This window comes from Drosophila bipectinata, chromosome 2R (assembly GCF_030179905.1).
Source record: "Drosophila bipectinata strain 14024-0381.07 chromosome 2R, DbipHiC1v2, whole genome shotgun sequence".
Lineage (NCBI taxonomy): Eukaryota > Metazoa > Arthropoda > Insecta > Diptera > Drosophilidae > Drosophila > Drosophila bipectinata.
The window spans coordinates 17260338-17395484 of record NC_091737.1 but is presented as its reverse complement, the minus strand read 5'-3'; the positions used below and the strand labels follow the sequence as shown (position 1 = coordinate 17395484).

At 44.4% G+C, this 135147-nt stretch overlaps 21 protein-coding genes across 37 annotated transcripts in view; 12 read left to right on the top strand and 9 right to left on the bottom strand.

Annotated features, from left to right (window-relative positions):
- The window catches only part of LOC108121424 (uncharacterized), a 4589-nt gene extending 76 nt beyond the window's left edge, over window positions 1-4513 (top strand). The window contains exons 1-6 of the mRNA XM_043210901.2: window positions 1-78; window positions 1809-1969; window positions 2440-2581; window positions 2704-3003; window positions 3110-3224; window positions 3289-4513. The exon at window positions 1-78 is cut by the window's left edge and continues 76 nt beyond it. Of these exons, the coding sequence (XP_043066836.1) occupies window positions 1918-1969; window positions 2440-2581; window positions 2704-3003; window positions 3110-3224; window positions 3289-3432 (753 nt within the window). The 5' untranslated portion in view covers window positions 1-78; window positions 1809-1917 and the 3' untranslated portion in view covers window positions 3433-4513. The remainder of the gene's footprint in view (window positions 79-1808; window positions 1970-2439; window positions 2582-2703; window positions 3004-3109; window positions 3225-3288) is intronic.
- Window positions 4514-13623: 9110 nt separating this feature from the next.
- LOC108121353 (kallikrein-6-like) lies at window positions 13624-14067 on the top strand. The gene has a single exon (XM_017235391.2). The coding sequence runs from the start codon at window positions 13624-13626 to the stop codon at window positions 14065-14067; it is 444 nt and encodes a 147-aa protein (XP_017090880.2).
- Window positions 14068-14671: 604 nt separating this feature from the next.
- Window positions 14672-15553, top strand: LOC108121379 (trypsin iota-like). Its single transcript, XM_017235426.3, has 2 exons — window positions 14672-15461; window positions 15539-15553. The coding sequence occupies exon 1, from the start codon at window positions 14686-14688 to the stop codon at window positions 15457-15459; it is 774 nt and encodes a 257-aa protein (XP_017090915.3). The 5' UTR covers window positions 14672-14685; the 3' UTR covers window positions 15460-15461; window positions 15539-15553.
- A 317-nt stretch (window positions 15554-15870) lies between these two features.
- LOC108121376 (trypsin delta-like) lies at window positions 15871-17822 on the top strand. The gene is made up of 2 exons (XM_017235422.3): window positions 15871-16255; window positions 16320-17822. Exon 2 carries the CDS (start codon window positions 16427-16429, stop codon window positions 17606-17608), a length of 1182 nt encoding a protein of 393 aa, XP_017090911.2. The 5' UTR covers window positions 15871-16255; window positions 16320-16426; the 3' UTR covers window positions 17609-17822.
- A 36271-nt stretch (window positions 17823-54093) lies between these two features.
- GrlHz (Gustatory receptor-like Holozoa) lies at window positions 54094-56183 on the top strand. Of its 2 annotated transcripts, XM_017235419.3 has the most exons (4): window positions 54094-54256; window positions 54751-54804; window positions 54890-55047; window positions 55102-56183. In XM_017235419.3, exons 1-4 carry the CDS (start codon window positions 54143-54145, stop codon window positions 56114-56116), a joined length of 1341 nt encoding a protein of 446 aa, XP_017090908.2. In that variant the 5' UTR covers window positions 54094-54142; the 3' UTR covers window positions 56117-56183. The 2 variants fall into 2 exon arrangements, with proteins under 2 accessions (XP_017090908.2, XP_017090909.2); XM_017235420.2 differs by lacking the exon at window positions 54094-54256 and having other exon boundaries at window positions 54263-54804.
- Window positions 56168-57310, bottom strand: LOC108121380 (PRADC1-like protein). The gene is made up of 2 exons (XM_017235427.3): window positions 56913-57310; window positions 56168-56683 (listed from the first exon to the last, which is right to left on the bottom strand). Exons 1-2 carry the CDS (start codon window positions 57206-57208, stop codon window positions 56389-56391), a joined length of 591 nt encoding a protein of 196 aa, XP_017090916.3. The 5' UTR covers window positions 57209-57310; the 3' UTR covers window positions 56168-56388.
- A 667-nt stretch (window positions 57311-57977) lies between these two features.
- CNBP (CCHC-type zinc finger nucleic acid binding protein) lies at window positions 57978-59563 on the top strand. Its single transcript, XM_017235428.3, has one exon. It carries the CDS (start codon window positions 58218-58220, stop codon window positions 58701-58703), a length of 486 nt encoding a protein of 161 aa, XP_017090917.1. The 5' UTR covers window positions 57978-58217; the 3' UTR covers window positions 58704-59563.
- A 1639-nt stretch (window positions 59564-61202) lies between these two features.
- On the top strand, window positions 61203-62705 carry LOC108121378 (uridine phosphorylase 1). Its single transcript, XM_017235425.3, has 4 exons — window positions 61203-61377; window positions 61439-61641; window positions 61703-62386; window positions 62441-62705. The coding sequence occupies exons 1-4, from the start codon at window positions 61308-61310 to the stop codon at window positions 62627-62629; spliced, it is 1146 nt and encodes a 381-aa protein (XP_017090914.2). The 5' UTR covers window positions 61203-61307; the 3' UTR covers window positions 62630-62705.
- A 13-nt stretch (window positions 62706-62718) lies between these two features.
- On the bottom strand, window positions 62719-69578 carry ReepA (Receptor expression enhancing protein A). Of its 9 annotated transcripts, none has more exons than XM_017235413.3 (8): window positions 69097-69577; window positions 67423-67495; window positions 66994-67191; window positions 66809-66922; window positions 64534-64808; window positions 64355-64481; window positions 63601-64285; window positions 62719-63242 (listed from the first exon to the last, which is right to left on the bottom strand). In XM_017235413.3, exons 1-8 carry the CDS (start codon window positions 69126-69128, stop codon window positions 63223-63225), a joined length of 1524 nt encoding a protein of 507 aa, XP_017090902.2. In that variant the 5' UTR covers window positions 69129-69577; the 3' UTR covers window positions 62719-63222. The 9 variants fall into 9 exon arrangements, with proteins under 9 accessions (XP_017090902.2, XP_017090905.2, XP_017090900.2 ...); XM_017235412.3 differs by having other exon boundaries at window positions 63115-63242; window positions 63478-64285; window positions 69097-69578; XM_017235416.3 differs by lacking the exon at window positions 63601-64285 and having other exon boundaries at window positions 69097-69570.
- Window positions 69579-69799: 221 nt separating this feature from the next.
- Window positions 69800-75699, top strand: Nup214 (nuclear pore complex protein Nup214). The gene is made up of 8 exons (XM_017235407.3): window positions 69800-69974; window positions 70032-70170; window positions 70226-71976; window positions 72035-72216; window positions 72280-72621; window positions 72681-73867; window positions 73942-75523; window positions 75586-75699. The coding sequence occupies exons 1-8, from the start codon at window positions 69939-69941 to the stop codon at window positions 75608-75610; spliced, it is 5244 nt and encodes a 1747-aa protein (XP_017090896.2). The 5' UTR covers window positions 69800-69938; the 3' UTR covers window positions 75611-75699.
- Window positions 75700-75812: 113 nt separating this feature from the next.
- LOC108121377 (ovochymase-1) lies at window positions 75813-80128 on the top strand. Its single transcript, XM_070278339.1, has 14 exons — window positions 75813-76026; window positions 76085-76130; window positions 76214-76359; window positions 76419-76994; window positions 77065-77113; window positions 77175-77308; window positions 77367-77725; window positions 77971-78190; window positions 78263-78314; window positions 78510-78655; window positions 78726-79340; window positions 79407-79461; window positions 79525-79637; window positions 79710-80128. The coding sequence occupies exons 1-14, from the start codon at window positions 75837-75839 to the stop codon at window positions 80090-80092; spliced, it is 3084 nt and encodes a 1027-aa protein (XP_070134440.1). The 5' UTR covers window positions 75813-75836; the 3' UTR covers window positions 80093-80128.
- On the bottom strand, window positions 80116-102715 carry nahoda. Of its 4 annotated transcripts, XM_070278169.1 has the most exons (12): window positions 102015-102715; window positions 94855-95287; window positions 86346-86416; window positions 86015-86112; window positions 85192-85952; window positions 84427-84813; window positions 83918-84361; window positions 83279-83854; window positions 82999-83215; window positions 82717-82937; window positions 82485-82654; window positions 80116-81263 (listed from the first exon to the last, which is right to left on the bottom strand). In XM_070278169.1, the coding sequence occupies exons 2-12, from the start codon at window positions 95027-95029 to the stop codon at window positions 80616-80618; spliced, it is 3768 nt and encodes a 1255-aa protein (XP_070134270.1). In that variant the 5' UTR covers window positions 95030-95287; window positions 102015-102715; the 3' UTR covers window positions 80116-80615. The 4 variants fall into 4 exon arrangements, with proteins under 4 accessions (XP_070134270.1, XP_017090897.2, XP_070134271.1 ...); XM_017235408.3 differs by having other exon boundaries at window positions 84427-85952; XM_070278170.1 differs by lacking the exon at window positions 80116-81263 and adding an exon at window positions 81895-82179 and having other exon boundaries at window positions 84427-85952.
- A 2434-nt stretch (window positions 102716-105149) lies between these two features.
- Window positions 105150-106482, bottom strand: LOC108121416 (serine protease snake). Its single transcript, XM_017235487.3, has 3 exons — window positions 106180-106482; window positions 105913-106123; window positions 105150-105855 (listed from the first exon to the last, which is right to left on the bottom strand). The coding sequence occupies exons 1-3, from the start codon at window positions 106439-106441 to the stop codon at window positions 105240-105242; spliced, it is 1089 nt and encodes a 362-aa protein (XP_017090976.2). The 5' UTR covers window positions 106442-106482; the 3' UTR covers window positions 105150-105239.
- A 143-nt stretch (window positions 106483-106625) lies between these two features.
- MED23 (mediator complex subunit 23) lies at window positions 106626-112054 on the bottom strand. The gene is made up of 14 exons (XM_017235486.3): window positions 111841-112054; window positions 111684-111777; window positions 110666-111630; window positions 110523-110609; window positions 110260-110462; window positions 109826-110202; window positions 109585-109759; window positions 109041-109529; window positions 108652-108978; window positions 108366-108589; window positions 108073-108303; window positions 107354-108011; window positions 107133-107273; window positions 106626-107068 (listed from the first exon to the last, which is right to left on the bottom strand). Exons 1-14 carry the CDS (start codon window positions 111883-111885, stop codon window positions 106837-106839), a joined length of 4248 nt encoding a protein of 1415 aa, XP_017090975.2. The 5' UTR covers window positions 111886-112054; the 3' UTR covers window positions 106626-106836.
- A 97-nt stretch (window positions 112055-112151) lies between these two features.
- On the top strand, window positions 112152-113479 carry Gmer (GDP-L-fucose synthase-like protein). The gene is made up of 4 exons (XM_017235463.3): window positions 112152-112351; window positions 112404-112518; window positions 112580-113137; window positions 113188-113479. Exons 1-4 carry the CDS (start codon window positions 112227-112229, stop codon window positions 113353-113355), a joined length of 966 nt encoding a protein of 321 aa, XP_017090952.2. The 5' UTR covers window positions 112152-112226; the 3' UTR covers window positions 113356-113479.
- Window positions 113365-114467, bottom strand: asrij (OCIA domain-containing protein asrij). The gene is made up of 3 exons (XM_017235465.3): window positions 114292-114467; window positions 113747-114236; window positions 113365-113694 (listed from the first exon to the last, which is right to left on the bottom strand). The coding sequence occupies exons 1-3, from the start codon at window positions 114349-114351 to the stop codon at window positions 113465-113467; spliced, it is 780 nt and encodes a 259-aa protein (XP_017090954.2). The 5' UTR covers window positions 114352-114467; the 3' UTR covers window positions 113365-113464.
- A 195-nt stretch (window positions 114468-114662) lies between these two features.
- Window positions 114663-117889, top strand: YME1L (ATP-dependent zinc metalloprotease YME1L). Of its 4 annotated transcripts, none has more exons than XM_017235462.3 (9): window positions 114663-114990; window positions 115087-115484; window positions 115544-115603; window positions 115659-115851; window positions 115909-116001; window positions 116117-116190; window positions 116251-116564; window positions 116619-117009; window positions 117060-117889. In XM_017235462.3, the coding sequence occupies exons 1-9, from the start codon at window positions 114964-114966 to the stop codon at window positions 117721-117723; spliced, it is 2214 nt and encodes a 737-aa protein (XP_017090951.1). In that variant the 5' UTR covers window positions 114663-114963; the 3' UTR covers window positions 117724-117889. The 4 variants fall into 4 exon arrangements, with proteins under 4 accessions (XP_017090951.1, XP_070134848.1, XP_017090949.1 ...); XM_070278747.1 differs by having other exon boundaries at window positions 116248-116564; XM_017235460.3 differs by having other exon boundaries at window positions 116108-116190.
- Window positions 117890-118162: 273 nt separating this feature from the next.
- EMC8-9 (ER membrane protein complex subunit 8/9) lies at window positions 118163-119323 on the top strand. Its single transcript, XM_017235466.3, has 2 exons — window positions 118163-118471; window positions 118707-119323. The coding sequence occupies exons 1-2, from the start codon at window positions 118274-118276 to the stop codon at window positions 119127-119129; spliced, it is 621 nt and encodes a 206-aa protein (XP_017090955.2). The 5' UTR covers window positions 118163-118273; the 3' UTR covers window positions 119130-119323.
- Window positions 119324-119928: 605 nt separating this feature from the next.
- On the bottom strand, window positions 119929-125928 carry PIP5K59B (Phosphatidylinositol 4-phosphate 5-kinase 59B). The gene is made up of 16 exons (XM_017235455.3): window positions 125550-125928; window positions 125111-125148; window positions 124882-125031; window positions 124560-124757; window positions 124360-124502; window positions 123782-124303; window positions 123617-123721; window positions 123431-123563; window positions 123214-123301; window positions 122789-122851; window positions 122387-122473; window positions 122041-122316; window positions 120878-121106; window positions 120651-120823; window positions 120475-120560; window positions 119929-120221 (listed from the first exon to the last, which is right to left on the bottom strand). Exons 1-16 carry the CDS (start codon window positions 125635-125637, stop codon window positions 120213-120215), a joined length of 2388 nt encoding a protein of 795 aa, XP_017090944.2. The 5' UTR covers window positions 125638-125928; the 3' UTR covers window positions 119929-120212.
- A 317-nt stretch (window positions 125929-126245) lies between these two features.
- Window positions 126246-130100, bottom strand: LOC108121366 (uncharacterized). 2 transcript variants are annotated; one of them, XM_017235403.3, is made up of 7 exons: window positions 129647-130100; window positions 128871-129591; window positions 128618-128811; window positions 128356-128521; window positions 127277-127385; window positions 127023-127204; window positions 126248-126754 (listed from the first exon to the last, which is right to left on the bottom strand). In XM_017235403.3, exons 2-7 carry the CDS (start codon window positions 128926-128928, stop codon window positions 126675-126677), a joined length of 789 nt encoding a protein of 262 aa, XP_017090892.1. In that variant the 5' UTR covers window positions 128929-129591; window positions 129647-130100; the 3' UTR covers window positions 126248-126674. The 2 variants fall into 2 exon arrangements, with proteins under 2 accessions (XP_017090893.1, XP_017090892.1); XM_017235404.3 differs by lacking the exons at window positions 128356-128521; window positions 128618-128811; window positions 128871-129591; window positions 129647-130100 and adding an exon at window positions 127845-127902 and having other exon boundaries at window positions 126246-126754.
- Window positions 130101-130309: 209 nt separating this feature from the next.
- fd59A (forkhead domain 59A) lies at window positions 130310-132921 on the bottom strand. Its single transcript, XM_017235397.3, has 2 exons — window positions 132067-132921; window positions 130310-131817 (listed from the first exon to the last, which is right to left on the bottom strand). The coding sequence occupies exons 1-2, from the start codon at window positions 132408-132410 to the stop codon at window positions 130779-130781; spliced, it is 1383 nt and encodes a 460-aa protein (XP_017090886.2). The 5' UTR covers window positions 132411-132921; the 3' UTR covers window positions 130310-130778.
- Between the last annotated feature and the right edge of the window lie 2226 nt (window positions 132922-135147).

The window sequence follows — 135147 nt, the reverse complement described above, 5'->3', positions numbered from 1 at the left end:
GATCCAAACCGATCCGATCCGACACCGATCTACTCCGGCTGCAGTGTCATTCGAAAGTGTCTCGCTCCAGCTGCTCAAGTAATCAACTCAAATCAAATCGAATTAAAACCCATACCCAAAGGCACTTTAAAAATGTACAAAAATAAACAAAGGCGGGACAACAGAAGCGAAAAAAACCGGCTCTCGGCTTCACAGGTTGTGGGATTTTGCGCACAGGGCGACGATCCCGCCGAAGATCGGGCTCTGAGAGGCGCGTCCGACTGCATTCTTGCATCACGGGTAGCCGGCTTCATCCAGACAGGCCTTCATTTGCTCCAAAAGAAAACTGGATCTTGGCTAATTTACATTCATTAAAAATGAATTCCAAACAGACTACCTTAAGAAAACTTACAGAAATATTTCAAGAACTTGTGTCTTGAAATCTTTAGCAAAACAAATACTTAAAGTTCAATGAACTAAATGCCCATAAACCCAGCTGTATGATGCACATTTTCTCCCAGTGTCGAGTTCCGAGCACTTTGTGCCGTTAAATGATTTGTTTTCGTTACTCAATTAGACGGCTTTTAACAGCTGAGCTTCCATGCACTGAGAAGGTCTTTGCGATGCACCGCCAAAGATAAAAGAAATTATCATAACAGGTGACACAATAGTGTCGCTAATTAAAAGTGCAAAACAATGCACATTGCGCCGCTGGAATGCAAAGTCGACCCAGCGTCGACTTTATCGTATTTTAGTGCAGATTCTATATGTCTGTATAGTCTTTGGTCTATTTCCCTTCTGTTTACTTTTTTTATTTATTGGCCAGCCAGCCGCATCTGGCTCGAAACCCTGACCTGTGCCAATCAGTTTGCGTCTCATGTTTTGCTTCAATTTATTTGAACGTCAACAAATATCCGAGAAATTGTTGCGAGGCGTTTGAAAAGTGTTTGCTCTGCCGCTGTTTGTGTATCGTTTATTTATAGGCCTTAAATGCATCTGTCGGCGCAGTATTTGTATTTACATACTGCAAATAATAACACAAATGGCCACAAAACATAATCAAAGCCAGCAAAATTTTACCTCATCAAATAAATAAAATCTCTCGATAGTTTTTCACCTTTCAAGCTGGGTAGGCAGTTCATGAAACTGGAGTCACAAAAGCAGGAGGCGCATATTAATTAAAAACTGCATTTGATTGATTGATTTTTTTTTCCTCCTTTAATATTTTCCTCTCTAACAAAGAGCTTTAGTTATTTTTTTCTTAAATAAAAACTAGTCCCAGGTAATTACACCTGATAGTATCATATGCCCGGCCCCGAAATCTCATAAGCCACTTGACCAACCCACACAACCTGTTCGGAATTATACTTTGACCTGTCCACGCCACATTTGCAGCAATAATTGGCAAACAAAATAAAGGCGCCCACCCGGTGAAAATATTAGAAGGAGTCCCAAGTCCAAATTAAACAATTTGTTTAAAAAAAAAATAAAAAGAAAACACGACAACATCTGACGCTTTGCTTTCGCTTTCCTCTTATTTTGTCGCAGAACCATTCGGGTATTTTTAGATCAATTTTTCTTTCGCCTTTTTTGTTTTTTTGTGTTTTGGTTTGTTCATTTTTTTTATTTTTATTTAAATTTTATTTTTTATTCTAAAGAGAAAAGATCTGTTACTGCGTCTCAATCGTGCAATACATAATAAACAGACCTCTGCACTCGCTGCAAGTCGCCCAAGCCTATAATTTTCTATAATTTTCTATAAATATTTGCGCATACAACTTTGTCATTGGTTATTAATTATTTGCATCGATTTATTGTTCTAACCAAAGCCAGTTACTGTGACGTCACGGAGAGTAAGTGCACTTAACTGCACTTGCGAAAACAATTGCACTGTGAGCTGCGGCGTTGAGAGGGAGAGCGGAGCAGAAAAAAGCTAAAATGCATCATTGGAGCCATTGGAACTGGAGCTGGACGCTGCTGGTTGTTTCGGGTGAGTGGATGCACTGCGAAAAATAAGTACTACCGAGATTAGCAGAGGACAAGATTAGAAAAAAAATTTAATTAGAAATATGGCCTGATTTATATTGCAACTACCATGCGGTCCGGGTTATCTGGCCCTTGAAAAGCTGACCCGATACGTCAGTCAACTCTTGGACAGACAATTCCGCTATAGATTACACCGGATAGAGACACAGACATGGCAGAAAGTTGGGCGAAAAATTTATGAAATGCCAATTTCACTTACGTTTAACTTTATTACCCCTGACGCACATTTGCAACTTTGTTGCAACTACTACTCGATGCTGGCTGCTGGCACTGGACAGCCAAGAGTCTCAGATTGCCTTTTAGCTTTCAGCTAGAGCACACACTACTATTCCAGTGTTTCTGCTTTTTGTTTGTTTGTTTATTTGTCTCCTCTCGCCCACTATATTCAGTTCCTTTCTCGAATTTCCGTTCCAGCCCTGCTCCTGGCGGTGGCCAGCTCGGAGGAATGCGGCCAGGAGGAGTTCAGCAAGTGCGCCGAACCACTTGATATGCTGCATTTAACGTCGGAGTTTTCGATTGGTCCTGCCAAGAAGGAGGACCTGGACAAACTTTGTCAGTAAGTGGCCCCCAAAAGTCGATCTGGTCGGCGTTCCTCGAATCCCAATCCTCCTTCTCCTCCTCCCAAGCAGTCGCCAAGTATTTGCAAGAACTTCACATAGATCTTTTTTCTACGCCTAGTGAACTACGGAAGGGGGTGCGCTGCATCCAGAGCTATACCAGGCGGTGCATGGACCTTCAGCAGCGGAATCAGTTCAACAAGCTCTACCACGGCACCAACCAGTTCATCCGTGACCTGTGCAACAAGGGCGAGTTCCAGGACGAGTACCTTAAGCACATACCCTGCTCTGAGATGGCCAAGAAGGAGTACGCGGTCTGCGCCAATCGCTACAAGGAGACCATGGTGTTCCTGAAGCCCAGCAAGAACCAGGAAAGTCAGGAGAACGGCACTCTCAACGAGAACATCAAAACCATTTGTTGGTGAGTGATAAATAATTCTAAATATAATCCAACAATCAGCCATTGAAGCCTTTTAATTAGATTTTGCATTTCTAATATTGTTTCTATGCCTGGTTTTGTTTCGCAGCTCCATTAATGAGCTCGTGGATTGCTCTGAAAACGCGGCCCGCAAAATCTGCGGTAACGAGGCTGCCAAATTCACCCGGGAACTGGTCGACAAATACGCCAATAGCCTGACCAAGGTGAGTACATGGGGGTGCCTCCTCCTCCATTCCGGATCTATAGTCTCTCCCCTCGACTGCATAGATCTACTGCGAGGACTTTACCCGCAATCCGGGCATCTGTCGGGACGGCGAGGGAAACGGTTCTAATCGTTCGATGCAGAGCAGTTTTGGCATTTTGGTGGCCGGAACAGTACTCTCGCTGCTGGCCAGCAGAGGTACCAGATAGATGGCATCCACACAGTCGAGTGGAACACGGCGCAAACCAGTCTTACCAAACGGAAATTAACGATGCTACTGAGATGAGAAAAAATGGAGAAATAATGGAATAATAGTTAAGGTTTCCCCCACACGTCACACCGATGGAATTCCACACGCAGTTGCTGTTGCTCTTGCATACTTTTGGCAGTCAGTTTAGGCCACACCAATAATCCAACAATCCAGTAATCCAGAAATCCATAGAGAAACAGATAGTACCCAGGATGTCGAGGCCGGGCAGTCAAGAAACTTAAGCTATACGGTAAAGTAAATGTTAAGTATGTTACGAGTATGTATACCAGAATGCATAAAGACACATATATGGAGAGGAGATCGGATCGGAGGATCTGGGGAGTATATGTGCGGACATGTGTGTGTTACTATATAGATGATATAGGCTAGATAGTTAGAATCAGTGTTGAATCAGTGTGTGCGGCAGACAGAGTTACGTGTTGTTGGCCCTTCTTTCGTGCAATACTAGAGTTTCGTTGCGTTGAGTTTGTTGCAAGTTGTCCAGGCTTTAAGTGTAGGCGTAAACACCCATTAGATGTAATACCCCTAAGTTCCACAAATCATTGTTAGCTGCAGCCCTCTCCCACCAACCCTCACTCCTTTTACCACCCACTTCTATGCGCACAAGAAGATATAGAACTACAAGAAGTATCCCCAGCGGATTGGCTCACATATCGGCAATAACTTTATATTTAAAAGAAAGTGCATTTCTATGAACGGGAATTTTATAAATTATTTAGTGGATAGCGTATATATTTATTTCACACTCTGTAAATACTTTTAAAAAATACATAATATATACAATACATATATATTCGATTGATAATGCCGCGGCGAAGCGTTCGGAAGTATACTTATAAATAAATATTAGTTTAACTTAAATACACACACACCAACACACCTACACCCCCACACACCCACACTCACAATAACTTACAAAAAACTGTGAATATATATTATGATTAAAGAGTAACATTTATTTTAAGTAAAACACACAAATGCATTTGCAAAGAAAAAATAATAAAAAACGAGAAAATAAATTAACAAAAAGGGGAGTGTGAGAAAAGCGGGGAAATAAAAGGGAAAATGGCCAAGAGGGCTGGGTAAAACATTAAATATCAAACCAAGGGATACCCTTACATTTTTCAATAAATCGGTGAAAAATAAATAACAGTTGGAGTGGAGGATTTTTAAGATTATGCGAATTAATTGGCTGATATCATATTCAGAAATTGTATTTCATATTTTCTTATAAAATGTCCAATATAAAAATATTTTTTTAAAGGCAGTTCCCCAAATTAATTTAGACCCATTTGAAGAGTATAAAAAGCGAATGAGTGCCGTGCCAAAAAATGCTTTTTACTGCAGGATCTGGAAAACCCAGCGAGCGCAGCCAAAAACGCGCCATGCATCGCGCCCCACCCGGCGCCCAAAAGTATGCTGCGCAAATATGCCAGTGCTGGCTACCAGAAGGGGTTAGCACAGAATCCTGCAAGAGGCCAAGCCAGATGCGGAAGGAGAAGGGAGACGGGGGTCGGGGTCCCGCCACACCGAGGCTGGCCATAATTTATGTTTATGTGGTGCGTTCATTAGACCAGCGACGACGAGGACGACGACGACCTCGCCAACAGTTGACTTCTCGCCTGGCAGCTAATTTATAAGGTCGGCGCTAGGCTCAAGGACATGTGAACGGAAGCTGGAATCGCTGCCTGTTGGGTGTAATAATTACAGTTATCATAGGTGGCCAGCGGCGGGCTTTGGATTTGCATTTCGAGCTGGAAATCGTGGTCGGAAATTGATTTCCTGCCAGGCATAATGACCACAGTCAGCGGGATAAGTTAATTTACATGCCTGGCTAAAAGGCATTTCGGGATTACTACTTTCTGTCAAAAGACAGAAACTCAAGCTAGCTGTGTGAGTTACTTTTGATGACATTTTAATTTTTCATCACAATCCCGAAGAGCTTTCGTTCTAATCTATCATAAAGTTCTAAAAATTTAATTTCGCAAAGATTTATTTCCCTTTGAAATGTACCTCAGGGATAAATATTATTTTTTGGCCATTGAAAAATAAACCTACATATTGGCTGGACATTTTCAGTAGCCTTTGCAATCACATTTTGGAATTGCATTTCATGGGAGAGACGATGCGAGGCATTTTTGAGCTCGGAAGCAAGTGCTTAACAAATCAATAACAGAGCCAGGAGGGGAGGTGGCCTCCAGTTGGGACACAGGTATCTCGATTGCAGTTCAAATATTTACGATTCCATTTAGAGTGGGGGGCAGTAGAGGAAGTGGCAGCTCACAGCTCTCCCCGGAGTCATTTTCAACTTCATTTGTTGTGCAAATAGGCGAAATGCAACGGATCCCTGCCACCTTCACCCGATGCCCGGGGGCAAGTCATATAATTCAAAGTCATATTTTGTATCTTGAGCTAACGATTCGAAATCGTTTCTCTCTGCTAGGGCAACGGAGACCCCCTTTTCGGTTCTTAATTAATTGAAAGTATCTTTTGTGGGGACGTGAGTGTTGCAAGCAAATTGACAGTCCGCATCTAGTCGGAGAAGTGTTGAGTGCCATTCAGAGCGTTTCCCTTCCACTTCCTGTTGTCCTGCGTCCTGTGTCCTGGCATTCATTCATTTGCCTCCCACATGTCCTTCCTCCCCGTCGGAATCCTGCCATGTTTAATCCTCTTTAAGCGGCAACAGAACGATTACATTTTGATTTTTTTTTAGCTCCGTTTGGAAGCTGCATCCCAGCAGCATCCTTTTGGTGGCCGTTCGCTTTTGCTTTTATTTGCACATTTCCGCAGCGACTAATCTGCAATTATGTTTTACATAAAAATCCTATCGCATCCTATCCCATCCTATCCGGTAGAAAAACACAAACAAAACCCAGCATCAAAGTGAGTGGGAAAAGTTTTCAACAACTTTGTCCGAGCTTGATTGTTTTGCCGGCTGAGATTGTCGCGAAACACAAATATTAAACAACAACAGGGACACCAGCCAACTATCAGGATAAACGCTGTTTTAAATCCAATGCCCACACTACGTATACGTAATGCAGTGTCTTATTAATAAACCAGACCATCCCGACAGCGTTATGAATTTATATCGATATCAAACAAAATCAAACAATATCCGTTACTAATCTGCATATTAATGAGAATTAAACTAAACATTGAAATCCGAGTAATCACGATATTGTTCTGACAATGTTATGGCTATTAACATGACTGAAAGTCTGAGCACTGCCACGCAATTAGCCTTGATGCTTGTTGCTTTCCTGGCCATCTTGGTAAGCTACTAAGCATATTTAATAACTGGAAGGCATCCACTCTTTGAGCTTCGATGCATTTAGCATTTAGAAGCATTTACGTGTCGTTGCTGCTGCTGCTGTGTACAGTGTACAGTGTACACCCCACATCATATTCACTTTGAGTTATTTTCGTTTATATTTCAATTGCAAGTCACTTGGAGAGATTAAATGGGTACACGACCTGGCCCTCTCCAGGCAGGTCAGTGCGGCCCCTGACCGACCAGGCTGATGGCCATAAATGCGCTTGTGGTTGATAGGTGGTTGCCGAAAAGCAGCTAAGAGGGCGGTGGGGTGGCTATGTCAGCTGTTGGCCAGCTGGCTGGGGTTTCGAATGCATTCCGTACATGATAATCATGTTGGTTGCTACGGCTACTCCTGCTGCAAGCTGCAAGCAGCAACTTGCAACTACAGATGAGGCGACTGCATGCGTTGCATTTGCAATTCCTGGCTATACGGGATGGCAATATGGCTATATGCTGGATGTTGGATGCTGGACGCTCAATGGTCGATGGGCCTGTCTAGCTAAGCCTGCTGTGGCTTGTCGTGGTGTGGTTTATGGCAACATCTTGTCCAATTTATTACCACTTTCATTTGGTAGCATAATAGGCAATGCACTAGCCGGCACACACAAAAATGCACTAAGAGAAAAGAAATGACTATTATCATTAATATTAAACTTTAAATGGTTTTAAAATCTAAGCTCCTGTTTAACTTAAACCTATATATTAGTATGTAATTTTGTATGACTAACACTTAAATATAATTATTATTTTTTTAAATATTTTGTTGACTGTCGTTCGAAACGCACTTGTGGTGAATGCTGCCAGCCTGCCTGGGATGCATATATCTATAACACGTAGCACTCAAAAATACTCAAACATTGAAATTGGAGTTCTAGTTTTTGGTTCTCGTCTCGTTTCTGCTTCATCAGTTACATGCTTTGAATAATTCAAGCGTATTTTAGGCCTTCCTTTTGGACTGACGTCTTTTGTTGGCCTTAAAAGTTATTAAATTATTTCCAAAGTCTACCATTTCAGGTCGATTTTTTGGCTTTTATTCGGCATTTGAGCGTGTCACTTCTGTGATGACATGCAGCACAATGTTGCAAACTGCAATTATTGTGCATTAAACGAGTCGAATTAGCATAATTCAGTGCAACTGCCGACGAGTCTGTTACCCCTCCCACGTTACGTATACGCAATGTGGAACCCCTACCCAGTAGATTACGTATACGCAGTGCTTGACGGTGCCAGCCATTTGTGCTGCATATCCCCAGGCGACAGAAGCTGCAAAAAAATGAAACAGAAAGACGAGACACAAATTTTCTCGCGCTCTGGCGGCAGCTAAAAAACAAAGCTCGAGTGTTGACGGCAAACCACATGCCACCCATCCCTCTACAACCACCCCCACCTAACCCCTCTGACACCATCGCACCCTGTGTGTCCTTTAGCTGTTTGTCAACAGCAGCGGCAGCCAAACACTTGAGGGGCGTGTCAGGCGTGTAGGCGCCTTTTTAATTGCACTGAAAACAAAACGCTAAACACTTGTTGGCTGCCCGGATGGCTGCCTGCCCTCCAGCTAGTTGGCGAATGGCGACTGGCGGCCGAATGGGCGGGGTGCCATCAAAACTCTCTAAAAGGCAAAAAGCGTTGCCGACACCGCCAGCAGCAGCAGTGGCAGCAATTGCTGATGTTGCTACTGTTGCAACTGCTTTGATTGTGCCCCATAACTGTGAGGCAGCTTCCATGTCGCCCCATTGTGTCGCTTCTTTGCCGGCGCTTGCTGGAGTTTTGCTTTGATCGCATTGTAACATTTTGCGACAGTTTTAGATTGTAATGGCCTTCCGGGGAATGGGAATAAAGCGGCTTTCAATTGGATCAGATTGTCAGCGAGTTGGCAGAGAAAAACGTAATTCAAAAGCTAAAGTCGATCCACAAATCGTTTTGTTTAAGAATCGGATGCATGCATTTTTCAAAATTTGAAGGGGGTCATCTAAAAAATTTTACAAAAAATCTAAAAAAAAATTTGTTTCTAGATTTTAATGCAGATTGAATTAGAATCGAATAACCAATCGTTTAAGGTACTCCGCTCAAGAATCGGATCAATATTGGCAAAGATATAGCTCTCGCTGTGGACCATATGTGGCTCCCCATGCATTTTTCAAAATTCGAAATTCTGTCCTCCAGAAAATTTTACAAAAAATCTAAAAAAAAATTAGTTTCTAGATTTTAATGCAGATTGAATCAGAATCGAACTACCAATCGTTTAAGGTATTCCGTTCAAGAATCGGATGCAAATTGGCAAAGATATAGCTATCGCTGTGGACCATATGTGGCTCCCCATGCATTTTTCAAAATTCGAAGGGGGTCCTCCAAAAAATTTTACAAAAAATCAAAAAAAAATTTGTTTCTAGATTTTAATGCAGATTTATTGAAAACCGATCCACCAATCGTTTAAGGTACTCCGCTCAAGAATCGGATGAAAATTGACAAAGATATAGCTATCGCTGTGGACCATATATGGCTCCCCATGCACTTTTCAAAATTCGAAGGGGGTCCTCCAGAAAATTTTACAAAAAATCAAAAAAAAAATTTGTTTCTAGATTTTAATGCAGATTTATTGAGAATCGATCCACCAATCGTTTAAGGTACTCCGCTCAAGAATCGGATGCAAATTGGCAAAGATATAGCTATCGCTGTGGACCATATGTGGCTCCCCATGCATTTTTCAAAATTCGAAGGGGGTCCTCCAAAAAATTTTACAAAAAATCAAAAAAAAATTTGTTTCTAGATTTTAATGCAGATTTATTGAAAACCGATCCACCAATCGTTTAAGGTACTCCGCTCAAGAATCGGATGAAAATTGACAAAGATATAGCTATCGCTGTGGACCATATATGGCTCCCCATGCACTTTTCAAAATTCGAAGGGGGTCCTCCAGAAAATTTTACAAAAAATCTAAAAAAAAATTTGTTTCTAGATTTTAATGCAGATTGAATCAGAATCGAACTACCAATCGTTTAAGGTATTCCGTTCAAGAATCGGATGAAAATTGGCAAAGATATAGCTATCGCTGTGGACCATATATGGCTTCCCATGCATTTTTTCAAAATTAGAAGGGGGTCCTCCAGCAAATTTTACAAAAAATCAAAAAAAAAATTTGTTTCTAGATTTTAATGCAGATTTATTGAGAATCGATCCACCAATCGTTTAAGGTACTCCGCTCAAGAATCGGATGAAAATTGGCAAAGATATAGCTATCGCTGTGGACCATATATGGCTCCCCATGCATTTTTCAAAATTCGAAGGGGGTCCTCCAGAAAATTTTACAAAAAATCTAAAAAAAAATTTGTTTCTAGATTTTAATGCAGATTTATTGAAAATCGATCCACCAATCGTTTAAGGTACTCCGCTCAAGAATCGGATGAAAATTGACAAAGATATAGCTATCGCTGTGGACCATATATGGCTCCCCATGCACTTTTCAAAATTCGAAGGGGGTCCTCCAGAAAATTTTACAAAAAATCTAAAAAAAAATTTGTTTCTAGATTTTAATGCAGATTGAATCAGAATCGAACTACCAATCGTTTAAGGTATTCCGTTCAAGAATCGGATGAAAATTGGCAAAGATATAGCTATCGCTGTGGACCATATATTGCTTCCCATGCATTTTTTCAAAATTAGAAGGGGGTCCTCCAGCAAATTTTACAAAAAATCAAAAAAAAAATTTGTTTCTAGATTTTAATGCAGATTTATTGAGAATCGATCCACCAATCGTTTAAGGTACTCCGCTCAAGAATCGGATGAAAATTGGCAAAGATATAGCTATCGCTGTGGACCATATATGGCTCCCCATGCATTTTTCAAAATTCGAAGGGGGTCCTCCAGAAAATTTTACAAAAAATCTAAAAAAATATGTTTTCATATTTTAATGCAGATTGATTGAGAATCGAACTACCAACCGTTTAAGGTATTCCGTTTAAGAATCGGATAAGTATTAGGAAAAATATAGACTTTGGAATGGATGGTATATGATAATGGTATTGGAAACTATCACAGAGGATTCACAGATACATATTATTATTTGATTTAAAGTAACTGCATTTAAAAATCATGGATCGCACATACTATTGATTTTATTTGTTCTATTTTAGACCTTTATCAATTAATGTATTACATGAAAATGCATTATTATGTTGCCCGTCGTTATTATGCATTTGTAAAATGTGGGATGATTGAGGCGGCGCTTGATTGACCTGCTCATGTGATGATTGCCACATTTAATTATCGCATTCGATCAGATAATGCAGTTAATTTTCAATTTGGTTTTTCAGCAGAGCACGAGCGTCTCTGGCACGAAGTTCGATTTATTGTGCGTTTCATTGGGGCAACATGTTTAATTAACGAACACAATGAAGTTGGGCCAGGACGGCGGGCGGCGGAAACAAGAACGGCAACAACAAGAATTTGTCACTGACGTTCGGCGAAATTTCTGACTCTCTGGTGACATTTGAAAAGTTTAAAATAATATAATTTTCAACGCTATATAGCAAACTAACAAGTTCGACTCGGAAGCCGGGCAGGTGGGGTCTTCAAAACATCCACCCACCCACGAGGGTGGGAATTTGTCTTAGCTAACTTTTCGTCCCGGAAAGGAGAAACTTTTTCGGCTGCACTGTTGCACCCACACTGACTTGGCCCAGCATACACACACTCCCACACACACTTTCTATTGTAAAATATGTAAGAAAGTTTCCTTGGCTTGGCTGGGAAAACGCTGCGTTTTCCAAAAGCAGGAGCTGAAGCAGCAGGAGCATCAGAAGCGGAGCATCGACGTTGTCTTTGGGGAAATTAAACATTTTCTATTTGAAAACTTTGCCGTGTGTGTGAGGAGTTTTCGGGGCAGGGATGGATTCTGGTTGGTTTCAAGAGCAACAGTTGCCTTTTGAACTGTCCGGGGTCACACTTTTGCATTACATTAGTCGCCTTTTGTTTGAACAATTGCGGAAGTCATAATTTTTGTGCCGACCAAGTTTCGGGCAAGGCTTTTTTGACAAATTTAGCAGCAAATTGGCGGGGAGGAGGTGCTAGTAGTTCTAGTTTGGGAATTCGTTTTTCCAAATGGCTAAAATGCTCCAAACGGGCAAATGTCAAGCGGCTTGCTGTCATAGGTGTTGCATATTTAATGCGGCAACAATGCAGAGTGGCAACACCCAGTGGCACCAACAGCGATTCAGATTCGGATTCAGATTCAGACAAGTGCACCCAAAGTGCATGCAAATATTTTTGTCAACGATTGTTTGGCCCAATGTTTGGAAGAGGCAGGGGGATCCGGGGGGAGCTGTTTGGAAATACAGGTCAGGGTGCAGGGACAAGGACAGTAAACGGTTTGAGTAATTGTTGTTGGTGTGAAAACTGGCAACGATGCCAGCGACTGTCACGAGCTGGAAAAGGATTTGCTGGGTTATGTATGAGCCAAAGGCTGATTGAGATGAAGGAGCAGCTGGCGGGAGCTCCAAATGGCCATTCCGATGGACCGTCTACGGCATCAACAATCCTGCCAAACTGCTCTTTAAAAAAAATAGGAAATCATTACATGAGAAGCATAAAAATCCCATCTAACGTTAATCTCCTGCCTGATTTCCAGCAAATAAAATCAATTAAATCGCATGGCCTAAAGAAAGCAATCCAGAATAATATTTACAAAAAGCTTCCGAACACTGATTTTTTACCACAGACTGGCATAAAAAACCTAGTTTCAGTGGCAAATGGGAAACAGGATCCCAGGCCCAGGATCCTAAAGCGAACAAAAAAGTCCAGACAACCAAAAATGATTTTCGCATTGATGGAAATTAAACGCAGGACGCAAAGCGAGACAAACCAGTGCGATGTGTTGCATCTGCTGGGGCATTATCAAATAATTCAGTTGTAATCTATTTTAATCCGCCAGTATGACCCCTTCCCTCTCCGGCAAAATGTTTATTTGTTTTCCCTCTAACCCTGCTGAACCCCATCACCCAGAAGCCCCGAACTTGTTACCAATATTTCGCTTGTCCTCTGCCATCCAGCATCCAGTTATAAATGTATTTATTTCAACATTTTGCTAAACATTGCCCAGATTTAAATTCCCATTCATGTGAAATCTCATAAATACCAGCATACAAATATCAGATGATGGAACTGTCCGACTATATTTCAGTCACACACATTTTTTGCGCTGCGTGAGAATTATTCAAATGATTTAAGCGGCTTAGGGTAATGGCTGGTGAACATTTCGATGACGCTGGCCAGCGAAGGGTGAAAACGGCTCTAATCGGAAGGTATCTACTATATATACTATATAGTACGTGGTTGCTTGAATTATGCAGTTTAATTTGGCAGCAGAGATTAACGATTTCACTGAACAACAAATGTGAAAGATAGACCTTTTTAAATTAACCCAAAATTCCTTTCAACCCATAAGATAAATACGAAAATGAATAACTCATTACTTCAGTGATAAGACTTGGAAAAGCTTAGTCCCTATATAAAAGGTCGAACCCTCTACTCTGAATGCAGTCAGCAAATATGATCCAGTATCTGTTTATTATTCACTTGGCTTTATTGCCTCTCCTGGTTTCTGGAGAACCTTCCGACCGTACCATTTTTTCCGCGACGGCTCCCTGGCAGGTTTCCATCAGAATCGTTGGCGTTGCATCGTGCTCTGGAGCTGTCTACTCCCCTCTATACATCCTGACAGCTGCCAGCTGTTTCTATGGATATCCTGTTTCAAAAATCACAGTTCTAGCAGGATCCAATAAGAGGTGTTGGGCGACCCCGATCAGTGCCGCCAAGATGATCATTCACGAGAAATATGAACCTGTAAGCAAAAGGAACAACCTGGCCTTGCTGAAGCTTTCGGAACCATTGAAGCTATCCAGGAATATTGAGGAAGCCCCGCTGGCCGGCATCGTCCCGAAGGTTAACTCACTAGCCAAGGTGGCTACTTGGCGCAAATCAATTTTCTTTTATCATCTTTCCGTCATTGAGGAAGCTATCATTAGCAAAGACGAATGCTCGAAGGCATTAGACAATAGTGCTTTACAAGCTGCCCTTGCTACTGAGACGATTTGTGCCCAAAACAAAATCTTAGGCGCCTGCGACAAGGACTTAGGAGCGCCCTTGATTTCCAGAGGACAACTGGCTGGAATACTTACCAACCCAAGCTGCTCCTCGAAGCCGGATGTCTATACGAGTGTGGTACAATACAAAACTTGGCTGGAGGCGAATACTGAGTAAAGGGTTTCAGTAATAAGATTTAAGTTATACAATTTGTCTAGACTTCGCTTTCGGTTTCCTGTACCCTATTAAAATGTTACTTACTTTTTTCACTTTTAAATTCTAGATAAAACTAAATAAACTAAAACAATAACCCATTGTTTTAAAATTACTGTCAGGGTGTTTTAGTCAAAGAATTCCTGACATGCCTCAATAAACTGCTTCGGATGCCTCTTTTAAACAACGCCTTTTTGAAGTCATCAGTAGTTTGGAGATATGTACAAAAATTAACTTTGAAGACTAAGCAGTAACCTACCAAAAGATCCAAATGCCTATGAGTTTTAAAAAGATTTTTAGAAACTTGAAACTTGTGAATCATGTTTGAATAGAATCATGAAACAACCAACTTTATATCCAACATCTAGTCTTCCATTTAAAAGGGAGATTGGCATGCCCTATCCAGACTTATTCATTGCAACTCGAATTTCATAATATTAGTATTCCCCAGTTAAATAATAGCAACGCATGGAAATCACAAATCGATTCCAAATTTGTAACCCTTTTGGATGTAGAAAATTGAAACCCACAGAGTTTCCATAAATAGAAGTGAATGATGGAGTGGAAACTCCAATATTGAAAATGCTTCGCATAACCTGGATACTTGTTCTAGCCATTTTACCCTGGTCGTCTCACGGAAAACCGCCAGAATCCTGTGGCATTATGGGAGACCCCATCGGGATCCCGCAGGCAGCCTGGCACGCTTCGATAGAGGTCCATGGAAAAGCCAAGTGCGGAGGCGCTCTCTTGAAGCCCAAATACGTTCTTACTGCCGCGTCTTGTGTTAAGAAAATACTGGTGAGCCACATCAGAGTGCGGCTGGGCACGGCAGTTCGCAATGCAGGAGGATCCTTACTGGGGGTCTGCAAAGTCATCGTCCATGAGCAGTTCAGCTCCAAGGTTTACGACAGCAACCTGGCCCTCCTGCAGCTCTGCGAGCCCGCACCGAGCTCTGACAAGATCAACCCGATCTCCGTGCTCAGAAAGCAGCCGAAGACCGGGGAAAAAATCACAGCCAGCGGTTGGGGATCCATCAGCTGGTGGGGCCGCCTCTCGAGTTCCTGCTGGGCCACCGCCTCCGTGGTGCTACGCAAGGCCACCTTGCCGCTCCAAAACCTGACAATATGCAAGGCTAAACGGAAGGGATTTTTGCAGTACTTCCGCAAGGCCGTCACGGACCTAAACATCTGCACCACCAAGAGCGACAAGCTCTGCTCCTACGACTTGGGCTCCCCACTAGTCAGCAACGATCACTTGGTAGGCATCCTCTCTAAGGGCGATTGCTCCAACAAGCCGGAGGTGTACTCCAGTTTGGTGAATCACAATACTTGGCTGGATCTCAACACAAAAGAATGAATGCAAGTTATTATGTATCTAATGGATAAGTTAAATAAAATCATAAAACTCAAAATATTTCATTATTTTTTTTTTAAAGGAAAGATCTCAAGTTGTGGAAAGTGAAAGCAGTTGTAGATTTAAAAACTCAGAACGCCCCTTTTGGCCATAAACCAAAAACAAGTTGATTGTCACGGTTATCTAGTTCATTTCCCAGACTCGCTTCAACATTCTTAAGAACTCCAGGTTCGCTTGTTTCCAATCCAGTTAGTCACCATGTCTCCCCGGCTGCGAATCTTGGTGCTGTTGTAGCTCCACAACTGTCCGGGGCCATCTTCTTTATTAAGTACATTCTGAGTGCGACCAAGTGCGTCAACGCATCTCCAAAGAATCCGAGGTCGCCGTCTGTGACTGAATCCTAACTGTGATATTTCACTCTTTGACCAGACGTTGATCAAAAGACACGGTCAGAAACTTTCCCTGCTGCGGTTCTGCAACCCTCTCCAGCTCTCTGTGAGGATTAGGAGGCCTTGGTTATACCGCGGCCGGGTGGTGGTCCATAAGCTTGCCTCTCCACAAAGCTTGTCTCCGCGGAATCTACAAAAGAAGAAGCGCACGACCGAATGAATGCGCTGGAACGCTGAGAAGGGTGCCTGCTCCTACAACATGGGAGCTCCCATCGACTTCCCGAAAAACATTGTGGGCACCGTCAGCCGGAATACATGCTCCGCCCGCCCAAATATCTGCGTCAACTTGTCTGGCCACATCAAGTGACTGAAGTACAAAAGCAAGAAACAATTAAACCCATTTCAAAATAGTAATATAATGATTAAAATACATATTTTAAAGGAAAACTAATTACCAGTTCACTTCCCCATTAGATAAAGCTAGCTGAAAGCCTAAAATTGGCTTAAATACCTATGTCGATAAGGCTTCAGTTGGCCTATAAAAGAGCTATTCCGTTCAAGTCCAAAACAGTTGACTCAGAATGTGGCTACCTATCTTTCTAGTGGCACTGCCTTGGTGGACTGTGGCGGAAGGACGTCCCCCGTCGTTGTCCAATCTTACCCGAATTGTTGGAGGGTCTTCAGTGGAGATCAGCAAGGTGCCCTACCAGGCGGCCATCATCTTGGATGGAACCAACGCCTGCAGTGGCGCGATCATCAAGAAGAGCTTTGTTTTGACGGCGGCCAACTGCGTGTCGGGATACTCGAAGAGGTCCATCAAAGTGCGAGTCGGGACCACATCCTTGAACTCTGGAGGTACCTCGGCCAAGGTCTGCAAGGTGATCAGCCATCCCTCCTACTCCAGCTGGCGATTCGACAACAATCTAGCGATCCTGAAGCTCTGTGAACCTTTGAAGATCTCCTCCTCCATCAAGCCAATTCAGATCACCGACAAAGTGCCAAAGAGCGATATTCAGTTGCAGGTCACTGGCTGGGGATCCACCTGTTGGTGGGCCAGCTGGTTGAACAGATGCTTCGGCAGCCGGCCGAGTAGGTTGCGGATCGGCTTGACGTATGTCTACGATCAGGAAGACTGCGCCTCGGATCTCGGGGGCTGGTTCGGACTCTGGGACAACGGCATCTCGGACCTAACGCTCTGCACCTGGGACTCCGAAGTGGGAGCGTGCACCTACGACACAGGGGCTCCGCTGGTCAAGGACAAAAAGCTAGTGGGCATACTCTCTAAGGGCGGGTGCACCAACGATGCGGATGTCTATGCCAACGTGCTTGAATTCAAGAGCTGGCTAGCTGACAACACCAAGGACGATTCTTCAACAACCGAGTCTTCGACGAGTACAACGTTTTCTTCGACTTCTGGAGGAAGCTCTAGCAGCACAATTTCTAGTAGTAGTAGCACTAGTAGTAGCTCTAGTAGTAGTATTAGTAGTAGTAGTACTAGTAGCCCTAGTAGCACTAGTAGTACAGGTAGCTCTTCGAGTGGTTCAACGGATTCCTCCTCTACAAGCACTAGTAGTAGCTCCACTAGTACTACAAGTAGCTCATCGAGCAGTTCAACGGATTCCTCCACTACAAGCACTTCTGAAATCACTCCCACAACTTTTACCACTCTTACAAGTACTATTACTTCTACCACTTCAACAGATCCAACTCCTACAGAAGCCCAACCAACGGAAGCCGATGCTACGACGATACAAGGATTTTAATTTTCAAGAAACACCTATATTATCTACATATATTATACCATTAAGATTAATAATATCCATATACGTAATGTAAACTTTTATGAAAAATGTGACTTAATCTTTCACTTGAAACCTGAAATGTAGCCTAATTGAGTTATTAAAATGTAACAAGGTGGACAGGCCCTAATGAAAACAAAAAGAAGGTGCATCACACCCACTTTGATGGTCAGCCTAAGCTCGTTACAGCGTCGTGTGTTTGGTTTTCTCGCAGAAACCACAATCCTAGGGCTGCACTCAGTGTGTCCTAGGCAGGACATGCAAATGTCTCCTACAATAGCCGTTGGACAGTTGCATTATTCATTCTGGTCAAGTCAAACAGAAAAAAGAATGGAATAAAAAATCAACTAACTCAAAGCTTATATACCCTGGAATCAACACCTCAAAAGATCTTTTTAAGTTGAAAGTTTTCAAAATTTAAAATAAAAATAATACAATTTTTAAATGGCATCCTAAGAATAATTAAACAAATTTAATGCCACTTCGTATACTGGAATATAAACCCAATCATGTGGCCTGCAGCCATGTACTTAAGTTAATTAAAGTTTATTTTTTGGTCGGCCCACAAAAAGCCAATGACAAATGGCAGGTAAGCAGGAAGCCATGCCACCGAGCCGTGATGAAGAGTCCCCTCATGACACCATTTATAAGATGCCAGGAGTAGTAGCTTGCTTCTCCGGGTGCTGCATCCATTTGTGGCAAGTGCAACCGCCACATTCGGGCTGACAAAATCAAGATCTGGGACATGGGGCTTACTTGGCCAGAAAAGGAAAATACTTTTAGTGCAAATTGAAAAGTTGTCTCGCCCGCTTGTGGGGGGCAGCTGCAGCTCCAGCTCCTGCTGATGCTGGAGCTGCCTCAAGGACATCGACACGAAAGCCGTTCTGACCATTTATCAGAATGTTATTGGCCGAAAAGACAAAAAGGGAAAAAAAAGGAATGAAAGGGAGCTGGGAAGGACTGCCAGGAGAACGAAGACAACTGCAATAAAATGCAATGTTTCTATTACAACGATTTACGTGTGCACACAGACGCTGACAGACAGTGGTCACTCCCTGCAGAGGAAAGTGAAGGACCCCTGATTCAGGAGGACACAAGTCATCTCTGGTAGAACATCTCCACTGTAGCCCACTTCCGGATCCGTCCAGTTAGCAACACCCCGCCGCGTGAGCAACATTTTTATGGCTTCTTGGATGGCTCGGAAGGCGAATGTTCTTTTTTTGGCCAAAGTTTCCATGGCTGGCTGTGAGCTGTGACTTGTTGTAGTTGTTTAGTTGCTGGTGTATACTGGCTTGTTTGTTAACTAGCAGAAACTAGAAGATAAGCAGCCGAAATGTTTCTCTTGCCGGTGGCCAAATGCATTTATTTGCCGTATTCTTCTCGATTCTCGCCTTTCTCCTCCTTTTGGCCATTTTAATTGCTGTTGAACTTGGTGTTTGGCTCGGCCAATTGGCCCGGTCCGGCTAACAGAATGCAGGCAAACAAAAAGCCATTACAACAACCAGAGCGACCAGAGGGAAAATCGAAGCAATATATTTGATTTAACTTGTTTGCACAAATAGTTCTGTTGGCCTTTTTACTTTTCCGAGCGCACAAATAAATTTGTTGACGCGCTTTGAAAACTATTTTGGGAATTGCGGAGATTTGTGGCAGAACGTAGAATTATTATTATGGCCAACAAGATGCAATTTATGGCGGCAAGTCGTGCTGAAAGTCGGTTGAATCATTAAACGATTGAAGACCAAAATTCGATAGCATAATGGAGTTGTTTGACAGTACCTTTCAAGTCCATTGAAAACACCGAACATACATAGTTATTGTTCGGCGGCAACCGCATTCAGGCGATTAAATATTTAGTCTGCTTTTTTGCATTCACTTCTCTTTTGTATATATTATTTTAACCGAATTTTCATTTTCCAATTAGGTATAATATGTTTTTAATTCATGCACTAGGACATTTAATTGAATTTGTTATGCAAAATGGTTCTCTTTTCTTGCCCGCACATCCTTTTTTTTCACTCGACGCCCCAAAACAACAAAACAATTAAATTTCTCACTTTAGTTCCGGAGGTCAAGAGGCGGGGGATTCGCTGAAAAACATTTAAATTAGGATTAGATCCGTATGTGCGTGAGCATTTAAATCAAAACATATGCAAGAGGGCAGCGTTTTTCGGCCATTCGGCAAAATTCCGTCTTTTTTTGGTGTCGGGACGCGGCGGGCATATTGATTCCGAGGGGGAGGGCTTCTTCCTAAACCCCCCACACACACATAAATTAATGTCCTAACAACATTTGTAACCGAGCAGCCGTTTGGTCATTGGCCCGGGGTGATTCCCTGCCCCGGGAGTCCCGGATCCGGAGCCGCGGCCGGACAATCAGAGACATTTACAGCCGGGCACGTCGTCGCGCGCATTTTCAAATTATATTATTTTTGAATGGCTTTTTAGAAATTAATAATTACATATGACAGCCGAGAGTGTGTGTGTCAGAGTGGGCGTGGCTGGCTGTACGTGGCTTTTAATTTTTTGTATTATGCCACAGACGACAACACGACTAAAGGCTTTAATGGCAATTAAAAACGGTTCTATCGCAGCAACATTTAGTAAAGTTTTGAGTGAAAAATTAAAGTTTTTTTAAACAAGTTCGAGCTGTAAAATATTCCTAACAAAACTACCTAGTATTTACCATAAATTTTCCGGTATTTGTGTCCTGCTAACAATACTTAAATGGCAAACATCTGTGTATTGCAAACTTGCCTTTATTTTTCGGCCATATCCCACATCACATTTGTATCCTTCCTCCTTTGACTGTCTCCTTTTCTGTATTTTTTTTTTTAAATTTGTTGCAAGTCCCTGTACGCAGGCCGCCAAATGTTGGCCGAATTCTAGACTCCAGGAGACCCCAGGGTCTCTGAATTCTTGGGGCTTCCCCATTATTAATTGCTAACGTGCGCTGATTTCTTTGCTACACTTTTTACTTCCTGTTTCTGGGTTTGTGCGGGTGTTTGGGCATCCTGCCTGCTATCCTGGTGTCCTGGAGTTCTAGAGTCCCAAAGTCCTGGGTGTCCTAGTGTTATTTGTTGCTGCCTCCTCCTTTTAGCCAATGTTCGATGCCATTTAACCCTTTCGCTTGGCATTTCGCTGGATTGTTCGTTTGTCCATTTGGCTCGGCAGTGACATTCATGCACCGGCGAGCAAAACGTCGCTCCGGCAGATGAGCGAGGACGAGTCCTGCCCGTTCAACTGGGGCAAGGGGGCAGGGTGGTCCTGGCGGTGTGGCAATAAATCAATGCATCCTGTTGGGCCGGGACACACACTCTTTAAGGTCGGGCAATTTAATGCATTTGCCCGTTCGCGGTGTAATCACAAAACCATGTCAAATAGAAACCATGGAAATGTGGTCGTAGTGCTCTCAATTAGCTTCCGTTCTACGGATTTTGTGGACTTTCTCGGGTGTGATATACAGAATCAGTATTTTTCAAAATGAAAAGGCATTAAAGCTTACTAAAAGGTATTTCCAATAAATCTCACTCTTTGCTTGAATTGCTCATATGCGTCTCACCTCAAAGCCTTTTGAATAAAATTTAAATAAAATCAAATATGAGCCCAGAACCAAGCCAGGACCTGTAAATACATAATATATTCTGGTGGCAAGTGCTTGTACATTCATACCAGGGAACAATGCAACTGCAACTGCAACTGCAACTTAGTTACTTACAGCGGTTTGGCCGCCATTGACCGGGTCGGATTGTGGGTCCAAGGCCAACAATGGGCCATCTCCGAAATATATTGGAGTGCCCAGAGAAAAAAAGACGAATCTGTAGGGCAAACAAAAAGGGAAGAAAAACCAAGCCGGCTCTTTCCTGATGCAATAAATCTGCAAACAGCAAGGCGAGGCGGGACAACGGGGTAAGTGGTATTGCCTTACAAGTTGCCATGACATTGTCATGCATATGAAGTGCATGCCTGTATCTGGCTCAGTGTGTGCACAACATAAATGCACACACATACTCACACTCACATTTACTGAGTGGGGCATTGTCTGGCCGGCTTTTAATTGCTGTTACAGTTGCAACTGCCCCACGCGCTTCGGCCTTCGTGTTTACAAGCTGCGCCAATTTCGCGCTGCTATTAAATATATTCCTGGCCCAATCCCCGATCCCTTCATCAGCAAATTTGCTGCACAATTTAAGCCGTGATTGCTCAACTCCGGCCCGCTCTCCGGCCCACTCTCATTTTAATTTAATTTCTATTTAAATTCATGTCATCTATGCGCGAGCAAACTTTCCGCCAACAAATTTTACGGCCAACACTCAGCGCTGGCAGCTCTGGGCTTAATTACCCTTTGCTTATCAAAACATCTCGAAGACGAGGCAGGCGGCGACAGTCGAGTTTCCTTAATGAATTATTTAATCTGCGCCCCTGCATCTCCGCTGCCCTATGGCACCGTCTGCCTCCCCCCTTTCTGTGCACCTCCTTTTGGCCACCTCGCGTCTCGACGTCTGCCACTTGGCCGAAACGTACCCCGCTTGGCTAACCGACATTTTTTGCGCACGACTTGTCAACCCCATCAGTGGACAAATAAAAAAAAATTGCCAAGTTCTAAAAAAAACCATGGAAAAAGTTAATTATAAAAGCGAAGATGAGATGCCCTTTACCTAGAAAAGGTTTCATTAAAGCACAAGTCATGCCAATAATAAACAGCATTAAAACTTATAATAAATGGTAGATCTGCTTAAGTTTTAATCCACAAAAAATATCTACCATTAACCAATTTTAAAATCATTCAAGCCCAGTCTTCCAATCACTTTTAAACTGAACCACAAAGTCGACACTACCTTATAGGCAGGTCATAGACCAAAAAAAGAAGTGCTTAACCTAATGCAAATAGGCCACAGAACCTGGTTAAGACGGCGGCTGTGGCTTTCGCTTTGGCTTTTCCTTTTCCAACGGAGGCTAATAAGTTAAACGACACCGTGACACAGTTACGAGGACACGGCACATACCAATATTAATGCCAAGGCGGCGTGCTGCCCGCCAAACAGAGATGTCAGAAGCAGGTCGGAGAAATCCTGGCCGGGCAGGACTGAGCTGAGGAGGAAAGGGCAAAGGACCAAGGGAGGCCTTGGCTGAGTGAGCGTATTTGTTCACCTATTTACCACGCAAATGAAGTTGAAAATAACTGTGAAATGAAGATGAAGTGCTTTAGTCAACAGCAACAGAGGCAGCCAAGCAGAGCGGCAACGGTGGCAGGAGCAGCGCCAGAAGGACATCCCAGACAGGCCGGCGCCTAAATGGAATGTAAATATTTGAGCAGCGGCACGGCAATGGTAGCTTTAACGCTTCTCCGGAAAAGGATAAAAAGACGTAGGGAAACCTAAGGAGCCGAGATGCACTCAAAGAATCTTTACAGATAGTTGGTGAGTTTATTAGGCAACTAAAAGGTATCCTTTTTTCTAAGACCTGCTTTCCCTTCAAACCCATCTTTCAGTGCACTTTCTGCGATGACTTGTTGGCAACTTAAGTGTCCGTGTGTGAGGGCTTCAGGACCCGGCTCCTATACATGTAAGCACTGTCTGTGTGTGTGTGCAGGACTTGGTGTGTGTTTAACTTGGCAACCGTATGTTTATTTTAGCGCTCTCCGACCTGACAGCTTCGCTCCCCAAAAAGGCCTTAAGCGGCAAAACAATGGCCGAGCGAAGCCATTGAAGGACGACGTGCTCCTGGATCCGTTTCGTCTCGGGTGTTGGAAATTAAAGTCAATTAAAAGGCTGAAGATGTCTGTATTCACGTACGTGAGTTTGCGAGGGCGGGTGATCTAAGGGTGACCCACATATATGTTCTTTTTGTTGGCATAAATCAAAACGAGCTGGGCTCGAGGCGGTGTGTGCTTAAGTTCAAGGCGGAGGAGCACTAAAGTGCAGCGATATCCCAGAAGTAGGCAACTCTTTTTGCGCATCTTGCATTCGGGACGAGGAAAGCGGGTCGAGTGGCCGGAAAAGCCTGCCAGTCGAGCACTTAATTAGTCTTAGAATATTCTCTGTAAGCCAGAAAACATCAAAGCCTTGAGAGCATGGACTGAAAATTGAAAAGTATTTAAGGACTAAACAGCCATAAGGAAGTACATACATATATTCCTTAAAGCTTATTTACAGATTTAATGGCCCAATCCTAGTTAATCATGTGTTTATGACTCCTGCCAAGTCACTCCCACAAAAGACTACCTGCTGCCACTTTATCAACACAAAAGGCTTAAACAATTCACTCCACTTGCACTCGCTCACTGATACTCGGAGATAATCTGCTTAGGAGCAACTGGCAGTCTGTTTGAAAATCTTTTCAATCGGCTGGAAAATCGCTTATGGACAAAGTCAGCCATCCAGCCATCCTGCTATCCTGCTATCCTGCCATCCCGCCGCCACCCAGTCATCCTTCGACTCGTCCTTCTGCCTGAGTTTTCATTTAGCAACATTTAACGTCAATTGTTTTATGACTACCAGCAGCAGGAAAAACAAAGTCAGACAAAAGGACTGGGTAAGCCAAAAAACGAGAAAAAACGGAAAATGATTTATTCAGCGCGAACGGCAAAAGGAGCAAGAAATCTTAAAAACAAAAAAATTGAAACACAAACTAAAAACTTGGCCAGAGCACAAAATTCGCCAAAGTTGCGTTTTCCTTGGCTGGGGAGGGCGCTTTTCCGTTTGGCTTTTCGCCTGCTCCTTTTCCTTCAGCCTTTTGTGGAGTTTATCTTGCGGCTACGGTCGCACTGCATCCACCTGAATGGAGCACCACACTGAGAGAAATCCGTAAGATAATCCTTGGAGAATAAATCAAACTTTAAAAGTGATGTGCTTACTTCATGCTTAAAATTGTAAGAGTAAGCTTTAAGCATGTGTATTCTTCTGTATTTTGACCTCTGACCTTTAGCCACTTTTCTCCAAGTGTAGCTCAGGTGGCAGCCCCTGCTGTGGTCACGCTTTTCTAAGCGTTTTCTTATCAGAAAGAGTCGAGAGAAATGAAGCGGCCCGGCCACGTGACCGCACGCTTTTCCAGATTTTCCACTAAAAGATTTGCTGCATTTCGGCTGCGGCAGTGGCAGTGGCAGCAGCAGCGGCATCGGTGGCTGCGGCCTTTTGTTGCAAAGTCGTCTTTGCCTTTTGGCCATTCCCCGCATAAAAATGCTCCTCGGCTGCGGTGCCTAATGGGCAACTGTGCGGCCAGGAGGTTTCGTTTGGCTTTAACCAGCTAGTCCTTGACAAGGCTACAGCTCTTGCAGAGCCTGGTGCTTTGTTTGCAATTAATAACACTCGATGCTCTTTCAGTTCAGCCGCACATTTCCATAATTAAAAGACTGGAAACTGCGGCGTCTTAAAGATTTAAGATTGCAGAAGGCAGAATGTTGGCATTCCTGATCGTAAAAGGAGTTTAATTTCATGCAACTTGAAAGTGGCAATAAAGACGGCCCGAGAATGCCATCACGCACACACATTGCAGCAGGTGGAGAAGAGGAGCCAAGCGGGTCCAGGACGAGGGCTACATTGCGGCAGCAACCATCAAATGGCAATGAAGATGTCCTGGCATTTGCCAGGACTTTGTGACTCTGAGACTCTATGCCACTCTATGACTCTGTGTGTGCGTGCAACAGTTTTGCCATAGAAATCTTTCAATTTGCCTTCCAGCTGGCCTGAAAGGATAATGTCCCCAAGTGTCAGGCGCAAAAAAATAAATACTCAGTACCCTCTCAGAGAGGAGTGGAAATCCGAAAGTGGAAAAAAATCAGCCAGAGCCAAGAAGGCGAAACAAAAGTAAAGCTGGGTGGCAGCTCAATTGCAGGACAATCAGCACAATTGATTTCCCCAAAGTGCCCGCTTCCGGGCCCCTCTGGCAGCCCAGCATTAAAAGGATTTAATGCCATTTAAGCCAAACAATGTGAAGACAGCAGAAGCCGTCCAAGTAGCAGCAGTAGCAGTGCCAGTTGGAAAGCAAAAACGTCAAAAGAGTCGGCGAAACGGGCGAATCAGCGATTCCATCCCAGCCAACTCTGGGACCTACTCCTCCAGTCAGCCAAGTCTCCTCCAGTCAGGACTCCCAGCGTTCGGCAAAAAGTTTATCAATAAAATAACTTGTCGGCGAGCGGATAGCGGACAGCGGACTCGGGATGACTTGAGTTCCTGACTCCCCGCCAAGTCAAGTCGAAAATTGCAACAACTTTCTGTCAGTGAGAGCTCTCGTGACCTCTTCCTATCGACCTCCCACCTCCCCCCGTCGAGCTGGCTTGTCAACATCCAAAGGACAATTCAAGTGCTGCAATCCTCGAGAAGTAACTTCAATTGCACTCATAGTTCTCGGTCGAGGTACAAAATTGCCATATGATGTATCCGCCATGTGTGACAAAGAAAAGCCAGCTCCCATGTCCTGAGACTGCCCGATCCCACTTCTCATCAATTAGTGCAGCTTGTCAGGAGGGCGTGGCTGCAGTAGTTACTTCTAAAAGGTGGAATCTGCATTCTAGAAGTACATATTTAAAGATTTTCATGGGAATGAAATGCTGTCCCCTAATTCTCGGCAAGAAATCTTTGAGGAAACCTTGAAGATTTCAGCACAAATTGATAAATAAATTATTTAATAAAGATTCCCACGTGGCTGTGACCTGTGACCTTGCTGGGGCCACCGGGCCGGACTGCAAGCGCCACTTTCTACCAATGCTAATGACCAGTTTCGCCCAAAAGGGCCGCCCGGCCGACAAGGACGCTGTTGCCAAAGTGGCTGCCACTCTTGACTTTGGACAGTCTCGAGTTTCGAGGCGTTGCTCGGCCTTTTCCTTTATGCACGAGGACGTGCAACGTTCAGTGGGGCCAGAAGGGCCCAGAGCGGGGAGGCAGGGATTTGAATTTGGCTGGGCGTTTCGGCAATTTGCAAGTTGACTCTTTGCCTGGCTGCGGCTCCGTGGCTGCCTCCATGTAAGTAGCGAATGTGAAATTGTTTGCTAGTGGCAATAAAAATGAAGGCAGAACAAAGGCAGCCGTGACAGCCGGAAGACAGCAGACGAGTTGGCTCTAAATGGCCCCATCCCATGCGCCCATCCCATCCTTCTCGCTCACATGAGTGACTTAAACAAATGACTTTGGGTAACGTCCTTTTGCTTGTTTATGCATAAATTCTAAATAATCCTGAAAAGTGAAATGCGCCAAAAATGCGCTGCTCTGCCATTCCCGAGGATTAGTCGACTCCGAGTGGGTTGAACCTCTGCAGCGCTTATTTCCTAGTGTCCTCTCTTTTCCACCCACCATGGGCCACGCCCCACCTCCTTTTACCCATCAGTAAGGATACTAAGTATCCTTAGCATATGCGTAATAATGCTGCGTTATCAATTTATCCCCTTCCCCGAAAGACGATATATTCCTTTTGTGGCTTCTGTTGTTTCAATGAAATTTCCATTTTTTCTCGTTCAATTTGGGGTTTTTGTTTTCGATTTTGTTTATTTGATGCGAAAAATTCAAATTACGTCAAAAATATCAAGTGAACCGCAATTTTCGTTCCACAGCCATTATCCTTATTTTGTCTGTGTATCCTGGGCTCTGACTACAGGATGTATAGTCTTTTTTCGCCACCCAGTCTCGGCAAATTTTCAATCAATTGCTACTCTTTCAATTTCATGCATGAGAGCTGCCTAAAAGGTAAAATGTTAGTTGACCAGCCACCGCGCAGCCACCCCTTTTCCAACCTACCTGCCTGCCTCCCTGCCTGCCTGCAGTACACACACATACACACTTTTCCCAATTGAGGTATGGTATTCAAAACTTTTACGGCCCAGACGGAGATGGCCAAGTGCAGCCGCCTTCCACCTGCATTTGAATCGTTTATTGTTTTAATTTTACTCACAGGCCAGATGCAAAGGCATTTCCACATTGTTTACCATTTCGGGATTTGGATTAGAGCGAAAATTCTGTGGCAGTTGCCCGATTCGAGTGCTGCAGGGGTGTTGGCATGCCATAAGTGGAATTGACTGACGCCCGAGCACGAGCCTGAGCCTGAGCCGGAGCGTATGCAACATGATATTGCCAGGATATCAGAAGCCAGGACTCGGAAGCTTTGAGTGTCGGAAATTCCATAGGTTGCTGGGCGATGATGTTGCTGTTGCACAACTAATCTGAAGTTTCAAATGCATCGGATGGCGCTCGGTAATTGGTATTTCCCGGCGTTATTCACTTTTGGGCAGAACTATACATAGATGTTAACTACAACGACGAACTTAAATGACTTGTATTCAAATTACTGCTTAAGCTTCGTATAATTGATTTGATCCTCTCAGCCAATTGAATAAAAATCCTGCCACACCACTCGCCAACGTTGCAGGTGGCTCTCTTAAGAATTCATTGCCCTTAAAGTGGCCTCCTTAAAGGCGTAGAACGAGCAGCCAACAAAGCTTGATGGTTAAATGGTGCCGAACGAAGTTGCAACATGCCTCCAGACCCGTCCCCCCGCCTCTAGAAACAAAGCCAAGGGCAGCCAGCAGTGGGAAAGTGCTTTATTTTAGACAATTTAGTGGCAGCCACTACAACGAGTGCAACAATTTCTGCATTGTTTTCGCTTTGGCTACGATACGGTCAAGAAGTGACCAACACACACACAGACACACCCACTACCAAACCAACACTACCACCAATACACAGCAATAGCTACAACAAAAAGTTGTTAATTTTTACGTAATGGGAAAAGTTTTTAATCTGCGCTTTTGACCAAGCCAGAGGGAAGCCAGCCAAAAATATATACGTTTGAATAGAAAACTCACACATGCTATGCGGCACCCAATAAAATCAGGCTTTATGGTAACTCTGGTAGCAAATAAAACCTCAAATAGAGCTGCGGAATAAACCAAAAACCGAGTGCAGTTGCATTTTGGCTGAAACTGCAACAGCAGGAGTTGCGGAGAAACAATAACAACATAGTCTGAAAAAAAAAAACTAAAAATTAAATTTTTGTGGCCATTTCGGTCATTTGCGATTAACAGGATATTTTAGAGAGGGGGGAGGGGATAGAAAGAGAGCGGAAAACTAATTTGGCCGGCGACCTCATAATTGGTTATGCAACCCAAAAATTCGATTGGCAATCCATAAACTGCCACCACGGCCGTTACTATCGCTGTTGTCATCAATAAGTGATAAACTCCAGACAAATTTGTCAAAATTAACTGTCACAACATTTACAAATTGCGGTCGGACGTTTGCCGCATCTGTTGCCGCCGCCGCACTCGAAATATTGCTGATGCTGGCAGCTTGCCAGCAACATGTTGCAGCCAGGACTCCAGGACACAAGAAGCAACATGTGGTGGCACAATGCCTGCTTGCTTTCCTGACAAATGAGCCACAAATTGGTAATTGCTCGACACTAGCTTAAACAATAATTTGAACTTTAAACTCTGACTTACAAAATAGAAATAGAATTAAGAAGTATCGGGTATCGTATAGTAAGTCTTTGGTAATTGATTTATAAGACCTGTGTGCCGCTTCGTCTCATTAGGAGCTTTCATGTTCACACAACTTTATGGATAAGCCTCGAAAAACTAATCAGCACGCAGTGTCGAGTCTCCGGCTTTGAGTTTTGAGTTCGTGTTGGCCTTTTTTATTTGAAAACTTCTTGAGAGCATAAATTTCAATCCCGCGAGATACCCGCCTCGCAGCATCTGAAGAGCAGAACAGAACTTGGCACCAGAACACAACTCGAAATTAAGCTGTGACAGAGCTGAAGTTCGCCAGGACTTGGCCCCGGTTCCCTCGGCGAGGATAGCTGGCAAAGTATTAAAAGTGTCCAAATGATGATTGTTTCGGTTATGGCCAAAAGCCCTCGCTCGCCAGTTCCACTACCAGTTTCTGTTTCAGTTTCAGTTTCACACCCGGCTTAGTCCGTGGGGAGCTGCGGGAATTGTGCTGTCTGCGGTTGCGCTTCTTGACAAATGTCTTCCGTCTGCCCAGGACTCGGGATTTATTTCAATTTGCGGCCATCTTCAAGGGTTAAGGCCCTTCAAGTCTGGTAATTATTATGTATATTGATTTTGCAACTAAACGATTTAAAGACTTGTTAACCTCAGATGGGTGTTGATTGCTCTTAAATCCTTTAATGTATTTATTATTGTTTCCAGCATTTGTTTACAGGGTCAGCAAAAAAAGAAATTCCCGAAAAAATGTTCCAAATTTTTTGTCGGGGTTGCGCCCAAAAATTTATGCGATCTGCCCGCGCTATGAAGTCGCCGAAATACAGACAAAAACCCGCAGAAAGCAATTATGCTTAAATTAAAACTCATTCGTTTGCGAGGGCGGAAGGGTAGTGAAGGGATGAGTGGGGGGGGGGGGGCGTGGAAAAAATTCCAGAATCCATAAGAGAATTGTTTGTTATATGAGTAATAATATACACAAATTCGAGATAAATATGTGAGTACGCGCGAGTCGAGTTGTTGTGGAAATGAAAATGAAAATTCAATGCCAATGCCCAAATAAGTGAAAAATTTATGCAATTCTTTTTGTTTCGTTTCGCGGATGCTGTGGCTTTTCATTTTTTCAATTTTATTTTTTCCATATCCGTAGTCCAAAGGCCCCTCCTTTCCATTTGGATTGAAAGCGGAAAATGCAGAGAAAATCAATGGGCTTTTGGCTTTCATGGCGTATGCTTGATTTGTCGCACATTACGCATACGCAATGAGGTACCAATTGCAGCCAATTAGATGTCGCAGGATGCCTTAAAGTTTTCGGGACTCACCAGGCCACTCCATATACCATATAGCCCGATTGTATCATACTCGGAATTTTGATTTGAAGTTGGGGCCATCATTTTGTTGGCTTTTGTGTTTTGTTTGGGGTTTTCCGTTTCTGTTTGTTCTGCTTGTGAGACCCAACCCACATCCCCATAGCCCCACTTATACCTCCTTTTATTCTATTCTTTATTATGCAGTAAACTTTCTCGGCAGCGGCGCAAAGTTTTCTTCAAAAAGGAAAAAAAGAAAATAATTTGTGAAAAAAAGAAAGTTTTTGGCGACCATATCCAGGAGAAAGTACGTGACGGGTACCTTAGACTAAATTCAATTTCATTGTGCTAGAAAATTGAGGATGGGGGCGGGCACATGGTTGGGCGTAAGGATGGAGTGTAATGCACCCAGCGTTGCCAAGCTACGTGAGCCTGCTGAGCCTGTTTGGCCGAAACGAGGCAGGGAGTCATCATGGAATTGGCCTAATTAAGGCCGGTCAAAGGTTGCTCAGTCTGGCTTTCTATTGAGAAATGGTGATTTGGCCTAAATACACGGAGCAAGCGGGCTCTTTATGGCCATGCTGACACTCTCGCCATGGGGCGGAATTATGGCCATCATAACTCAGCCAGCCAGGCACTCCATCTAAGCTGCACTTTGCCAGATTCTTTTTCACTATTTGTGGACATTCTTCTCGGCATTTTTATGGCCTTGTCAGGCGAGACTTGTTTGTTGCTGTTGAACTATTTAATAATGTCGGCCACGGCGTTATGCACACCTCTGTGACCCTTCTGGGGGGATCTTGCTCTCTCACAAAAGGACAAAAGGACTCCCACTTCCCGACTTTGCTTCCCGTGGCGAGGCCAAAGTTCATTTGCAAGTGTCTGGATGGCTGGCTTTGGTTTTGCGGGGTATGCTCTGTTCTTAGGAATTTAGAGACTGTATAATAGATATAATTTACAAGAGCTTTGATTCAAACAACTGAATAAATGACAATTTTCAACAAGCACTCAATAAAATTAAAAAAAAAAGACTTCATACTGAGTACCTTCCGAGTCCTTAGGCCAAATTAGTTGCTGGATTTTTTTTATGGAGCCTCAACTGGCGCGTGGAGGAGCGCATCCAAACTGCAATCCACTTTTGCACTTAGCAAGGATAACGTGCGGCTTTTTGTCAGGACAGCAAAGGACCAAAGGCTGGATGGCTGACAGCACGACGGGGACTGAAGCGAGAGACTACAGGTTGTCGCAAATATCACACCAACTTGTCATGTCCAAACAGTTGATGGGAGTGTCAGGTTGTCCCTGAAATTCGCAAAAAACAATGCACTGAAAGAATGTCCTTTGAAAAGGGATTTCACGGCGGAGGGAAATGAAAAGTGGCCAAGATGGATGGACATTAAGTAAATTTCAATGATAGCTCATATCAGTTTTGGCTCCCAGCCATTTCGCCATTTTGCCACCAACACTAACAAGTCCTGCTAATTGCAACACACACACATACACGCATTTGTACATATAATGAGGCAGTGGCCACAAAGCAAAGCCAACGTTTTGGGGCAAGAAATAAGAACTAAGAGAAAGGGGCACAGGCACAGAGGCTGCGGTGGTTAACGGTGGCTCCAGTACTCCCCGGGACTCGCCAGGACTAATGGCTCTCCGCTTCCGATGCCGCATCAGTGCAGTGCGCAGCACAAAAATTTGCAGCTTCTTTCGGCGTTGGCAAAAATTTAATTTAGAGCCAAAAACGTAACGCAGTCCTGCAGCCCCTACTGCATCCCCCAATGCAGTTTCCACTGGACCCAAAGGATTCCGAAATGGGTCCCAGACCCGGCCACGCCCCCCTCCTCTCCCTCTGCTTGCCGCTCTGCCGACAACGTAATTTATGGCATTCCAGGACGGCCTTTGGACACTGTAACCGCATTTCTTGTTGCCACGACTCCGGCTCCTGTTCCTGCTGCTGCTCCGGCTTCTGCTCCGGGTCTGACTCTTTTCTGTTCTATTCCTCGGACCATTGCCGTGTTTAGAGTTGTCCGGCACCAAATCGGTAATGGATACGACGGCCAAGGGAAAAGATCCTGCGGGCTTGGCGGGGAAGGCAACTTGAAGGAAGGAAGAGGGTGGAGGAGGTGGCCTTCCTCTTACCAAAAATGCTGTGAAATTAAAAAATGTGCTGGCAAAAATTAACGAAAATGGGCTAAGGATTCTGCCAGTGGTGGGCAAGAGGGGTAGGGGAAGGGGAATGGCTTTTATCGCCACCAGCGTACTAATGAAAATGTTCCTCATAAATGAGAAATTGATTTTAAAGGTGAGCGATACGTGATTCCGATAAAGGCAGCCGAAAAGGCCATTTAAAGGGCTTGAAGGATTTATCTGAAATAGGTTATTAAATAGACTTGGGGGCTAATGCAGTTGGGGCCACTTTAATTGGGAGTCCAAATCAAATCTTTGCCAGAACTCTGCCCCGAAAACAATTCCAATTAAACCCGAAATGGAACGCAAAAGGAGCGAAAGGGGGGGGCCAGCATTTCACACCTCTGGTTCATAATTATGTGCATTTGATATTCGCTTACAGAACAAACAAAAGTTTCCCCAGGATCAGGCAGGTCCTGGACCAGGACAGGGCGATTCCACTTGGATGCACTCATCTCGCCCCTTGGATTTTTCGCAAATGGCGAAAAAGTTTAAATGTTTATTTAGTTGTTTATTTGTTTGCTGAGCTTGGCCCGGCTATTTGCTGTTCAGTTGAGTGTGCAGAATTCCCGCCCTGGCCGCATCCATTTCAAAGGACAGGGGTCCCTGACAGGGGTATCCCCTCCGATTTTCCCTAATTCCCATCTATCTGTTTGTGCTGCATTTACTTTTGTTTATTTGTTGCCGTGCAACAAGGCAAAAACTAATTTTGAAGTCAATTAGAAATGTTTTCACATTTTTCACGTAAAGCCCGAGGTCCTGGATAAATCCTGGAAACCTAATTGAGGGCACGGGTTTTGCAGATGTAACTAAAGGATAGTTAAATTTCTAGCCAAGATCAAAGGGATATTTTTAAAAGGGGTTACAAAATATAATTTCCGCACTACTTATCAGGCATATCTTTTCGCATTAAAAAAAAATCTATCTAATGCTTTGCCAGTATCTCTAATCAGTCTGAAATGTGAAAATTGAAATACACGCTACTGCCTTCTATCCGTTTGTGGAACACAAACCCTCGTTTTGACTTTATCGCTTGTATTTTTGATGTATTATACAGCTGTACTTGCTCGCCTTATTTCCTGTTCTTATTGTCGATTTCCACTGCCAGCTAACGGTATCTTTTTCGCACACTTTCCCCAAACACTTTTCCGCAATATTTGCCAGAGGAGAACATAGAGGAACGGCACCAGAATCACCACCAGCAGTCGAGTTTTTAGCGATTTATGATCCGAGAGTGTGCGTTCCCAGCCGGCAATTGCAGCGGATATAAACATTTCTCGCTGAACTCATTTCATTTGCACTTAAAAAAACAAAAACATTTAATAACTAAAATTTTTATATTCTTTTTTTTAAATTAAACAAAGCATGTTTTCATCTTAGGCCTCTTTTAGCTTTAAAAACGTCCTTTAAGAGAAAACCTCATCAGTAAAGGCCATATATGTTCAGCTTAAACCTTATACATCTATAGTTATGGTACATTATCTATAGTACATAGCTATATACTATATTGTAAGTAAGTTTATGGGTAATAGATTTTCAAGTAAATAACCTATGTATATAAAACATAGAGCTAGTACCTAAGATTCGAGTGTAGACTTGATTAAATATCTTACAAACTTTCAAACAGTGAATTTATTAAAATTTCTAAAACCAGAAATATAATTTTTTCTAAAAACTTTTTAGAAAAACGATGCAAAATTTTAGTGTATCTACCAGATGGTTTAATCTATTTTATATATATACTAATATTAACATAATATTTAAGACTTCTGAATAACCCTTTATTTTTTTTGCAGTACACCCATTGACAGGTAAAGCTAAAGGGTGGAGATAGGTAAAAGTCTAGGGGTTTCTGGTGCTGGTCGATGCTTATGCCACTGCCTCATGATGTGGCACGTGTCGTTCCATGTACTATATTTATTTTTGTGCGGAGCGCTTTTTATTCCATGTGTCTGTCTGACTTGCCAAAGTCGCCGCAATCCGGCGTGCTTATGTTTCACTTTTCACAACATAAATCCCCGGGAGAATCCGGGAGAAGCCAGCTCAGGTATTCCAGTCGAGGCTTTCCTAGGGAAGCCCTAGCCTAGTCGCTCCCAGATACCGAGATGCTACTACTCACAGCTCGAGACAAACTTCAGTTTGCTGAGCTATTTATTTAGATACTTGGCCTGGGCGGCCACTTCCACATCCACATCTTAAGCATCTTCTGGGAGAGCAGCTTTGAGCTACTGTAGAGGAATCTGAGCCATGCATTATCCTTATTATTGCTGACTGACTGCTGAGGAGCTGAGGGGGAAGGTGGCTTTTTGAAAGGCTTATGCCATAGCTTCTGCTCAGCCAGCAGATAAATATGATATGACCCCACCCTGTGCCAAGTCAAACGACAAAATCATGAGTTTTGAATTTACTCTTTGCTCCTGCTGAGCTAACCACTCCTGTATCCTTCCGCTCCCCCCCTCCCTTAGCCCTAAAGCCCACTCCTTCTTATTTTTCCTAAAGTATTATTTAATTTTTTACCCTCTACTTTGCTGCTTATCCTTTGAATGTTCTCTCACTCTATATTTTTTATATATTTATAAAGTAATGGCCACGCGGCCATATTAAAAATATTCTATATACATATTTAAGTGCATCCTGACTACGCGGAAGGAGGAGGGGTGCCGGCTGGGGAGGATGGGGCAGCGTCAGAAACTTTGGAAATTATTACTTTGCTTTGTTTTGTTGTTGCCAGTCGACCAGTCGACTGCCCCTGGAAGTGAAAAAAAGGTTAGTAATGCCCTGCAGGCAGTTGAGGCTTACCCTCTTTGAATCCCGCTAAAAAAATATATATTTTTAAATTAAATAAATACTTAAAACTAAATAAAATGAGCTGGAAACCTTTACTTTTCCAAAAATATGAAATTCTAGGCTAGAAAATCGTCAGTTGCTCAGTTACAGTGTCTGCTTTGGAGGGAAAACTCTCCTTAATTTTTCATCCTGCCGCGTCTTGAGTTCCCTGCCTCGTGCTCCTTGGCCCTCCTCTATCTATATTTCTGTGGCCTGCATTTCTACTTTTGCTCATTAATAACGTACCAAAAAGAAAATAAGATACTCAGCCGAGCAGCCGAGCCATAGCAAACAAGTTGCAGGAGGTAGGCAACAGCATCAGAGCAACTACTGGCCACAAAAAGTTGAGCGGAAAGCCAAGTCAAAATTGAATTATGAATATTTAAAATGTGTTTAAGCAGTGTGCGGGCAACATCTCATCATCTCGTCATGAAAATCCAATATAGTCAGGGACATAAAGTCGGCTTTCCATGGAGCGCAATTGCAAACTGCTTCTTCAAAATTTCTAAAACACTAGCAATTAATACGAAATTCGCAGGAGAGTATGTCCTTCGTCCTCCCAAACAAACAGAAAAAGAGTGAATCAGGTGTGGGCAAGGCAAAGGACAAGGCTCACGGCTCACGGCTCGAGAAGACTGCCGGCCAAGTAAATGTCAAGCTGGCATAAATAATTCACCGTTGCATCCTGTGGCAACATCATCAGCATGCACAAATACACACTCTCCTCTGCATGCAGGTTGCAGGCCGCATTGTCCTTGCAACACCCAACAGCATGCCTCATAAATTCCAGCAAATGTCTGTCACATCCACACACCAACACTCGCACACTCATCCAGTCAGTTAGTCAGTGTGTCACTCCGACATTCCGTCATCCAGCCAGTGAGCCGAGTCCGCTCGAGGTGAAAATCTTTGCACTAATGGCGCTGTTTTACATAATTGCCGTGACATTGTACAAATTTATTCAACTGCCAGCTGCAACCTGCAACCAGAAGTCTGCCCCCTGTGGCATGTGTGACCTCGAAACAGTATAGGGGATTATGCCAGGCGATGCTCGATTGGGCGATACTCTGGAAGTTCAGGTAAACGATACAGACTAAGCTCTAAGAGCTTCTTACTAAGGCATGATTAGCAAAATTAGAAAGCAAAAAGTACCATCTATTTATGGTAAATATTCTCCAGAACAAATATTCCCCTTTTTGAAAAAAAGTATGCCATTTAAAAGTCAAATTACTGCCTTGCCCTTAAAAAACTGTAACTGACTTTGGACTTACGCAGTCTTGGACACTAAAAGAGTATCAACAACGGAGCAAGCACATCAAGGAGAGCAAATAGAGGAATGAGTTGCTTACTACCATTCCTTCTCCTTTCACCTTTGACCTCCCCACACTGTAGCCCCTATAGAGCTCCCCATCCTGCATTGTTGAGCAATGAAAGCACAGTAACTGAAACAAACAGAAGAGCAGCAGGCAGCACTCGCCTTTTGTTCTACCTTAAAATATAATAAGTCAACAACAACAGGACGAAAGCAGCAAAGCATCACCAAAGCAGCAACAAGGACAAACAAACAAACAGACCTGCAACACAAGCACATGCAACGAAAGCCGGAGAGAAGACATAAATGCTGTCATTGGTGACTTTGCCCTCATCTGCTGCATCATTGTCACCTTGAGCTTTGGGTTATTGGGTTTTTGCACGACGAGTGTCCACGAGTGGCAAGTACACCCTCTGCTTCCTTTGCCCCTTTGCCTTTCTGTAAGCCCTGCTTGCCCTCATTGGCACTGTGACTTTAAGGTGGAAACTTGCAACAGCAGGGCTGAGATTTTTAGTTGCAATATTTGAGAAAATATTACAAAGTAATGGCTGGAAAATTATTAAAAAATTACTATACAACTATGAATATCTTATTTAAACATTTTATAAACGTTTTCTTTAATAAAATATCCTTTAAGACAACATAAACTCAAAAACCCCAAGGGAACTATCCTAACCTACAGAGTTAAAACTTTTTAAAACCTTATCCCTTTGGCTATTATATAAGGTAATGTTTAAGCACTTAATAAAAACTACAAATTAAATTATTCATTTAGAATTTAATATCAACATTCCCTTCTCTGAGGCAACATAGTTTCAAGCTGCTTTCCTTTTAATTGCAATGACTTTTTCGAAAATAAAAATTACAAGAAAAGTGAAAAGGCATTGAAATTTATATTTTGTTTGAGCTTTTAAGAGTTTCCAACTAGACACACACACACACCCTCACACCATAGTTCAAAGTTCACCTTTGCCAGGCTCAGGGCCACAGGCCCGTCCTGCAAGTCCCTTTGCTGTTCTCTGACCGCTCCCATATGCTCTCGTACCTATCGCACTACTAGTATGACTGGGCAAACAACTTTGACTTTGAATTTCTTGCTCAGCACTGGCAAATAGCCCTCACACTATAGTACTATGCGATACTCGTATACATTATGTAGGATAGCCCCGACCGTCAGGTCATATCACTTTGCTTTCGGATGCAGAAGAGCCAAAGGCCAAGAGGGCACAAAAGTTGATAAATATTTGCTTTGTCAAAATATTTGTGCATACTTTCGGGGGCCCGGAAAAGCAGTGGAAAATGAGGGGAAAATCCAAAAAACGAGGCTAAGAGTGGAAACACTTTCACGCCTCAGTTGGGTTGCCATTTTTTTTTGTTGTTTTGTTTTAATTGTGCCAATGAGAGTATCTCCCAAGCTGACTCCAGTGGCTCTGAGTCCTGTCAAAGTTTGACCTCACCCTCGAACCCCTCTCGGCCCTGAACTCCCTGCCCCTCCTTTCATTGCCATAAGCCATGTTTGTTATTAATGTGCATCGGTGTGCGTGCCAAGAAACATGATCTGGCATTCGGGCCCTCTTCCCCAGTAGCAGTTTGTAGTTTTTAGCCAAACTACTTGACCATGCCATTTGACAGTAACCACCTCATGCCACGCCCCTAAGCCCCTCAAAGCCCTCTACGCCCCTCTGGGCCACCGCACTATGGGGTTTTTGACCACTTTATGTGGCATTTAATCATTTTTTGAAAGTTCTCTGATTTAAAAAAAATTAATGGGAACGTATTAAAAAAACATCAAACTATTATGCCTCATACTCAAAATATTAATTATTAGCACCATATGCTAGCATAACAGCTGCAAAGTCAGCTGTTGCATTCGAAAGCACGTGCGCTAAGTTTGCAATTTTCACAAAGTGATTTTTGAAATTAGATTATTTGTTTAAAACTCCATTTAAAAAGAAAAATAGTAGTAGACACTGATTTCACAGGTTTGTACTACATGTTAAATGTATTAACTGTTTAAATTGTGCGTGTCAATACTAAAATTTTGTCATTTTATAGATGCACCTTAAGCTGAATTTTGGGAAACAAATTTCAACTTTGAGAAGAGTTTTGAAATAGAAGGAATAAAAAGTTTTCAATGCGTCCAAGTGTATGTTGTAGCGTTGTCAATACTGAGCAAAGGCTGTTAGTCTTATTGTGCACTTTTCTCCACTATTGGTGCAATTTGAATTTTTCTTAGATAACCTCACTTTCTCCAAAAGCCGACTTGGTCGCTGCTTGGAACAGCGAAAGGGGCCGGGCTGAGCATTAAATGGCTGTACAATGTTTTATTTTTAACGCCATGCAAATAACAATGTGGATAATGCCGTTTTGAAAGAAAAAAGCCACCAATTTTTAATGGAAGTAATGGAAAATACGGTGCTCCCAGTCGGCTATTTTGGAGAAGAAGCGTCTGAGTCCTGAAACCAGCTGTATAAATTAGACAGGCGTAACCACTCAAGAAAGCACAACCGATTACATTCCTTCGCTGATGTGTTCAACAGAGCTATGGATACATCAGATCCAATTATTTCGTCCTTAATTTATCGAGATGCATAAAAAACTAAAGAGTCTTTTACTTCCAATTGAGGTAATTGAGATGCTTTCGTACGAATACGAAAATAATGTTTGTCTCGAAGATGACGAATTTAACGATTCCAGCTCGTTTTTTTAGATAATATTGATATATTATAGAAAATGAAAAAAAAGAATAATAAGATTAATACTACTGTATGAAGGAATTTTTCTTTTTCAACTTTTGTATGCATTTGTATGGAAGAACACTGAAATCCGGTATTTTAAACTGACAGATTCCAGGGAAAGCATTGTCCGATTTGGTTCAAAATTGCTATATCGTATTAAAATAGCAACAAATATCAGCTCCTTAAATTTCATTAATTTATCTTTACTTTTACCAAATCGTTCCTATGGGAGCTATAGGATATAGTTTCCTGATCCGAACGATTTTCATGCTATATGTGCCTAGGATAAAATAATAGCGATTGGTAAAGTTTCATATCGATATCTCCAAAACTGACCGAGTTATTAATTAATGCCACAAAAACAGGTCAAAAACCCCATAGTGCACCGTTTCGCGTATTTATTGTGCATGGCACATGCGGCGCTGGCATGTTACATTTTATGTTTGCCCAGACTTATGTGTGAGAGTTGAATGTATTGGTGTGTGTGAGTGCTTGCTGGTGTGTGTGAGAGTGTCTGTGAGCAATGCAACTAACGCTATTTATGCTGCTGGCTACACTGAACAAATAAAGGGTGAAAACATGTATGTTTTTTGAGAAAAGAAATATCTACAAGGTAAAACTTTTAGGCTATTCTTTACCATACAATGCACCATAAAAAAAATTAAATAAGAAACATCTAGATTTTCTTAAAGTGCACACCGTCTGGTGATTCGTGGCGGTCGTGTGTTTAGTTTTCGGCCACGTGCCCCGCATAATAATAAGCGGCATCCGAGCCGTGGCCGCTGCAGTGGCGTCTCCACAATGCCACAGGATGCTCTCCTGCTGCAGGTTAAAAGCGCATTACAGTTGAACTTCATAAATTGCAGCAGGAGTAGTTGTAGGGCTACAATGTTCACATGCCAAGCAGTTAAGGTTGTTCCAATTCTCCCCACCCCTCCCTACCAGAAAGGCTAAAGCCTTGCCACCACCACTGGCCCACCAAAAGTCATTCTCATTGCAAATTCCAACTGAGGCTGAGTCTCAGGCCAAATGCAAATTCAGCTTACAAAGGACACGCTGGGGACCCGGGCACATGTCAAAGGGCCATGACAAAAGCCAAAAGGTACCCAAAGCTCATTAGTCGAATCAGAAGGAGCAGCATGTGGCCCAAAAGTGTGTGGCAATGGCATTAAGCATTAAAACCGTCAGGCACAAGCTCGGTTCGGGCTGGGTCTGTATGCTATGTGCCCCAAAAATCTAGTATCCTTTCAAAGGATTCCTTGGATCATTCTAATTATGAAATATGGAGAGAACTGTTTGAAAAACTAAAGATTTATTGCCACTGCTTCTTCGAAAGATTCTCCGATAGGAAGGCCTATCAATAGGCTTGCGATTTGAAAGGCCATCAATCGTACAAACTGCTATGTCCTGGAATCGATTTCATTGACACATGTTCCCCGTTTCCCGGCATTCACGGTAATTGACAGCACTTCCGCGGACTGAGCCCGCCAGGATGTGCATCCTGTCCTCCTTCGGGGTGTCTGCAGTGCACTATTCAATCGCTAACACAAAGCATGCCGAACCGAGCCCACCAAACCACTTGGATTCAGCTTTCCCCATTGAATTTATAATCAAGTTGACATTGCGTATACGCCCCGTTAGCCGGCCGACCTCAGTTCTAGTGCGGTTATATGATATTTAAAATTCGAGCCCCCGAAAAAGGGCAACAAACGATGGCCTTTGTTTTCCAGCACGGCCCGAAACATTTTCCAGTTGAAAGAGCATTTTGCACATTTATGCCAACAATGACACGCACTCACATTACGGCCCTATAAATATAATTGCAGGCCATTCAGTTAGTTTGGGCCCAGCATTTGCCATATTTTTTGCCCAAAACTGAAACAGAAACTGAAACTGAAACCGAAGCGTCAGGATCTCGATCTGAAGCGGTAGCTGAATTTGAATTTGAATTACCACCCGTTGGATTGGTGGGGATTGTCGGGATGCATGGAATCGGTTGCCAGCGATGCGCTAATTTGAAATGCCACAAAGGCATTTTCCATCGTCGTCCTCCTGGCCAACGTCCTGCCCATCGTTCTAGTCGTCGCCGTCGTCTGCAGCCATTGATTGCAATTATTTTCAGGGCTAGGTCCGATGCCGGACGTAATTGCGACTCAATTGAAACATTAATTCCGAAAACGCAATTGATTGGGGCCGAGCAAATCGAATTAGAGTCGATTAGACAGCGCGACTTGGGAGGCCAGTCGAAAGTTTTTTTCCTTAAAGGGGACTCTCCTCCAGCCCTGGCTGGGCGGCAAATAAAAAATCCGTCCAGGAGACGGAGCCGAAAACCGTTCAAACCTCAAAAACCAAAACCGAAAATGCACTCTCCCACACACACACACACACTCGCACACACTCACACTCATGCAGGACTACCGTTAATTTGCCGTTACACACACGCAGTCGACAGTGGCGCCAAAATGAATTCAATTAATTAAATTAGTGTTGTACGGGCAGTTGCAGTCGATGGCGAAATTGGAAACGGTAATGGCACAGCGATAGTGAGGAAAGTGAGGCCCGGAATTGGGGATTTTCAGCCCTGGACTAGAGATCCATTATCCGAGGATTACGAACTGTAGACATAATAGTTTCATCTGAAAATCCTAAAGGAAAAGTACCCTTTTACTTTACTTTTAGGCTCCCAAATCTTTCCCGTCAAAGGCAATTCAACATACTCCTCATTCTATTCTCGACATTCAAGCCTGAAACTTCAACCGGCAATAAAATATCAAAATAATATTATATATATATTTTTTAAAAACAATTATAATAATGCAACCTATTTACAAGAAGCTAAGAAATCGTGAGGTGCCGCTTAGGAACATCACTAAAAGAAAGTACACCCAAACTGCTAAAATAACCAATGTTGAAAATGATGAGAACGATGAGAACGATATAGTTTTGGTTTCTCACTCTTCGGACCCTAGTGACACAATTGATCTTACTCAGATGGAGGTACAACAGGAACAGCAGGATTTCGAAATGGATAACCTGGATACCTTGAGTCAATCTTCCACTGTATCCCTAACAGAACAAGAATATAATGACATGTGTTTTGAGTACGAATCTGATTATGAAGGCGCGTTCTTGGGAGAAGAGCTGGAGGATGTAGACATGTTGGAGGATCAATTGGAAAATCCAGACATTGCCAATGCCAACGGCGGCGGCGGCGGCGACGATAACATGGACTGCTGATTGGCAGATAAATTTTTTGTTCTTTATTTTATTTCGTTTTAATACATCACCGTTCTCTGGCATTCGACGCCCAGTTGTGTTTCGACTTTTACGCCTACAGTAAATCGTATTAAAAGTATATAATTAAGTTGGCCAACTGGAGGTAATAAATTATGGACCTCCTCCCAGCAAAAAGCGTCTCTCTTTTTTTTCAATCGCCATCCGCTATCCGCCATCGGCCGACAGACAAATCGAATTAGCGACAAATGTGTTCATATTTATTTTTATTTTTTTTTTTTTAACTTTTCCGAGTTGTGTCTCGTTTGCCCAATTTGAACTCTCATTTAAGGCCTGACGAAAGGTTTAAATGGCCGGAGGAACCCATGTTAAATGCTAATCCCTAACAGCTGTTCCATAAGTCAAGTGAGATGTCATGCGAGTGGTAAGCGGGCCGGTTTTTATAGTCGACGTTCATCATGGCATGAATTACGGGGCGTCAAACTGTCAAGCACCCACAACCGCCCCCGACCCTTGACTCTGCGCCCCCCCACCCACTTCAAGCAAGACAGATGAACTAGGACTCTTTTTCCATGTGCCTCCATGGGTAAGCCTCTATTTCGTGTGACTATTGCTATTCATAAAAATTGCTCAATTCCGCTGCCGTTTGCTGGTTTTCCGCCACTTTTTGTTTGGCTTTATCGCGGCCTGTGAAAGGGGTTGGTGTATGGTGGGTGGTGTGTCGTGTGTGGCATGGGGTATGCTTTCCAAAACGGCCATCCGGGTAGAGATTTTTCATGCAAACAAGTGATATTTTTGTTGACAACTTTTGCAGTCCCTCCCCAGCAACCAGCAGGCGGGGGAGGAGCACAAAAATAAAGCAACCAAAGTGGGTTGAGTGGGTTGTTTGTACTGCATCTAAAAACACAATCCCATCCCTCCTAGCTCTGGCGAGGCTTAAAACCTTTTGCCAGTTTGTTTTTAAAAATTATGCCTAAAATTATGCAATGTCATGCATGTGTGAGTGTGTGGGTGTAGGACCTCCAAAATTTTACAAAAATATCCGCACGTTTTGCCTATTCGGCACAAATTTTTCGCCAGCCATAAATAACTATTTGATTCCATTTTTTGGCCCGCAAACATATGTCCATATGTACTACACAAAAAAAGAAAGAAAAAAATAGAAAAAAAGTGAAGGGAAAATAACAATATTTAGTTGCAGTAGAAGGCAGTATTTTGTGCAACAGTTGCAAGTTTGCTAAAAAAAAGAGAGATGGAAAACGTACTCAAACAATACTATCTCTAGAGGCATGGAAGGCGAAAACGATTTGAAAATTTAATCCTTAAATTTTTAATGAATTTCTCGGAACTTTTTCATAGAAAATATAAACTTTTTTATAAATATTATTGCATTGTATGATCTCTGAATACAGTTTTGAACACCAGCTCACTTGAAACGCCGCAATGTATGCAACAAGTTTATGCATTCGCACGAAAGTTGATGCTTGGGAGGCGATCTCATAAATTAAACTGGCCAAAACCCGGAGAAAAAGGAAGGCCAACATCACAAAACCAGAGGAAGTATCAGGCCAGAACCAACTCGGCCCGCAAAAGCCGCAAACATGCAGAACCAAAAAAAATACGGTGGAGGCGGAGGCTGCAGGCCGGGGCGTGGTAAAGGGGGACGTGCCCCAACTAAGCACGTGTCAAGTGTGTGTGGCCCAAGTTTTAATTTGCCCGAGGCACCCACTAACTACCCAAACCTTCTGGCTTCCACTGAAAGAATGATTATAGTCGTTTCATTTAATTTATTTCACTTTCTTTATAAATAATTAAAATAATTTATGCAATTTGGCTTCTTTAAAAAAAGTCAAGGCTTTTACCTAAAAGGTCTGCCTATGTATATATAACACGGCTTGCTAAGATTTTCTCTCAGTGTTGTGGCCAAAGGATCCAATGCCTGACGCTGAGTAACTGTCAGGCCCGTTAGTCCCTTCATAGCTGAAGAGCTGGAGAGCCGCCTTGATGTCTGACAATGTCATCAGTTGCAGCTGACGCAGCAGCAGCAGAAGCTATATAGGAGCTGTGGCAACAGTGGAGTAGGAATCAGCATCGGTGGAAACAGTGGCAAGTAGGAATTGCAACAGCGTTTCACAGAGTCAACTTGTGCAGTTGCACACGCATCCCTTTTTTTTGGGGGGAGCTCTCTTAAATCTCGTTGCTGGAAAATGTAAAGGGTATCAGGGGGGATGAGCTAATCCTAGATAGATTGGATTGTAGTTACAATGAATAATATTTTTAAAAAATCTATTCCCCTAAAACCTCACCTATTACACCTACAAAACTCTTTCGAAGAGTACTTCTTAGGAAGTACCTTCAGTCGAGCCTAGTTCCGGCTAACCCTTCGTGGGTAAATGGGTAGGTTTGGTGTCTATGACAAGTGGACAAGTGGGTGTGACTCCTCCAGTCTCATTGAGCTCGCCCAGCACCCCCTAGACCGTCTGCCTGAAGAGCAGGATAAAGCCAGGCTCGCCTGGACGATGTCAGTTATCAAGTCGCTCCGTCAAGCAGTCAGTCAGTCACTCCGTCCGTCAGTCAGTCAGTCAGTCAGTCTTGCCTCCAGTATCCAGTAAATATCCCCCAGATCCTGGCCCACTCCACAGCCTCTCAGCGTCATTTGCTGCGTGTTGAATTGTGTTTTCATTTGAGTTTTGTGCGGCACTGATTGCCGCATGCCTCAATGACATTTCATTTATTAAGTGGGCGAGCCTTTCGTCAGTTTGCCTTACGTATGCCACGTTATGTGCCGCCCCCGGTTTTTGCAACTCAGCGTGCCACCAATTAACTATGCAACAACCTGCTGACGTCACCGGGTGTAACCGATAGCGATGTGCCCCGAAAAAGGATCCGATTCGGAATCGTAATCGGAATCGGTGGAATGGTGTATATCCTGCCAGTGAAGGAGCAGAATAGTGCTGCATCATGTCGCCCGCTTTTTCGAATGTGTTACTTATATCCGCTACAAAAGAGCATTTGCATATCAAATGAATTGTAACGAGTGGCATGAAACAAGCAAAAATACAAAATTCAAGCCGGGGCAGGTGAGACATTCGCCGCCGCCTATGTAGGACGTCCTGGACGAGGGTCCCTTTTAGCCGGCTGAAATATAAATGTTAATCCTGGCGGCGTCAATTGCAAAACGTTCAGTTCAACGTTGTTGACAGCCAACGGATGCTCGTCGGCCAAGACCCGGTCCTGAAACAGTCACCGATTATGGGATACAGGATGCAGGCCCAGGACTCAGGACCCAGCATTCAAAACTGGAAAAAAATCAGGGCCTGTAGAAAAATTATATGAGGGATAGTACAAAAAGTGCTGAGTTTGGAATGCAAAAAGTTCGCAGGAGTTCCCAAAAAATATCCCATTGTCCTTTCACGAAAAATGTTATTTTTTCTTTCAGTGTAGCAATCCTTGGCCAGTGTGTCAACGGGTTTTTAATTGATTTTCATGGCTGCAGTTTTTGATTGTGCTGATTGACGCATCAAATGAAGTGACTCCGGCCCGACTGAAAGGACAACCAGGGTGCCTGGGATAAGGGACCCCGGCAAGGACCTCCGGCCATGTGTCTGGGCCATATCAGTGACGAGACAAACAGCCCAGGCACAGGGACAGAGCCAAAGGGTTGGCGGGTAGGAGGCCAGCATCCCAGTGAGGCAGTAATTAAATTTGTCAGCCGGACAAAACGTTCGGCACTTTTCGACCACCCAAGTGCACAACGGGGCGTATGCGTGATGCTGTGTGGAGGCTGTGTGGAGGCTGTGTGTCCCACTGCGAGTGTGGGTGGGAGTGGTGTTATTATTGGGTTTTAATCACGGCATTCAGTAAACTCATTGTTTATCCACACGGACTCATTCGCCTTTATTTGTTGCCATTGGCAAATGTATGAATAAACAAACGAACGAAGCCAGTATATCAATGATTCAATATTCGAACGAATTCCATTCTTTTCCTTTTCGTCCTCCGGTCACTAATGAGCCGTTTGTGACGTCAACAATTCAAAGTCAAGGAGGAGAAGTGAAGAAAAATCCGTGAAATCGGAGACTCCATTTAAAAATCATTATGAGAGCACATAAAGCGTAAAAAATTAATGAGCAAGTTGCGTCAACAAAGAGCTAGGACTCGGCCCGGCCAGGATATCCCCGTGCAGGTATCTGCGAGTGGGCCGGTGTGTGTGTGTGTGTGTGCCGGGGTGTTGCAGCGAATCCCTAGGTGGGTCTTCTCCGCTGACTGCATCGTCGTCCATATAACCTGGATTCAGTTTCATAATGGCGGTAAAAAGAAGAGCGGAGAAGGAAACGAAAAATAAACGCACCCACACAAAAATGGCAGGAAAATGAGGAAGGAAATCCTCAGCAGAAGGAGCCAGGAGCTAGGAGGAGGAGGGTGGTGTGCCACGGCGGCAGGTGCCCCCGAAGGAGCTGCCGCCCTGATAGGATGTCGACTTGAATGGCCGCAATGGCATTGGGTTTCGGTTAACGGTAATAGACGTGAGGCACTCGGCCAGGTCCTTACTCAGGGAGCAGAGTCCTGCATACGATGGGGGCAGCGGAGAAACTGGAAAATGTATAAAGTAGGGAAATTCCTGGCAGCAAAGGTAAGAAGAAAACTGAGAGGTAACAGGAAGCCGGAATTCTTTATCAGTTACTCCTCTCCGCGAATAGGAATTCAATTAGAAAATGCAATTCAAATGAAATAGCTGACAAACACAGATGAACTTAATAAAGCTTAAGAATATAATGATTCTTAAACACAACTGAGGCCCCCTCTCCACGCCACTGGTCACTTCCATGGGCACAAGTCAACAACATCGTTTACTTTGCCTAACAATATTTAGTTTGGCAACAAAAGTCGCTGGCAGAGGCAGGCCTGGGCAGACCCCTCGCCCAAAGGACCTCACGGACAAGGCCTTCCCACACCCCCAGCAACTCATTTGGCTCTCATCAGTAGGTCAGGGCATTGTTAATGCGACATATCCTTGAAATCCAGGATGGGATCCGTTTAAATTGTTGAGCTTCCCTTCAGATCTGGACTAGAGTCCTGACTCTGTCTCCGTCTCCGGCTTATTCTGCATTCTTGTCACGTCGTCCGGCGCTGAAAGGAGACACCAAACGAGGCGGGGCTGGAAGGGCAACCGGGGCCAGAACTTTTTTCTGTGCGTGCCCGGACAGATTGCGCTTGTTGGCCAATCTCCGGCAGGGACGGGGATGGGTCTCCCCGCCCCTCCGGTATCCGTGTGCGTGCCTCTGTGCTCTTTGTTGGTAATTACCTCAAGTTGGTCATTTGATGATGCGCAAATCCCGTCAAGTTGGCCCAAGCATTGAGCTGTGATTGCGGATGCAGGTGATGGGAGAGGGTTCGGACTCCTCCCCCCCTCCTCAAAAAGTTGGCTGACTCGGATTGAATCCACAGGTGTGTGTTGACCGGGGGGTAATTGCCGTTAAGTGCCTGGGAACTCGTCAAACGTTTGATATTTTCAACATAAATAATCCCACCCAGCGGGATGAATAGCTCGAGGCATGATTTTCCTCGGGGCAGAGCTTTAAAGCTTTTAAATACAGTGTAAAAAAATATGCCCTAATTTATATTTAAATTTACAGATTTATAGCTTCAACCAAAGGTTCATAATCCCTTAATAATCTATGTATAAAGTTTTAGCCTAAATCATAATGTTACTTCAGTTTATTCCCTGTGTAGTGACCGAAAATGAGGGCACTAGGTGGGTCGAACCCACTTGGGGTTATCCCACCGCATGGTCAAAGTGCTTTTGGTCGCTAGGACCACTTAAGCACAGCGCTTTGGCAATGGTCGGACCACCACCACCTCCACACCTCCATTCCTGGCCGCCGCGACAGCTCTTTGGGGTTGCTTTTTTGGCGGCAGCACATGCAGGTGATGTGGCAGCTCCCGAATCTCCTGGTGCTGCTGCTGCATGACATGGACTGAGGACTAGCTGAAATGCAGCTAACGAACCGCAATTGCGGTCACATTTCATGAGAACGCGCACGCCGCCCGCTGGACACTAAAACTTGCCCCAGGACATGCACACACACACACACAGACGAAGCAGTCCTCGGACACGGACACTGAGACACTGGCCGACTGATTCAATTTGCAGCCAGCGACAGGCTTTTAGTGCACTCCCCAGTGCCGTGCCAGCCACCCCAGATTGCCCACAGCCCACCCACTAGAGCCGCCTATGGATATCATCAAAAATTAGCTTGTTTGATGGGACAGTTGCTGAGGTGGGAACAGTTTGGCGGGTCTGGTGTTCCCACTCCGGATCCCACTCACCATCCCGAATCCGAATCGGAGCTCATGTGAAATTTAAATGCGTGTGCATGTGCCAGGACTTCCGCTGGAAGGGTAAGTCCTGACCGAAAGTTCACAGAGCAACAGGTATATGACAGTCCAATTAACTTGACTGAATTTTAAATGAGCACAATGGAGCAGCACTGGTCAGTAAATTAAGAGAACAATATACCCCTCCATGAAGGACATTAGTTAATGAAAAGGATTTCTTGATTACTGTCAGGTTGGTATATTGAAATAAACGCGGCAGTTAAAAAAAGATTTTTTGGAATAGTTTTCAACTTTAACCTTGCTGGAGAGTGCAAAATTCACTTGAAACTCTTCCGTCCGCATGTCCTTCTGTTTTTTATCCTTACTGCCTCATCATACTAAACGTAATGAGCAAATTAGGCTGGGCAGAGCACGGCGGAGTGAAAACTATTTGGAGGACAGCAGCACCTCCGAAAAAGATGCTGCAATAATTATGCAAATTTTCGTTTTGGCCCGGATAGTCGAGACACGAACCAGGAGACACCAATGAACAGACCGGGGAAAACAAGGACCAAATCGAGGGCCAAGGCAATTTGCAGGCGACGTCTGTCTCGGAGAGACGTGCGAAAGGAACGAGTCGTGACCCCGTACCTCGACCCCCAGGCTGCCATGCCGCTCCCCACCAACACAAACGTAAGCGCATTTTAATGATCTCATTTATGCTAATCTGCCAACGCTTGAATCTGTTCACGCACACACACACAAACAGACACGCAGACAAAACCACAGGAAGTGAGCGGTCAGAGGTCAGGGGGAAACTAACTGCCACCGGCTGCTAATGCTAATGAAGTCTAATTGAATTTTGGACACTTGACACGTCCCACAATCTGTGATCTCTTGTTGACACGCTGGCAAAGGGGATTGGTCCGGACCCCGAGCCGGGCCTTTAAAGTAGCAATTAAATGACTCTGGAGCAACAAATGGGTGACTCTGATATTGCCATCGGAACAGGTGCATCTAAATAGCGCTGGGGCTTCTACAGATACAGGTATTTATGTGTATAAAGAGCGTCATTTAAAATCGGATAAAGTAAGATTTAAAATCTTAAGGAATACGTAAAGAAAATTTTAAAAAAATTCAGTTTTTTTGTTGTATCGAAAAAGTTTGTTGAACCTAGCCTCATATGGTCCACAGCGATAGCTATATCTTTGCCAATATTCATCCGATTTTTGAGCGGAGTACCTTAAACGATTGGTAGTTCGATTCTGATTCAATCTGCATTAAAATCTAGAAACTTATTTTTTTTTAGATTTTTTGTAAAATTTTCTGGAGGACCCCCTTCGAATTTTGAAAAATGCATGGGGAGCCACATATGGTCCACAGCGATAGCTATATCTTTGCCAATATTCATCCGATTCTTGAGCGGAGTACCTTAAACGATTGGTAGCTCGATTCTGATTCGATCTGCATTAAAATCTAGAAACAATTTTTTTTTTAGATTTTTTGTAAAATTTTCTGGAGGACCCCTTTCGAATTTTGAAAAACGCATGGGGAGCCACATATGGTCCACAGCGGAAGCTATATCTTTGCCAATATTGATCCGATTCTTGAGCGGAGTACCTTAAACGATTGGTAGTTTGATTCTGATTCGATCTGCATTAAAATATGGAAACTTATTTTTTTTAGATTTTTTGTAAAATTTTCTGGAGGACCCCCTTCGAATTTTGAAAAATGCATGGGGAGCCACATATGGTCCACAGCGATAGCTATATCTTTGCCAATACTCGTCCGATTCTTGAGCGGAGTACCTTAAACGATTGGTGGATCGATTCTCAACAAATCTGCATTAATATCTAGAAACTTATTTTTTTTAGATTTTTTGTAAAATTTTCTGGAGGACCCCCTTCGAATTTTGAAAAATGCATGGGGAGCCACATATGGTCCACAGCGGTAGCTATATCTTTGCCAATATTGATCCGATTCTTGAGCGGAGTACCTTAAACGATTGGTAGTTCGATTCTGATTCAATCTGCATTAAAATCTAGAAACTTATTTTTTTTAGATTTTTTGTAAAATTTTCTGGAGGACCCCCTTCGAATTTTGAAAAATGCATGGGGAGCCACATATGGTCCACAGCGGTAGCTATATCTTTGCCAATATTGATCCGATTCTTGAGCGGAGTACCTTAAACGATTGGTGGATCGATTCTCAACAAATCTGCATTAAAATATAAAAACAAATTTTTTTTTAGATTTTTTGTAAAATTTTCTGGAGGACCCCTTTCGAATTTTGAAAAATGCATGGGGAGCCACATATGGTCCACAGCGATAGCTATATCTTTGCCAATACTCGTCCGATTCTTGAGCGGAGTACCTTAAACGATTGGTGGATCGATTCTCAACAAATCTGCATTAATATCTAAAAAACAAATTTTTTTTTAGATTTTTTGTAAAACTTTCTGGACGTTCCCCTTCGAATTTAGAAAAATGCAAGGGGAGCCATATATGGTCCACAGCGATAGCTATATCTTTGCCAATATTCATCCGATTCTTAAGCGGAGTACCTTAAACGATTGCTGGCTCGATTCTCAATACATCTGCATTAAAATCTAGAAACTTAATTTGTTTTAGATTTTTTGTAAAATTTTCTGGTAGACCCCCTTTGAATTTTAAGAAATGCATGGGGAGCCACATATGGTCCACAGCGATAGCTATATCTTTGCCAATATTCATCCGATTCTTGAGCGGGGTACCTTAAACGAATGCTGGATCGATTCTCAATAAATTTCCATTAAAATCTAGAAACTTAATTTGTTTTAGATTTTTTGTAAAATTTTCTGGTAGACCCCCTTTGAATTTTAAGAAATGCATAGGGAGCCACATATGGTCCACAGCGATAGCTATATCTTTGCCAATATTCATCCGATTCTTGAGCGGAGTACCTTAAACGATTGCTGGATCGATTCTTAATAAATCTGCATTAAAATCTAGAAACTTAATTTGTTTTAGATTTTTTGTAAAATTTTCTGGTAGACCCCCTTTGAATTTTAAGAAATGCATGGGGAGCCACATATGGTCCACAGCGATAGCTATATCTTTGCCAATATTCATCCGATTCTTGAGCGGGGTACCTTAAACGAATGCTGGATCGATTCTCAATAAATCTGCATTAAAATCTAGAAACTTATTGTTTTTTAGATTTTTTGTAAAATTTTCTGGAATTTTGAAAAAAGTTTCTGGAGGATTGCTTTTCTTCGTTTTTGAACTACATTTCCCAAAAGAAATTTTAAGCTCGACTTTAAGCTTCAAATGAATGAGACCAGTGAAATGAAATTCCCGTGGCTGGAGCCGTATCTACCCGGCGAACTAGTATCCATATCTATCCGGCTTCATCTAGACGGGTGCCAACTGCGGTCCGGCGGAGTCAACATTTGCGTTTTTGCGGTTGTGGCGGGCATAAAATTTCCTATGCATTCAACCGCATTGAAATTTTCTCGTAATATTTGATTTGATTTTTAAACAAAAACGCTGTCCATTCCCAGTTAGCGTGGGAACAAGAGCCCCAGCCCAGGCGAGGGGAACGGGCACGGGAAACAGAAGCATCTGTCAAGTGACGAGCTTCGGTCAATCTGACATATTGACAGAGGGAACTGGTTGGGGATGGGGCAGGAAGGATTCAGCTTTTATTAGCATGCGCCAGAGTAGCAACAACAAATCAGAATTATTTGACAACGCAGCTAATTTACATGAATGGGCAGGAGCAAGGGTGATGCACGGAGGAGAGGATGAGTGAGTCGGACAGGAACTAGAATAGATACTCGTATCTCGTATCCTGGCTCGAACCCATCACTGCCTGCGGCTTCTGTCTGCGGCTTCCTTCTGTGGTTTTTCAATGGATCTGGTCCCCAGAAGTGGACCAAAACTGTAACTGACTCTCGGGCCTCTGACATGTCCGGCCCTGGCCTCGTTCCCTAATCGTTGAACTGCATTTTAAGTAAAGCCCCAAAAACGGCGCCAAAAAGTTTAAACCGCTTTCGACTTGCGTTCAATTTCATTTAATTACTTTGACGTAAATTCCGAAAGTTTATTATGGAAGTGAGGGGAGTGGAGGTTAAAGTTAACCCACTGCAAGCAGTCTATTTAAATTATCTGAAAAAATAAAAATCAGGCAACCTAATCATTGAAATATGCTTTAATTTATTTTCCAGATAAAGTATCTTTTAAAGATTTGTGTCTTAAAACGTACTAACTTACCTGTTGTGCAGAGGGTTAATCCTCATGATTCACTTTACAAGTCTAAAGACTTCGGGCCATTAATATTATCACAAAAAGTAAACAAAATAACGAAATCCCCAAAACAACAGTCAATAAATAAATACGAGAATAACAAAGCTGCTGATAATGCTCATGGGAACAGACTTGGAAAGTTTTCAGCATATGCACATAAATTCAGTATCTGTATAGTATTGAAGACTTCCCCGACTTGATATTGATAAATCCTAAGGGTAAACTTTAGCTACCCGTATATAAAGACAAGCTCAAGACGTTCTTATCGGTCTTATCAAGAACAGGAGGGTGCGATGCATAGAGAGGCTTGAGATAGAAGAGAAAGTCAGCATCGTCTTCGGGATCTTTGAGAGAGTAAAGATACATTTGAAGAGCTCCAGTCAACAAAGGAAATTCTGGACGAGACGTAAAGATGAATGAGTATCACAGATCCACGAATGCATATAGTAGGACTCAGGCCCGATATGGAAACTATCCGTATATATGTACAAATTGTTATATATGCAAATTTCAGTGCCAAAAGATAGTGCTCGGCGATAACAGGCCTGATTCCTATCTAAACTGTAACAGGTGCCCAGCAGACTCGAGAACGCGATCCCCGCTGGGTCCCGAGATAAAATTGATTGATAAGAGGGCGTGGGGGGTGGGAAAGTCGAGGGGGCTGTGGAAGTGGGGGGAGCGGCAAAAGAACACAAAGCTCAAACAAGAGAGCTTCACGCAGGAAAGCTTCACAGCAGCAGTAGCAGACACAGCGGAGGTTCATTGTTATTTTCTCTCCGGCTTGCGGCTCGCGGCTCGGCGTCTCCAGTTTCAATTTATTCAAATTGACATTACCGTTACCGTTACAGTTGCACTTGATGAGCCGGGCGGAGCGAACAGCTGACGCAGCGTGGAGCAGCGGAAGCCGAAGCGGTAGCCGAAGCCGGAGCAGAGCCACGTCCATAGCTTCATCCTGGCTCCACGACGAGCTGGTAAGTTGGAGCCTCTCAGTTGTGGCTGGACCGCCACCCGGCGATCGTCTTTCTCTCTCGCGTCAACTTTCTCGCATACCGAACTCTCACTGGCACCTTTTCACTTACACTCTCTCTCTGTAGCCTCCTCTCCATCTCCACCCACGTTATGTGTTTTTGTTGTGATTGTGACGCTACTTTCACAGTTTTTGTTACTATTACACAGAGAAAACCAAAATAGTTAATATGTATGGAAAAAATGTGATATAACTTGTATACCCAATATAAAGTGTTCTCGATTCCAATCCCAGAAACTATTTAAAGTTTTGTGTTGAACGCTGACCCAATTTTGTTAATTTCATACTGAAAACTAAATTGGCTCTTTTTTGGAATTTTTCTCTGTGTACTTTTGTTTTTTACATTGATGTTCTTTGTCTGTCATGTATCGCAATAATGCGGAGAGCTCTTTTTGTTTCATCAACCGTCTCAACGGGAATGCCAATGATGAACTGCAGCAGCCGGGAGAACATGAGCCCACTTCGGCACTCTTGGACTACTGCAAGCGGAAGGTGGGTGTGGTGGCCATGATGCCATCAACGATTACTTAACTACGAACCGTGGGAATAATAATTCTTTGCTCAATTTCTACCTTAGTTCCTCCGTCCGTATGTGGCCATCTTGACGCTGGTCGGTCTCAATCCCATCTCGACGGATATGAGCAATGTGAGGGCCTGCTGCAGTTACGTTCAGGCCTTAATGGTCCTATGTGTACTCCTGGTGGGCTATGTTCTCCGCTACATATGCGGCTATAGGTAAGTGTGGCTGCTTTGCGGGTAGAATCCTCCTAAACACCTTTCTCTTCACAGAGGCGACAGGGGCTTCACCAGCAACCGGGACATACGACCTATAAACAATGGAACTGATGGAGGAATACCTATCCCCAACACCATAGGAGAGCTGTTGTTCGGGTACATTATTCCCAGTGGCTTCAATCTCCTGGCCTTTGTATCTGCCGTGCTTGTCTGCAAAGTAATCGATCACGAACAGCTACAGAATCTCATTGAGAGGGTCTTCCTGATGTCCGCTAAGCCCAAGAGGCTGTGCCGAATGCTATGGTTATTTCTAGGAGTGGCGCTTGCACTTCTGGTTCTGCTCTTCGGCTACGCCTGCTGCGTGGTTGTGATGCAGCCAGCGCAGATTGTTAAAATATCCTGGCTGGCGGAAGTTCTAAGCGACTGGGAAGTGTGGCTACGTGTGAGTCTGCTGGCCACCATTCTTCTGCAGGATCTGGTGGAGGTCATTATTCTAAGCAACTACTACATCGAGTGCTACTTGTTGAGAATGCATCTCGAAACGTTGTCCCACAAGCTTCTAATGCACTCCATCGACTCGCTGGACTGGATGCGGGAGGTCTTGGAATTCCGAAAGCTCCTGGAAAGGCTAAATCAGCACGTATCGGTCCCGGTATGCTTCCTGATTGTGATGAATCTGGCATACGCGTTCGCGGGTCTCGTTTACTTGTTTAAGGACTTTGACTTTCACTATTGCGCCTTGAAGCTCGTCCTGCTGAACATTGCCAACGTGATGCTGTGGCTTTTCCTAGGCCTTCTCCCGTTCTTCGTGGCCTCCTCTGTCACGCGTGTGTGCCAAAATGCCCAGGCCAATGGGCATCAGATACGGGTCCGACCGTTTGTGTACCACAACACCTCCGCGGAAGATCTTAACTCGACGCTGTTGTTCGCCGCCTCGCTGGACATGTCGGCCAAACTCTTCCGGATGCCCATCCAGCCGAATTACCTCTGCTTCGCCATCCTCGTAGTGGTCATCGTGATCCTTACGCTGGGTATGTGCCTGAATCTCACGGCTCTGGGAAGAATATAACCAAGTACTTTTCTATGCCTATGTAAATTACAATAACAAAACACAATAGTATTTGACTAGCTTACAACTTGGCGATCTTTTTGTTGTCGGCTGCTTAGCAATTTATTTACAGTCAATGGATTCCGTCTACGAATTAGCTACTTATGTACTCTATGTTTAGTCTCAGTTGCGGTCCTCCTTCCTCGTCCTAATTAAAAGTATGCACTTTGGTTCCGATTGAATATGCCTCCACCTAGCCGGCTGTCCGAGCCGGTGCAGACCAGTGGCACCCGTCACCAACCCAGCCACGGGGGATGGTTGATCTTGGAGGGCGGGGTAAAGGTGAGGTTAACAGGTATGTTGATTAAGGCATGCACCCTTTTCAGTCGCTCCAGGGTAGACCGGATGATAACGCCGTTCTTGCCAAGAAGGAAGCCGGCCGGTATGTTGGTATCTCGGTTTGATTTGTCGTGGATCATTTCTATATAGTGCTCGAATTCTGGCGAATTGGGATTGTATTCGGTGATTATGGCACCCACGGCACCCGCCGCTTCCGCTTGAAGCGTCTTTGTGAGAAAGGAACATTCCCTGGAAAAATACTATCGTGAATACTACAGAAAATGAACCTCCTTATATATAATTATTAATCAAGGCAAGGAAAATATATTAGATAAGCATATCAATTGAGAGCCCAGAGATATGTGACATCACAATTCATATAGAGGCCAAGCCCAAGACGCAGATAAGTGCAAAGGCTTTTCATAAAGATTTGATAACTAAAGAAGTGTCATTTAATGAATATTGAAACTGATTTTACCCTCGATCGATGAGGGCGACCCCGCCACTGATTTCCCGAGCGTTCCGAATTGTCTGGCACGCACCAGGGGGATCCGCAAGTACTAGCGGGATTCCTTCAAGACGCTGCGAGAACGTGACTCCAAAATCCTTGGCCGGACGCAACCGGTACGTGTACTCCAGATCCGTGGGCGAGAGGATTTCGAAAAACACGTCACCCGCTATTATGTCCTGCGTGGTGATCGGTATCGAGATGGTGGTGCTGGCTCGGATGCATCGGCTCAGTGTGGCGGCAAGCACTAACCAAACGATTAGCATTTTGGCCACGCACGCATAACTAACAATAATATTTGTTGCAAAAAAAAAACAAACTAATATTTCCTTTGACTTAGAGATGGTAGGCAGCCCATGCGCAACTATCGGATGGACCATAAGTGTCAGCACTAGCCGGGAAAAATACTCGATAGACTTTGCTTCCCAACTTTTAATTATTTTTGATTTATGATATTTTAGCCCTAATGTAGCCTAATTGAAGGTTGACTCTCACATTAAAATAACTTTCAAAGAAATTTCTAACCAAACTTATCATTTTTGTATCTTGTGCTTAAATAAATATAAAAATCAATAGTATTTGATTTCTTATTGTGTGTTTTCTAAATGCGATTGCTTGCTACTTTTTAAATAGGAAAAACATACAAAATGTAGGATTTTACAACGGATTAGAGTAAAAATTTGGCCGTCTGGCAGCACTAAATGTTTCTAGTTATCGGGTCTGGCAAATACCCCTAATATATATATCGATATATAGCAATCATCGCATTGACACCTTGGTTACGAATGCGCAGAAAGGTATGATTTTGCACAAACCAAATTTGGTTATGTATTATCACATATGTGGAAAATCTACATTATTGGGATACAAATAAAATTGTATATGTTTTTTAGAACAAGAAAAAATTATGAATCACAAGTATGCTTTGCAAAATTAGTCGAACTTCAATATTTGCCAAACCAACAGTCCCCAATTTCACTGCCTATTCACCGCAGCTGAAACCAATGTGCACCGCGTGGAGGGTCAGCGTTGCAATCGATGCAATCAAGAGCAACTCTGTCTAGAGGCCGATAACTGGACCAGGTACTAGATACTCTGTCGCCATTTTAACTTTCGTTTTTTGGCGTCGAGGCAAAGAAATCTGCCGGATCCTGTGGTTTTTCGCATCCAGCGCAAGCAGTGCCAGGCAACGTGTGTGTGGAAGTGGAAGCGGTAGAAGTGAGAGGAACTAGCGAGCGATTAGGAGACCAAGTTCAGATCGAGTTTGAGAGCAAGATGTCGATGTCTGCCACGTGCTACAAGTGCAACCGGCCGGGCCACTTTGCCCGGGACTGCAGTCTCGGCGGCGGTGGACCGGGAGGCATTGGCGGCGGCGGTGGGGGCGGCGGTATGCGCAGCGATGGCGGCGGCATGCGTCGCAACCGCGAAAAGTGCTACAAATGCAACCAGTTCGGGCACTTTGCACGTGCCTGCCCCGAGGAGGCCGAGCGCTGCTACCGCTGCAATGGTATTGGCCACATCTCCAAGGACTGCACCCAGGCAGACAATCCGACCTGCTACCGGTGCAACAAGACCGGACACTGGGTCCGCAACTGCCCGGAGGCGGTCAACGAGCGCGGCCCGGCCAACGTGTCGTGCTACAAATGCAACCGCACCGGTCACATCTCCAAGAACTGCCCGGAGACCTCGAAGACTTGCTATGGCTGCGGCAAGAGTGGCCATCTGAGGCGCGAGTGCGACGAGAAGGGAGGACGGAACTAGGACAGACGTCCCTAGTAACCGTATCCGTAAAAATCATCGAAAGCGGAAGATTTGAACACGAAGAAGCAGAAGCAGAAACCACATAAAAACGAAAAATCAATTTGCTACAACATTCACAAAGCCAGCCAACATCAGAAAGAATAAGAATAAGAAGAAGAAGAAAAAGAAGAAGCGACAGCAGCACCCAAGTCAAGATCAACCAACACCCCGCCCCCCAACCCATCACCACCCACAACCCACACTCCACACACAGCACATACACACACACACAACATGCAGAATATAACCATCATCCAACGAAACTCTTGCAACATCTCTGATTCCATAAGCTGAGCCTGCAGCGCGGTGCCAACGTCCCAAACTGAGAAACTTTCTTCCGTGGAAGAAAGCCAGCAGAATTGACCGAGGAGACAAGCAGAAGGAGCTACAGAAGAATCTTCGCGGAGTAAAAGCTCTGTGGGGAGAATCGACGAAATATTAACCGAAGAAGCCGACGATAGCCAACGGCAGCTGTGCAGCCGAGAGAGCAGATGACGCCGATGAAGAGGAAGACGGCGAAAAGAGGAGGAGGAAGCGGAGAAGACACGAATGCGACCCAATTTGTAAGATGAGAAGACTAAACCGCAACAACAACAACATCCATAAGAGAACCCAACAAGAAGCAAACAACTTTATTATAATTATATATGATTATGCTGCAAAAAGTGTTTGAATTTACTAATTACATTATAACGAATGGAATGAAACTATATAAGAATATATAAAGAAAAAAAAACCTTTAAAAATACTATAAAAATCGATCCTATTAGGAGTTCCACACCCAGAAAGCGTAAATAAAAAATTATAAAAAAAACAGAAAAGCAAAGAAGCATGCAGGAGAAGATCACGTTACTACCATCCATCCATCCAGCTGCTGCCGGCGAGCCCTAGGAATTCTGCACGATGTGCTATGTACCATCACCTCATCCACCACCTTTAACTACCTACATACCTAGACTCCCCATCTTACCTACCTACCTAGCTTACCATATTCCCACCCTTCGACATTCATCATCACCACCATGATTCTCAAGACGAAGCTGAAGACAGCAAGGGGGCAGCATACAAGAGCAAAGCAAAAGCAGACAAAGAACAAGACCTACATGACGGAGAACATCAACAATGGTAAACTGAACCGAATCGAACGACGCTGGAGAGGATGAGCTAAGCTAACCAGATGAAGAAGAAGAAGAACAAACACACTCAGATTGGTGGGAAGCGGATCGAGAAGAAGAAGAAACAGCACACACACCTTCAGTTGGACGGGACACAAAGATGCGAAACCTATGTACGATGAAGAAAATGGAAATTCAAATATCACTGTGATTGTTTTTTAATTGTAAATTAAAATGCTGGAGCTGCTGATTTGAGACAAAAAAAAAATAATAATTCAATGGCGTGCGTTTTTTTCTTTATTCAGTGGCAGGAGAGGGAGAGAGAGCGATCCCCACAGGGTTGTCCCCCGCATTGTTTCTCTCACTGGCTCCAAGGCAACCAGTTTGCCGGCAAATTGCAGCTGCGAACACATGGCGCGGGCAGCTGATGGGGGCCCTCCACCTATCTCGCGCTCACTCTCGCTATCTCCGGCACTCTCTGTGAGTCAGCCTGGCAAAATTTTGCCATTGTCTGTGGTCTGGTACAGTCGTGGAGAACACGCTAGTAACGTTTGCTCTCTTTCTTGAATTAATTCTTATTATTTAAATATTAAATTTAATAAATAAAGGGGCATGGCCATTACTGACCATAAAAAAAATAAAAATATGCAAAGACCAACATGGCGTATGCGTAATATGTTACATGTAGGCCTGTACAAAATGCATTTAATTATTTAAAAATTAAGAACATCTTTTATTTATTTGATTAATTAAAAGTATCCTTGTCTTCCTGCCCTGCGCTGTGCTGTTTAATGTACATCCATGTGTATATACACGCATACCCGCGCTAAGTGAATATGTATCGTTGCGAAGTACAGTCGCCGATAATGGTGAAAACTCGCAGGCAAGATATGTACATACATATGTATGTATGTATGTATAAAAAAGAGAGAGGGGTGCGAGATGGGGTGTAACCGGCAAAACTTCAACTCCGCGGAACTGCACTTGGCAACAAGTCTCCCGCCGCTTGAGGGTCAAGGTCAGCGCGCTTACCCATCAGCTGCTGTGCGCATGTGTGGCAGAGTAGAGGATGCTTGAAAGTCGAAGTCGCAGTTGGAGTTTGGAGCCGGACCCGTTGCCGGTGCCGGGTGCCCGGGGTTAGGGGACTGAAAAGAAGAAGAACCAGCAGCCGGTGGTAGTGGTGGTTTCCCAAGCCGGTTAGGCCTCTTTTTGCGCGGCTCACCACCATATTTTATTGTGGTGCGATCATGGGGTTTATAAAATAATCGCACCACTTAATAAGGACCAGATGCGAGGGCAGTTCTAAAAGTTCTTGAATATTCCATTTCTCTGGAAAGGAGACTTTTGCAAAACCTATCATTGTATTTGGAGTTGACCAGAAACTGCTTTGGAAAACTGTGTACAAAATTTTCATTGAAAATAATATATATTTTTGAAATAAAAAATAAATATGTCCCGCAATAAGGGTGGTAGCGATAAATGCGCCTGCCGGCTGGTCAAGGAGGTTAACCAACTAAAGAGTAAGATCTGGTGGGGAGTACTGTCAGCCAGAGTTACATATATAGTCCTCTTGCACCACAGCCGTCGTCAATGCCCAGAGCAAGGTCCTGGCCAAGCTGGTGCGCCAAATGAAGGAAGGCTGCAAGAAGAAGGACGAGGATGAAGATGGGTGCACCATTTGCGGTCTGAATCCTTGCATCAAATGCCTGAATCCGGATGTTCTCTACCATCTTGGACTGAATACCGATACCACGGACTTTCCAAAGGTGTTCGGGGATGTAAAGGTGAGATATGAAGTCCCCGGTATCAAGAGTAATCTAAATCCATTCCTGGTTATCCAACCAGTTCGTTTGCATGGGCGGGACACCGGGGCGGATGGAGGCCTTTGCCTATTATGTAATGCAGGAGATAGGACTGAAGCTGAATCCGGCAACGAAGCTCACCGACATGGCAGAGTCCGGTAAACGTTACGGCATGTTCAAAGTGGGACCCGTTCTCTGTGCCAGCCACGGCATGGGCTGTCCCTCCATCTCGATCCTGCTCCACGAACTCATCAAGACGATGTACCACGCCAAGTGCAAAGATCCAGTCTTTATTCGGATGGGAACATGCGGAGGTCTTGGCATTAGTCCCGGCACTGTGGTGATCTCCTCAGAGGCGGTGAGCGCCAAGCTAGAGCCCGTCCACGAGATAATAGTGCATGGCAACAGCGTGCTGCATCCCAGCCAGCTGGACGAGGGCTTAGCCAATGAAATCAAGTCGTGCCACGATCCCTGCCAGGACAAGTTCGATGTGGTAATTGGACGGACCATGTGTGCCCACGACTTTTACGAAGGCCAGTCCCGGTTAGATGGTGCCTTCTGCGAGTACACGCCCGACGCCAAAATGGCCTACCTGGAGCAGTTGCAGGCTCAGGGTGTTACGAACATCGAGATGGAGAGCCTGGCGTTCGCGGCCCTAACCAGTCGGGCCAACATCCGGTCAGCTGTGGTGTGTGTCGCCATTCTTAATCGCCTGGAAGGAGATCAGGTAATGAATATGGTATATATTGGAATTATTCTACTTATCGGCTCGTCCTTTTAGATTACAACACCGCATGACATCCTAAGCGGATTTGATAAGCGTCCTGCTACCCTCGTTGCTCGCTATATAAGAAAAGTTCTGTACCCCGTCGAGGACTCTGATGAGGCATCCGAGGCGGAGTCTGAGGAAGGTGGCGGAGGTGCTGGAGACAGCAAGCCACCACCACCTGCCGAAGAGGAAGCTGAATAGGGCTTCCAACTCCTTTAACTAACCAGTAGCATATGTTAAACAAATGTAATTTTTATGAAAAGTACCAGGTAGCAAACTATAGAGTATCCTTTCAGTTCAATGGTATCGACTTTTATTTAATTTTCAATTACAATTTTAGGAATTTATGCTACACACTTGATAGGTTTCTTCGGGTATAATCATTTTTGGTTAGTAGTATAGCTGTGGTGGAGAACCTTTGGGCGCGGAGGCTAGGAGACTCGCTTAACGCTAAACTAGTCACGAAATGAGTACCATAATTGGCCGGGTCATAGTGCACCCGAAACTCTACAGAATCACAAACAAAGTACACAATAATGCATATATAGCTAATATCATCATAATCAGTATCATAATCGGTATTCGTATTAAGTTATAATATAAACTAAAACATGAGGTTCTGTTCTATGGATTCTAATTCACGGTCGCCATGCCTGTGGTGGCGAGTAATGGCTTCATCGATGTCTCACTACTTCTCCGACTTGTTGCGTGTTTTGGCCTGACCGGAGACAGTTGCTCCACTCATTTGAGACTTTTCCGATTTTCGGCTGCTGGATCTGGGCAAGGTGGTGCAGCTAGCAGACATGGATTTGTCCTGCAAAAACAAAAAAAGAGTTCTCTTAAAAAGGTGCAACACTTGGGAGTCTATGCCAAGAAAAACAATCCAATAAACATGCTGGAAACTCTTAAATCTGAAAGGTTAGTAACGCAACTGTACAAGGGAATATGCCATTTTTGGGGGCCATGAGAGTTAGGGGGGCGTATCTGGCGTTGCCCGGCGATGAGCGAAAGTAAACACTGGGATGATGAGAGCTGCGAGCTGGGCTTACTTCAAATCTGCGTTTCTCTGGCCACCAGCTGCTCATCCTCCGCCGATGGCGGCGGCTGATGGCTGGGATTAGCTTTGTTACGCAGCACATTAGCTTTGATATTCTTCAACAGTTGTCCGATACCTGACTTGCGCTCCAAGCTGCCCGTTGATGTTTGGCTAATGGCATCTGGCTGGGGGCTCAGAGAGTGCCTTTTTGGCGGCAAGGGTGGCGGCGGAGCTCTCCCCTTGCCGTGGCTGGCCTTGGGTCGCAGTAGGGGCGATGGTGAGGCTGAAACGGAAGCTTCAGGCTCCAACTGCGCCCGAAAATTGTGCTTGATCTCCTCCAAGGTGTCGCGCAATTCACGTGGCGACATTGGCCGCTGACGTTCTGGTAAAAACGGATCTGGCTGAGATGCTGAAGCGCTCAGCACCAGCACAAAGGGATCTATGGGGGGCAGGACATTGGTGGCACCACTAGAGGTTGGTTTTACTTCTTCAGGGATGGATAATGGCGCAGGGGATGGTGTCTCCTCCTCCTTTATTGGTTCGAAAACTGAATCATTTTCCTTGACACCATCAGAGTCATTGGTAGGACCTTCTTCTACCAAAGGCAGAGCTTCATAAAAGTCCTCATCTTCAGGATCTTCCAATTCCTCCACCTCCTTGTCATCATCTTGTTTCTTAGTTTCTTCCAAAAGCGGTAGTTTCTCGAAGCTCTCCACAATTTTGAGAGCCTGTAAACCTGGAACAGATCTTTCCATCATCTGCGCACCTTGGTAATAAAGCTGGTTGTCCAAGAAGACCTCGTCCCTCATCTCCTCTAGCAACTGTTAACCAACACCAATCTCTAAACGGATTAAGGGATTCTCAGAAATAAAGACAAACTCAGTTCCTACCTCGTTGCGTTTTGACTTGGCTCGTGCCTTGGAAGCATTCGTCATGGAGGAGGTGCGGCTGAGACCACTAACGGGTTCGGCACTCGAGTAGCCGGAGCTGATGTCATCCTGGCTGCGAATGTTATAGCTGCAAGTGGGTTAGATTACTAGGTGACTAAACACATTGTGGATATACTCACTTGAAATCGCCCGTATTCTTGGAAGTCACATCCACCTCGGTGAAGTACATGCCAGTGGAGTGACGCGTGCCACTGGCCGATCGGCCAACTGGAGTTTGATTGCGTGGCCGCAAGATCCTTCCTCCGGTGGATGGCGAACGCATTACCACCGCCGATGAGACCATCGACGACATCATCACATTATCCAACTCGTCCTGGGTGCGATGCATATCCGGCTCGCTCAAGTCGCTGAGGCTGTAGCTCCGCTTGATCGTCTGCACCAGATTGCCGCCGCCCTTCGGTGTGGGACCGAAGTCGGGTGGAAGTAGTGAGTGGATTGTAAAGCACAAGATTTGGCATTTAAATGATTTAATCGCAATTAAAACTAATCGAGAACTAAGGTCTAGACAGTGCGCTGGAATAGTGCTTGTGTGTAAAAATACATATATAAATAAAAACTGCAAGTGGGACGACAGGGTTAAAATGACAATATGTGAGAGTATCGCTGAGTGTTTCAAATTCGATCGCTGAGAGTATATAGGAGTGGTTAACACCAAGTGGCACACGGCTTAATCGCCCTCGACATCCACATCTGGGGTGGGATCGCGCAGCTTGCGACGCGAGCGAATCACATTGGTGGCGCTTGAGGTGCTGGGTTCCGATTCAGACACCTTTTGGCCACGCTTCCCTCCAGTCCTGGTCGAGGTAGCAGCTGCCGCTCGTCGCGTCTGTGTTTTTCGAACTGGCAAGTCCCGCAGGCGAGCTGCTCCGCCATCGCCCATGGCCACATCCTCCTCAGTCTCCTCCACCACCTCGCGAATAACCAGGCGTCTGGTCTCCATTCGCGGCTCGAACTCAGCCTCCGTGTAGCTGTCGATGCTGCCCAGCGAGTTGGCCCGTGGCAGCCAGTTCTCTGTGCTGTCTAGCATGTCCCGATCTCTGGCCAAGTCGTTGGCGGAATGGGAGTTCTGCAGGCCGCGTCCGTTCGCCGGTGCAGCCGTGGTCAAGGCAATGGTCTAGCGGTTAGCAAGTTAGTGGCAATCGGGCGGTACAGGCAGGTTTAGTTGGGTGCAGGTTTGGTTTTTTTTGGTTTTGATTGTGAATTAAATGTAAAGAAACGTAAGTGAAGAAACGAAAAAAGTTAATTAAAAAAGAGGCAAACGCAAAAGTCTTAAATTGAAATGAATTGCAGCTGGGGCACATACACATATAAGTACATATATGCTTGTAAAGGGGGTATACACAACACACGCTCAAGAATTGTCTCATGCCCCGCATCTATTTATACTTATATGCCCTACCCTCGGATCGGATTGGATCGGAATTGGAATTAGAATTGTGCAACTGGGCAACAAAGGCGATGGCCGGGAGAAGTCTCCACTGAATGCAAATGGGAGAACAAGGAGTGTCGCGCCACATGACAACAAAAAGAATTATTTTCGAGGACAGTGGCATTATTCCCATGTGAGAAACGAGTTCCTTTGTTTAAGGACAAAGAAAAGAGTAAGTGGATCTTGTTAGGTTAAGGAAAGGGCTACATGACTAATTCTATTGTTTGGTTTCTTATGAGATAGGGCATAAACTTCTAGAAATAGACATATTTATTTTATAAAATTTGACCTACATCAACTACAGCATTTATGAACTGCATTTTCCCTAAAATGTAGCCTGTCCAGAATGCAGCCCCAAGTGTTTTTTGGCCCACATCTCTGAATTGTTTACAAACAGACGGGTAGCTGGGAGATCTGGCATGGATTTGCTCAGTTTTTTTGTTCAGTTTCAGTTTTATTACAGTATTTCAACATGGCAATTTATCTTCTAGCGTGTATCTAGTATATATCTAGTGATCTAGCTGCACAGAGAAGAGAAACACACTAAAAACTAAATCGAAACAAACACGCAAATGGCACAAAAGAGCATTCAATTCTAGGCGTACATAAACTAAATAATATTTAAAGTAAATGTTAAGAGAAGGCGAACTAAAGATGATGATGAAGCGGCTGGGCTGACTGGCTGCCTGACTGCCGGATGATGCTGCGGATTCCGCTGGCCAGTTTGGCGATGATTAAGATGAGTGCGCCGAGGGGCGTTGCGCAAATATTTCGAAAATCGAATATAGAACAGCTGAAGCTGAGATGTTTGTTTGTGCCGCTCATTTTATGCAACGACGCTGGAGGCGATCGAAAATGGTCCGAATGAATGAGGTTGAGCGGGTGAGATGGTAAGTGAGTGAGTGTGTGTGTGTGTGTCAGTGGTGATGGCTTGTTTTGATGGAGGTTTGTGTGGGGAGGATTACCTTTATGGCCGTCTGCATGAGCACATTGGTGGCATAGTTGACTCCCTTGGAACCCAGCTGCAGCACCGCCGAATAGCCGCGCTCCTTGGCCTGGTTCACGTACTCATCAATCTCCTGCTCAAAAAAAAAACGAAAAGTATTTGTGCTCAGTACAAAGAGATAGAATAAGTGAAAGGGCAACCCACCTGTTCGTGGCGCGTCAACATCGGGTGCACGAACTTGCGATAGAGAGTGGAACTGCCTCTAGTGGCCGGCGAGAGCAGCCAGAAGACGAGGGCCACTTTGATCTCATAGTAGAACGGCAGCCAGGAGAAGAATATGTCAGTAAAGGTTTCAATGCAGGTGAAAAATGCAAAAACAATCCAGTACATCATCCACTTAACCTGAGAGATCAAGAAAAATTAGTTAGTCTTTGAATCGAGATATAATATAGACCAAAAATAATGATATACGATAGTTAATAATTCATAATTAAGATCGTGGCAGTATTTACATTATAACCTACATAACACTGCCAAAAAATTATATAGATTCTTGCTATATGTAGATCTATTCTTAGGGAATGGGAATTCGTACAATTATTTTTGGTCTCTTTAAGATTACGCCATACTCACATATTCCTTGACATCCTTGGTCCTGACGGCCTTGTACGAGGCATAGGCCGGGTAGAGGGTGCCGCAAAATAATCTGAAAGCGGGAAACAGTAAACTCTGGGCACAAGTACGCGGCGACAGAAAGATGACGATCAGCGAGCAGATGCACGCCGTGTTGAAGGACAGACAGGGCAGAGGACAGCGCTGCAGCAGCTCCAACATCCGGCCCAGGGCGTTCAGGTTCTGCACCACCTTGGGAGCGGACTTGGATGTGGGCTGCTCTACGATAAAGGCACCTCCACCGTATTCATTGTCCGTATAGTCACTGTCCAGCGAGCTGAGGGAATCCCCGATCTGGTATAAAGGGTACTGAGCCCGTTGCTGTTGCTGCTGCTGGGTGTACAAGAATTTTGGATAGACGGGGACCACATCCTCCTCGAAGACGAGCTGCTGCTGCTGTTGCTGCTCCTCGAGCGAGTAACTGCGTCCGTAGACACTGCCCGGCGGATGTCGTAGGCGGCGGACATTAACAGCTGGGCGCTGATAGAAAAGCGGCTGCGCCAGCGGCTCCTGGTGATAGATTGGCCGGCTCATGGCGAAGGCAATGTCTCATGGCATTGCCTGTAGTGCAGGTCGCGGTCCGAAACGTAAAGTTCCTGGCCGCAAGAACGCCGAGCAGAGACTGCCTGCTGGCCTGGCCGACGGAGAGTTCGACGGATCGTCTAACGCTCAGCCGGGGGGTCTATTAATAAATACACGCTCGGGTCTCGCGAGAACGGCGGCAGCAGCAATGTTTACACGGAGGAATGTCCCGTAGTTGGGATCTCGTGTACAGAAGCGTTCAAAGAAATAGTGTGTCGGAGGGTTGGAAACTCAGCTCTTTTTCTAAAAAATATTAGAAACGGAGGAAGTGTTTGGAGTCCTGTGTACTTTCATTTGAAAAGTGATGGATCCGAACAAACGTACTTGATTGTTTGAAATGTAAGTGGTTTAGATTTTCTATCTGATGAGTCACTTTAATCTGGACGCAGCTGTGGGCACGGAAAGCCCCAAACGTAAGAGGTGAAGTGCCAATTTAAAGGCGATCTATAAATATTGAGCTACAATAGCCACCATTTTGCACGAAGTCACAAAATAATGAAGATAGTAGCCGGGGTCCCCAGGCAGACCCCAATTCCCGCTCCCGACATACATAAGCCCATATCGGGCTGACGAGGCAGACGAGTGCGCCGGCCTCGGGCCTTGGGGACGGCATAAGCTTACACTTACAAGTTGCAACTCCAAATTAGGAGTTCAATTGGGGGCTACGCACACAGCTGCAAGTGAACGGTACTCGCGGCGGCAGCTGATTAATAAGCAGAACAACAAATATAAACAAACAATCGGCCAGGCAATAGCAATCACCAAGTGCCAACCACGCTCGAGAAACCACGGAAATCAAAACCAGAAACCTAAAAAAAAAAAAAACAGTCAGAAGCGTGACGCCCACACACAATTAGGAATCACTGCCAGCAACCGCAGAAGCGATGACTTTCGATGAGCTTCTCCGTTTGGAGGCCGAGCTGAGAAAAAAGTTTTTGGGGGTCAGCAGCGCTCTCACTCGCACATATGGGTTAATCCACACGGACATGGGGAGGACACGGACCCGTTCGTTGCACCGTTATTGGGCCATTCGTTGGGGATTTTATTACTCACATAATAAGCCGCGAAAAGAGACTGCTAATCATCTTGAAAGCCCAGTTGGTGTCCTTCGATTGCTCACTGTCCTGGAATGTTATTGTGGTCACAGCTTCCTCCGCCGAACCCACTCGATAATTTCCTTTTTATTGTTTCGCCTGACAACCAAATTTTGAAGTACATATGTCACTCCAGCCTTTGATTTCTTTGTAGTTACAGCTCCTGCTTGCTGGGATCGTTTTCAGATGGAGGACTTCAATTTTTAATTTGGCTTTAAGTGTACAACGCAATTTTTAGCACCGTGTTGCACAGCCACTTGAAAAATGTGACTACTCGCCCGCTTTGCTTCTGATATTAATTCGACTACATGTTCCTTTTAACGTTTCATTGTGAAAATCCAACAGCGTTAGTGCACTCCATTGCCCGCGAACGAAACTTTGCTTTTGTTTAATAAAACAAAAATCGCTCGTTGGACAGAGATAGACGAACAACAACAAAACCCCCGAGAAAAAGCATCTGTTAGTATCGATAGATCTATCGATAACACATGTATGTGTTACAGCGATAGTATATAAATTATACTTTTTTTTTTTAATAAAGGATACTGCTCTTTTAACTAATAGTAAAAAAAAATAAAAATTAATAAAAATTAAAAATGGAAAACCAAGACCACTTTATATATCATAGTTGGGAATTATTTTCTGGTTTTAGTGCTGCCAGATGGGCAATAAAAAAAGAGGCGCGAAATGTGACAGCTGGTATTTTCTGTTTATGAACTAGAAGTCACTCTGCCGGTTTGCAAACGCCAAATTTAACAAAGTGCCATAACTTTGGCGAATTAAAGTAAAAAAAACGCTAAAATGGCGCAGAATGCACCAGACTGCAAGGACACACAGGTACATCGACTATCCAGAAATAATTAGCTCAGAAAACTAACCTCTTCATCTCCGTAGGACTTTCAATTCAAGTTGCACGACAAATTTGTGGCGTTCAAAAAATGCGGCGAGCCTAGAAGCAATGTGAAACTGCTAGCTATTTCCAGTAGCCGCGGACTGTTGTTTGCAGGGAACCCAACGCTGCCCGAACTGAAGGGTAACATGGAGAACCTACATTGCATTAAAACAAAGCTAACCGATTTGCTTTTTAGTAATTGTACTTAAAGATCTGGTCAATGCCAAGTCCACGGATCGCGAGCCCCAGGCGCGCCATGTCCCTCTGCCCAGTGTGCCAAATTATCTATCATGCAGCTCGGACGGAAACCTGTTGGCTGTTAATCATACTCAGAATGGCACAAGTCTTCTCAGCATCTATGCAGTTCCTTCGTTCATGGGCCCCGGCGTTCGGCCAGTGTACAGCATAAGATTGGCCCCAGAAGACTATGTTCATGCGGTTCAATTGCTATGGAATCCGGTGCTACCCAACAGCCTTGCTGTGGTTCTAAACAACGGAGCTCTCGGAATGTATGCTCTCAAAGAGGGTGGCAATTTCGAGCTCCATTCTCTGGACAAGAGTCATCAGGTGAAGTGCGGCTGTTGGTCGCCCAGGGGTAAGCAGATCGTTCTGGGTTTTCCCAGTGGCAAGCTGCAGCAGTTCAAGCCCGACTTGACGCCCGCCAAGACAATAGAGTGCCCGCCAAACGTCCACGATGCACCATTCGACACCATTAGCATCCAATGGCTATCTACGTACCAGTTCGCTGTTATCTTTCTGCAACACGGCGAGGACTGCAATCCGTCATTATACATACTAAATGCGCCCAAGGCAGGACCACCTTCCTACATTAACTACTATGACATCTGCTATAGCATGAACGGACCGAGAAATCATCAGTTTCTCTTCAACCACGTGCCGCAGTGGAATGTGCTCTTAGTAACCTCTGCCAATGGCGTCGAAGTCGGAGTTATGGGTACATCTGAGGCGGGCGAAACGCCCTCTTGGCAACAGTTCAACTTGCTGGACGAAGCCCGTATTGAATTACCGCTGAACGAGAAAACCAAAGAGGAGACTTTTCCATTGGGCTTTGTTTACGACACCTCATCGACGCACCAGCTCAGTATCAACGACAAGAAGCTTCAAGCCATGCCCATGGTGCATGTGTTGGGCTCAGATGGCGCCCTCCTGTCGTTTAATTTTTTGAACTTGCTCCCGGGAGCTGTGTCTGTTTGCTCGCCGCCTCCGCCAGTGGCTGATACCTCGGGACAGTTTCGACCCCTCAGCACTCTGGTGGCCAATGAGAAGAATGAAGAGGTCGAGCAGCAAACGGTGGCTGGTAGTCCCCCGCCTAAGGATCTCCCTACGGCGGCGTCTTCAGATATATCTTTTGCCTTTACACCAAACACAGTTACTTCGACTCCAGCTCCGGCTAAGGAGAAGCAAGCTTCACTTTTCTCCGGGTTTGGAACAACTGCGGCTAATCCTCCAGCTGCTTCGCAGCTTACTTTTGGAGCTGCTCCAGCGGCTCCGTTGAGCTTCGCGGCTCCAACTTCGACAGCAGCTAAGCCAGCCTTAGGATTCGGAGGACTGGGTGGATCTACAACAACAAACTCCCCAATGAGCTCTATTTTTTCTTCAACTGGAGGAAGTACTTTCGGTGGTCTGTCGTTGACCAAACCAGCTGCACCGACAGGGCCAGTAAATCCACCTGCGCTGGAAAAAAATATGCCGTCCGCACCAGTGGCTGCCGTAAGGAAGCCCCTTTATACAGTTCCTCCGACATTTACTCCGCCTGCTGGAAAACCCGTAGCGGTAGGCACTCCGCTTTCAGCTGTTAAAACTGAGGAGACCTTCAAGGTGGATGATACTGAACCCATTATTAGAGACATGATTGCTCTGCAAATCGAGTCCTTTAATCAGGATATTCAAAAACAGAAGGATCAGACCAAAACTTTGCTAAGCAATGTAAGTGCATGACAGTTTCTTGTGGGTATACTCATAAATATTTCCTTGAACGCCGCAGATTTCCGCTCCTTCGGCTTTGAAGTCGTATGCCAAGCGACTAGATGATCTGCAGGAACTGAACGAGCAGGCTAAGGACGTGGAGTTCGAACAGGACGTACAGAGTCTTCGGCAGGGCCTTAATGAAGCCTACGCCATTGTGGCCGAATGCCGTGCCAAGTTAGAGATGTACAAGAATCCAGAGTAAGTGTAAAAATGGTGCGATATAGTGTAGGATTACTTTAAAATATCTGTACTTGCTTTCAGCATTACACGATTGATGAACTCCAGCTCCTGCGACCATGCTGGCCGTCGAATGCTCTTACGCCTCCAAAGCTATGTGGGTGCGAACGAAGCCCAGCTGCGTCTCGTACAGCAAAATGTCGATTTGCAGTGGGAACAGTTACAAGACGCATTGCGGCGCAACTCCAAGTCACGGATGCACATGCCCTTCTTAGAGGGCATTTACCAGCGTCTAACCCGGCTACAGAACCAGACCTCCGATCTGCGCATCGTTCAAAACAACATTAAGACTAAGCTCAAGGAGCGAGGTCTTCTGCAAGCGGCGCTGCTCGACCAGGAGAAGAGTCGCAGTCGCACCACTGAAGCGTAAGTACAGGCAAGCAACTTGTAAGGCATTCTAGTAAAACATTTTCCAATATCTGTAGGGTTGAAACCCTGGCAGACTCCATACTGTCGATGAGTCTCCGTCAGGTGGTGGACTCCAATGCTGCCAAGCTCACCCAAGAACGACTAAAGAAGATCCGTCAAGTAGTGCAGCATCAAAAGATTAAAATAATATGCCCTCAGCGACCGGATCGCGTCGGTATCAAGTCAGAGGTAATATTGGAAACCAAAACTAAACAAGAACTGATCAAGAAGGCGGCAGCCAAGCCTTCAACCGCCAACAAAGCTATACAAGCTGCAGCAACGGCTCCCGTTTTTGCGGCACCTCCGGCAGCTATGCCAACTCCGACTCCAGTTGCAGCTCCGGCTCCTGGCTTACCTACAGTTTCAACTCAATTGCCAAAACCTATGCCGTCCAAGCCAGTTGCTGTCGAAAAGGCGGGAATCGGATTGATTTCAGGTGCCCCAGTGAGCAGTACATTTTCGTTTAGCCCAAGCAGTCCCTTCGCCAAGACTTCTGCCATTACAAACACCACAACTTCATTGAGCTCAGGAGAAGCTGCCAAACCCGGTTTCCCTATGTTTGGGGGACTAAGCAGCGGGACTTCCAACTTCAGCTTTGGTGGAAATGACCCCAAGACACCGCTTTCATTCGGAGGTCCATCATCAGAAGGGACCGCAAAGTCAAACCTTTTCCAAGGAGTGGGAAAGGATCAGCAGGTCGCACCAAAACCTACTCCAGTACTAACCAAGCCCAGCGAACCGGCAGGAATGGTGGAAACGAAATCCACCAACGATCCGCTAAAGGGGGCACCCCCTTCAACACCCAAATCAGACACGGCTGGCCAAACGTTTGGTTTTCCAGGATTCAAGGCAGCCGGTGGTACTGCGGGAAGTGCTGCTGGATCTGCTTTCAGCTTTGGCGGATTGGGCTCATCCTTGGGCTTTGGAGGAGCTTCTTCTCCAGCAACAACATCCGCTTCAGCTGGTCCATTTAGTGTCTTATCGACAGCATCAACAAAACCTAGTGTCAGCGAATCATTTTTGACCACCACCAGCAGCAATAGCAGCAGCAGTAGCAGCATCGTATCCGTCGCCAGCAAGCCCGCGGCTCCAGCAGCAGAAGCTTCGCCGAAAGCCCCTCCAGTTTCAAGCAGCTCCGATCCTGTGGGAGGTCTTTTCGCTTCAGTTAACATTTGTAAGCCAAACACCAAGGAAACTTCAGGAGGTAAGTCACAATGTTTTTAAAATAATTGTTTCGAATAAATCTTCAAAAAAATATCCAATTTTAATCACCAATAGAATCCGCGAAACCAGCGAACATCTTTGGAACTGCAGGCAGCTCATCGGGTCCCAATACCTTCCAATTCGGCGGTGGCGCTGGAGAAACGACAACCAAGAATTTATTTGGTAGTATCGCTTCATCGGCAGCGTCGGGAGTTACATCGTCCACCACAATAACCGCAACACCAACTTCAACGCCCTCAACAGCATCAAGTCTGGCAATAAAATCTGATAGTGAAGCAGCCACTAAAGTGGACTCTACCGCTACTGTTACAAGTCCATTTAGTACTGAAACTCCTGGTACTATTGCTCCAAAAAGTCAGCCTGCCATTACAGCAAGCACTACAGCACTATCAGTAGCTACGCCTGCAGCTCCAGCTACTGTTGCCACTGCAGCTTCAACTACTGGCACTTCCGTACCGGGCAGTGCCTTTTCCTTTTCGAATGCCTTCAGCAGTCTTGGCAGTGCAGCAACGGTCAGCACCACCAACACGTCCACAACAAGTAATACTTCGACTTCAGTTTTTGGTGGATTCGGAGCAGCCGCTGGAGCAGCAACAACAACAGCAATGGCACCAGTAGTCAGCAGTCCATTCCAGTCTACAACAAGCAGTACTGCATCGACTGGAAACATTTTCGGAAATATTCCCAAGCCGGAGACGAATCTATTTGGACCTTCAGCTGGTGCTACCGCGGCTGCGCCCACTCCTGCCGCTGCAAATCCACCGACTGGTCTCTTCGCTTCGGCAGCCATCAGCAGTGCCTCGCCATTTGGCAGTCCGCCGTCGGGAACGACTGCCTCTGGCGGAAACATTTTTGGGCAGGCCATAAAAGCGAGTGCTTTTGCTCAACCAACGCCAGCAGCCAGCGGTGTGGGAGGATCTATTTTTGGCGGGGGGACCAGTTCTTCCTTTGGTTCGAGCTCTATTTTTGGAGGAAGCAATCCGCAAAGCTCTAGTTCAGCAACTGGTGGAACCTCAATTTTCGGACAAAACGTTTTTGGACAATCGGCACAGGCTGCAGCACCGGCAACAGGTGGAAATATATTCTCTAACGCTGTGACTTCACCGCAGCAACAACCCCAGCCCTCTGCCTTCGGCGGAGGTGGAGCAAGTGGAGGAGGTTCAATATTCAGTTCGGGGGCAGCCTCTCCACCAACTCCTGCTTCGGGCGGATCGATATTTGGCGGAGGCAGTACCACTGGAGGATTTGGGTCCTTTTCGCAATCATCCCCCGCATCCGGAGGGTTTGGAAGCGTATTTGGTGGTAGTGGCTCCGTAGCCCAAACCGGTTTTGGATCTCCTCAAACTCCGCAACAGCAGCCTACTGCTGGCGGATTTGGAGCTAAGCCAGTGTTTGGTGGATCACCGGCCTTCGGAGCCAGTCCCACCTTTGGGGGAGCACCCACATTTGGGAGTCCAAAAGGATTCGGCGGTTTTGGCGGTGCCACTACCGTGACTTCGCCCCCAGCCTTTGGCGCACCTGCGAAGCCGACCGAAGGCAACATCTTTGAGACACTTGGAGGTCAGGACTCTGGCCTGTCGTTTGGAAACCTAGCCCAAACCGGAAACTCCAATGCCCAGAAGCCAGCTTTTGGAGGGTGAGTATTTGCCCTAATTACCTAAATTTCTCAAAAATAATCACAATGCTTTCATATTTCAGGTCGAGTTTTATGAATTATCGTTAGAACCTAATATAATTTTTGTGTAAATTCCCATCGTTTGTTTGTCTTATAATGATTTGATAATAATAAATTTGAAATAATCAAGTACCATATTTCCGTTGGTTTTTTTTTTTTTATTTTGCAATAAATCTTAAAGCGATGCTGATAATGATGAAAGAACGTGGTCTTAGCTTTACTCAGTACTGAGAACTGAATGATTATTTAGTCATTTTTAAAAGTTTCACTGAAAATGAAGTGTCTAGAAGCTGCGATCGCGTTGTGCTTTTTAGTACAACTGGGGGTCGGCGGTTCCGCCCGATTATTGGAACCAAGATGTCTCACCACACGTGTAATCGAAGGACTATACAACACCGCCCCTTGGATGGTCAGCATAAGTGACGGAAGGGGCTACATATGTCAAGGCACGCTGATTACTAGCCGTACGTATTTATAGCTCTCGGCTGATAGTGTCTCACCTGGTAAATCCCATTATTTCAGGCTATGTTCTAACAGCCGCCCATTGCGTATCAAATCAGAACCGATTGTAAGTATTCGTCATAACTTTCCGAAAGGAGGCAAATATATCTCTCTGCTATAAGTGCTATAAGTTTATTATTTTTCTTTAAGTTCCGTAAAGTTGGGTCTTCGAAATGGAGTCTTTTCTTCAAGCCAATATGCGGTCAGCGACAAAGAGACTCATTTTCAATTTTCCATGTATAATTATACAAATGATATTGCCCTTCTACGGCTTCAAGAAGATGTAATCTTCAATGGTTGGTAGCTCTCGTTTTAAAATTTTATTACCCTAAAAAGTATTATTCATTTGTTTTAGACTTTGTGAGGCCTGCTTGCATTTCGCTAGATATGGATCTAATTCAAGAGGTAAAAAAATTGACAGATTTTGAAGCCTTCAGAGGCCATTTAGCCCACAACCAGGGCCTGAAACAAATGGTTCTGAATCGTTCAAATCCTTCTGAATGTGGTGTAGGATTGGGATTTTATCCTAACGATAAACAAATTTGCGTTGAACAAAATAATAGGGACATCTGCACCGAGGACATTGGAGGACCATTGGTGCGGAGAATTACCTACGAGAGGGAGTATGGCTTCTTGCTCTTGGGGATCACGAGTATCGTAAAGGACTCCTGCGAAGGGAATATGATCTTTACCAACGTGATGAGCTATGTCGATTGGATTGAATATCATATTAATCCCAGTTCTGGAGAAACTGAAAGTGAAGACAATAATACCAGTCCTCCTTCCCCGAAATCGACGACTACGGAAGTACCGCAGGAGCAACCACAATTTCTTAACAGTGATTGTGGGGAATATACAAGTGGGATCCATCCGTGGTCCATCCACATCTATGGGAATGGGTTTATGGCCAAGGGCACGGTTATCACAGATCGTACGTAAATTTTTAAATTTTTTTTAAAGTATAATACATTTTTTGAATAATATGGTACCCATTCTTCTAGGTTTCATTGTGACGAATGCCCATAATATGCCTAACGAACCGAACTCATTGTAAGTAATTCAATAGATTTGGAACTTGATTTAGAGCATTTCAGAACTTTCGCCATTTCAGAGAAGTGGATATGGTGGATTCAACTGGATCATATGAGTTCTATGTGGATTTGGTGCTCAAACATCCAGAGTATCGGGATGGATATCAGAACGATATTGCGTTGCTGCGCTTGACAAAACCTCTTTCATCGACGGGTAATTTTTGTTCGTTGTACTTCTAGAATTTGTACATATTTCTTATGCATATTTCTAGTGAAACCGATTTGTCTAATCACCAATCCCGCAAACAACAAAAAGCTGGTTCGCCTAAATTATAGCTTAATAATTAACGAAAATAAAAATGCGTTAATAAAAGAAGTCCGCCGTCTGACTTCTTATGAATGCGCGGAAAAATTAAGTAAACGAATCGATGAAAATCAGTTCTGTGTGACGATACCTGCGGGGACAGAACATGGTAGTCCTGGCGACATTATTGGCCTAGATTTGAATGATGATGGGGAACATAAGTACACAATTACGGGAATCGCTAGCTATTCGAAAAATGGAATAAAAGTCATCACTGATGTGGTAAAACATTCTGAATGGATTTTGCAGGAAGTTCAAAAGCACCAAGTATGAGGAGCACTTTCACAGATATGTATGAGAACAGATTTTTATTATTAAATTTTGAACAGTGACTAATAATATGTACATGCTTTAAATTTAGCTTTAAATGTATACAATAAAGCAATTAAATTAAACTTATCAACTCAAGAATTTTTTCTCAAGAAATACTCATTCGCTGATAAGGCGAATATTGTCATATTAAATCTGTGCTGTCTTCGACGCCTGGTCATTCGCTTTCGAAAACTTCTTAGAAAATGAAGACTCTACTTTTAGCGATCGCGTTGTGCCTTCTGTTTAAACAGCATGCTGCCAGGTTCCTGGAACCAAAATGCATAAATCCTTCAAAGTCAATCGAAGCCAAAGAACTTACAGTTAGAATACATAATGGCGATGATGCTGAGAAGGTACCTTGGATGGCCGGCATATATTCCAAAGGAATATTCATTTGTGGAGGCACTCTCATCACAAGCCGTAATTATTTCCATACATCCTTATTCCTAACATTCTAATGTCCTTCGAATTGGACAAATTTGATTGTTTCAGAGTATGTTTTGACGGCCGCTCACTGCGTCAAATCAAAAGAAAAAAAAGACCTGTGAGTATTTTAAAAATGTTTTTTAAATAAAAACCAAATGTTATTGGGAGCTTAAAATGTAGTTTCCTAATGAATTCTCTTAAAAATTAAAAGTCGCGTCGCTCTGTTATAAAAATTGTTATCAGTTTTAAATTGTTTCTTGTAGCTTATGAATATATGAATTTATAAATATAATATTTTTGATTTGTCTTCAAGGTACGTCACTTTGGGGGTCTATGATAGATCAATTTATACTCCGCCTTTTGAAGTCGATGGCACCATTTCTCATCATGGGTACAATACGGAAAATCATATAAATGACATCGCTCTGATTCGACTTAAGCATGAGGTGGCGTTCAATGGTGGGTGATAAAAAGCTAATATAAAGTTCCCTTTTTTTAAAACTACCATCAAATTATTCATCTTCTACAGATATGGTAAGGCCCGTTTGCATTTCTCTGGACATGGACAAAATTGGTCGGCAGGTGGAGACAATCGATAACATGATGGCATTCGGTTGGGGTTTAACTGAACAAAATAGGCTCAGCGGTACATTACAATCCCTGTCCCTTGACAGATTCAATCGTAAAAACTGCGCAGATAAATTTGAAAAGGAGATCGATATTAAACAGATTTGCGCCGGAATGACAGACAATAAAGGTGACACCTGCACCGGAGATTCTGGTGGCCCGTTGGTGAGGAAGTTCGAAACAAACAAAAATAAAACAGCCCACGTTCAATTGGGGATTGTAAGCTATGGAGATCCCAGGTGCAGCGGTATTGGAGTCTATACCAACGTTATACAATATGTAGACTGGATTGAGTATAAAGTGGGTGGTGATTACGAGATCGATAATGATCAAGACGAGACCATAACAACTACTCATAGTCCGCCAAATACTGAGCCGCCAATCACTGAGGCGCTAATAACTGAGTCGGCTACGTTTCTTAATAACGATTGCGGAGAATATGATCGTGAGACATTTCCCTACAGGGTTGATATCTTTGGTCCTACCTTCACCACCAAAGGCACGATTATCGCCAGAGGTAAGAGAAGTATTTATTGGATCTAAATATTTTTTCATATTTTTACATTATTTTTTTTTTTTGCAGATTTTGTTCTGACGAACGATAAAAATAATCTGCATGACTTTAAGGCAGACACATTGTAAGTTATCCAGATAATAAAAGGAGAGTTTATAGTATACTTGATAGTTTCTTTGTTCCCCAGAGAAGTGGCTTTGTTGAATCCAGATGGGGCCTATGAAGAAACCACGGTGGAAAGAGTCCAAAGATCAAATGGCTTAGTTTTGCTTTATTTGAAATACCCCCTAACCATTTCAGGTATGTTTGTAATTTAACCCAAAATGGCATTATAAATAATGTTGACCCAATGCCTATATATCCTATTTACAGTTAAACCAATCTGCGTAGTGGTCGACAAACAATTAAGAAACGATATTGCTGGCGTTAGTTTGTATTATGCGAACGGAGATAAACTACTTGAACGTCTATCGAGTAACGCGTGCGCGTCAAAAATAGGAAGATATATTGATCCGAATCAGTCCGAGGTCTGTGTTAGTTTCCCTCGCAATGATGTAGAACGGTACGCAAGTCCTGGCGATGCTTTTGGAATATGGATGGACATGAAAAATGATACGTATAAATATATTTTTGCCGGAATGGCCAGCTCCTTCACAAATGGCGTCCAAGTTCTCACTGATGTTGTGGCTAACACGGATTGGATCTTGGACACAATGCGAATCATGAAAGCCACTGATGAGGATATCTTCTCTTAGGATAGATAATCAAAATAACGTACTTTTGTATTTACTTAATGCATATATTTAATTTGATTAAATACAGTGACTATGTTTCTTTGCACATTTACGGGTAATAATATAATGCGAAAACATTCTGAATGTACTTAGTTCCTAATTGTAATGATAGCTTGATCATTTTTTGTGTATTTGTGTAGCATGTTTGATTTGATTTACATAATCGTAAGAGCTGTAGTGTCTATAAAATATTTACAATTCTCTAAGTTGCGGAATCATGCGTTGTGCGTTTTTTGTGGTAAAGCTTGCGCATCCGGAGCGCTGCAGCACAAACTGCTTTATGGCAAAATCAAAACGAGGGACGGGGAGAGCTCCGACAAGACATTTTTGACATTTTCATTCGAATTGTTCAAAGCTGTTTAGCTAGGTAGGTTCTTTAGTATTTATCCAGTACGGCGCTGGAGTGTTGTTTGGAATGCCACACAAAAGGGACGGATTAGATCTTAAAACGAGACTTTAAATTATCGAAGGCGGCTCCTTGGGCTTAGTGCTTCGGGTCCTTGTTGTAGTCCACGTAGACGCGCACCACCTCGCCGGAATACTTGCGTTGCGAGGGCATGAAGTAGAAGTCGGGGGTGTCAGATCCCCCGTTTTGGCGGGGATCATCCCGCGACCGATCGTACCCAGAGTCCCGATCCCTGTCTTGACGATGGCGACGCTCCTCCTCTCGCTCACGCTCCCGCTCTCGCTCCCGGTCCCTACTTCCTTGGCGGGTCGCCCGGCGATCGTGGGTATAATAGCCGGAGGGCTGCATGCTAGCTGGACTCTGCTGATAGTGGTGCGCCTGTCGGGGCAACGAGTAGGCCCGCTCCGCGTATGAGCTGCGGGAGTAGGGAGCTCCGGTCCCTACGGCGCTGCTCTCCTGGGTGGATCGTCCGTTGGAGCGGCTGCCACTGCTCTTACCCTGGCCGTTGGGACTCTCGTAGTACATCTGGGACTTGCTGGTGGGCGAGTGGGACATTGGCAACGTGGTCTGCTGGCTGCTGGTGGTGGACTGGTGTCGGTGGCGTGACTTCTCCTTGTTAGCTGTGTTGGCGTTCATCTGCTTTTCCTCCGTCTCCCCGTACGGATCGAAGGCGTAGTTGGTGTTTGAGGCAAACTCCTTCCACGGTGAGTTCTGGATGAGCTTCTCCTGCAATCATAGAGACGAAAGATTAGGGCGGAATTTCTTAATATCAATCCTCCTCCAGTCAGCATTTGGGTGGGTGGAAGCTCTGGTCTATGGCATGTGGGGTGAACCTGACAGGTACTGCAACTGCTCTGGAATGTGCCTTGTGCCTTACGTTAAAGTCGAATCACTCTACCATCGAATTCAAGGATCAGGATTGGTAAGGATTGTGTTAAAAAGTGATGAGATTCTACCTCCATCTAAAGTGAAAATCTATATGGTAAGAGCTGGATGGCAAGGGTTCTAACCTTTTATGCTGATTACGACAATACTCCTAAATTTTTTTTGAAAGAAGTAGCATATTTCAAATACTGACTGGCCAGGAGAGACCAAACATAGACTTATAAGATGCAAATGGATGGGATTAGACTGGAAACATAGAAATGGGTTAGGGAGACAGATAGCATAGAAAGACTTATATATTGGAGAGGAGCATAAAAAGTCCCTTTCAGAGTGACGAGGTGAGTAGGATTTTTTGGTGGGTGGGTTAGGTGACAAGGTGTTAATACAACAACAGAAACCACAAGAAAATAAAGAGAGTTTTCAATTACCCATTTGGTTATAGAATTTTGATAAAACGCGGCACACGCACACACGCAGATACAGATACAGGTTGATAAAAATAATTGAAAGGATACTGGAGTTTTAACTATCTACGGTATTATCTTTTAAATAGAACAAATAAATGCTTTAAGGCAGTTGTAGCTGTATCTCGGGCTTTAGATGGTTCGGGCAGTGGGATATCCTATACGTAATCTGAGCTTAACACCGATGGGAATTGTACTGATTTTGAGTCTTATAGATCGCTAGAGGGCTGATAGTATCGCTGGTGCTGTCGCTGTTGATACATGCGCCACTCTTCGGGAATCACGTAAACCAGCTTTAAACGATAATGTTTAAATATTATTAGGAACGGAATGAGTAGCCTGTCCAGCACAGAGAAAGGGAAATTCCACACAATTATTCCATTGAATTCTCGATTAAAAATACAAAATTTCCCAGAAATGTGGCTGACTGTGGTAGTCCCACTTCTTCAGTTTCAAGAATTTTTTCTTATCTCTAAGTGTCTTGAAAAAAATATATAATTACTGTTTCTAACGAAGAATATGAACTTATGTTTCTCTGTGCTGTACATTTTTAGATGCTGACCCATTTAACAGAATTCAGAATCTTCTAGCAACTGACCTTGGTGCTTTTGCTTTTGCGGGACGTCTTCCAAATGGTGCAGAAAGCCTGGATGAGGGCGATGAGCACTAGGGCGGCAATCAGGCCCAGAACAATGTACAGTCGTGTCTCGGACAGATCGAAGAATGAGAGCAGCGTCTCCTTGGCACTGGGCTCCGAGGCGCTCTTGTCTGAAAATTTATGTCAAATACTTACAACCGTTCTACAATCAACAATCCTACGGGAGACTTACATTCCAAGGCTTCAAAGTCCAGATACTGAGGATCCACTGTTAGCGATCCCACGCGACCAGTGGCGATCTGATCCTTCAGTGCCGAGCGGATCGCATCGGCATTCTTTTGGGCAGCCCCTTCTCCGTTCTTGTCCACTGTGTTATTGTCCAGATCGTGCAACTTTTCCACATCCGACTTGTCAAACATGGCCTGAACCTTGGCCTTCAAGGTGCTTCCCTCTCTGCGGATAGTTACCAAAAAAATGAATATCTGGCACTCTTGTTAGATTTAATTTAACTTACTTCTCGAATCCCAGGATCTCAGTTTTGTAGTATCCACTCAGCGAGCTGAGGATGCCGTTGAAGGAGTCCGAAATTGTGGCTGCCAAGTTATTGAACTCCACGGTTCCGGGCTTGGGTGCCTCGTACGACTCGCCCAGGTTCATTAGCTTGACACCCACGGCGTAGACCAAGCGACTGGGCGCCGGAGTGCTGGTGCCCACGAAAACGGCCTCCAGTTCTGTCAAATGTATAGATTTAAGTCACAAAACTCAAAAAAAGAAAAAAAGGAAAAAAGCCTTACCTTTGCCACAGGACTTTATGCAAACACGACGGGAAGAGATTGGTGGCACCTGTTCGTGTTTCCTTATTTTCTTGTTCACCACATTGAAGGCTCCGCCCAAAACTGGGAAGAACAGATACAGGCAATGGTCGTCCGTGAAGGAAAGGTCCTGCTCGTCGTTGCTGACGCGCTTGCGATTGAACTCCAGTATTGTTACACCCTTCTCGATGCGTCCGGAAGCGTTGTAGATGTCCTGGCGATCGTCCAGTTTCGGTGGAGCATAGCCCAGCACCCAGGTGTCCATGAGGAAGGGTCGGCCACTGCGTGAGTCCACCCAGCCAATGATCGAGTCCGTCTGGGACATTCTCTGATCGTCGCTGAAGCCGATTCCAGTCCAGGTCTGGGTGTTCGAGGTCTCGATGTGCCAGCGCATCTCGTCGCCCTTGCCGGCGGTCTCCCAGCTGGCGTAGTACTCGCAGGTGTGCTCCTCCGGCGAGCAGTTCGAAGGGTACTTCCAGTGGCCGTAGCAATCGTTGTCCAGGACATTCGTACTGAGATCACTGCGATCAGTCGGGCTCGAGGCGGGCTTATCCTTTTCTGTTGCAATAAAAGTGAATGCATTAATAAATGTAAATGAAGGAAGTGGACTCAGGTCCTTACCAAAGAAGTTGATTTGCGTGGCGCCGCGTTGCATCTGGTGGCCGTGGTACTTGAGCTCGTCCGGCTGATAAAAGTCCTTGACAGACGAAGCTTCTGTCTCCAGGCCGGAGGCCGGCACATGCACATAGCTGTTTGGTTCCTGGCCCTTGGCCCAGATCACGTGAGTCAGAGCATCGTCCAGGGTGTGGTCGGTGGGTTCGTTGGAGACCAGTTTCTTGCGGAAGATGATTGTGGTAACGCCGTTCTCCTCGAAGCCCGTTCCCAAGGCCAGGTTTGACTTTCCTCCGTAGAACTCGTCGCTGCGTGGCGTCGAACGATCTCGGGTGTAATAGTCTCCCACTCGACTGGCCATGCCGCGGGCGGATCCGATCACTATATCCGTGCAGTCCATGGGGTTGAAGTCGTGACGGGGTGTGTATGGATTCAGTCGATACTTGGGGGAATCTGAGGAGAATTATTGTAAATGTATTAGACTTCCTTCCAGTTTTTAAGATGAAGTTTAAATTTACCTGAAGCTTCGCGACGTTGACGATCAGACTTGGTACTGACGCGATAGGAGACACTTGTGGACACAGAGGTAACTCCTTCCAGTGGGGAGTGCTCCTTGGCCACCCTCTTGGACTTGGCGCCATTCTTGGCATCGGCTCCTGGCTCACTCGTCGGCTCAGGTTCGCTTTTGGGTTCACTTGTGGGCTCGGGTTCGCTTTGAGGTTCACTTGTGGGTTCCGGTTCGCTTTTTGGTTCACTTGTGGGCTCTGGCTCGCTCTTAGGTTCACTCTTAGGCTCTGATTCGCTCTGTGGCTCGCTCTTAGGTTCGCTCTTGGGTTCGGCCGCGCTTTCCGGCTCGCTCTTAGGTTCAGGTTCGCTCTTAGGTTCACTCTTAGGCTCGCTCTTGGGCTCTGCTTGGCTCTCGGGCTCACTCTTAGGTTTTGGTTCGCTAGACGGTTCACTCTTAGGCTCACTCTTGGGCTCTGGCTCGCTCTTAGGTTCGCTCTTAGGCTCGCTCGTGGGCTCTGCATGGCTTTCTGGCTCGTTCTTAGGCTCAGGCTCACTCTTTGGTTCGCTCTTAGGCTCAGCGTGGCTCTGTGGTTCGCTTTTAGGCTCGATTCTAAGCTCCGCTTTGTTTTGGGGCTCACTCTTAGGCTCAGCTTCACTTGCTGGCTCGCTCTTAGGCTCTGGTTCGCTCTTAGGTTCGCTCTTAGGCTCGGGCTCGCTCGAAGGCTCACTCTTAGGCTCCGGTTCGCTTTTAGGCTCGCTCTTCGGTTCGCTCTTAGGCTCGCTCTTTGGCTCGGCTTCACTGCCCGGTTCACTCTTAGGTTCTGGTTCGCTCTTTGGCTCACTCTTCGGCTCGCTCTTAGGCTCGCTCTTCGGTTCGCTCTTTGGCTCTGCCTCGCTTCCTGGCTCGCTCTTAGGCTCTGGTTCGCTCTTAGGTTCCGGCGCAGGACTCTCTAAGGTTGTGGTCAGATCTCCAATGTCCCGAACCAACGGGAAGTTCTTGCACTCCGGGGTCAGGTGGCGTGGCCTCCAGCCCAGTCCCACCCACGAGGTGCTGTTAACCTTGAGCACCACTTCGATCTCCTTCTGCTCCTCCAGAAGGCGCCAGTACACGTGGTAGTCGGGGGACAGCTCCTTTTTTGCGTATGAAGAGAGGTCCAGGTCGGTGCTCTTGTAGGGCGATCTCTTGTTACATCCGATTCCAAACCAGCCAAAGTTACAGTAGCACTGTCGCTGGGGCAGCGAGGTGCCTCCCAAGTCAATGCACTTGCCCTGGACACCGCAGTCAGCATCCGCGGAGCACTCGTCCTTGTACTGGCACTGCGGGCCGTAGAAGTTTTTGTCGCACTTGCAGCGCGACGGGAAGTACTTCCCATTTCCGGAGCAGGTTTCCTTGAAGTCCTTGCGCTGCCTAATGTCCACGTCCGCGCAGGACCAGAAGCGGTAGCTATTGGACCATTCATCAGCCTGGCGCAGCAGCCGCAGGGTGCAGTTGAAGCACTCAAAGTCCTTGGGTATGGTCACCTGATAGGCCTGGGCCCTGTGGGTTCAATATAGAATGTTTTTTCTTAAATGGCATGGAATGAGATAACAGAAACTCACGTGACATCTGTGCGCACAAACTCCGAGTTATTCACATGGGGCGTCAGGTCCAAAACAGGTCGATCAAGGGCATCCAATAGTTGCAACCGAAAGCCGCCCTGGAAAAGTTACAATTATGAATATGATTATGGTCGCGCCAAAACAATGACTGAGAACTTGTGACGCGATGTCGTGTAGATTCACAAACATGGGAATCTCCAATCTCGATTCTTTGCTTTGCGATCTACGATCTACGTAGACTGCGTGCTTGTGAGGCAATGGGTTCTCGGCTAATTAGAGCTTCGGGTATCGGAACCACAAAGGGGCGTGAGTGTGCCACAGATCCACTTACCTTGTGCGGATAGGCCAAGTGCCAGGTGACGTTGAGCTGCGATCCGGAGAGCAGGGAGGTGCGTATCGAGCCTGGAACGGAATGAAATCAGAGCGTGATCAGTGAGTCGGTGATTATGGGTGACAGTTGCCGTCGAGGGCCGGCTGGAGTCTCATAATTAAGTACATTTTCCCCCCCCTCCAGGCCCTTTGGACAGGTTCTGCATTGAATGGCAACGAGTGCACCTGCAACCCCGCCTTTTTCCCCACCCCCCTTGAGCAAATTGCGCATGACAGGTATGTACATACGTTTTCTTCTCTTTTTTAAATACCCAGCCCCAAAACATCTCTGTAAACCTGCCCAGACGAATCTCATACTTGTCCATTGCATAACCCATTCGTGCGGTAATCTTCACTGACCAGCTGTGAAAAAATTACAACCTGAATGGAGGGACACTGCCAAATATTTTTACTTGGTTATGATCTTTGATCCTAGAAAATGTTTCCTCATTGGCAGACTCTTTTCGTCACAGTGTAGGGTTGGAGTAGCTATCATGGCCCGGCTCGCACATCGTTGGCAGTCAATAGCCGACGAGTCGCTAATTGAGGCCAATAAACGTTTATTGCGATGCTGGCTGGGATCTCCACCGAAAGCGAAAGGAGGAGTGTCACTTTCCAACCCGTGTCTGGGTCTTTTTCTCAAATAAGGAAGCTGAAAATTATGATTACTGCTAACACGAGATCGCACAGCCAGTTAGCCAAAGTCACATTAAAGTGGCTAACATGGCAAAAAAGCACTGACCACTTGAATCATTCGATTGCGCAGCTGGTCATCGTCGTCCCCCAAATATGGACATAAGTTGGCAGCTGGATGGATCGACATGACACCAAGTTTTATATCAAGTGGGGCATAACAACTGCATGGATTCTAGGGTATAGCCCAGTCAAAGTGGAGCTGCGGTGGCCGTTTGTGGGTCACTGGACGTGTTCCTTGGCCGGAAAACTCTTGATTTCTATTGCGCAACCTGTGGCGAAAAATCAGCTTCCATTCGACTGGAGCTTCTCTGTTTCTGGGTCACTCGCCGATGCAAATCAGTTCGATTTCAATGCATTCTTAACATGCCAGTGATCACAGACCACACAGACTCACGGCTCCCCACCCGGCGGCTTTGTTTTCTTTTTGTTAATCTTTTTGTGAAACGGAAAAGCCACCAAACCAGATCGAGAAATGGGTTAACCGACTAGCGGTGGATAAATCAAGTGTTCCCATTAATAAATCGAAACAACACACAAATTATGCCCGAAAAGGGGCGGCACCTGTATCCGAGTATCTGAGTGTCCGAATCTGAATCGCATCTCGGGCCATGCACTAAATTAGCAGGTGTGTTTTGTTTTTGTTTTTTTTTTCGAATTCACGTTTCTCATGGTCCCGGGTCCGATCGGTTGAAATTTTCTGGTTAATATTTTGTATGCTTTTTCGTGTTTTGCTTCTACTCTGTCATATTTCCCATGAGCACAGGCCCGCGAAAGTTGTTCACCTTTGCTTGGTTTTGGAGGCTGCTGCTGTAATTTGTATCTGTATCTGTGTCCGTGTATCTTGGAGGCTGCTGTGTGCCTGAGTGTGGTGGTTGAGCTTGAACTCACCGGCATCGTCTGGCCATTTCGAAAGTCCGTCCCGCTCCACCGCCGGATTCAAATCAAATCGGTCGGGGCCGCCTTGGATCGGCTTCTCTTTTCTGGCGGAGATGCGCGTGAAATCGGTTTATAATTGATTGGAAACCTGACTAATTTGATAGCAACTTGAATTCCATTGATAGTCAAGGGGAGGATCACCTCTGGTGTTGATTGAATTTTTTTTTTTAGGCGAAGATTTATGAAGTTTTAAAATACTTGTGAGTCACTAGAAACGTACTGTTCCCTAGAGAAGGTGTCCCATCTTTATCTGGACATGGGTGGACGACCCTGAGAGGCACTTTTATAATGGGTGGCATTACATCATGCCCCCAACTCTCTACCCCACCCTCCTTGAGGCAATTTGCTTGTTGATAGAAGAATGTTTGCTTGCATGCATTCTAATTGCATGAAGCACACGGCAACATATCCATCCAAATATGGGCGACGCCTCTCACGTAGCCTCAAACAAAGACTTCCGCAATGCACGGCTGGTCCCTGTTCACTGTACAGTGTGCACTGCATCGGTTGACAAATACACTTCCAGGCAGCCGCCTAACGAAGCGTTGCACATGCGCCGTGGAGGGCAATAAATTTCAGCATTCCTTGGAGCTGGGGGCCGGGCTAGGGAGGTGGGGAGTGGCCAACATGCCATAAAATTAATTTCGCTTTGGCAACCCTACACTGGCACAGCCATAGCCACAGCCAGAGACACTAGCAGTTGCCACCGTTCAACGCTGTGGCTGCCACTGCCGCAAATTAACCTGACCAAGTGGTTAACATCTTGCCAGCTTTGGCAGCTCTCGATATTTTCTGTGGTGCACTTGGAGAAATCCAAGCATGTTAGTTAGGCCAAGATAGTCCAAGAATAGAGCTTTTTGAAACCATTTTGTTAGTGCAACATTTGCATTCGGTGGTGCAGTTGGAAGTGTGGTTCGTGTGGTGTTGCTGCCGCTGTGGTCAAGGAGTTTCGCTTTAGTTAATTGCTCGTGACGTTGTCTTGGCCGAAACCACTACCAGACCCCCTCCAAAGCCAAGCTGAGCCGATCCAATCCAATCGGATCTGCACTCCACTTTGCTACCACTTGCAGTTTTCGGTATTTATGGTTTTCCATCGACTCCCGAAGCAGATAAATTTCAACAGATGCATTTGCAAATTCTGTGGCGCGCATATTTATGTATTCCTCCGGCCATATTACGTATACGTAGCGGGGTCCAAATGTCATTTGTGCCCGGCAGACTCATTGATATTCTGAATGGCCTACAATGCGACATTTCGCTACAGGATTTAACTACAATGGGGATCTGTTGGCCTGAATTATGAGTTCGAGTTGCAGTTGGCCAGTTGAATATTGAAAAGCCTCCATAAGTTCAACTCCGAGTGACTAATTGACATTTACACCGAGCTGATGCCCGTCCATAATTATCGGAACCGATGTTTTGTCAACCCCATTGATGCATTTCCCAATCGGTACATCAGTGACACAAGAGGCGACCACATCTTGACCTCCATTCCAGTTCCAGTGTGCTCGTCACTCAGAAAATCACAATTACCAGCCGAGTGGAGTCGCGTCTCTGTGGCCATAAAAAAACATGGAAACAAAGCCAAATCAAAACAAATCGTGTGGCAGCCGACACAGAAACAAAACCAGTGAAAAAGAGTGTCAAACACGGACAAATTGAGTTGGATTAAAAGATACTCTGTTAGGTACTCTGGTGGTGAAGTGGTGCTCCATGGAGGGGCCACAAAAAACACACAATTCAAACAAGCATCAAGATGCGGCAACAGAGGTCAGTCCCCATTTCCCTCTGCTGCGTTTTGTTATTTCTGGCCCAGTGAACCAAATGCAACTTAAAAGTGGCCAACTTGTGGCATTGCAACAGACCAGAAAGAGTATGGAGAGTTGGGAGTGCAGATTTTTTTAAGGGGGTTGAAAGTAGTCCAAGAAATGGTCATCAGAGGAGCCATATGCGGAAATCCTGGATTTCCCAAGGGGTCCATCAGGAAAAATGTGAAAAATATCGATCAAAAATTTTGTATCAAGCTTTTGATGCAGATTTGTGGAGAATCCATCCACAATTGTTTTAAGGTATACCTCTTAAGAATCGGATGAAAATTATCCAAGATATGGACATCGGAAGGGCCATATACGGAAATCCTGGATTTCCCAAGGGGTCCATCAGGAAAAATGTGAAAAATATCGATCAAAAATTTTGTATCAAGCTTTTGATGCAGATTTATGGAGAATTGATCCACAATTGTTTCAAGGTATTCCGTTTAAGAATCGGATAAATATTGACCAAGATATGGACATCGGAAGGGCCATATACGGAAATCCTGGATTTCCAAAGGGGTCCATCAGGAAAAATGTGAAAAATATCGATCAAAAATTTTGTATCAAGCTTTTGATGCAGATTTATGGAGAATTGATCCACAATTGTTTCAAGGTATTCCGTTTAAGAATCGGATAAATATTGACCAAGATATGGACATCGGAAGGGCCACATACGGAAATCCTAGATTTCCAAAGGGGTCCATCAGGAAAAATGTGAAAAATATCGATCAAAAATTTTGTATCAAGCTTTTGATGCAGATTTATGGAGAATTGATCCACAATTGTTTCAAGGTATTCCGTTTAAGAATCGGATAAATATTGACCAAGATATGGACATCGGAAGGGCCACATACGGAAATCCTAGATTTCCAAAGGGGTCAATCAGGAAAACTGTAAAAAATTTCGATGAAAAATTTTGTTTCAGGGTTTTGATGCAGATTTTTGAAGAATCGACCCACAATTGTTTCAAGGTATTCCGTTTAAGAATCGGATAAATATTGACCAAGATATGGACATCGGAAGGGCCATATACGGAAATCCTGGATTTCCAAAGGGGTCCATCAGGAAAAATGTGAAAAATATCGATCAAAAATTTTGTATCAAGCTTTTGATGCAGATTTATGGAGAATTGATCCACAATTGTTTCAAGGTATTCCGTTTAAGAATCGGATAAATATTGACCAAGATATGGACATCGGAAGGGCCACATACGGAAATCCTAGATTTCCAAAGGGGTCCATCAGGAAAAATGTGAAAAATATCGATCAAAAATTTTGTATCAAGCTTTTGATGCAGATTTATGGAGAATTGATCCACAATTGTTTCAAGGTATTCCGTTTAAGAATCGGATAAATATTGACCAAGATATGGACATCGGAAGGGCCACATACGGAAATCCTAGATTTCCAAAGGGGTCAATCAGGAAAACTGTAAAAAATTTCGATGAAAAATTTTGTTTCAGGGTTTTGATGCAGATTTTTGAAGAATCGACCCACAATTGTTTCAAGGTATTCCGTTTAAGAATCGGATAAATATTGACCAAGATATGGACATCGGAAGGGCCACATACGGAAATCCTAGATTTCCAAAGGGGTCCATCAGGAAAAATGTGAAAAATATCGATCAAAAATTTTGTATCAAGCTTTTGATGCAGATTTATGGAGAATTGATCCACAATTGTTTCAAGGTATTCCGTTTAAGAATCGGATAAATATTGACCAAGATATGGACATCGGAAGGGCCACATACGGAAATCCTGGATTTCCAAAGGGGTCCATCAGGAAAAATGTGAAAAATATCGATCAAAAATTTTGTATCAAGCTTTTGATGCAGATTTATGGAGAATTGATCCACAATTGTTTCAAGGTATTCCGTTTAAGAATCGGATAAATATTGACCAAGATATGGACATCGGAAGGGCCACATACGGAAATCCTAGATTTCCAAAGGGGTCCATCAGGAAAAATGTGAAAAATATCGATCAAAAATTTTGTATCAAGCTTTTGATGCAGATTTATGGAGAATTGATCCACAATTGTTTCAAGGTATTCCGTTTAAGAATCGGATAAATATTGACCAAGATATGGACATCGGAAGGGCCACATACGGAAATCCTAGATTTCCAAAGGGGTCAATCAGGAAAACTGTAAAAAATTTCGATGAAAAATTTTGTTTCAGGGTTTTGATGCAGATTTTTGAAGAATCGACCCACAATTGTTTCAAGGTATTCCGTTTAAGAATCGGATAAATATTGACCAAGATATGGACATCGGAAGGGCCACATACGGAAATCCTAGATTTCCAAAGGGGTCCATCAGGAAAAATGTGAAAAATATCGATCAAAAATTTTGTATCAAGCTTTTGATGCAGATTTATGGAGAATTGATCCACAATTGTTTCAAGGTATTCCGTTTAAGAATCGGATAAATATTGACCAAGATATGGACATCGGAAGGGCCACATACGGAAATCCTAGATTTCCAAAGGGGTCCATCAGGAAAAATGTGAAAAATATCGATCAAAAATTTTGTATCAAGCTTTTGATGCAGATTTATGGAGAATTGATCCACAATTGTTTCAAGGTATTCCGTTTAAGAATCGGATAAATATTGACCAAGATATGGACATCGGAAGGGCCATATACGGAAATCCTGGATTTCCAAAGGGGTTCATCAGGAAAAATGTGAAAAATATCGATCAAAAATTTTGTATCAAGCTTTTGATGCAGATTTATGGAGAATCGACCCACAATTGTTTCAAGGTATTCCGTTTAAGAATCGGATAAATATTGACCAAGATATGGACATCGGAAGGGCCATATACGGAAATCCTGGATTTCCCAAGGGGTCCATCAGGAAAAATGTGAAAAATATCGATCAAAAATTTTGTATCAAGGTTTTGATGCAGATTTATGGAGAATTGATCCACAATTGTTTAAAGGTATTCCGTTTAAGAATCGGATAAATATTGACCAAGATATGGACATCGGAAGGGCCTCATACGGAAATCCTAGATTTCCCAAGGGGTCCATCAGGAAAAATGTGAAAAATATCGATCAAAAATTTTGTATCAAGCTTATGATGCAGATGTTTTATGGTGTTTTAAGGTATACCTCTTAAGAATCGGATGAAAATTGTCCAATATATGGTCATCAGAGGAGCCATATACGGAAATCCTGGATTTCCCAAGGGGTCAGGAAAAATGTGAAAAATATCGATCAAAAATTTTGTATCAAGCTTTTGATGCAGATTTATGGAGAATTGGTCCACAATTGTTTCAAGGTATTCCGTTTAAGAATCGGATAAATATTGACCAAACTATGGACATCGGAAGGGCCATATACGAAAATTCATGATTTCCTAAAGGGTCCATTAGGAAAAATGTGAAAATGCCTCCTACCAATGGCATAATATCGGATAGTGACCGGAATATTTAGAAACCGATCGGCCGCACTGCCGTCACAGCCCCTAGCGACTTCTGTGTGTCGTAATGGACGAGTGAAAGTTTTTCACTTGCAGCATGTTGCATTGGCATTCCAGTTGCCTCGCGTCGGCACATACATCATCGTCATGAAGGCGGCAAGTGAGCCGCAGTGGCCTCAGTGGCAGTTTCAATGGAAGTTGCAGAGCCCGGCCAATACGCGTTTGGCAAGCTGCAGCAGCCGCAGGCGCTGGCAAAAGTTGTCGTGCCCCGAAATGGGTTAAACGTGCCACCGGCCGCGACCGGGCGGCCCACGTTGCGTATACGCAATGTAATTAACAGCAAGCCCCGCAGAAACAAAGCCAAACGAAACTGCAAGCAAAATTGAAAATGAAAATAAATGCTGCGCACAAAAATGTCGCTCAACGGGTTGTACCTCAAGGTACCTGAATGCCAGAGAGTATCTGAACAGTGCCCGTACAGTACCCACTGCGAATGTGTGTGCGATACTTTATAGACATATCCATGGAAATTGATTTGGCATTTTGATGCGGCACACGTGTTCGGACCAGTTGCCAGTCGCCAGTTACCAGTTGCCAATTACCAGCCATCTCAAGGCAATTGTCGGCTATAATTGATATGCAAACGGTATGGATGGGACTAGCCCAAAAGGTAAGCCCTTACCCAGTCCCCTTGAGTCGATATTATTGAAATTTCCAAACTGAAGAGCCGTCGAAAAGGTGTTATTTTAATTTGTTGAATTTTTCGAAAGTGCATAAGAAATTCAACGACACAACATAATCATAATACTCATAATTTGTGTGACCCAATTTCTGAGTATTGGGATCCACACGCATCGAAAAAAAAAAATATGAAGAAAAAAAAACAAGAAACACACACCTGCCAGCGAATGGTGGCAAGTGAATGGCGGCCAAGTTGCTTCTCTGCTCGCTCGCGATATGCAAATTAATTGGTAACACTTTGCTCAGCCGCAGCAACAAAAGCAAGGCAAGTAGCATTGAGCAAGATGCCGCACATACATAACAATAACAACAAAGCCATAGCATAGGCATAATATGCATATGATCGTGGGGGGGCAAGCAGGGGGAGTGGCAGCCGCTATTATGCAACGAGCGAGTGCAAAAGCAAAAGTGCACGTCTCTTGGAAATTATGAATAAAATCAAACAGCATGCAGTGCGTTTCAGCGGCATAGGCCATTAGCAGCTCCACACGAATGACACAATTTGATACAATTTCAATGCATTCAAGGCCAGGTACAGTAAAGATGGCCTAAAGGCTCATAGAGGTCTCTAAAATCATAATCTCTGGTCAGCTTAACTTGTTTAACTCAAGCTATTCAACTATTTATGTTTTCAGTTTACAGCTTGGCTTATGAAACGCACTGTACCCCTTATGCTTATGTGTGAATTGAACGTGCTTGGCCAATTACAGCTCTCGGCCAACAAAGAGCGCATAACCAGCCGTAATAAGCCATAATATTATAATCGAAGCGTGCCTGGCAGACGGATTCGTGGTAGCTGAACTAGTGTTGGCCAATATTTAGCAAGCAGTTATCTTAAAAACAAAATAAATAGTAAACTTACCCTTTGGCATGCCACATGGCGCCTTGGTGCGGGAATTGTCCAAAAAGTCCAGGTCGTATTTGCGGGCAGGTGGATAGGTGAGGGCCACATGCGCCTCCGCTACGAAATAACCGAGGTAGCAGCACCCGGCGAGGAGCACCAGCAGGGTCCCCAGTCTTGTATTATTTATGGACATTTTGTATTCGAATAATTTATTTCTTTTCAATTTTTTGGCGATTGTCGGGGAGTTTCCTTTCGGTATTAGCACCGCGAACCGTCGCTATTCAAAAGCTCTTCTCTCTTTCACTTCTTTTGTGTAATTGATTTTTACGGGGATTTCTGCGTTTTGATCGGCAAGTGTGTGGAAATTATAAAAATTATATAATTGATTTTGTTATACGGCCCGAACGGCAACAAATTGGCCAAACATTTCAGCCGGCTGCAGAGTTGGGCCCTGAAAAGAAACAGTATTTATAGATTTATTAGCTGAGAATTGCATAAGGCGGAGGGATCTGGCCAAGATGATTTATGCCAGTGGCCAAAACAATGACTAGGAAATTTCCCACAATGTCCCCATTAAAGTTTCTTTGGCGATGAAAAATTCAGAAAGTGTCGAAAGATTCGTTTCACTTTTCCCTGCAGATTTTCAGAGTGACATGGCGACAGATACTTCGATGCGATGTATCTTTGGGGGAGCTAAGCTGCGTGTGAAGCTCAGTTCAATGTTCGATCGGAATGCCTCGGGCTTATATATATTTTTTACACCATGTATGTGTGTACTTATCCAACGCCTTCGCAGCTGAGTGAAATCGAAGGCCTTGCCGCGTTCAACAGACTAATCAAAGCCAATGACAGCTGCCCCCCAGCAAGTCAAACTCTAAGATACTTAGACACTTGGGTACTTAGTCCCAAAGTCCACCGAAAAAAATATATAAAGCTTGACCAACCAAAAGACATAAAAACTACATTTTGTTACTTCCTCATTACGGAAATTAGAAAAAATATATGCTCTTTCAAAAATATTATCTGCCTTTGTATAAAATAAGAGTAACTCACTTTATATATGGGATATTCGGGTCGTGCTTCTACCTGCTTGAAAAATACCGTAGCCCCCGGCCTAAATGACAACAAATGGCGTTGAATTGGGCGGGTAAATGTGGCACGGTCGGGCCAATTGTTTGGATTTGGCAGAAAAAATAAACTGAGAAATGGTGCCACAGTTTTGACAAGCAAATTGCATGCTGCATGAAATCTGTTTTCTTGCCCCAAGATAAATCAACGACAATTGGTGTTAGTTGGTCTCGCTGATTGGCGAAAATGCCCACGATTTGGCCAGAATGGGAACGGCCAGACGACGCCTCTTGACCATTCTGTGCTGTTCCACTTTAGCTTTTTTTTTTCCGCCAGCAAGTGACATCTACAATTGAGTTTTCAGCTTGGTAATCTCCGAGTCATTGTCCAATGTCAGCCAGAAATATCTGCCATATACTATTTGTATCTGTGTAGTAAACTTTTTTTTTATAAGCCGTAACGGTAGCAACTTCCGAGGCAGCAGCTGACCACCTCGTTTGGTTTTGATTACTGTCTGGCATTGGGAGCAGCCCCAGCAGCGGCAACAACACCATCAGCAATAGTAACAACTTCAGCAACATCTGAGACTGTGACGACCACATGGCCTGACATTGAAGTCGTCAAAGCAAAACAAAATCGAAAAGCATGTAAAAAATGTTAATTAAGCCAAGCCGAGCCAAACAAACACTAATGAAGTGGCATAAAACCAGTATCTGGAGCAGAGTTGGCAACTGGGTTAGAATCATTGGGAGTAGAGGTTCTATTCTAGGCATGTGCCAAAAATATATCATTTCATTTTGAATTGCTAGCATAAAAGTTATCTTTCGATCAACCAAAACAATCTTTAGGTAAATTAAAAACGATCCATTTTAATCTCTTCTTGGGCAATCAAAAGGCCCACATTTTTGGCCAAAATAAGGTAATGGCGCCCAGCTGGAGACTACGTATTGCCAAGAAAAGTGGGAAACTTCTGTGAATGGGTGAGCTGCGTGATGCCAACCGAAGCCAACTGTCTAGTTGGCCCGTCATGAGTTGGCCAAAACCCCCGTTCATTACCCAACCGACTAAGGGAAAATGCGACTCCGAGCTCGGAGTCTGGAGCCCTAAAGTGGAATTTAAAGCTGACTTAAGAGGCAGCTGGATAGCTGTACAGCTGGAGAGCCGGAGCCGGGCTTAGATGAGCAATTACTTTAATTGAATTGGCTCTCGAGTGCTTTGCATTTCCACTAATTAGAACTGAGATGTAATTAACGAGAGCCACAAATGCCAGGGCGAAAATGAAACTTAAGCAGCCACAACCGATTCAAATGCAATTCACACGCAATTAAACTGAAGTCTTTCTGAAACACGTTGGCCAAGAAGAACACTTGACTCGGTTTCTACGGCATATCGATTATAGCCTTATATCCAATAGACTTATGGTTATATAGCTGCGGACATAAACATTTGGCCACGCTACTCATGTTCGATTCACGGCGACAGCGAGTGGAAAAAAATGCAGTCCAACTGGTTACGAAATATTCGAAAAGCTCATTCATGTTGAGCTTCAGATACAATTTTCAAAATACACCGACTGCGCTGCTATTTGTATCTGTATCTGAGACTCAGTCACTGAATTTTTTCTTTGGTTGGGGGCATTGGTGTGAGTGAGCCTGGGTACCGGAAACCGGTTACTGGCCCCAAAACAAAATATAGTCAGCTATTAATGGATCGACGATAAATCGATGCTATCGGGGCCCCAGACTTTGGCCAACCGACTCGGACTCTGGGGCGGCAAGTGTATCGCCTATGGCCGCTCCCAAAATAAAAGAGCCCAGAAATTAGAGCCACGAATCTGTGGCCGAAATATATTTCAGTTTTGGCAACACAAACTGGAGCCCGCACGCTCCATTTTAAGTTGGCCAAATTAGAGAATAACATGGCAGCGAGATAAATAGAAAATTGTTAAGTAAAATAAAAGGAATTTATTATGTAACTTTGTAATTTATCTGGTCCAGAGGATACATTCTTTATGCATACAATTGATATTCGTGATTTTGATTAACCCACTAAATAGGAAACTATTCCAAAAATTGATTAGCAAGCTAGCACGACTTTCTAATCGCCTTTGATGAACCACCCGGCGTATGGGTGATGTGTGTTTTTTGGCCAGAGGCTGTTAACGGTCCATGTGACTCTTTCTGACTACTCGATACGAAAAACGAAAAACTGTAGACTGAAATCCGAATGGTGTGGACTGGGAGTTGAGTGCGAAAATCGGTACGTCATGTCGGTTATGTGAGTGCTTCTGCTGCTGTTTTGCTTTTTATACACTGTTTGGTTTAAGCATTTCGTGTTTGGATTTCTATTTGCGCGAAATTTCTCAACTTTAATGTCACGCACCACGAATCCGGCGCCGAACTTGGACAGGAGAGTCGCTAATAATGAGTGATTGACAAACATGTGTGCCGAGTGGGCTTATTATAATTACTGCACAGCACTGAGCAAAACTTTGGTATTCCATTTTCGATATTTTAGTTGTCTATGACCTATAAAAATATCTGATAAATATTTAAGGAATTCTTGCCTTTCTATTAAAACCGATTTTGGTGTAAAAAAATTGCCAACAGTGGCTGGAAAATGTCAGGTGCTAATGCTCGTTAATCAATTCCATTGATGGAGTCGACACATCAGAGCCTCCTCGATGACATCTTCGGTTCGCAGTGAAAGTTGTCTTCGTACGAGCCCAAGTTTTTCATTGATTTTTTGTTTGCTTATGTTTAATTTCTATTTCACCTTCGATTTCGACTCGAATGACTCGGAATGCAACTGGGGAACTGGCGGGGAAAAGTAAACAAACGCTCGGACCGTCACTTTCAATGGGTTTCTATCAATTAGGAAAATGAAACCATCATCGAGATGACAAATTATACTATATTCGGGCATGAGACACCCCGCACATTTCCGATTTTGTGACATTGGGGCTAATTTCTGTTGATTAGCATAGTGGAACCGTGTAATCTGGCCGTGGAACTGGTGCAGCCAGTTTGGCATTCGGGGGCTCATTCGCTTTCGGCGTGAATATTTTCCAAGTTTGAATTAATTTGCCACTTGGCTCTTGATTTCTTCAACTTTCACGAGAACAAGCTACACGGGTTTCGGGCCATCTCCCTCCAAGGGGTCGCCTCTGAGGTCAGGGTGAATCCAAGGGTTAAGACACTCAAACAGACAGACAGATAAACAAACAAGCGTTTATTTGCTGTCGCTATTTTATGCTTGTTAAACTTGATCTCTAAACTGGCATCCAAAGTACCAGTACCTGTATACCCTAGGCAATTTGTTCACATTGCCCGCAGCCGTGGCAAACTCTGCCTATAAGATCATATTTCACCCAGACTACATAGCGAGATAAAATGATGGCCGTTGCGACTGAGTGGGCTTTTGGCATTAGAAGGCAAGACAGCTTGATTTTTATTTTATTCATTTAATGCCACAAACATAAGATACTCAGAAGGTGGGAATGAATAATGCTTTTCTAATTGATAATAGTTATTAAGGAATTCAGTTACAGAAGCCAGCCACTCGAAGTCGGTTTTACGACGTTACTTGAGGTGTAAAAGCTGATTTCATCGCTTTGCCTCGTGATTTGTATTTATAAACACTTTATCACTGACGAGATCCCTTTGTCCATACTCCCCGGCTTTTGAGCCAACACATCTCGCATCGCATCCCCCATCACAGCCACATGTTAATTTATTAATGAGTTGCAAAAACCTGTCCGACCTTTACATAAATATCTGTACACAATCTTTACAAAATGTTGCCAAAAAAATTGTTAACGGCAAATGCTTTTCTTTATCGCTTTTTTTGGGAGAATAACTTTCTCATGGCAAGCCCCGAAATTTCGCTGAGTAATTTCTAATGTCACTCGGGACGCGACGGTCGAGTGCCCGCCAAGATCAACTCGGAGCCAAACGATTCGCATTAAGATCTAAGGTCGCACGCCTTAGGCATTTGAAATTAAATTAAGGCAGTCCACTGCTGGCTGTGTTACGCTCTTTTGCGTAATCTGATGTGCGATTATGGCCATTTACACGGGCTGCTTACAAATCCGCGGCATTGAAACGCACGCGGCTCAAATGCCAATCCGACTGGACGCTCAAAACAAAAGACTTAGGCAACGAACGCGCATGCCGCATTTCGCAGCGCAAGTGCGCAGCATCTCGTTCGAACGGGCAGCGTAAACAAAATAATAAAATTCAATTTAAGAGCCATTATAAAAAATATTTGGCAAATGAATGCGAAATATTTGCCCGACACGACATGTTATGAATCTTGGCAGTATTCAGGTTTTCGGGACTCTAACGACGCCGAACAAGTGCACAAATTACAAATTGGTTTTTGTGTTCGACTTTGACAGTTCGAATTACGTCTGAAGAGTCAAGATGCGCTTCAAGGTTCCCCCACCTGTACGCCGTACGCTATACGCTTTACGCTGTATATATTTCTAACCAGTTTGTTTAGCCAAGTGGTGCCCCGCCCCTGCCTCCCCAGAACGGCCATTAGACAAACCTGCCCAACAACGACGACGACGGCAGATCGGACGGATTCTGTTTCTGATTCGGGTTTCGTTTACCTTCGCGCATTCTCACTTTTTTTTCTTCGTTTTTTGTTTTTACTGACGGCTTTGGGTTTTCCTTTTGTCTTAAGCTGTTATTTTTGGGTCTTATTGGCATTTATGTTTGGTTTATTGGCCGCTGGAATTCGGCGTTTGTAAGTATGTTAATAATAGCGCTTTATATGAGCAGCCGTAAATGCTTTTATAGTGGACGGAGCAGGGGATCTGGGAGAACCACGCAGATTATTGGCGTGCCCGTGTGTATTAGACATTAGACGTTGGTGGATGCCATCCGGTTTTGGCCTTTGCAGCTGGCAATGCTGCTCGGCTGCATTCCGGGCATGACTAAGAGAACCGCGAGCCGCGGCTCTAGAGTCGCGGGAGTTATTACCCTCAAGGTCACTACTTCTGGCGGGCTTTCGGTTTCGGTTTAGCATCGTTTTGGTCTAATCTTGGCATGACAAGGCGGTTCGCCTCAATCGATTACACTGAGGATACATTTTTAATGTATGACTTTTATTTAAAATTTTATTGCTTTCAATTAATCAACATGTGGAAGTGATTACATCCACTATTAAATATTATGATGATCTAATAATGACCCTGATTTTAATGCTTTTTCCGAGTACTTTAAACTCCATGCCTGATCGGTTAGTTTGGATTGTTTGGGGGTCAGCCATTAGGCTAAGCGGCTTAAATGGAATGGAGACAAACAGTTAGCGAGGCGATGAAAACAAAGGAGAATTAATTAGATTCCGTTGCTGGATAGGGTTGGCTAATGGATGCCAAGAAGATCTCTCCACTGCCATCGGAATATTTGAGGTTTTCGAGCTTTTGAGTCTCGGCCATACAGGTGACTCAATGGTGGATTCGACATTTCTTTTTATTCGACCATGATTAATGGACTTACAAAGCGCATACGCATACGCGATTTGGCGTTTTGGCGTGTCTTGCCAGACCATTCTGTTCTGGCCCAGTCGCAATGGCTTTTTAGAAATGATCTCATCTGCCACAGAGCTGTATAGGCCCCAGCATCGCGGTTCTGGCGGCCCACATCGATCTCCGCAGAACAATCCCCAAAAAGCAGCTGTCAGCTGCCAAACGTTAATTTGCAATAAATTACACCTGACAGAGTGTGTGTCCGTGTGTAAGATCGTGTGTATATGTTTCGGGCTTTAATTACAAACACTTTTTGTGGTTAATTTCACTTTTTTTTGCCGTCTTCCGCTGCGACATGTGCAGGGAATTTTAAAACGAGTACCAGTTTGCATTGCCAATTCAGAAGGCATTTCAGATTTTCTATAATAAGTATATATAGTAATGTAAACTCTCTATAACCAAATCTTGCGTAAGCTATTATTTTCAAAAACTTTTCCTGTTAACGAATCAAGCAGAAAAACTGCCTGCGCATAAGTTTCGCTTCACTAGCTTTTACAATTATTGTGAGCTCCTGGAACTGCAGCTCCTGAGTTTTTTGTTCAGTGCATGGTAGAGGCATTCCACGAAAACTTACCTGAAGATGATTATGGTAAGAAAAAAGAAGCAGCGCCGGCGAATGCAAGAGGCGATGTAGGCGGCGATAAGTTACGAAAAACGCAAGCAAGCGCACTAGAAGATCCCAATCCCCATCCAAATCCGAATCCGACTCTGTGGCTAATCAAAAGTTACAACACGCACGCGCCTTGCAACGATCGCTGGTTGTTGCCTTAGTTATTTTGTTGGGGGTTTTTTTTTTATTTTTCTCTGAGGGGTTCTGAGGGGTCGGGGCTTTCGGTAAAAATGTAAAAAAAAGGTACTGAGACCACGATACACGATCAAAGTCAAAACAATGCAGTCGCGGCACTTTTAACGTTCTCCGCTGATGATGCACAACCGCGCAATTTTCAGTGGATTGCGATGGCACCCACAGGTAAGTCTCGAAGTTTGTGTTTTTGTGTGTGTGGGAGGTGATGTGTTAATCAATCAGCCAGCGCATATCGAAAGTACACTACTTTGTTACAATAATTTGGATATTTGTGTTCATTATACGGCTATGGATGGATTTGTTGCAACGGCTGTACGTGACTGCCGCGCACTTGCACAACGACCGCAAATATCCAAGGGATCCACGCTCCGGCAACTCAACGTTTCGATTGGTTCCGTTCCGAAAATGCCGCACTTCAACTGAGCAGGAAGAGCCACACGACCACACGTTCGCACTGAAGCGCCTCTCGATCGAAACTAAAGATCGAAACACCAGGTGGGCCAGGTGAGGCTACCGCCAGGTGGCAGCTTGAAAGCTGGCAAAGCTCTCTCTCTTTGGGCCAACTACTTGCCCGAATCCGGCAACACTCCACGAAAATTGTTTAAGCCAAGACTAGCACAATGATTTGTTCAAGAACCAGAGGGGTTTCTTATATTTTGTGTATCGCGGGAGCTCTATTAACCTTACGTCTAATGAATGTTTTAAGCCCAATTTTTTCATAAACCTCCAAAGCGGAGGATGTACCACTGGAAGTAATTTGATTCATAGATCAATGATGTATGCATAATGTTATTATGTACCATGACAGATCATGCGAATAATTTCTGTTGTTTTACCCAAATTCTGGGTACAATTAGCCATTGAAACGTAAATATATAAATCTAAAGTAACTATACTTCAATAAAAACTATTTTTATAATTATTCGAATAAAATATTCTGTTATTTATTGTATTTGAACATAAACCTTTAGATCCATTCGGGGTATTCCATGACTGTAATACACACTGTGAACGCAGTAAACTCCTTCTGGAAAAGGAAGGACATTAGACAGCATGTGATCCAAGTGGCTAATGGGCAGTTTTTTCACAAAAACATCGTGCTGAAATCAAAAACTATTCAACTCTTGTTCATTAACAATTACATTTACTTACATCGTAAGGACATTTGTGAAGCATATTTGAGTAGGGAGCAAACAGATCGTAAAAGAACTGAGTCACACTTGTTTTCTTCTGTCCTTTCAGAAACTTACAAGCGTCGACAGTGAAGTTAAATAGAAACGGCTTGTAGCCATTCAACCTCTTAAGGACTTCCACTCTTATCTTAAATAATTATAATTGAGGAATATTAGATCGAAATAATGAATTCTACAATAGATTTGTACACACTGTTACATCATCCACAGGAAATTGGTAAAACTTTGTTCTGAAACTCATATACTTGAATGATCGATTAGCTGATTTCAAAAAACATTCATCGAATCCCATAAAACTTTTATCCAGGGCTGTACACTCTACATTTTTAAATTCAAACTTGCAGTCCACCTAAAGATTACTTTCATTTTTTACTGAAACTATTTACGTCCAACCATTATTACTTACTTTGCTAACTAAAAACATTAAAATGGTCCACCGAATAATCAATATCGATTCGAACGCCACCATGGTTCAGGTACTATTAAATTCCTTAGTTTTTCCGTATTGACCAAAAAAAGCAATTACTTCCAGTTTGTAACAATAGTAATAAATATATTTTAATAGCGATCATCTGATATAGAATCATGAATTCGGAAAATTAAAATCGAATTAAAATGTACATTTTGAACTTAGTACTATTTTAAACAATTTGGACTATTACATATACGGGTCGTGTATAACTTGCGCAGGAAACTCCATCAGGATGAGAAGTTTTATTAAACTGTATATTAAAATATATTACAGAATTTAGCGTATATCAACGTAAACCTTCAAATCCATTCGGGCAATTCCTTGACTCAAGTAAATAGTATGTATGCAGTAGACGCCTTCTGGAACTGGAAGGACTTTTGTCAGCATGTTATCCAAGTGACTAATGGGCAGCTTGTTCACAAAAAAATCATGCTGTAAACAAAATAAATTAGATTTTTTTGAAATATAAAATGTAAATTTACCTACATCGTAAGGACAATTGTGAAGCACGTTTGAGTAGGAAGCAAAAATATCATAAAAGAACTTAGTTGGCATACTTTTTTTTTGTCCTTTTAGAAACTTACAACCGTCGACAGTGAAGTTAAACAAAAATGGTTTATAGCCATTCAACCTCTTTAGGACCTCCACTCTTACCTAAAATAATTGAGGGATATAAGATCGATATAACATTAACTACAATAGATTGTTACACACTGTTATATCATTCACAGGGAACTGGTAAATCCTTGTCCGGAAACTCATATACTTGTAAGTGCGATTAACTGATTTCAGGAAGCATTCATCGAAACCCATAAAATCTTTATCCAGCGACGTACACTCTATATTTTTGAATTCAAATTTACAGTGTATCTAAGGATGAGGTATTTAATTTTAAACGTTTTTTTTTGTTTCAGCAATATTACTTACTTTTTTAACCAAAAATATTAAAATGACTAAGAGAATAGCCTGTATCGATTTGAACGCCACCATGGTTGAGTTACTATTGAACTAAGTAAGTCATATCCCATATTTGATTTATAGAAGCAATTATTTTTAAATTTGTATTAATATCATAAATAGAATTTACACACACATAATAAACACAATTAAATAGTTACAAAGTCCAAAGCGTTCAAGAATAACCAAACAAAACCAAATCCATGGCACTACTTAGTTTTAAAAAATAACTTTCAAGAATAAGTTGTTTAGGCAATTAGCTTTAAATTAAAAATTTTATTAATAAAATATTTTAAAGAAAAACCAGATCTCAATCGATTAAAGCGTGCGAATATAAGCTTTAAAAAGATTTGGAAGACCCTCGAATAACGATCACTCGCCCCACACAATGCTCTCAATCCAGTCGGTAAAAAGATGGACCTTTGTGTAGACACTGGGTAGGCCCTGAGATCCACACACCAAGCCGTACGAAACCACACCAATCACCTGCTTGAGGCAAGGATACAGAGGATGCTGCACGAAAATGGGTCCCCCAGAATCGCCGTTGCACGTATCCGCCTCACTGTTCATCGATCCAGCGCAAAACTGGGTACGAGTTTCAATTTTAAAGCGCAGCCGGTCCTGACAGTCCTGATCGCTGAAGCGCTGCAAGTTGACTTTCAGCAGGTGGGAGGACTTGACCCCTTCCTTTGTAAATCCCCAGCCAGCGGCAGTGACCTGTGAATTCTCATTTCCACTGGCGAGTGGAAGACATACCGCCGCAACATGGTCGGTAAATTCAGCATTCCGATCTAGTTCGATCAAGGCTATATCATTTTTGAAGCCGCGCTCCTCGTCCTCATCGTCGTAACCAGGGTGTATTACATAGTTTACCACCCGAAAGTCCTGTATCCGTGCATCATCAGTGGTGCTATTATAGTCCAATTCTCCCAAACGGACTACGAACTTGAGCGAGTCGAAGTTGGGGTCCAATCGTTCAGCTTTTGATCTGCAATTTTTGGTGAAAAGTTGATATGTTATTATATAAATGCACCCATTCTCTTACTCGTCAGTCTCCAGGCAGTGAGCTGCTGTCAGTACGAATCTGGGGTGAATTAGAGAACCCCCACAGTCCCAGTTTGGAGGAGCCGAGCTATTGACTCTTTGTGTGCCAATCAGCGCCATAAAGGGGAACTCCCGGCCAGATGCCTTGGTCCCACCCACAATAAAGGGAGTGGATTGGCAGGCAGTCCGAGCTTCGTTGTATTCCTTACAGTCTGCGGAATTTTTTCATGAGTAGAGTCTTAAGAAAGAATTTAAAAACAATTCTTACGCTTCTCCGACGGCCTTGAACCCTCTACCGGTTGGATGTTTTGCTGGTTAAGCGGAATGGGACAACAAACAATATCGTTGAACTCGTCGCAGAACTTCAGTCTGGATCCCAACAAGTGCAGGCTTTGGAATATTTCCGGACACTCTGTCGGCGACAGCTCCTTGCACTCGCCCGTTCCATTGTCACAGTATTCGGCCACCACGCCAATGAAAAACAGCAGCAACAACCGTTGGGGCCATTGTATTCCAGGTAACACAAGCATATCCGCCCGCTTTGCTAGCAAAACTGAGAGCCAGTCTGGGGGCCAGCTGCTTCCTGACCAGATCAACAGCCACAACTTAGCACGGACCAGCTTTAAGTTCTCAGAAACGAATCTCAGCTGTGTTAATGACTCATAAATGCAAGCTTTTCATTGAAGAAGACACCCAGGGAGATAGACGCAAAGCTTACGTATGTATATAATAAAAGGTAAATAATTATTTTACGCATAACTTATCTGAGAGATGTTTACAAAATACTTGGAAATTTAGCATAAAAATCAGATAGACTTAGTAAAATGCAAAAACCGGTCGCTGTTCAATAATACTAAAAACTTGGACTTAGTCTAGGGGTTGCTTTGTCTGCTTGCACATGTCTGAGAATATGTAATAGTTATAACTAATTGTGTCGCATGTTCTGAAGGTGTTGCTGCTGCTGTTGTTGCATATGTTGCATGTACATTTGCTGGTGTTGCTGCTGATTCAGTTGCTGTTGGGGATTGCCGCCGCTACCCAGAGGAACACTAGTCGTTTGTGGTAAATTAACCTGGTGCTGCTGCATTGGCTGTTGATGCTGAGGTTGCTGCGGCGATTGTGTTTGATTTGTTACCGTAGTTGCATTACCCTCGGAACTGTAATGAAATAATGTTTCATTAAATTAAAATCATTCTCCATTAAATTCTCAAAAATTCCTACACTTTTTCCGAATGAATGTCCTCCAGATTCAGATGAGTTATAAACCGCAACCGCATTTGTAGCAGAGGGCGTAACCGCTTTATAATTGCTTCTGATTCGTTTTTGATAATGTTACCCACGTGTATATACTTGATATGATATCTAAAAATAGATAAAAATAGATAAAAATATATAAAAATAGCATTACTTGACTAATTATTACAGTCTTTTAGTTTTCTTACAGAAAATCGCAAATTTGGTCCATATACACGAGTGGCTTTGGTCCATGCTGCTTGTCAACTATCTCCAGAATCTCATAAAGCAGCACAGCTATGCCAGCCACAGCATTAGGCTTCTCCAGTTCAATGCGTTGCAAAAAGGGTCCAAATACATGGCATAGGTACAGCAACTGCTGCTCGGTGCGTACACAAGGCTTTAGCTTCTCCTTCAGATATCTCGTCATCGCCGCCAATTTAAAGGCGCCCATGTGATGGAATACGGAGTGAGCTACAGCCAACACTACAGCGTAGCTTTTCTCCAGCATCGCCTCCCGAACGGTTTTGAAGTTGAACAGCTCGAAGGCGTTAAATCTATACGTCCAATTAAGCATATTGGGAGTATTGAGCATGTCCTGCAACCGATCATAGATGCCACTCCAATACGGCTCTGGTAAGGCGGCCAGAACAATGCCCACCGCATTTATATACCCATGGATTTCTTTCTGGGGAATAACCGCATAGCCACTGACAATAACGTCAATAATGTTGTTGGCGACCAGGGCTGGTGCCACTGGCAGACCCAGCAGCTCCACACAGGTTACATATAGGGCATGAGTTGGGGCATTGGGGAATTCGTTGAACCTCCAGTCCGTTGAGTAAAACACATTCTTTCCACTGATGGCTGATAAAGGAAATTACACTTAACACGTGAGCCATACTGAACACTATTCAAATATACTCACTATCTGCCAAACGACGGATTAAACTCATATAGTAGCTTAACTCAGGGGTCCAGAGCAAATCCTGATTTTGCAAAAACACCTTATAAGGCTCACTCACACTCCAGTTTGGCGGGCGAATCTCACTGAAGGCGCTGGTAATGGCACTAACCAGTTTTTTCTTCAAGGATGGACGATCCCTGAGTATTCGCTCATAATAGTGCAGGGTGTTGTATAAATATGTAATAGGTCGATCTAATGGATAGATAAATTCTTAATAAATGTGTTTGAATACCCAGGGGGTACTGGCTGCTTACCATGAAATTTATAGAGTATGCTGAGATGATCTAATATGAAACCGAGGATTTGGTGGACATTCGGGATAGTTAGCTCAATGAAACGATGCACAACCACATCCAATACGGGCAGGAAGCGCAGACATACGTTGCTAAAGTATACAGGCAGCGGTATCTGGGAAGCTGACTCGTCCAAGGCGAACTTCTCCGGGTACTTTTGGTGGAAGGATAAATGCTTGTCTTGCCTGCAAAAAAGAGAAACCAATTGCATCATAAAAGTCACAAACATAGACTGGAAATCACTTACCAATTACTCTGCTTCCAATGATCGGGATTGTTGTCTTTACAGAACTCTTGAACGCGATTTCGAAGCTCACTGGCTTTCAGCAGCAAGAGCTGTATAATCAGGAAACATACCTGCGCCTCGTTACCTTCGTGGGTGCGCAAAGCCAGACACAGGACCACACGGTCAATGGTAACAACATTGAACTTCCAAATCATATTGTTAATGGTATCCACGCACTTGTGAATAAAGTCGCGACCATCCGAAGAACTAGCAACCTCGGCTACAAGGTAGTCGCAGAATTTACGCAAATGCGTAGATAAAGCTCTCGCACTAATGCCTTCTAGGATCCTGAAATAAAATTCCAAAGTTGGGGAAAACGACAAAAAATATATATTTCATTTGGTACACACTTGTAAGCCACTGGACTTATGTTCTCTGTTTCCCAAATGATCTTGAAGAGAAGGCAAAGGAACAACGGATTTGTAGTAGGCCTCAGAAAGTGCGCGATAATGTCATTCTCGTTTGTCATCGACGTCCAGGTGCGATACTCCTCCTCTACAGATTTCTTTAACTGCTGCTTGTTCTCTGCAGGTTGATTGTTTTGGGTGAAATATTCATTTAAGGCAGGCGGAAAACAGGCCAGAGACTGCATGGGCCAGGAGTGTGGCGTGTGTTGCATGATGTTAGACAGAAAGTCCTTGCACCAGCCCTGCATCTCATCGCCACCCCCGTGCACGTGCATAGAGCGAGCCAGAGTAAGGATCAGCACCCGATTTAGCTCCTCACTTTCGTTAGATGCTACCGTTCCTGGAGACTTGTCGTTAAAATAACGAGAGAACTGAGGCTGGAACTCTGCTGATCCAATGCTTGTTATTAACCGAAGGGCAGTAGATTCAAAGCTATAAGAGACTAATGTCAATAAAAAATAATCATTGATGGATAATGTGAACCTACCAAAGATTTAATTGCATTTTGTTTGTCTGCGGGACGGTGGAGAGAGGGTGAAGCAGGGAAAGTAATTGAACCCTGTAGTGGGTGGGCACATGGTGCAATCGGTAAGAAAACATCTCCATGAGTGTGTGCAACATAGCCCAGGCCTGGTTCTTAAAAACAATGGGCATCAATTGACCTAAAAAGGGGGCAAGTTTTTATATAAATACATAAATACATTAAAATCAATGTAGATAAAACTTACTTAGGAACCCTTTAATGCCCAAAGACTCGATTTCCGTATAGACTAGTAATCTAGCATAGGTTTCTAAGAGCGCCGCTGCTGGTACTTGACCTTTTGACTGCGCCTGTTTCAGCATCTGGGTTACAAAGCTGTGGATCAGCGACATCTTGCTGTGAACCGTAAGGCTGTCCAGTACTGTGACAGAAAATGTAACGGCTGGTATTTGAGCTCCATTCGGTGACTTGGATGTGCCATTAAGAGCATCCAATAGAAGACCCATCGGTCGACCGAAGTACTCTTGATTCGTTGAGTAGGCATTGCAGATGAGAATGATGCGAAAGTCGTTGCCCAAGCTCATATTCATCATCGTGTTGGGCGTTACTAGGTGCTGAAGAAAGCTGTGGAAATACTAGAATTTTATGGCTACCAAAATAACGATTTCTTTGCGGACTTACTCGTAGTGATTTTTCAGAGCAATGGGTAAAGGACGAGTTATGTTCATGTTCTCCACTCGTGCCTTCTTCATCAGATGAATCCACACGCAAATGGGTGCCATGTGGCGAACCATTGACGATTTATTAATATCCGGTAGCTTGAGAGGTTCCAGCTCGGGATATAGGAGATCAAACAGTCTGAAAACTGGCAGGAAGTTGGTGATCTGAAAGATAAACTATTGTTTAGGATTTCAGCAAATTGAACAAAATATTTGTAGACTTACAGGATTTTTCTGGATGCTTCCTGAGATAAATTGCAGCAAAATCCACATCAATTGATCACGTCCTTTGCGGAGTTCCAGTTTCGAAAGCTTTTGTAAAATAATCGATTCGTTTAAGACATTTAATGAGTCAGTGAAATAAATACCTTTTCGTGCAGGGCTAGGACAATGTGCATAAAGCTAACAAATTGAAAGAGCACAAAGTATATCAACTGTGAGGAGAGGTGCAGCCAGACCCACTCGTAGGGCGTGATCTGTTCATCGGAGGCATTGAAGCCACTGCCTGCAGTCGCGTCATTTGCCTCCGTCATTTCCATGGCCTGAACAATCAAATTCACCAGCTGCTCTTCCAGTGCGTTGTAGCGCTGCTTCTGATGCTTTTGTAGGTTCAGCATTTGCGACACCATCTCCCGCGAATAGGGCTGCTCAAGTACGTACCGAAGTAGTGGTTTCTGCTCTTCGAGAAGCTCTGGTTCATAGGGTAAAATTCCTTTAAAATTAAACTTCAGGGTGTTGTGATCTAGTCGCCAGGAATTCATCATATGATCGGCGTAGCCAAAGTGTTCTACGATGGGCAACATGTTGGCGTGCCCAATTATAGACACCATTTGTGCTGTGGTGCGAAACTCTTCAACAAAGTCCGTCATCAGGCGATTGAGTTTCCAGTGATAGGGAAAGGGACGCATAATTTCATTGGCAATGAAATAGGCGGGAAGCAGGCAGTTATTACGATCGAAGATGTAGCGAAGGATATCTTCCACAGCCAGCAGCTGGGGCATATAAGTAACATTTACGTTAAGCGGAAACCATTGTGCCTTGTCTCGGCACACCTTCATAATTTCCCGAACACCCTTGTAGTCCACTTGCATGATTACCCGCTTGATAAGCCGGAAACTTTCTATCCAGAATGTCTTGTGCTCGTAGTCTAGTTTCTCACACATCAGCACTTTGTCACAGAGCATCCGAGCAGTGATTACGTGTGCATCCACCAGCTTCACTAGAGCATCCATCAACACTTTCATATGGTAGCCTGAGGCACTGGAGGTTCGCAGGATGTACTGCTTCAGAACCTGTTCCCGGTTCTCCTGCGGCACATTGCCAAACGCCGTAACTGAAATAGGCTTCTGTTAATATCGACCAATTCTTCAAAGAGCATCTATTTACCCAGGTCATTTGTGAAATTGGTGGCCCTATTCTCCTCTCCATTTGGCTTGAAAACAATGACGCTCACAAACGCCTCGTCAATGGAGTCCACCTTCTGTGAAATTAAAGGAGCAGAGTGAACGAATGGATTGCCTCTTGTTTTAAACAATTTACTTACCAAAAACTCATTGACAGTGTCAATAACTTGCGTTTCCGTATCCATTTAAACGTTTTTTCGCATTTCCGACAGTATAAACAAATCGCGTCTTTGGAACCGGCGGAACACAATGTGACCAGGTGAGTTAATTTATATATGTGCTAACAAAGTGGAACATCTCAAAATAAACCCTTGTAATGGTACGTTGTAAGCCCTAAAATAAATTAAAAAATAAAAATAAAACCAGCTTTAGTTTATTATTAGGAAGTAAGAAAAAAAGAGCTTACAACCTTAATTTAATGCACACAAAAAGCGAAGTTACCTGCTTGGATTATTAAGAAATTTGGTCACTCTACTCGTGGAGTTGGGAAACCAGTTGATTTGTCCGTGGAGGATTCGCACAAAAGATGAAGAAAGTGCTGGTTACAGGTGGGAGTGGACTCGTGGGCAAGGCGTTGGAAGCCATCATCAAGGAGCAGGCTCCATCAGATGAGCAATGGTACTTTGCCGGCTCCAAGGACGCGGATTTGACGTGAGTAACATGATCCCGTAAAGCAAAAGTTAAAAACTAACGATTTTCTTAGTAATCTGGCAGCCACGCAGTCACTCTTCCAACGGGAACAGCCCACACACGTCATTCACCTAGCCGCCATGGTTGGAGGACTGTTCCATAACATGAACAACAACCTGGACTTCTTGGTGAGAGGAGAGGTTCAAAAACGAAGTGTCAAATTCTGTAATCTTATCTATTCCTTTTCAGCGCAACAACCTGCTGATCAACGACCACGTCCTTCAGACAGCTCATGAGCAGGGCTGCGTCAAGGTGGTGTCCTGTCTGTCCACCTGCATTTTCCCAGACAAAACTAGCTACCCGATTGATGAGACAATGGTGCACAACGGTCCGCCACACCCCTCTAACTACGGCTACTCCTACGCCAAGAGGCTGATAGATGTGCAGAACCACGCCTATCATGACAAATACGGGCGGCTGTATACCTCTGTGATTCCATGCAACATTTTCGGGCCTCACGATAACTATAAGCCCGAGGTTAGTCACGTAATACCTGGAATGATCAACCGTATGCATAAGTTGATTAACGAGGAACCGGAGGTTCCGGAAACCGAAAAGGTCTTCACCGTATTCGGAAGTGGCAAACCACTGCGTCAATTCATTTACTCTCTGGATCTGGCAGAGCTAATGATCTGGGTGCTAAGGAACTATGAAAGTGTAGAACCGATTATCTTGAGTGTGGATGAGGCTCAGGAAGTGACCATTTATGAAGTGGCAGAGACCATAGCTAAGGCGTTTAACTTTAAGGTAAGCTTCGCATCTTATATTATTAAAATGTACTAAACCGTACTTTTTAGGGAAAACTGGTCTGTGATACAAGCAAGGCAGATGGTCAGTTTAAGAAAACTGCCTCCAATGCCAAGCTGCGCTCTCTCCTGCCGAACTACTCGTTTACGGACTTTGAAAATGCCATTAAAACATCGGTGGATTGGTACAAAGACAACTACGACCAGGCTAGAAAGTAATTTCAAACATATGTCGCAAAAATGTAAATAATATTACTGTCCAATGAATTTGATGCATTTTTTACATAATTTTTAAGTTCAACAATAAAACAATGCCTAATGTGTGACCTCAGTCTGTCCAGGAGTCGCCGTATTTGTTCTTCTTGGCATTAGTAGGCGGATCGATGGGCGTAGGCTCCACTGGCCTCTGCTGAACGGGAGCCTGCGGCTCGTATGGCTTCGAGTAGGGACTCTGCATACGCTTGGCATACTCATCGCGGTTCTTCCGACGCAGGTCCTCATATGACTGACCCGGCTTTGCCGCCTCCAAAGGCAATTCGGTATCCAGCATCGCAGAAGCTAAAGAAAATCATGTTACTTCGGGACAGAACATTGACAAGAAATTACTCACAGTCCAGTGTGGGCCGGTAAATGTCATCGAGACCGGATAATGTGGGCCTAGATTCTGTGTCCAAGTTAAGAGCACTGCTCCTGCCTGGCTGGTACGCCTCATCGCTATACACATCCGCAGAGCTGGGTGTGAAGGGGGCCAGTGTAAACGCCCGGCCCAGATTCTCGTCAGGGGTAATGGTACTTATGACTCCACCACCTTGACGTCGCTGCCGAAGAAGCTCCCCCAGGTGGGAATTGGGCAACCGCATTATTTTTTCGGCACACTTTTGCTGATAGCTAAACTTTCCTACGAAGTAGCCTAGAATGACGCCCATGACGACCTTGGGAACGGCGCCGTATTTCCCGTGACCCTGTAGATAGCCATTCTTTACACCAAAGTAGGCCAATAGGCCGAGGCCAGTGCCGAAGGGAAGACTCCTTTGAAAGAATGACTCTGTATTGCACTCACGTAACGCCCTCACTTCCTCGGCTGAGAACTGATAGTCTGCCTAAAAAGTATTATATGTTATTATTGTGTGAATCGGGAGTAGATTCAGGACTCACCAATGGATGAGGAGTATTCTGCTGTGGCGGATTAGACCCATCGTTGAGAGGTAAGTCCATGATGATACAATTTAATAAATAATTTGTGAAATCAAGAAAACCAAATACCGGTAAAGATGATTTGGTAACCCTGGTCTCCGGCGAAACAGCCCTGTGTTGTGCCCCCTGTTAGAGAAGGACCTTGTCGTCGATAGTCTTATCAGTATCCTAGTGTGAATAAATGATGTATTATTTTTATAACATAAGAGGATAATACTTTAGTAATTAAAGGAGTATATATATTTTTTAAATGCTTGTTTTGATGGTATTTTTCTTAAATATATTAACGGTGTCCACGATCACACGGTTCTGACACACAAAGCAGGCTGAAAACAAACAAAACAAAAACAGGTGCAAGAATTGTCGGAAAAAAGCCGTGCCGTCACCTTATTCCTTATCACAAAAACACACACCGACAACCAAAACTGTTCAAAATTGGCTGTAAAAACCAAGGAGCGCGTGCGGCGTGAAACGTGAAAAAACGCACCACCAGCACCAGGGATGCAACACGCACGACGCGACGAGAACGATATTATGACATTTTCGCTGTCAAGTAAAGTTACAGCTGTGTCGTCTGCTGGGCCCGATCCCGAGCCTGTTGTTGTAATCAATTAAAGTTTTGTATTTTTGGAAATGTTCTCCACCACCACACACTCTGTGGTAAGTCCAAGGATCGTTGGCCCTTTGCCTCGGCTATTAATTATCCTCTCCCACTCACTCTCTGCCGTTTGTTGGGAAATTGGAATCGGATGACAGCCCTACCTGTACCTAGGCAACTTTAGCAGAAAGCCGCACTACTACACGGTAAAACGTACCAAGCTTCAAGGGAGCGCGGGTTCGTCGCGATTCTCCAAGTCCGCCGGAAGCCGAAGTCATGACCTAGTCCTCGACCTACGGAACCTGCTCAGCAGGTCAGGATCCAGCTTGCAAGGCATGGTGGAGAAGGCAGCGCGGGCGCGGCTGAACGGCATTCTCGATCGGGATCTGGTGAATGAGGCGCTGGCAAAGGTCACCAGCATTCTTCCCGCCATGCGCGATGTCCGAGTAACGCTTGAGGAGCCCGCCACACAACATGGCTGTGCCCAGCTACAAAATTATCAGTTCGAAGTTTCACTGACTAGAACAGCAGGTGCCCATCCTACTGGCGCACATGTGTAGGTTATTTTATAAATGTTTCACAATACGTGTCTCACGAGTCTTTTTTATAATACAGGAAGGTGATTCCAACAATGTCGCCAGGTCTTCTTCGTCCACTCTTCACCGCTCAACAGTTGTGAGTATCCGGAACTAATCTTTAACCTTCCTCGCTAAATGTCAACCTTTTCTAGAAAACAGTTGCGTGGCTTTAAAACGGATCGTTCTATTGAGGCGGAACAGAAGCGCAATCCCACAATGACTTCACGCTTAAAAAACGCTCTGTCTAATTCGCCACAACGCCCTGATGGAGAGTCAAATTTCCAGGCGGAGAAGCTAAGAAAGCTGCTTGCCAAGAACGACGATAATCCAAATAGCCAAAATGCGGTGCGTTTAAACCCAAAATCAACTTGGAACCTATGTTTTATTGTATTTTTTAATTAGGAAAACCTTAAGATTGCTTTTGCTGAGGGTTATTTGGCAGCCGCCAACGCTGAGGACTCACCCAAATCCGGGAAAACAATGAAATATCTTAAGGTAAGAAATGTTGTGTATAAACTTGAAGACGTACTTCCAAATCTCTTTAGATTCGGTAGTCCTGGCTTCCCAATACTCTGAATAATACACAGTAACTATCACACAGATTTTCCAGACACTCGTAGTGATCGTGGTATTCCTGGGAATATTTCTAAGCTTCTTTACCACCTCAAATGGATCCGTCTTCCGGTGAGCCCTGAAATTTGTTTTGTTTCTTGTCAGTATTAACGTAATCCTTATTTTTAGTAGCATTCAACTGGGCAATCAGGTGGAGGTGGACCCGGAGGAGATTAATGTCACTTTCGAGGACGTTAAGGGTTGCGACGAAGCAAAGCAGGAGCTTAAGGAGGTGGTGGAATTCCTCAAGAACCCGGAAAAGTTCTCCAATCTGGGCGGTAAGCTCCCAAAGGGTGTCCTTCTAGTGGGTCCTCCGGGCACTGGAAAAACATTGCTAGCCCGTGCCGTAGCCGGTGAGGCCAAAGTTCCTTTCTTTCATGCTGCCGGACCTGAATTCGACGAGGTGCTTGTTGGTCAGGGCGCCAGACGGGTTCGCGATTTATTTAGTAAGTGGATGTTTAATTTGTAAGATTTCTTCAGTTAATCGAAGTTTATTATAGAGGCGGCAAAGGCCCGTGCTCCGTGTGTGATCTTTATTGACGAGATCGACTCTGTGGGCGCCAAACGAACCAATTCAGTGTTGCATCCGTACGCAAACCAGACCATTAACCAGCTGCTTTCAGAAATGGATGGTTTTCATCAAAACGCTGGTGTCATTGTCCTAGGAGCTACCAACCGTAGGGATGATCTGGATCAGGCTCTTCTCAGACCGGGTCGTTTCGATGTGGAGGTAATGGTCTCCACACCCGACTTTACCGGTCGGAAAGAGATTTTGTCTCTGTATCTGACCAAGATACTGCATGATGAGATTGATCTAGACATGCTGGCGCGTGGAACTTCCGGCTTCACTGGAGCTGATTTGGAGAACATGATTAACCAAGCCGCATTAAGGTAATTTCTCTGAAAATATATCGAATTCTAACTATAAACCTACATTATAGAGCCGCCATCGACGGAGCTGATACGGTGAGCATGAAGCATCTAGAGACGGCGAGGGACAAGGTACTTATGGGCCCTGAACGGAAGCAACGTCTTCCGGACGAGGAGGCTAACACCATTACCGCTTATCATGAAGGTGGCCACGCAATTGTGGCTTTTTACACAAAAGAATCGCATCCACTTCATAAAGTAACTATTATGCCGCGAGGACCGTCATTGGGTCACACAGCTTACATCCCCGAAAAGGAACGCTACCACGTCACAAAGGCGCAGCTGCTAGCGATGATGGACACAATGATGGGCGGACGTGCTGCCGAGGAACTTGTTTTTGGAGCCGACAAGATCACGTCGGGCGCAAGCAGCGATCTAAAGCAAGCCACCACAATCGCTACGCATATGGTCCGGGACTGGGGTATGTCGGATAAAGTTGGATTGCGCACTATCGAGGTTCCCAAGGGTTTGGGCGCCGGGGAGACCCTCGGCCCCAACACTGTGGAAGCTGTTGATGCCGAAATCAAGCGTATCCTCAGCGATAGCTACGAGAGGGCGAAGGCCATCCTGCGTAAGCATACCAAAGAGCACAAGGCGCTGGCGGAAGCGCTGCTCAAATACGAGACACTGGATGCCGACGACATCAAGGCGATTTTGCACGACAACCAGACGTAGTTACATTAAATTCAATGGTGTGGTTTGCAGATTGGAGACGCCCTTTTCTGGGCCACTCAGCTGAACTGCTAAATAATTTTTAGTTACAATATAAAAAAAAAACGAGTAAAGAGCCAAGCAAGAGCGGGACGCAGACGGACAGTTAAGAAATAAAATGTTACACATATTTAGTTATGTTTTCCATTACCACGTATTATTAAATTTTAGTTTGGAGTAATAAAAAATTGACGAATAAGTTGAATTTGGCGGCAACAGAACAAGGCAGCACTGTGTGACCAGGCATGGGGGTTAACTAAATTTCTATTCCTAATTTAAGTTTATTCCTTTTAAGAAATAAGATGTTTGAGAATTAAATTTTATAAGTTTTTTAATTAATAATATGAAATACAATTTAGATACAACTCAAATTCGTTTGGATTTTGACATTGCCAGGATGCGGCCACACTAAAAGACCATTCACAGTACCTCGCACATCGTTCTACTTGTCCTATTTGCCGAATTCCAATTCATGTTTTTTCGGTGGAGCAAATTTATAAAATAATCAGATAAAATGTGCGACTACAAGCTATCCGAGCGGGCCTACACTAAGCTGATATTCCACGCCGCCAAGTATCCCCACCAGGCGGTAAACGGGCTGCTACTGGCCGAGAAATCGTCGAAGGGCTCTCTGGTAGAGATTGTGGATTCGATTCCCCTCTTCCACCAGTGCCTCTATGTAACCCCAATGGCTGAGGTGGCCCTCATGCAGGTAATTAACAATTGCCGGACCACAAATGTAGGTCAGCTTATATCCGGGCGGATGTCGAGGGGTTGTAGTACCCCTATCCGGACTAGAGCATTTACCAAATGAACTTTAGTCCCATATGGTGGTTTTGAATGAAAATTTTATAAAATTCTGGCTTATGGTTTTATACCAAATAGTGCTACTCGCTTAGGCACAGTCCATAATAATCCAATCCTTATAATCCATCCCCCTCTTACAGATCGATGCCTACGCCGAACGCGAAGGTCTGGTGATTGGTGGATACTATGCCGCATCGGAGAACTTCTATGAAAACCAGATTGACAAAGTGCCGGCCACAAAGATTGCCGACAAAATACAGGAGAATTTCAAAAACGCTTGCTTCGCGGTGGTGGACAACAAGCTGGTGACCCTGCAGCATGACCGACCCGCCATACAGGTCTTCAGCAGCTCTAGCGAGTCCGGCTCTGGGAGCGCCCGATGGTCAAAGGCCAAGTTTACGCTGGCGCAGTCGTCCCAAACTCTCGAGGGCGTTTCTCTGCTGCTTAAGCGCGGAGCAATGCGCGACGTGGTGGATTTCGACAATCATCTGGATAATCCGGAGAATGATTGGACCAATGACTTTCTGAATCAGTCGCTAAACGACCTGCAGAAGCTTTACTAGTCGCTTGTTTTTTTTTCCAACGTACGTACGTTTGTTTTAGGGTAGCAAATTCTTAAATAGCATTTGGAAGAGCATTCGGAATTTCAACCTTGCAATTTAATTTATTGTAATTACAATTGGATTTCAGTAATCTTTAGAATAATGCATATAAGTTAAATAACATTCAACTAATTAATAAATAATCAATTCTTTTATCTTGTATGCGTCAAATTTTGTCTATAGTCCGGTTCCGTCCGTCCTTTCAGTCTGTCCGTCCGTATTATTCACGTAATATCAGATTTGTGTCCTGTTCGGTTTCTGTCTCGAGTAAACCTAAGCGTGTTACAATTATTGTTAATAAATACAGATGAATAATATGTATATAATTTTGCTCTTGGTTTTCCTGGCTTGTAAATTTAAATATTTTACAACAATATTGTAATATCGCGATTGCTGATTATACATAGGTATACATAATACGTACTTATATGGATATATCGGAGATCGAAAGTATCGCAAAAACGTTTATTAATTTCAGTGTATTGTATATTTCCATATTATATCTGATCGAACGCATAACGAACTCTTTACACCGTACACTTAATGTACATACATATACTGGGGGGAATTACGGATTACCAATAACGGATAACGGATTACGGGACTCTGGATCTCGGATCTCCAACAGGTTCGTGCCATTCTGGGCATTTTGCTCTTAGATATTTGATTTGCCATTTACTGTTTGCTTTTTGAGTTCTGATTGTGAGTATTCTGGATATGACGAGGAGGAGCAGTATGCGTGTGTATAATATCATAGTTTAGTTCTGTCGTGGATAGTTGCTTGCTTGAGTATTTTTCACCCGGTGTCCGCTGGAGGGTATGGGCAGGTGTGGGTGTGGTCGTGGTCGTGGGTTGGGGATGGGTCTAAAACGGATTCTATATGGGGGGGCGCCTTTTGATTATATCCTAGCTATACAAGTGCGCCTGAACACGCAAGCATTTATCAGTATGTACGAGTATGAGGCCTGTCCACATCATGATGTATGTTGGTTTTGGTTTTGGTTTTGGTTGGTGTGTCTGTGTTCCGGTCCACCACATGTTATGTTAGTTGATCTATAAGAATGCAATAGAGAAGTTATGAGTCAGTGAGATGCGATCGGGGAGTATCGGGGGTAAGATTAGCGAATAACACCCAAAACGGAAGATGGTTTTTGGTTTTGCAATTTTGAAAGTATCTAGGGATGTGTGTGTGTGCAAATCGATATTCATATCTTTGAGCTACTACGTGATGAGATTGTGGTGGGTGGGATGTGTATCTGAGGGGTGTTGGGGATTGCATCTAGAGCTTGCCACCTCCGATATTTACCATTCCCGCGGACAGAGAGTTGATGGCATCTTCCACCGTCGGCTTGTGTCGATCGATTTTAGATGAGTTTATGGGCGAGAAGTTGTCTACGATTGCAAGCGTGAACGAATACACATATACAGATAGATATAGAAACACAAAAAGCGATTTCAAAGCAAATCTCAAGTGCCAATTACCGAGATCACCACTCGAACTGGAGTCCGTAAAACTGGGTGTGCCCTCTGTCCATGTGGGAGTGGAGCCCTCACCTGAAGCGGGCGGTGTCCAGGCCAGGCCGCCGCGGGAACCGTACTGGCTGCTCGAAGACGTGTCCACCGCCAGGAGTGTGTCCAGGTGCACCTCAGAGACGCTGTTGGTTAAATTTATAGACTTTTATGTCCTCGTTCCTTTTTTAATTACTTACCTCACAATGTCCTCCTTGTAGGAGCCACGATAGGCGGGTCCGATGTTCATCTTTCGGTCCAGATAGCCCGATTGCTGCGACTGCTGGTGCTGCTGATGATGATGGTGGTGGTGGTGCTGATGGTGGTGGGACCGACGCCCCATCGAAGAGGTGCTGTTCTTGTTCGAGCTGTCCTCGGAGATGTCGTCAAAGGCGGGGGGCGGGGTCGAGCTGCATGATGGCGTTGTGCCTAGCGATACGATGAGATCAGAGCAGAACATACAACGGAATGAGTGAACGCTAAAGTCAACTGTAAAATATACAAAAATAATATCTAATGTCTAGTGGCTAAAGCATAGATGTAGGAAGAGAAGCTACTCCCGAAGCTTATCCCCGGCCCGTCGATGTGCCTTCGCTTTCGGGTATCGTAGAGGGTGCTGCCTTGGGGGCCCGCCTCTTGGGGCGGCGGCCTTTCTGGGGAGCGGGAGGACTCCTCGGAACCGTTTCCGTTTCTGGTGTGAGCCGCGGCAAAGGCCTTTTAGGCCGACGAGTGGCCTCCAGCTCTCGCTTCACCTCTAGAAAAGTACTGACCGACTGCAGCAAGTTTTCTTCCTGATCCTGGGGATTATCGCAGTCTTCGCCTCCCAAAGCCAGATCTACATAGTGAAGATATCGCTGGCGCTTCTGTTGCCGCTTCAGTTTCTCTTGAACCCCGCGCCGCGGCGAACGTTGGCTTGGAATACTACCCGAGGATCGGGATCGTCCAGTTCGATAGCTATCCGCCCGAATGGGAGGAAAGTTGCGCACTATCGACCCCACCGAGGAGCGTTCACTGCGCGCCACAAAACTGTTCTGCCGCTGGAAGATGTCCACGTGGTTCAGAAGTCGTGGGGGCTGTCGCCGAAAGCTGCTCTCGGACCGAGCGGTGGAATAGGTCGAGTGTAGAGATTCCCTACGTCGCAAGGAGGAGCGTCTCAGTAGAGCCACCGTGGGCTCTACTAGAGGAGCTGGAGGAGCACTAGCTGGACCATTGTCAGTGGTATCGAACAAATCATGCAATTCCAGCCAATCCTGGACGTTGCTGGGCGATCGCCGGTCGCCGAATCGGGGCATGCCCTCGACCTGGGGCACTTGGAGAGTGTGGGCTGCCACAGAAATAGGATTAGTAGTGTGCGGTTCTGTACCTGGAGTCGAACGATCCTGGGCATCTTTGCGTCGAGGTGAACCACGTGGTGGCACGGGCGGTGGCACCCGCGCCTTGAGATTGCTGGGCGCCGGGGTTCGCTGCTTAACGGGTGGTGGCGCCCGCTCATTGCTGGCCGAACCAGAAGCGGCACCTGATCCTGCCCCGCTACCTCCTGCGTGGCCTCCTCCCACTGCAGCTGGCGTTGGCTCCGTGGTGGGCGGTTTGGCTGGCTGGTGGATCTTGCCGCTGCTGTGCGAGTGCGAGGCGTGAACCGCTAAGGAGGATCGAAAAACGGATTACTTAACAGGATCATTTCTTTTCAGATTGGTGGGTGCTCCACTTACGCCTCGTGGCCGCCTCGTTGTCGCTGTCGATGGAGCGCTGAATGGCCTTGGAGAGGCTTTTTCTCTTCGAGGGCGAGTGCTTGAGCGCTGAAAAAGTTAATTAGAATTTAAAGTTAATCAAAGATCCTAGCCAAAAGATTGGGGGTCAAAAAGCATAGCACTCCGAAAGCAACTAGGCAAAGCCAAAGAGCAATACGGTTGCCAGGATGCCACGAGGACAACGACTAACGTGAGATTGAGAGGCATGCTTTGCGTCCATTTCGAAATCAATTAAAACCAAGAGGTGCACATAAAACATACATATATCTCGTTATTAAACATATTAGATAAGATCGGTGTAAGTGAAAAAGAATACAAGTATAATCAAATAAAAAGATATCTTTGATCGTTTAGTTTCATTACCTATGTAGCTGGTTACCAAGGTACGAAATTTTCTGTGATTCCCTTTGATCTCTGGGAGATCCACTATATGCGTAGGTGGAGAAAGTGATTGTGAATGCATTCGAGACATGGTTAAAAAGAAAGCAGAGAACAGAGCGATGTTGAGAAGGCTTGATTGATTCAGATTGACGGCTTCTACTCAGGCCAAGTGTACCATATTGCATTTTTGCTGCCCACATCGATCGATAGATAAACCCAAATTAGCAAGCTACTAGTGTGTCTAATGGTGTGTCTGTTGTGTAGTTTTTAGTGTAGCGTGTTTGGTCTAATTAGCTACTCAAAAAGTCTGGAACCGGAACTGAGTGCTTGCATAACTCGGCCAACTGCACACAAAAATGCCTTACAGTACGAGTACTTAGCCCGACTTCCACGACCGGTCCACTTACGGGAGGGTATCTTGCGGAACACGGTCTTGGCCATAAAGTTTTGGAATCTTTGAGCATAGAACGATGGCCGGCAGACCGAGACGGTTTCCTATAGGATTGTACAAAGTTATTAATTCAATTTCCTTAAAAGCATCTTTATGAAAAAATTTTGTGTTAAAATCATGTATATTTTTAGGTTACCACCTTTGCCTTATATCTTTTTCTAAGGAGTGCTCACCCCATCGTGTATGATGCTTTTGAATGTGTGCTCCAGTTTCTTCTTCAGCCTGTAGGACTGCAGAATATCGATGATACCAATGTAGAGCAAAAGGCGTTCGCCTTTTTCACTTCTCGCTGGGATTCCACCAGGTCTGCAAGGATGACACGTTAGTTTTATAGTCCATGTATTCCGTACAATACTTACGGCACATCCTCCTCGTCGTCGATGGGTTCACTCTCCGCCTGGATGCTCTCCATGGCCGTGGAGTGGGCCACCAGGCGCTGGCGGTTCACAGACCTGTATGCCGCACTAGATTAGCTCTCAGTTTAAATCCGTAATTTCAATAGCTACTCCATTTGGGATACTCACTTGTTCCGGCTGATGCCCGTGGCTGCATCACGATCCTTGCCGTCGCCATCCAGGCCATCCAACGGGTCGTCCACATCCACATCGGAGTCCTCGGCCAATGGCGCCCTCACAGGTTTTCTGTGCTCGCTCTGCTTCTCCTTCAAAGCCACGTCCAGATTGTGGACGCCCAGGAGCAGGGAGTAGTCCATGATTTTGAAGGACTCCAGCACCGTGCAATCCCGTTGAATGGTCTTGATCAGTGCCGAATAGGTCTCCGCCTCCAGGAAGATGCCGTTTGGATGCTGCTCCATAAAGTCCAGGTCCTTGTAAGTGGGTGACTTTTTGGACCGCTCAGCCTTGTTCGCTTTGCGCTTGAAGGTGGAGCCTTTCAGGTCATATTTCAGATGCATCTTCACGGACGATGGCAGCAGGTTGTTCATGACCACCAGACGAATGTTTTTGGCGTTGCTCGTTTGCAGGCAGTACAAGCCGAAGAACTTTGGCAATAGCGTGCGCGGATTTTGATTTAGATTCATATAGTAACTGAAAGATATAGGGACATATAGGATATGTTTTTAAAGACAAGAAGGTACTCGTACCCAGGCAGTAGTTTCTGTAAGAATTCACCCTCCTTGTGTTGCACCGTTTTAATGATGAACTCGTCGTCGTCCGTCAGGTAGAATATCGAGCCGGAAGCACCAGGATTGGACAGTTCCCTCAGCGGGGACGTGCACATGGACATCTACAATTAATATGTGTTTGTATTAATTATTTCATAGAATTAAGTTTATAATCTAACCATAAAATCATCTGGCTGGATGCCAAAAAGATCCCGAAAGTAGCGAAAAGCGATGGGCGCATAGATCTTGTATCTAAACTCGCTATAGTGGTGGGCAGGTGTAAGGCTAGATCCCTCTGGCGGAAAGGTAATGCTCTCGATCTCCCAGAAATCCATCATAAGCAAGTCGCGCTTGGGCTTCGAGGCCAGGCTTCCGACCTAAAAAGAGATTATGAGTGTGAAAACTCTTTAGAAAATCTATTGTATCTTTCGATTCATATTTTGGTTGGGAAATTCAAGGTTTTAAGGTATAATAAATCATAAAAATATCAATAATTCTCACTGTATGCTGAATGCCCAGTTGAATGGAGCCCATGATCTGAGACGTCTGTATCTTTTTGTACGTAATCTCGCCTCCTTCGCCGACGCGTCTGTGACCAATTTTTCGCTCCTTGTCCGCTTTGTTGGCCGCACGATTCGGACGGTTGCCCAGCTGGAATAGACCGAGAAGTACAATTGACCCTATTGGTTTCGATTAAATTGGCCTCGAGGGCCCCGACAGATGTACTTACGTCGGGCGATGCGTTGCCCACATGGTCGCCGGTGGAGGCTAAATTAAAAAACAAAAGTGGAGAGAGTTATTATTAGCTGTCATGTTTAATTCAACGCCCTATGACGCATTCCTGGTCAATCACCGCGACTTGAACTCGGACAAGCCCTCCAGAGCTTCCCACTCTCCAGTGCTAGGTCCCTAACTTCACCCACTCCATTTCACGCGAGTTACTTTCTTTTGTTATCATCCAAAAATATAAATACGAGCCGATGGAAAGTTGGTCGCTTGTCAGAAGCGGGGGAGGACTTGGGGGGTGGGGGCTCCCGAGGGGGTGCGTTTAGCTGGCTCTTCTTCTTCGACAGGCCTTTCCAGGGACAGGGGGCACACACTTCCATTTGCCAATCATTGATTTTTTTTTTTTCAAACGCTCTAACGGAGGAAAACGAGGCGATAGTTACCATTGCTGGGATCCGCTGGCTTGGCCTGGGACGTGGACGAGCTGTCCATGTCGATGGTATTGATGGTGTCGCCATCGCCGGAGGCCATCGTGGTGCTCCGTGATTTCAGCGCTCTCAGCCTACCCCGTGCTTATCGTCTGTCTTTTTGTCTCTGAGGGGGGCTTCACTAGGACATCCTGTCTGGCTGGGATTGGGTTTTGATGTCTGGCGTGGATCAGTGCGGATTATCCAATCGAGTGGGTCGGATTTTGGGGGCGGCAGGAACCTTGGCTCGTCTCTGTCGTTGGCGTCAACGTTTTTGCAATCTACGGCGATGTTGATGGCTCCTCTGCCACTGCTTTCATTTTTACTGCATACTCATAGGCGCACGGGAAGCCCTGGAAGTGGAAGCTCTCCCTTGGAAGTGCGCAGGAACACGGGCGCAGGGCTGCAAGCCCACAACATTACGACAATGCAGGGTTGTATTTCGATAAGGGTCCTAATACGCGATTCAAAACTTTGCGGCAAAAAATAAATTTGATAGGATCTTAAAAAGGTTCTTTTAAGGGTCCTAAAAACGATAAAAGCAGGGAGTAGTTTCATCCTTAATTTATAATTAAACAACCTGTTTTAAAAAGCAATTCCAATTTTATTTCATACTTTTTAATTGAAAGGTATACTCCAATAAAGAGTTCCCGAAATTTTACAATTAAAATACAATTTTATTAGCAAAGGACGAAAAACGACTAAAGCGATAAGTTTAATGCACTTTTCATGTTTTCTTTTCTATTTTTTATTAGCGTTTAGACTCTACTTCGTGTATATATATCATATGTATATATATTATATATATATTTGTTTATATAGTAAATATATGTCTGAATACAATATTATTCTGTCTTGGTATATTAGTAGTTTTGTGTTCCCGGGCAAGCTTGCTTAACCCTTTGTGGTGTTTGTTTTAGTTTTTTTTCGAATTACGTATCATACGTTCCGTTCCCTTACTTCCAAAGGCATTTATAAAATAAGCGCTTTTTAAAAATATCGCAAAAAATTACGTTTATCAGTTAAAACTCTATTTTAAAATGAAGGACTCTAGTATAAAAGTAGAAACAATTGTGATCTATATAGTAGGATTCTAACGAACTAACTGCTTAGAGCTAAGGATGCGATGGACATGACTACGGCTACCGTTGTCCACTTGTGCTGTATGGTCGAGGCCTTATCTGTGGGATAAATGGATCTGATTAAAGAAAAGGAACTAAAAATATATAGCTTATATTGATCTGGTAATAGGTATATTTAAAGCAAGATATTCGCAGTCCTTTTGAAATTAAATATTAAAATGTAGTAGAAAAACAGTATTCATTGTTAACCCATTTATTTATTTCCGTATAGGTAAATAATAGTATTATTTTTTATATGATTCTGCTAAAATTCTAATTTCCCGAGACCAGTTTGTAATGTCCCCCCACCCCGTTTACCTGAACTTACCATAGAATATAGTCTCCCGGCGCTTAGTGTAGTTCGTGCCGGACAGGATAAATGCACAGGTGATCGGGGTGGGGGATTCGATCTGATCTCTAGGAATACGGGAGCGCACGGTCATGCTGTAGAGACCACTGGGGTCCTGGTCCAAATGCGTCAGTACGGAGTCCAGTATGTGCGTGTTGAACCTGGCGACAGAATTAAATGCTGGGTTATTCAATTTCAGTCGCCGTGGGGGATCCACGGAGCGCTCAACTTACATGACCGATACCAGAGGCTGGGGGAAGACGTGCTGGACCGCACACATGATGTCCACGTCCGCACGCGAGCTGCCCATCCTAGCCTCCAGCATGAAATCCGATTCAGGAACTGGCCGTTTGAAAAAAGGGTGGCATCGGTGTTGGAAGGAGCCGAAAAAAAATCCGTGAGAATTAATCAAGTGTCAAACTAAACAATGAAGCAAAACAGCAACAAAAAGATAAAACGAGAAAACACCAAAAAAAAATAAAGAAAGACATAGTGTTCCAAAGAAAGGAATAAAACAAGACAAACAAGCCATGGTTCCGGTAACCGCAGGGACGGCCACCTGACACGCATGCAAATATGAGGGGGAATCGCACGTGCCAGCCGGGCTCTACCCTTTGGCCTCGCACACGGGGAGAAAAATGTCAACGCACACGGCTGACTTTGTAATTTGAATTCCTGCCCCAATGTACTTGGAGAAATAAGACAGACATAACCAGAAACCATGAACTAAACCTAAAATCACAGGAGTTACTTGTTTACCCCAAATAAGGGTAGTAATTATTTGTCCTAAATTAAGTTTACTTTGAATAACTTCAGTCTGCACTTTCATTATTTATGGCTGGAGCAATTTTTCTTGGCCATCATGAAGATAATTCATGGCAAAAGTTTGACAAAAATAGAAAGGAACTTGCAAAAATAGGTAACTTGTATAAACTGGCACACTGCCAAGATGACTTTAAAAAGGAGGTCTTTCTGTATGTGTGTTTACTACACATAGTTCGACGCTCTCCGGTCTGGTCTCCGGTTATTAGTGCCTTCCTAGCTTTTCTAATTTAAATTCCCCTACGCAGACATTTTCGGTGATGTTTGTTTTAAGTACATAAAACATAATTTCCATCTTTCTGTGTACCCAAACACCTAAGCAAACACAAAATGGGCACCCGACAAAGTCAAGGTGTCGTAGTGCAGTTGGGAATTTTGCGGCTGGGGGGTAGGAAGTCCTAGTGCAGGACCCACCACCACTACTGGGACGAAAGCCAACGGCAAAGGAAAAAGCACATCCTACATCTTACACTTCCTTCGTGACACCCACCGATTATTTGCAAGCGGGCACTCCGCTTATCCGTGGACTCGAAGGTCTGCACCGCGCACGTGTACTCCCCTGTCATGTTCCAGTCGGGATTCTTTATCGATATAACACCGGGCCCACTGCCCTCCATGGTGAATATTTTGGTGTCTATCTTTGACTTCATGAAGCCCTATAATGAAAAGAATGCGGAGAAAGACAAAAACGACCGCGGCATTGGCATTACATGTTAATTATTTAACCCCGTTCGACCCCCGACCTGACTCACCATGGCGAACCCCTTGACCGAGGGTATCCACTGGTAGATGGAGTGGTTGTTGAACAGCCACTTGAGGACGAATCCCTGCTCTCCGGCATCGATCTCGACCTCACAGTCAAGGACCAAAGGTGCAGGCTCCTGGTTGCGCTGCAGAGTGTAGGTACGCGGCACCCTCAGGTTGGTGATGCGCACCGACTGGGTGACTAGATATGTTCAGAGATTAGGTACTAACTCAGGATTCTAAAGATTCTAGAAGTCCCACCTGTGAGCAATGCCAGCCAGGCCACAAAAGTGGCACTGCGTCCTCTCCAGCCCGCCATGGAAACTGCCAGCGAGATGGTCCTTTTGTTTTTTGAGTTTCCCGCTTTACTCTAGAGGGTTTGTTTTTGTCCTTGCCAAGCACTGTGGTATATACTTATCGTTTATCCTTATTTACGTAGACATGGGGGCATTTAGTCACGCTCATTATCACAGAAGTCAGTTGGGATTTCGGGGGATGACAAGTGCTTTTCTTGGCCCACCGATGAGCTTAGCACCTGTACGGACGACTGGCGGGAGGACATCTCGCGTTCAACTCGCAACTAAGGCCATTAAGTTTAACGGCCTGGGCCATTCAAAGTTTTTCCACAAAAACACAGCACTATTTGGTCTAAAAGGAAAATGGACTCGTAGTTTGGAATGTGCGGGTGCCAGAATTCGGTCCGTAGGGCCGAATTGTGCCAAGCGGAGTGGAGTTTGCCGCTCGGCTGCTGCTGCTGATGCTAATGCTGATGATTCTGCTCCTGGCAGATACGAATAGTTAGTGTTGGCACTGTTACGGTTATGCTTCCAGACGAAGCTTTTAATGTTTTAACACTGGAAGGCCCAGCGGCGTCTAATGAGAGCCAGAGTCGGAATGGGAGCTTTTTGGTAAGCGACACCACACGTCTCCTTTTGTCCTTTGAGCCAAAAAACAGCTGGCTGGCGAAAAGGACGCATGCGCCCTTAAAAAATCACGGTTAAATCAGGGTTGCCATATCCAAATTATAAATATCGTACCGAAGTTTTATAAAAATATATATTTTATTGAAAGTACTTTTGCAATTGTCGTACAGATAAACTTAGGGCTAATTTACGACTGACCAAGCTTGAGTTAATTGTCTTCCTTGTCGTCTCGGGATTGAAGCTTTCCAAGCTTCCCTAAGAACTTTCCGAAGTTAATTCCGAAGATAATTCCGAAGTTAGAACCCGAATGATTTTGCTGCGATCAGCATGGAAAATTTGGCTAGCAATTGGAATGCCAAAAAGGGGAATCGCGGTGGCATGATTCCAGCGGATGTTTAGTCTAATATTGTTTTGCTGGTGCCGACCGAATAGGGGGAGTTTGTTTATGTTTATGAATGACTCAAGCTTGGCTTGCCGTTTATGTTGTAGGTGCGAGTGTGGGGATAAATGTGTAAGAGCTCGTGGGAACTCACTGCTCGTGGGAAGTGCAGAAATAATTGTTTATAATATTAATATAGATTAAACTTCTAGTTAATTTCCATGCCAGAGGTGCTTTGGAGGGAAATTCAAAAGGATTTCAGACTCAGGATTTATAAAACTGACGGCTTTATTTATCAATCTTTAGAGATTCTCCAATAACCAAAGCAATATCTTCTTGTATTATATAGTTTATTAAATTTTCAATAACATCAGCAAAATTCTTAGACTAAGTTATAGTTAATAGTGTTCCTCTTGATCGGATGTGTTACATTTACACGCACACACACGCACACTTACACATGAATAGTACTTGTATGTTATAGATATAGGTCCTGAACCCAGAATCCAGTATCCAGAATCTAGAATCCCGAAACCAGATCTCTAGAATTCACATTAAAAGTATGCTATAAATGTGCAATGCATCGGGCTTACAGAGATACTATATGCATATGTCTATATGCGCCGATATACTCGTGGACTGGGCAACTATAGCCGTGGCTGCTTAGCTTTGGTCGCATTTTAAAACTCGTGTGCTGGCTGGCCTCCTAAATCCTACAGATACAGATACGTACATCTACTGATCACTACTGGCTGCTGGGACTGGGATCGGTTTGATTTGATGCGGGAAGTTAAAACGTGCTTAGATCGAAACTGAAATCACCATTTAATTGGACTGTACACTAGCCAAAAGATTGGGCGTTCCCCTTTAGTCGCTGGCCTCCTCCTGGCCGCCGCCCTGGTGCAAGTGGTGACCAATCAGGGTCTCGATGCGGAAGTCCTTGGCGCTGGTCTGCTTGCTGGTCCTCAGGACCAGGGGTTCGCTGTCGAAGCGGGTCCTTGGGCTGGAGGCTATTCGCGACGGAGAACTGTTGGAGGCCTCGGCATGGTCGAAGATCAGCGCGTCTGGCGGCGCATCCAGACGATTTGTGCAGGCGCTGTCCACCGAGTCCGATATGTGTGAATCCTCCTGCTCGTTGCCGCTCTCCACGTCGATCTTGTCCTCGCAGGAATCTTCGTCTGCGTCGGCTTCAGCATCCACTTCAGCCTCCGTGTCCGGATCGTCGTTGTACGAATTGAGATCCATGTAGCCGCCGCCTGGAAGTGCATCCCTGTAGTTCGGATGGCCGGGAATACCACCCGCAGCACTGGCCATAGTCGCCACATCGAAAGGGTAGGGGCTTTTGTACTTGGCGGCTCTGCTGCCCTCAGACCCGGCTCCTGATCCGCCGCCCGACCCGCTGCTGTGTGGCAGTGCGTCCAGGACATCCCGACCGCCCCGATTGATGAACGGCAGGCGATCGAACTTGTCTCCCGACTGGTTTCCTCCGTAAAACGAGGCCTCGGCGTTGGCAAAGAAGTTAAACTTCTTGTCTGCTCGCAGAGCGGAATCGAATATATCCGCCGGGTTGTGGACCACATCGAAGTCTCGGCTTCCGTTGAAATTTGGAACATTGAAGTGAACCGGAACCAGCGGCACTGGTTTACGAATCCAAAATGGCGATAGTGTGCCGAATACCGCCGGAAACGAAAACCGCTGCATGGTGGGAGCCCTTTTGTATCGCTTCCGCCGCCGCAGGAAACTACCATTATCGAACATATCCTCCGCCAGCGGATCCAGGGTCCAGAAGTTGCCCTTGCCAGGATTTCCTGGTTCGCGGGGCACCTTGATGAAGCAGTCGTTAAGGCTTAGGTTGTGTCGGATGGAGTTTTGCCAGGCGGGGAACTTATCCTTGTAGTACGGGAATCTGGAAAGGTGACCAGATGTTGTATTTTTGAGAACTCAATTCAAGTATGATTTAAAAACTAAGATATATACGAAAGTAAAAGAAAACATGGAGTGGAAGCCATTGTTACTCAAATAAGTATGCAAGAACTTTATCCTCTTTGGATTAGTTCGATTACCAGTTAATATTATAAATTTCTTATTAAATAATATCATAATTTTTAAGTTTTAACATATTTTAGTCAATTGAAAACATTGTAACTTCACCTACCGTGACATAATAAAATCACAGATCCCGCTAAGCGTGAGTTTCTTGTGCGGAGACTGCAGAATGGCCATGGTGATGAGGGCGATGTAGGAGTACGGCGGCTTTACCAACGGACCGCCGCTAGACCCCGAACCGTCTCCGACACCAGAGCCACTCCCGCTGCCGCCGCTGCCCAGAGCCGACGGCTCGATGTCGCTGTCGTCACAGGCCATGGACATGGCGTCTGAGACGGCGGCGGCTCGCGAGGATCCGTTTCCGCCGGACGATCCTCGGTGGGTTTTGTGCAGCGGCGGAGAGAGCGAGACGCTGTCGTGGAGTGTATGCATGGGATCCGTGCTGGTGTGCATCTTGTGGAGATTGTAGGATTGGCTTAATTTTAATTTTTAAGAGGACGCAACACTTTATTTTATTAAATTGGTTGGGCTTTGGCTATTTTGTTCAGGAACTGTGTTCTTTTTGTTTTCTGTTTCGTGCCGCACTAGCTTCACTTGGCATTTGGATTTTTAGCTTTGACACCGTTATCATTTAACCGTTGTAATGGCCGCTTCCGTTTCCGATTCGCTATTAAGGATAACTGTACACGCGGGCCAGCAGCGGAAATGGGCAGAAGTTTCGAAGCGCGTCCGTGTGAGGCGGAATCCGCTGGCCAAATGTTAACTGAATCGCAACGAAAACGAAAATCTTCTCGCCCAAAATGTTTTTCTACATAACTCAAACATTTATTTATGAAAAACCGCTGCCATTGCCGCTGCCGCCGACGTTTCCCTGAGCTTTTGTGTTGCCGCTGCTATGTTTTCGTATCTCGAATAACTGTGATTCTACTGCCGGCGTCAACGACAACTGCGACAGAGGCAGAGGCAGCATCCCTGCGGAGCTGCCAACAGAGCACAGTGGCCAGAGCGAGACCAGGACCTCTCGTTCTCTTCTGGGGGATGGGATGACATGAACCAATCTATGGCGCTCTCGTATTCGCCATCTCACTTTCGCTTGCTTGCCGTGCAAGGATATCCATGTACGTGTGTGTGTGTGTGTGTCACGTAATAACATAAAATGGTGGAGTGCTGCCTGTAAATGTGATATTTGTGTTTTCCTCTCCAAGCGGCGGCAAATTGGCAGAAGCCAAAATTCAAGGATGGTAGGTAGGTGGATGGTGGGTGGCAGGCTGGCACGTAGGGATGGAGAGTCCTGCCCAGCAGGAGGGAGCGGGAGGATAAACATTTTGCGCAAATTTAGATACCTTTTGCAGCTTTGACGTCGTGGCTCTTAATAATGTTTCATTATGTCAGCCACATGGAGGCAGGCATTCGTCTCTCTTTCGGCCCTCCTCCTGGCCTCCACCTACCGCCCCCTGGCCTTCCCTCCTGCCGTTCAAATGTTAGCATTTTTATGTGCGAATGTTTTTCTAACCGTATGTCGACGTTTCTCCGGGTTTCTCTCGGCTTCGCATTCTCATTCATGTCCCTCCCAGGCTCCCCCTAGTATTCTTTTTTTTTTTTTGGTAGTTGCCCGGAGAATGGGTATTGTATGCGCCATTTTTGCCAACATCCTCTAAACACAATGGTAAGATATGGCTGGAGAAGGAGCGATGGGAGGACCATGGAGCAGAAGTAGTTTTGTATACTGTAGTGTACATGTGTTTGCTGCATTTGTATCCAAGTGAGTTTTGTATTATTTCTCTTTTTCATTTTCGCTGTTTTTGTTCTCCAGTTGTTAGACATTATTGTTGTAGTTGTAATAGTAGCAGTAGCTGTAGTTGTAGTCGGTGGGTGGGTGTGTGTTGGTTGGGTGTTTTGGGAGCCTTCCCTTTTCAAATTAAACATTCAGTAGTCACTTTTATTTGTTGTACTTTGTTCAAATTAGTTTTCCAGTTTTACGGAAGTTACATACACACACAGGCGCACTCACAAACACACACACACACACATACAGAGAGAGAAGTAGACGTTCGCACACAATAATGGCCGCCATCTTTCTATTCAGGACAATATTGATATCGCCTCCTCCTCTTGGCATCGTTTTCATTATTCTATTTTAGCTTTGCCATCCCCCATCCCCCATCCACCCCAGCCCCAATCCACCCTCCTCTGTTACACTTGCGAATCAATGATTTTTTGGCTAGATTTTGAGGGGCGTGGCATTCCGATTCCGTTATGTATCCTTAGCCCCATGTAGTTGTATTGGTATTAGGAAGGTTTTAGAAAAGGGCTCTCTCTGCAGGATATTGGCATTTGTCCGTTGAGCCATTTAGTTGCGGAAAATTTATTGCGGTGGGTATCTCCCCCCTTGGTCTTCTTTATGAGCAAACAAAGGATTTTTATGCTTCTGGATCAAAGTTGTTCGAGCAAGGATACGTAATCAAGTTTCTTGATTTTGGTTATTTTTTTTTACTAAATCTGATTTTTGGAAAAAGAAAAAAATATAAGGGCTTATGGGGTAAACTACATTTTAACTTAAGACATGGGGCTTCTAATATGTATAAGCCTCTGCAGATACCAGTATTATTATATTACATGGTATTGCAATACTTAATTTTATCTCTCCTTTATAAAACTATAGATTAATTTTAATATCCCAGCCATTTGAAGAAGTATTATGCTTATCTCTTATCCCTTTGCCCTTTCATATCATCCCACTTAATCCCCACAACATTTCCCTATCGTTTTTCCAAAATATTTGCTCTGTCAATCCACTTTTCATTACTTATCCTTAGGCCGGACAGTTGCCATGGCAATTAAAGGCATCCTTTCCCTCTCTAACGCCAATCCGTGGCCACATCCGTATCCGTATCCTTGTCCCCTGTTAATCTACGGTTAATCATCGCTTTAGCACAGCAGGAGTCCTGGGCAAAGGACGAAGAACTCGGTACTTTGATGACCAGTTGAGCGTGAGGATGCGATGCATTGAAGCTTTCGCAGGGGAACAATTAACTTATGGCCAAACAATAACGCCCAGGAATGCACGCTGACAGGAACCAGCCACCAGGAGGACATCCTGCTCAGCTATATACATTCATACATATATATATTTCTTCGTCCTCCGAACAAACTGCAGCAACAGCGGCATGATCCAGCAATAATCCCTCTT

Bases quoted from the DNA above. Each gene is read 5' to 3' on its own strand.
- Nup214 (XM_017235407.3), top strand. From the start codon at position 69,939: ATGGCGCAGAATGCACCAGACTGCAAGGACACACAG. The intron at 72,622-72,680 runs GTAAGTACAGGC...CAATATCTGTAG, and splicing joins CGCAGTCGCACCACTGAAGC to GGTTGAAACCCTGGCAGACT. The intron at 75,524-75,585 runs GTGAGTATTTGC...TTCATATTTCAG, and splicing joins CAGAAGCCAGCTTTTGGAGG to GTCGAGTTTTATGAATTATC.
- ReepA (XM_017235409.3), bottom strand. From the start codon at position 67,995: ATGAGCCGGCCAATCTATCACCAGGAGCCGCTGGCGCAGCCGCTTTTC. The intron at 67,192-67,422 runs GTGAGTATGGCG...TTGATCTCTCAG, and splicing joins CCAAGGATGTCAAGGAATAT to GTTAAGTGGATGATGTACTG. The intron at 64,809-66,808 runs GTAATCCTCCCC...CCCACACCGAAG, and splicing joins TCATGCAGACGGCCATAAAG to GGCGGCGGCAATCTGGTGCA.
- LOC108121379 (XM_017235426.3), top strand. From the start codon at position 14,686: ATGCTTCGCATAACCTGGATACTTGTTCTAGCCATTTTACCCTGGTCG.
- Gmer (XM_017235463.3), top strand. From the start codon at position 112,227: ATGAAGAAAGTGCTGGTTACAGGTGGGAGTGGACTCGTGGGCAAGGCG. The intron at 112,352-112,403 runs GTGAGTAACATG...CGATTTTCTTAG, and splicing joins TCCAAGGACGCGGATTTGAC to TAATCTGGCAGCCACGCAGT. The intron at 113,138-113,187 runs GTAAGCTTCGCA...CGTACTTTTTAG, and splicing joins CTAAGGCGTTTAACTTTAAG to GGAAAACTGGTCTGTGATAC.
- LOC108121377 (XM_070278339.1), top strand. From the start codon at position 75,837: ATGAAGTGTCTAGAAGCTGCGATCGCGTTGTGCTTTTTAGTACAACTG. The intron at 78,191-78,262 runs GTAATTATTTCC...TGATTGTTTCAG, and splicing joins AGGCACTCTCATCACAAGCC to AGTATGTTTTGACGGCCGCT. The intron at 78,315-78,509 runs GTGAGTATTTTA...TTTGTCTTCAAG, and splicing joins TCAAAAGAAAAAAAAGACCT to GTACGTCACTTTGGGGGTCT.
- MED23 (XM_017235486.3), bottom strand. From the start codon at position 111,885: ATGGATACGGAAACGCAAGTTATTGACACTGTCAATGAGTTTTTG. The intron at 111,778-111,840 runs GTAAGTAAATTG...TTAATTTCACAG, and splicing joins ACACTGTCAATGAGTTTTTG to AAGGTGGACTCCATTGACGA. The intron at 111,631-111,683 runs GTAAATAGATGC...AGCCTATTTCAG, and splicing joins CAATTTCACAAATGACCTGG to TTACGGCGTTTGGCAATGTG.
- LOC108121416 (XM_017235487.3), bottom strand. From the start codon at position 106,441: ATGCTTGTGTTACCTGGAATACAATGGCCCCAACGGTTGTTGCTGCTG. The intron at 106,124-106,179 runs GTAAGAATTGTT...AAAATTCCGCAG, and splicing joins TTCAAGGCCGTCGGAGAAGC to ACTGTAAGGAATACAACGAA. The intron at 105,856-105,912 runs GTAAGAGAATGG...CAAAAATTGCAG, and splicing joins CACTGCCTGGAGACTGACGA to ATCAAAAGCTGAACGATTGG.
- GrlHz (XM_017235419.3), top strand. From the start codon at position 54,143: ATGAGCCGGGCGGAGCGAACAGCTGACGCAGCGTGGAGCAGCGGAAGC. The intron at 54,257-54,750 runs GTAAGTTGGAGC...GATGAACTGCAG, and splicing joins CCTGGCTCCACGACGAGCTG to CAGCCGGGAGAACATGAGCC. The intron at 54,805-54,889 runs GTGGGTGTGGTG...TTTCTACCTTAG, and splicing joins TGGACTACTGCAAGCGGAAG to TTCCTCCGTCCGTATGTGGC.
- fd59A (XM_017235397.3), bottom strand. From the start codon at position 132,410: ATGCACACCAGCACGGATCCCATGCATACACTCCACGACAGCGTCTCG. The intron at 131,818-132,066 runs GTAGGTGAAGTT...TCACCTTTCCAG, and splicing joins TGTGATTTTATTATGTCACG to ATTCCCGTACTACAAGGATA.
- YME1L (XM_017235459.3), top strand. From the start codon at position 114,964: ATGTTCTCCACCACCACACACTCTGTG. The intron at 115,485-115,543 runs GTAGGTTATTTT...TTTATAATACAG, and splicing joins CATCCTACTGGCGCACATGT to GAAGGTGATTCCAACAATGT. The intron at 116,191-116,247 runs GTGAGCCCTGAA...CCTTATTTTTAG, and splicing joins TCAAATGGATCCGTCTTCCG to TAGCATTCAACTGGGCAATC.
- CNBP (XM_017235428.3), top strand. From the start codon at position 58,218: ATGTCGATGTCTGCCACGTGCTACAAGTGCAACCGGCCGGGCCACTTT.
- PIP5K59B (XM_017235455.3), bottom strand. From the start codon at position 125,637: ATGGCCTCCGGCGATGGCGACACCATCAATACCATCGACATGGACAGC. The intron at 124,304-124,359 runs GTACGAGTACCT...TATATCTTTCAG, and splicing joins TTACAGAAACTACTGCCTGG to TTACTATATGAATCTAAATC. The intron at 120,824-120,877 runs GTAAGTAATTAA...TTTAACCAACAG, and splicing joins TACAAGGAGGACATTGTGAG to CGTCTCTGAGGTGCACCTGG.
- EMC8-9 (XM_017235466.3), top strand. From the start codon at position 118,274: ATGTGCGACTACAAGCTATCCGAGCGGGCCTACACTAAGCTGATATTC. The intron at 118,472-118,706 runs GTAATTAACAAT...CCCCTCTTACAG, and splicing joins CTGAGGTGGCCCTCATGCAG to ATCGATGCCTACGCCGAACG.
- LOC108121380 (XM_017235427.3), bottom strand. From the start codon at position 57,208: ATGCTAATCGTTTGGTTAGTGCTTGCCGCCACACTGAGCCGATGCATC. The intron at 56,684-56,912 runs GTAAAATCAGTT...GTATTTTTCCAG, and splicing joins GTCGCCCTCATCGATCGAGG to GGAATGTTCCTTTCTCACAA.
- nahoda (XM_017235408.3), bottom strand. From the start codon at position 95,029: ATGTCCATAAATAATACAAGACTGGGGACCCTGCTGGTGCTCCTCGCC. The intron at 82,938-82,998 runs GTAAGTTAAATT...AACTATCCGCAG, and splicing joins GAGATCCTGGGATTCGAGAA to AGAGGGAAGCACCTTGAAGG. The intron at 81,264-82,484 runs GTCAGTTGCTAG...CTATGATTGCAG, and splicing joins GCAAAAGCAAAAGCACCAAG to GAGAAGCTCATCCAGAACTC.
- LOC108121376 (XM_017235422.3), top strand. From the start codon at position 16,427: ATGTGGCTACCTATCTTTCTAGTGGCACTGCCTTGGTGGACTGTGGCG.
- LOC108121378 (XM_017235425.3), top strand. From the start codon at position 61,308: ATGTCCCGCAATAAGGGTGGTAGCGATAAATGCGCCTGCCGGCTGGTC. The intron at 61,378-61,438 runs GTAAGATCTGGT...CTTGCACCACAG, and splicing joins GGAGGTTAACCAACTAAAGA to CCGTCGTCAATGCCCAGAGC. The intron at 61,642-61,702 runs GTGAGATATGAA...TTATCCAACCAG, and splicing joins AGGTGTTCGGGGATGTAAAG to TTCGTTTGCATGGGCGGGAC.
- LOC108121353 (XM_017235391.2), top strand. From the start codon at position 13,624: ATGATCATTCACGAGAAATATGAACCTGTAAGCAAAAGGAACAACCTG.
- asrij (XM_017235465.3), bottom strand. From the start codon at position 114,351: ATGGACTTACCTCTCAACGATGGGTCTAATCCGCCACAGCAGAATACT. The intron at 114,237-114,291 runs GTGAGTCCTGAA...AATACTTTTTAG, and splicing joins AGAATACTCCTCATCCATTG to GCAGACTATCAGTTCTCAGC. The intron at 113,695-113,746 runs GTGAGTAATTTC...GATTTTCTTTAG, and splicing joins TTACCGGCCCACACTGGACT to CTTCTGCGATGCTGGATACC.
- LOC108121366 (XM_017235403.3), bottom strand. From the start codon at position 128,928: ATGGCGGGCTGGAGAGGACGCAGTGCCACTTTTGTGGCCTGGCTGGCA. The intron at 128,812-128,870 runs GTGGGACTTCTA...GAACATATCTAG, and splicing joins CTGGCTGGCATTGCTCACAG to TCACCCAGTCGGTGCGCATC. The intron at 127,386-128,355 runs GTGGGTGTCACG...TCAAACGGCCAG, and splicing joins TGCCCGCTTGCAAATAATCG to TTCCTGAATCGGATTTCATG.